This window comes from Mus caroli, unplaced genomic scaffold, assembly GCF_978045245.1.
Source record: "Mus caroli unplaced genomic scaffold, Mus_caroli_1 scaffold_1, whole genome shotgun sequence".
Taxonomy (NCBI): domain Eukaryota; kingdom Metazoa; phylum Chordata; class Mammalia; order Rodentia; family Muridae; genus Mus; species Mus caroli.
In genome coordinates this window covers 75,406,219-75,529,460 of record NW_028227256.1, presented here as the reverse complement: position 1 = coordinate 75,529,460, position 123,242 = coordinate 75,406,219, and the positions used below count along the sequence as shown (strand labels likewise).

Sequence of the window (123,242 nt, the reverse complement as noted above, 5' to 3'; positions counted from 1 at the left end):
TGGTTTCCAGGTGACAAAGCAGCAGACCAGAGTCCCCTATCCTCTCTTGGCACATTAGGAACTCCTCTTAGGTACATGTATTAAGGCAGCATCAGGTTGCCACTCCCACCCTCAGTGAAGAGAGGACCAGTTGGACTTGTTACTGAAAGCTTTGACTTTCTTTGAATACCTTCACTGGGAAGAATCTGGCTTTGCCCCACCCCAGGGAATCGTGATGTCACACAGTAAGAGGAGAAAGGAAGGCTAGCAGATGTGTTGAGTGTGGAAAAAGTGGCAGCAGCCGGAACTCCTAGCGCGCCACCGTTGCATTTCTTGTTTGTTTTTGCATGCCACATAGACAGGCGTGGAGAAGGAAGAGGAATGTCTTTGGCTTCATATAGCTCCCTTGTCTCATGTGGCTATGGTTTTTAAAAACTTAACATTCTATGCATGGCCCACATTCATCTCCCGTCTTAGTATGCATGTAAGTATGTGAGTCTGTACTACAGGTGTGCACCACTTCAAGGAAACAACGGATGTATAGTAAGACCAGACTAATTTATAAGTCTTCTGTTTGTGAGGGAGGAAGGATTGCCATCTGACTTTGGGACAGCAAAGCATACTGAAAGTTTACAAGACGAGCAGAGGCTGAGCAGATGGCTGACTGTGAAAGCCAGAGGACCTGAACTTGACTTCCCAGAACCCGTGTAAAAGTGGCGCATGATGTCATGTGTGTGAGCCCAGTACTAGGGGGCAGAGACAGGAAGATCCAAGGAAGGGGCTTGCTGGTCTGGCAGTCCAGTCAAAATAGTGAGCTTCAGGTTAAGAGGAAGACTTTCTCAAACTTACCGTGGAGAGCAATAGAAGATGTGTGTGTCAGGTGCCCACACCATCATACACACTCATACAAGCAAAATAAATCACATGTGGTTTGTAGGAGAACCCCGTCTAAAGTGAAACGTGCTTGGCTTGGGTCCCTGTCACCTTGTGCTGGAGAAATAGATCCATTCACAGGGAGACAAGAAACCCTGTTCACAGTGAAACAGTTTACAAGCGTTGTCTGAGGACCAGTCTGAGGAAGGGATCGGAGAAGCCTAAGGATCGTGGTGTGCACAGGGATACAGGTTCATGTTTTCTAACTAGGGAACCCGGGAGCAGGCAGTTCAGAGGTGCAAGGGTGAAGGAATCCAGGGCACACTGAAACACTTGAATCAGAATGGCAGGAGCCTGTGAGAACACCATACCTATCACCCAGTTCTCACATGGTGACCATGCAGGTTTGGTCTGGCTTTTCCCTGTAAGAGCCCGGGGAGTGCCTCTGTTCAGCTGGTCCCTAGATTCAGAGTATCTTCTTGTACCTTCTCACCCCACTGCCTGGGCAACCTGGTCTCCCCTCCAAGCCTGGCTTCTGCAATGCCCTCTATAAAGCCTAGACTTGCTCTTGTTCTCATTCCCAAATTGATACTTGTCCTGCTGCCTCCCATGGCCTGGACTTTTCCACACAGCCTTGGCGCTTCAGCTCTGACTTAAAATTCCCTGAGCCTGTGTCTTCACTGACCTGGGAGAACTCCACAGAAAAGGCTAGAGCTTTGACATCCCTTGGGTGGCCAGCACACAAGTGACAGTATACACACTTCATAGTATCATAGTATAAATGCGGCCTCACTTAACCCTGTAAATCACTGGGGAATCTAAGAACAATCTTCTTTGAATTGCTAATTCAAAGAGCAAATCAAGGTGCATAAAGCCAGACAAAGCATCACATACAGTTGGGCAAGCTTGGCTGGGGTGGAGAGGGTGAGGGAGTGTTTAAACACCTCAAGCCATTTATCTATGAAAACATTCTAGTTCTCTAGGCTAACCTGGGTCCCAGACTGAGACCTTGTCTCGAAAAAGAAAAAAGGAAGAAAAAAATCCACAGAAACAAAACATTAGATTTTTAAAGCATTTAATAATCATACTCAAACAAAAAGATTTTATTTTAAAAAAGAATAAATTTACATACACTGCATAAGCAAGACAGTTGAAGGCTTCCAAAATAGAAACCTGAAACATGTGGTCTAAAATACCACATGCTGTGATTATTCTGGGAAGATGCGTCGTGTATTTCGGCAAGAAAACCCAAGTTACCAGGCACAGTGTCAAGTGGTTTTAGTGGCTACCATGAAAGGTATTAGGTTAAGGGTCTTGCCTATGTCTTTCTAGCATAAGGTATAGGTCTGAGCAAAAATGACCCAAAATGGACAGCGGCTTGGAAGGCTGGTTCTAGATTGATGACTCGGCCCAGAGTAGTAGCAAGATGGGAAAAGGATGTGTTATTCTTCCTGATTCCCAGAGGAAGCTAAAAGCTTTGGTGTCCGCGTAGGCCAGGCCTAGACTTAACAGGGACACATTCTGGTGACCAGGCCAGCCCAGTGTAAGAAGGCCTTTGGACTAAGACAAGCTAAACCAGCAGGGGGCACTCTCTCTCCAGAGAGAAACTGACAAAGTGTTTTGAAAAGAGACCCAAGAGAGAATTTACTAGGATGACAGTGCTGCTCTGTAAGAAGTGAATCTGGTGAATTGAGAAGGCTCACCAAAGGCAAAGTGTGATCAAGCCATAGCACTTAAAATCAATACTGCAGGAATCCAAAACTAAACTTGGCATCTACAGTGAATACTTTCTCCCTCCCTTTTCTTTTATCAAGTCCATCCAAGAGTGACCAGTCATGACAAATTCTTAGGCCACTGTTTAATGTTGTGTAGCTAATATATTCATCCTCCATCTAAATTATGTAAACACAGCCTCGAATGCATTCTCTCAGTTGTCAGCTTCCATGTTGTTGGGCCTTAAACTCCCCAATCACCACATCCACCGCTGTGACAATACATACAGCCCTTCTTTTGCAGATACACATAGAAGAAGCTGAGCCTTGTGTCATTAGGCTTCAGACAAACCAACTAAAATCACCTGTGTGAATATAAGCCAGCATTACAAGCTCTAGTTTGGTAGCTTGGAGGTTGGAGGAGAAACAACAGAAACAGCCATGCACAACTGGAGGCTGGCCTAGGCAAGCACACCTGTAAACCAGGGCTCCAGGCTCCCCAGCCACGGAGCTGAAATACTGTCAGCAAAACCTGGCAAGTGCTAGGCCGTTGTATTCCTGTTCTTAACTATGACGAAGAAGAGAAGAACTGTTAAGTTAAAAATGGGCATTTTGTTAAGAATTATTCCTTTTGTTTGTTTTTCAAGACAGGGTTTCTCTGTGTAGCCCTGGCTGTCCTGAAACTCACTCTGTAGACCAGGCTGGCCTTAAACTCAGAGATCCATCTGCCTCTGATTCTATGATTAAAACCATGCCCAGTCCAAGAATTATTCTTCAGGAATTAAAACACTACATTCAGTACCAAAGAACATCATTCCAACCATAGACCATGGGACATACTCAAAATCAGAGAAAATGTTGGCTTTGGTGTTTACACTGAATGCAAAAGTTGGAGCCTTAGCTCTTTTTGGGGTCAGGGGTGATTTGTCCAGTACGAGCATATAGTGAAACACTGGCTTACAGACACCATCCCTCAAATGATCAATGACTACCATTTACACGAACCCTTCGGGATGTCATTGCATCTGGTGCTTATTCTGAAGTGCTGAGCCCAGGGAAGGAGGTCTCTCCTGTGGGCATCCTGCACACCTTCTTAGCTCTAAGGAGCTAAGGAGGACCATTCTAGGGCTAACAGGTGCTACAGTTAACTGGCTTATTCTCTCCAAATAGACTGAAGTTTTTCTTGTGCTAAAATTCTTCAGGTCTAAACATCTTAAAGTTCTTAACTGAAAAATCTTGCCAAGAAAGAGGTAAGAAGGAGTGGGAAGACTGAGAGGGAGTCCCTGATTTTGCCTAGTGGGTGAATAACTGAAGACATTTATACAAAGTAGCCAAACAGTGACAGAAGGTAAAGTCACAGGGATGAGGCAGTGTGTCAGGGCTTCCAGAGGACGAAGCTCATCCATTCTTGTGCCGATTCAGCGTCTTCCAGGCTTATGTGGAAGCTCAAACAACTGAAGGTGCTGAAGGCGAGGCAGGTGAGGGCAGGAGTCGCAGCGTGTCCTCATTTCCACCTGTGAGGAGCTGGCAGCCCGCCGTGTGTTGCTTACACTAGTGTAGAAACCGAATCACTGGATGCTGGATGCTGTGGAATGTATGCAAGGCAGATCAGCGTCTTGCTTCACTTGTTAGTTCCTGGAGGAGATGAGTTGGTAAATAAAGCAAGCTCTTCCGGTGGCCTCATGGCTCTGCTACTATCTTCAGTGTCCTCACAGGAAACTTTATTTTAGAATGGTCTCGCCACCCACTCAGGCACAGTCCAGTCTGATGACAACACAAGAAGCCATTCTGTCCAATGAGTTGAGATTTTCCATGGTGCCACCCTTACTCCCAGACCAAACTCCAGTTTGGGGATTGAGACTCGGCATCAGGCAAGGTTGTAACTGAAAAGAACTATCCTGCCTTCATAGTACCTCAAGTCTACTGGGTCTCTGGAGCTTGGTGGAGCTTGTAACCATTGCAAGCCGGGCCACCATTCCTGTCCACCGAAGACCGTGTCCCAAGTCCATGTAACAGAAAGGGGAAGGGCGGCCTTGCAGAGCTCAGCTGTGGTTTGAGCCTGGTGTCCTTACAGGTGAATCCCACAGCAGCCGTATATATGTTACATCAGCAAAACGAAACTATGACTTAGGGTTTCCTTAAACAGGAGGCATTGAGATTACCTGAATCAACAGCGTTCTCCATTTTTGCATCTCGAATTAGCGGACTAGTTTCTAACTGTCTTGGGCTCAGAGCAATCCCAAAAACCTGTGCAACATTGGCACAAAGGTTGTGGCACAGATGCCAACAGATGTGTAGGTGACAAACTTGTAAGGGACTTCAATCTCTAGTCTTCGCCTGGCCTCCTTGTTCCTAGTAACCACCTTGAACCATGAGAATAATACTTGCAGGGAGAGCTTTTGCACCAGTTGGCGAACCAAGAGGATCAACATGATTCCCACCATAAATTTGGTCAGACCTAAAACCAGCATGTCAGTGGTAAGGGGTGGGATGTTCTGAATCACAGGAAGAGATGGGGTGGGCTTGGACACAAGCTGGAAGAAATGGTTGATCCAGAATCCCAGGATCACTCCAGCTCCAGCAGCCACAATGGTGGTGGTGTCTGCCCTGGTCGGGCTGTAGTAGTCAGACACAGGGTAATTGTAGCACAAGAGGAACGGTACGACTATGACACACACAGGGAAGAGGGGGCTGGCAGTGTCCAGGGAGTCGATGAGGGTCCAGGCAGGGTAGGTCAGGGCAATGAGGACTGCAGTGATCAGAACGCCACCCAGGATATCCTGCCAGGAGAGAAAAGAAAAATGCCTGCTTAGCACTGGAAATGCAATCTCTGCATGGTTTTACTTTATAGTATGTATGCAAAGGAAGTATAGATCTAAGAATTTAAAGTGAAGATAGGAAATACTATACATAGTCACCATGCTGTGGTGTCGCATACTCTCTTACAAGAGCACTTCTGTATTTCAAGAAATTTCTGAATTTCTTTCTGAGTGAGTGGTTGATAGTTTCGTTGCCATGTAATCTTATTATATTCACCTTATGTCCCAAAGAATTGTCATAGTCTTTACAGGTGGCACCACCCTTTTTTGGCAGAGTGTGAAGGCTCTAAACTCTTTACTGAGTTACAAAACAAAACAAAACCACCCTGAATAGTAAACATTACCAGATGGATGACCTGTTAAGTCCTTCAACCCACTTGACTAGAGTAAATGCCACAGGAGAAATGCGCATTCCTGTAAGTAAAGAAACTGGACAGTTTACAGCAGAAATACGATCACAACGCACTGTTTAATGCTGCTTCCCAGTACCTCGGATACTCTGTTATTTACTCAGAAGAAGATGGAAGAATCAAGTCATAGTGGGGAGAAATGACAACTGGTGTTTCTGTGACTCCTGGTATTTGAATGTTTATAGGAATTGTATTAATAATCACCCCACACTGGAGACGACCCCAGATTCCTGACTGGATGAAAAGGTAAAAAACCCTGTGGCATAGTCATGTCCTGGAATACTTTTCAGCAATCAAAAAAAAAAAAAAAAGCAATCAACTACGGATGCATAGTACAACATGGATAAACCCTCCAGGAAATGCTTCTGACTGGAACAAGCCTCTAAGCTCCAAGGGTTACATACTGCCTGGTTCCACTTATATGGCATTTTCTAAAAGACAAAAACATCAGGGACAGGGAACAGTTATCAGCCATTGCCTAGGGGACTTGGTTTATCCCGTGTGACCAAAAAGGATGTCATGATGCAGTCTAGGGATAATGAGACTATTCCATACGGAGATGGTGATTATAAAAATTTATGTGTTGTGCTAGACTTCATAAAACGTTGAACGATTACATTATATGGTGTGTGCGCATGTGTGCCTGTGACAGCACGCCTGTGGAAGTCAAAGGGAGTTAGGTCCTTTCCACCATCTGGTTGCTAGGAATTGCTCAGATCACCAGGCTTGCTGCTAACCAGGCATCTTTTACCCGTTAAGCCATCTTACCAGTTCCAAATTCACAAAATCTTATGCCAATAACTGTCAGTTTTTTAACTAAGAAAACATTTTAAACAAATGAAAATGGAAATGCTTGCAGGCTCCTTTGGCCCCATCTAACACTGCCAAGGGTGAGCTGCTGCATTTTAAGGGACCCCCAAGAGACCTAGAGAGGCTCCTAACTTTGAACTCCTACCTTCTTAGACTGTGCTGAGGATCTCCTAAGAATCTGTGCCCCACCCAGTCCTCAGACAACATTCTGTTAGCTGGGCATGGTGGTGACGCATGGATGGAGTCTCAGCATTTGGGAAGTGGAGGCAGGGGGATGGTGAGTTCAAGGCCAGTTTGGGCTCTATTGTGAGACTCTGATTCAAGAAACCCAAGGGAAAGTTAAAGCTGTTAATGAAGCCATCTTCCACTCATCTGTGTGTAAAATGCTGCATGCTTCGTGGGGCAGAAACTTGTCAGTAGCTTTTAAAGTACAGATTTATCTTTTGAACTAGCAGCCTCACCCGGGGACCTGGCTCAGGAGCTGTAACTGCCCACAGCTGAATCAAGGTTGTCATGTTCTTCATGGTGGGGTTGCTGGTCATGGCAAGTCCCGCTCTAGGAGGAGCATTGCATTTAACTGTTTACACCACAGGACACTGCTGTGACAGGAGGATGCTCCAAGTAGTTTAAAAAGGCCAGGTGGGCCTGGGCCGTTGGGGTAAGGACAGATCAGAGCTTTCTACTGACTACATTCAACCCCTCTGGGAACATATCCAGATGGAGCCTGCTTTGACTGCTTTAGTGGGAAGAGCGAGTGCCTTCAGTGAGGACTGAAGCTGCCAACGCTGTCCTGTTGGTACCTGAGAAGCAGCAGAGATGCTTTCTCCATGACTAGTGGAGTAGACACAAAGTCTACCACTCACCAAGCACTTGGGTTTGTGTGGAGTGAGTGGTCAGGAGCACAGATGGCTCTCAAGGTTGTTCAACAATCCTCGTTTACCAAGAACCCACTCCCACTGCTCAGTGGCTAACTCAGGACTCGGGATCACCCCAGTAGGTGGAGTTTGTCCTGCTCAAGTTTCTCTGTGATTGAAATGGGGGTCAACATGTATGTTTCCGTTGGATCCATCGTGGATAGAGCTCTGTACGCAGAAAGCTCAGCAACGGGAAGGAACTATGTGAGTGAGAATATCTACCTTATAAAAAGGTACACAGGAGACCTCCATCTCGAGGATGCCATTCATGTGCCTGTCTTACCTGCCAAGAGCAGGTGACAGAAGCTAACAGGAGCTGGGATCTGTGAGGCAGACAGCTTTTGGAGGCTCTGCCCACCTGGATTTAAAGATCCCCTGGCTGCCATAACATACATTTTAAGGAACTGAATAGACAACCCAATTTCAGATAATATATTTCCTTGCATGGCTTTAGAAACACTTTGTTGAGCAGAGTTTTTACATGCTTATTTCTACACGGTTTAAAAGGATGATGTTTTTAAAATGACACAGCATAGCAAACCGTTAAATCCTCCAATAAGTAACGAGGCAAGCTGCTGGGTAATATAAGTAAGACATGGTTCTATTTTGACTGACAAAAAGCTTGGAACACAGGCAGGTACATATTTACAGAGCTGTGCACTTGGGTACACAGTGGGGGAGGGGGACTCTTCACACTGGAATTCTCTATCACCTGTATGTGTTTGTTATTTCCTTTGGATTTACGTGAAATTGAATTAAGCACCTGAATCTGCCCATGCACGGCAGGGTGAGCAGGGACCTCCATGCAGAGGGTCCGCTGAGGACCAGAGTATTTTGTCTATGTGTTTAAAGGAACACTACTGTTAAGAGTTGGAGAGAGCTTGTCACCTCCGCCAGTCTCATGTCTGACCCTGAAGGAAGTCAACGGGGACAAAAGGGGCATTTGCCTCATCCACAGAGATGAAGCAGCTCAGGTCCCTTCTGAAAGAAAGTCTCCCAAGGCCAGATGGCTCACTCTTCCTTGGCCCTCCAGCCATGGTTGCTCTTGGGGCTGCCTTGATGGCTGCAGGTCTCATGGAGACTCTGACAGATTCATCAGTCGAAACTCTCTTCCCAGAAGGTCCTAGGTTGCGCCACACTCTTACCCCATCTGATCCAGGGTGCAGCCAGGAATCTACACTCTGCATAATCCCCAGCGTAATCTGGATTCAGTGAATGTAAAATTAGAACAAAAGTAAATAAAACCCAGGGACAGCAACCTAGAGCCTGAGCACGGTTCAAATCCTTAACACGTTCCAGGAATTCCGCACTGCTTTCCCACGGCAAGCAAATGGGTCTGCTTGCTTTCTGAAATTTTAAAATTTTTTGTTTTGTTTGAGTCAGGCGTGGTGGCCCACCCCTTTGATCCCAACACTTGGGAGGCATGCAGGCAGATCTCTCTGAGTTTGAGGCTAGCCTGATCTACACAGTGAGCATGGGCAACTTCCACTTAGGAAGAAAAAGACTTCCCTAATAGTCATTAAGGGCTCCCTGGGGAGAGGCGGGGCCTCATGAGCCCCGCCCCTTTCCCTGATAGGCTACCTCTGGGTGCCATCCTGAGCAGGTCTTCAGATTGCTTCTGCGGCTGTAAATTCTTGAGTGCAAGGCCAGGTCCTGAAAACATCTTTTCACAGCACGCCTCCCAGTCCTCTGGGTCAGTCTTTCTTTCTGCTCTCTCTCCCACAGCGTTCCCTGAGCCTTAGAGGGGGCGGTGCAGATGTCCTGTTTAGGACTGTGCACTCAAGAGACACTTAGTTCCATACTCTGACCAGTTCTGAGTCTCTGCCCACGGTAACCGCTGTCCACTACAAACAGAAGCTTCTCTGGTCAAGGCTGAGCCCACTTTCGTTTGTTAAACACACCGAGGACAGTTTTGTATTCCTTTCAGAAGCTAAGGGTGCTCCAGCCATCTCTACCTGGCAAGTTCTTACAGCTCCTCTCTAAGGCTCGGCTCTAGGGCTATGCCTCTCTCACGCACTGCCATGTATCCCCACAGTTGGCAGTGATCTCCCTCGGCCCTGAACGAAAGGCGAAGAACACACTTCATACACTTCCCTTATTTTGTCTTTGCTGTGATGAAATACTTTCCTCTAGGCTCATTAAAAGTTTCCGGCCAGAAAGTCAAGGTTGAGCTAAGGTTGCCAATTTATTTGCAGTCTTTCTCAAAGTGTCAGGACTAGAGTAGACCAGACACTCACTGGCAGTCAAGAGGCTGGGGTGTTGGCTGCCCATTGTTTCAAAGTATAAATAACAGTTTACCCTGGTTCCTCCTGTCTTCTTTTGTAATTATGGTTGCCAAAGTCCCTGACATCTGGTTGGAATAGTCTTTATAAACTTAATTGTGTTCATCTTCAACCCAAACTAAATTATTTTGGTCCACAGCCCCAGCATTTGAGGTAAAACTAATTTTAGCCATCATGGCCAAATATGGAGTTTTCCCCCTCCCTTCTAGTCATACATTTGGATTTTCATCCATGGAAAGTGATACTATAATAAAGATATTTAGGTATTTTCATAAGAAAGACACTTGAGCCATAACTAGTGAGATTTCCAAGTTGGGGACTGTAAATCTCTTATAACAAAATTATTTTGTAAATACTTCTACGTAGAAGAACTGCAAATGTTCTAAGCTTTATTTTTAAATAACTTTCCTTGAGACAAGGTCTTATTCTGTAGCTCAGGCTGGTCCTACCACTAGTCTCAAAACAAAACAAATAAAACACCCCCCCCCCCAAAAAAAACCCCAAACGTTCAAAAACACTTCCAGAGATGAACATTTCCACTATTGCTTAGGAAAGCCACAAGTGGCCATGCTGCTTCTCAGCACACCAGGTGCCACTCAGAGGGCTCCTCAAAAGATGCCTGTTTGGTGCCAAGGTGTGTGTGCTCATTGGGAATGTATTGAGCGCTTCCTGCATGCTGTGATTGGAGAACCATTACTGGGGGGGTCCATGTGTAACAGTTCAGAAAGACACTGGGCATTCCAGGAAGCCATCCCCGCTCTCATGCTCTCGAGGGAAGAGTTGCAAGGTAGGCACTTGGTGTAAAGTATACAACATTACATAAACACTCAGACCTATGATTCTACTCAAGGAATCTGAAGAAAATGAAGAAAGTAAAATTGTTGAGGAAAGTTCCCATTACCTTGGTGCCAAGGAGACTACTCGGTTGGTGGAGCACTTGCCTAACGTGCAGGAACCCCCAGCATCAGCCTGGAGTAAAACTAGGGCATAATGCCATGCACCTGCTAGCCCAGAACTCAGGGCATTGGAGGCAGGAAAGTCAAAAGTTCAAGGTCATCTCCAGACACAGAGTGAGCCCAATGACAGCTTAGAATACAGGAGACGACTTCATCGAAGGAAGGAAGGAAGCAAGGAAGGAAGGAAGGAAGGAAGGAAGGATTAGCTTACACTTGAAAATAGTACTTGCGTTATTTCAGTTCATGCAACTAAGGCCAAAGATAACATGCTCCAAATGCAAGCAAGAAAAATTAGCCTAAAGAAAGAGGCATGCATCACAGAGACTGAAAAGGCATAAGCTGAACACGTCCTGCGGTTCACACACACACAAATGAGATGAGGAAGCTCGCCGCTTCCTTATTTAATAATAGAGGACGAAGATTTTCCATTTGAAAAGACACATGTCTGGAAATCTTATGTCCCTCCCCATGGCTTCAAAGTTAGCAATAAGTGAGATGTAATGAAAATAATACAGTCTAATCTTAAGTATACACACACACACACACACACTTATGTATGGGTGAGATATCAGAAGGAAATAAGATGGGCTTTCTGAGTAGGAATATTACAGATGATTTCTACCTTCTGTATGCTCTACTGACTCCCATATTTTCCTGAAGTTTAGGCAATTAATACCTTTGCCTTTTTTTCCTATCAATATAGTACTTATTTCTTTGGAGACACTGTTTTCTGAATGTAGCCAGGGATGACTTTGAACTCCTCATCCTCCTGCCTTTGCGTACAGAGTGCTAGCCTGACCGTTCCCATTGCCTTGCCCAGCTTAGTGTTTTTATATTAATCAAAATGCCATTAGGCTCTTCACGATAGCCACACAATGGAATCAGCCTCAGAATCTGCCAACAGATGAATGGATAAAGACAAGTGTTACATGTATTCAGTGGAGGTTCATCCAGTCACTTCAGGGACAGTAGATGGGAGTCGGTGTCATTGCATTGAGCAAGATAAGGCAGATGCAGAAAGCCAGGCATCGCAAGCTTTCTGCCACATGTAGACATGAATAACATGAAACAGATAACCTGAGAGTGAAAGAAGACTCCTCCAAGGAAAGGGACGTCAGGGCAGGGTTTAGTGGCGATGTCTAGTAACACATGACACTGCTTTCCTATCATTAGCCAAAACAGAAAGGACTTGTTCAGTTTTGGTGAACATCTCTGGAAAGTTCTGTGCCCTTACCCCTCTGTCTATACTGGTAAGTTTTGACCCTCCATTCCTTTCCCATGTGTGGTTTACTGAGCAAATTTTCATCCTATTTTCCTAACATCTCCCCTGAAGAACACTATTGAGGGGTTAGGGCTGCCCTGATTGTCTAGCTAGAAAGAGGGGCAGAGCCAGACACTCACTCAATTTTGCAAAGAATGCTTTCAGGTCCCTGGCCCATTTAGGCATGTAGGCTGGGGGAACTCTGGCTCAGGTATCTTCCCCTCTGCAAGGTCTCCTGCTGAGAACATGAAGGGCCTGCTCTAGCTCTGAGGGCCTTACAGAGTGAGCTAAAGCCAGGAAGTCAGGCAGAGCCAAGATGCACAGACTGCTCTTAATGCCAAGACACTGACAATGACCCAAGCCACACCTGGCCTTCCTCTCCAGGGTAACGAGGGTAGCCACTGGACTGTCAGCATCTCCTCCTGAACTTCTTGGAGGACGCTTTCCTGTGCTAGTATAGGTTTAACTTGATTTCTCAGAATAATAAAGATTTCTCAGAATAAATAATAATAAAGTGATGGCCCAGGCAAGCAGGAGGCCACAGTGCTCATGAATATACCTATTAGTGATTTCAGAGAGAAACCGGTGTGTTATATACTTAGCATTTGTATGGGAAAGAAAAGTGAATATATATGTTCAAAAGTATTAATTTTCAATCATCATACATCAATGTCTACAGACAAGCCAGGTATCATACATGGGCCTGTAACCCCTAGCACTCAAGAGCCTGGGGCAGGGGAATTACAAGCTCCAGGCTAGCCTAAACTACAGAGTGATAGTCTACCTCAGAGTTCAGTAGTGCAGAAGGACTGGGGATCAGATCCCAGAACCCACCTGTAATCCCAAACAGGGAGTCCCTGAGACAAACTGGCTGGGTTAGCTGAACTGAGAAGTCCTGGACTCAACAAGAGATGCTGCCGCTGTACAGTGGAGGGCAATCAAGGGGGAAACACCACATGCACACAGGTGTACCCCACATGTGCAGCACATGCATGTGTGCCCAGACCCATGCAAACACCACACACGAGATAAAAATCAGAGAAGAAGCAGGAAGCCAGCAACCCTCTTGCTCCACGGCCCAGCCCAAGACATGAACAGTAGCTGTCGTGGGATCCGAGAGTGATGCTTGGCTTCTCTGTTGCCTCCTTTGTGAGCCGTGGCTGTCCTTGAAGCCACTTTACGTGGCTAGGATTGTTACAAATCTAGGACTAGGGACCAGCAAGCATGGCATTCTATGGCTGCAAAGAGAGGCTTGAAAAGACCTTTTGAAAACACTGATGCTGGGAAGGAGCCACCAGTCAGAAAAGAGGATGCCAGCTTCCTCGGGCTTAAGTTTTAGAGCAAAAGGAGACCATTTAAAGATTCAGTAGAAACCACGTTGACAATTTTGACAAGGAACGGATTTCTGTGGGTGTGTTAAAATATTACAAAGTACGAGCGTAACAGAGCAGGGCAGAGTAGCGAGTGCTTCCCCTGCCCCCAAATTAATAAATAATAAAAGCTTAAGCAGATTGTGATGGCCCATGCCTGGAACCCTGCACCAGGGAAGTGGAGGCAGGAGAGCCAAGTAGCACAAGGTGAGCCCTGGCTCCACACTGATTCAGGACCTTCCTGAGCTATGTGAAATCCTGCCTCAAGAAGGTGGATGTAAGACAAAGCCTCATTTTGGTGTCACGCAAGGACAAAGGTCACCTGAAGGTCACAGGAGGGAGAGCTTTGCTCACTCACTGTTTACTGGATCAAGGCTTCAGACTAGTCTGAGCAATGCAGGATCCTGTCTCAAAAACATTTTTTTTGTTGTTTCAAAAAATGATTTTTAGTTGTGATTGAAGTCTAAAAAGAAATTAATTTGATTCATCTAACATATTTAATATACTGAACATATTACCTCAACAGATAATCGATGGAAATGCCAATAGCATTAACCTTTCTCCCACTACTGTCCTCAGAATCTCCCCTGAAGGGACAAGCTATCTGGTTGGGTTTTGACTTAGTCAAAGGCAAATGATTTCTGTTCACTGGAAATGATTCTTCCTGGATAAAGACCATGTGGTGCACTTGTATCATGTCACAGCACTCGGCCATTTAAAAAATGAAGTCATAAAATCCACAGGTCAATGGACAGAACCAGAGAGATCATCCTGAGTGAGGTAACCCAGGGACAGAAAGACAGAGAGGATACATATTCGCTTATACGTAGATATTAGCTGCTAGGTCAATGACGCATAAGTTACAATCCATGGAGCCACAGAGATTAGGTACAGAGTAAGGGACTAGGGGACAGACAGATCTCCCTAGGACAGGGAAATAGAACACATAGTTATGGATGCATAGGGTGGGGGAGCTGGAACTGGAGGATCAAGGTGGCGGGTGGGAGGAGGGAGGGAATACAGGGAGAGACAGCTAAAATCAGATGCCATTTGAGACGTGGTATGGGAACCTAGTCCAGTAAGATTCCTAAAATACATTCATATACAAAGGTAGTGTAAACAAAACTGCCAAATAATGGGTGAGGCAGAGCCCCAGGTGAACATCTTTTATCACCGAATGAAGCATCCAGTCCCAGGATTGGGTTACATCTAATTGAGTTGTTGAACAAAGAGGACATAAGAACCCCCATACAACCCAGGTTGTTGCTCTACAGACTAGGCTGCTCTCCACAAACTGATGGCAAGACTCCATTGCAGAAGACGGCACCTACACAACTCATTGAACATGGGGAAGTCAAGGCTAGTGCTTACAGAGAGCCTTCACTGCTACACGCTAGTGTCTCTGGTACAGGCACTCTGCACCCTACCAAAGGATGGATAGAGCCACAACCCTTTTGACCTACAATGGGGACCTGCCTGCCAAATACGCTAGTCCGATGGTGCTGAAGCTTCCTCTTGAAGCTGATGGTAACAAATGCAGAGACTCACAGTCAAATGTTAGGCAGAGACTGAGAGAGCCTGGAACTCAGCCCTAAATGGGATGTCTCTGTCTGTCAAATCCCCCCTCTCGAGGCTCAGGGAACCCTGTAAAAGAGGAGGCTGAAAGAGCATAAGAGCCAGAGGGGATGGAGCCTTCCAAGGCAACGGGGCCCTTAAATAAACCAATGTGAGCAAAGCTCATATAATCTCACAGAGACCAAGGCAGCATCCACAGGCTGAGATAGATGGGGTCCTAGATCTGAAGGAAAAGTGGACATGTGCCACTTGCAAATGAAGATTTAGTTTTCTCCAAGGGAGTCTCACTGGGGAAACAAAGGACTCTTAGGGTCGGCTGCATGCCCAGCAGTAGACAAACAACACTAAGCAAGCTAAGCACTCTCCATGGAGGTTCCTTGTCTCATAATGTTGTGTCTTATATGTATGTGTGTGTATGTATTTCATATATATATATTATTTATATATACTGTGTGATTTATTTAGATGTATATGTATATATGTGTGTATATACATGAATATAAAGAGTATATGTATATAAAAAGACTATATATGTATATGCACATATACATATATATTATTCTCTCCTTTTACCCCACTGTCCCCTTGCATATATACTATAGCTTCCAGTTTAGTGTTTTGATGGGATTCCTGAGTGTGTGAATGAGTGGCTCTCTGTGTCTATATCTGCTTCTTGGGCTATCTTCCTTCTGTGTTCTTGTTTTCTCCAGTTCTGATGTTCAAGTCTTTATTTTATCTAATTATATCATAACTTATTATGGCTCCTTTCATGAAGCCTGTCTATTTCCTAATGAGAGACAGAAAGGGGTGGGATCCAGGTGGGAGGGATGGGGGAGAGCTGGGAGGATCAAGAGGAGGGACAACCATAGTCAGGATACATCAGGTGAGAAAAAGTTTATTTTCAATAAAAGGAAAAATTAATTTTTTAGAAATTAAAATTATTCTGCCAAAGATCAGAATACATTGCCTTTGTGGCTCTGTAGGATGTGGAACCCGTTTCATGTATAGCCCAACAGTCTTAATGTACTTCGCACACTTCCAAGAAGACCTATTGATTCCTTCATTAAAGCTTGCTGGCAAAAATCATGATTCAATGAATTGAATAAAGTCTTTGACTGAGGGCTGGTGAGATGGCTCAGCAATTCAAAGCACCCAGTGTTCTTGCAGAGGACCTAGGCTCAGTTCCCAGCACCCACATGGCAGATCTCAACCATTCACAACTCCAGGTTTGGAAACCTGATGCCCTCTTCTAGACTCCTCAGTACAAGGGACAGACATGGTGCACATACATACATGGAAGCCAATATTTGGCACATAGAATAAAATACATAAAGATTAATTAAAAAGAAAACCTTTGGTATATGTTAATTTTGTATTTGGAAGACATAATTTGGAAAAGTTAAAAGGATATTCTAGTAAGTCGATGATTATTTGATGCTATTCAGATGAAACAGTTTTAGGTAAAACTATGGGATGGTTGAGTATGTTTCAATAGGATATATTCAAATAGAGTACATTCAAACAGAATCTATTTTTATTTATATATGATCATTTTTATTACTTATTTGTGTGTGTGTGTGTGTGTGTGTGTGTGTGTGCGTGCATGTGGGTACCATCAGAACAGGGTGTTAGATTCCTGAGGCTGGCATTACAGGTGGTGTGGACCAACCAACATGCATTTGGGAACCCAATCCGGGTCTTCTGCAAGAGTAGAACTCACTCTTGAATGCTGTGCCATCTCTGTAGGCCTCTCACTTTAGCTTTGGAGATATGGTGTCTCACTGACCGCAGGCTTGCTGTGCTTCACCTGGACCATCTGGCTAGCCCACCTCTGGGATTTGGCTCCCTCAGCCTCATCAGCCCTGGGCTCGTGGGCACGTGCTGCTATGCTGGCTTCTGTGTGCACTAGAGATCCAAACTCAGGCCTCCACACTTACACATAGTAGGGATTTTACCCTCTGAGTCACCTCTCCAACCTAGTATGTGTCCTTTAAATGGTACTAGAATATTAAAAAGTATGACAGGCATTATGTTTCTTAGGGGAATTAAATAATCAGGTTTATTATAGCTTTGTATGCTCTCAATATTAACTAGGAATATATTGGGGTACAGTGTCTATTTCTAGACTTTATCTGTACCTAGCCCCACTTAGAAAATCATCACTTGCTTCTCTTGGCTCCACAGAGTCTAACAAGTCGCAGCAATTGTTGTTCAGGAACCATACCAAACTCCCCACCCCAGTGGCCCAGTCTATCTGTGATGAATGGCAGGGCTTGGCAGGCCAGGAGGATTATAACAGCAGCTCAGACATGTTTGCAGGCGGGTTTTATCATCGTCTCTGACAACTGCTTAGGAGCACATGAGATTGGCAGGTACAGGGGAAGGCCGAGCTGCCGGGAGACACAGAAGACGCTGTCAGACCCTTAAGTGATCTTTCTTGAGCCTGGGTGGGCAGCAGAGACTCTGAGTAACCAGAGAACAGAGCAGAGTCGTGTTCCGTGGGATGTGCGTATCCGGCAGGTCCATGCAGGTTGTGTGTAATCGGCACTGCCACTGTCTTGTCAGGGGATGTGATGCGTATGGACTGCTTCCCAAACTGTACCTCACATAAGAACACCACAGGGAAGCTCTTGAATGCAGCATCCAATGACGCAGGGTCCAAGTGAGACCTGAGACTGCATGTCTAACAAACCCTCAGACGATGCTGAGGGACAAGGGGCACACTGGTGAGTGACCCAGTCCACTTCAACTTGCTAGACGACAGAGACCAGCACAGAGCCATGTTTATGCAGCATGGCGGGGGGGCCTCCCACTTCCTTTTGTGAACCACACCCTAGAATAAAAGCTTCAAATGTCCTGAAAAAGTCATCTTTGAAAGTGAAATTCTGCTATGGTGATACGTGTGCACACAAAGGTAGAAGGTGTATCTGTGAATTCTTGGTAGCCCTGGTGTCACGACTGTTCACCCCTGGAGGGAAAGGAAGTCGGCTATTGTTCCTTTTCCACGCTCCGGGGCAATGCTGGCTTCTGTCCTGGATGTCGGGTCTGTGAGCAAAAGCTAAGCTCCCCAAGGGAGTACTGTGCAGTTCTCCCTCCATCTGAAAGACAGACCCCTGGCATCTTGCTTTACGGAGTGTCAGGAAGATGTATGTATGGCCGTGCTCCCTCTGAGGTGAGCCTGGACATCTCAGTCTCAGAGAGTTCTCATCACTTTCTTTAAGGTCTCATCATTTGGAAAACTAGGACTTCTATCACAAGGTTGCTGTGGATTATCCTATGGGGTAGCTAATGCGTATAAGAGCAATTAGAGCACTGATTGCCAACCTTTCTAATGCTGCAATCCTTTGATGGAGTTCTTTATGTTGTGGTGACTCTAAGCCATAAAATTATTTCGTTGCTACTTCATTAACTGTGATTTTGATACCATTATGAATCTTACAGTAAATATCAGATATGCAGAATATCTGATATGCTACCCCTGGGAAAGAGTTATTCAGCCCCCAAAAGGGTCGAGACCCACAGGTTGAGAATGGCTGACTCAGAACAATGCCTAACTGATGCAAGACTTATAAAACACCTCTGAGGTGCCATGTAATATATGATATGTAATATCCATACCCAGAAACCTACAATGGTCCTGAGAGAAAGCAGAGGTCTGAATACATCCGTGGGCAAGAATGGTCAGCAATGCAAGGTGCCAGTTCTCTCGAGACAGTGCACACACTCATTTCAGCTCAGTAAGAGCCCGGCAGTGGAGAAAATGGCAAGGCGCACTGAGTGCAAAATTAATATGGAAACACAAGAGCCCAGAAAAGCAAGGGAGAGGGCTGCAGGGCCTTCACCACCTGCAGCTGATGAACCTAATATCTATCAGGTATTAGATATTGGGAAGGGATACCTAATAGTCAATAAACACACAGAACAGTGGTCTTAGCAAGAAGATAGATAGACAGAGCAGTGCAGAAGAGCATGGTATATATGTATACAGAGAGAATGTAAATAGTCACATGATTTACGAGGAAGGTGATCCTTCCATATGTGCATAAGGGACCACACTCCCAAGTGCATAGTGCACTGGGCATTTGTATAAAATAAAAATCACAAAAGCAACTCCAAGTGGAGCATAGGTATAAATAAGCAAAATAAAATAAACCAGAAATAAATCTTCATAGAAATAAAATAGTATTTTCATGATTTGTGGTATGCAGAGAAATATCTTAAGACATAGAACTGTAACCATCAGCTAAAGATTCAGAAATTGGGCTCCACTGAGATTTCAAACTTCCCATCGAAGAACTGCCAATAAAAGAGTCAAAAAAGGTCAAGCTACAAAGCAGGGAAGAGAATAATAATACATTTGGCTAGCAATGTATTGATAAATACCAGTAAAAAGACAAGTGATTTAGTTAAAGTGGGGAGGGGTAAAGACAACTGGGATCTCACAAAGAAAGAGATATATAATAGCCAATAAACATAGAAAGGGGGTTGAAAAACCATTATTCAGAAAAGCCAAAATCAAATAAGATACTGAGACATCTCACTGGAATGACAAAGATAGAGGAGACAGTGGAGAAGGGGACCTGCCATATGTTTCCAGTGAGAGCAGGGACTGACATGCCCGATGGCCAATCTCAAAGATGAACACCCACACAACTGAGATACCCGGTCTTCTGCGTTCAGACTCAGATAAAATGCTTCTGTCTACACTAAAGGGTATAAAGGGACGTTCAAAGCAGTACTGTTTATAACGATCTCGCTGGGAACGACCCAAATGTACATCAATAATGAAGGAACAGTGGAGCACCTTCCCATAGTTGAATATTATATATCAATAAACTCTGCTGGACACGGTGGCGCGTGCCTGCAGTTCCCGCTGTCAAGGAGGATTGCTTAAGCCTAAGAGTTTGAAGCCAGAATGGGTGGTATAGCAAGGTCTCAAAAGTACCACTACTAATGAATGCTGCGGATGAACATGAAGCGACTACAGGCAATAAGGGACTGATTTCACAAGCTTAATGTGAAATCCCCAATGCGCTCTCCGTTACCAGGAGGTGGTTGAAGAACTGATCCTAGCACTTGTATTTCCTTTTATCCTTCCAATGTGACAAAGCAACACTGGCTTATGGTGCAAGTTCAGTGTAAGATACATTTCAAGCACTGTTTTCCTGACCACCCCAGCGGCCAGGGGGAGTGCCATAGCAGAAGCTGGTGCACATATTTTCCCAGAGAGCTGCAGAAGTGAATCCTTTCTTATTTTAATTCTATCCATCAAGAAAAACTAATTTTTTTTAACAGTTAACTTTACAAAATTCAAGGATAGTGCTGCTTCCACTGGAGAGGCCCACGGGCTTAAGAGAAAGTCCAGCTTCAGTGTATCTGCGGCACAATACAATCCTAAAGGGTGTGCCCAATAAGACAACACACACGCTTGACCATCCGAGTCTGTCCAAAGTCCAGCCAATCCCTTCTTATTTCTTCTCCCAGTAACTAGGGCTCACCTAGTCACCAGACAAACCACACAGAAACACCAGATCCCAATCCATGCTCTGGCCCTGAACATGGGTTATTACATTTTATTTGGGGGGGACACTAGGGACATTTTCAGTATGACCTACAAGTAATGCAGGGCCTAAGAAGTACGGGCTACATACTTCCCAATAGTTACCTCAGAGGTGTGTCTCAGCACCCTTAGACTATCTCTAACTGGAGCCCAGCTGACGGCCAGCCATGAGGTCAGAGAGCCCCACTCCCAACCTTCCACACTGGGCTCCGGCCTGTCTTCTTCCTAGGGAAAAGGCACTGCCAGGAGCCTGCTCATCCCACTTGCACTGAACAGAAAAGTGTGCCACAGTTGTGGCTTTGGGAACAGTATTGAAAAAGCAACATAAAAAAATATTAGTTTGTCTGTGTTTGCTGTTAGGGTTACATACCACGGGCAGTTCTTGCTGGAAATTGTGCTAAACACTACTTTGGTTTCTCTGATCAGAAGCATAAAATGCCTTCAATTTACCTTCCCATCGTCCTCAACAATGGCTGATTGGATATTTCCTAGTTACTGAGTGTGTGTGTGTGTGTGTGTGTGTGTGTGTACTTAATGAAAAAAAATAACCCCAAACGTCATAAACAACAGAGATTGGAGTACCATGAACAGCTACTATTTTTGAGACCAGAAATAATTCTCTATTTTTACAAAAGGATAAAAATATTTGCCCCCAACATGCCCCCATAAATAGAGACAACAGATCTACCAACATGGTGACAGAGCGCTCCGAAGTGCAATCAAAGCCCTTTTTCGTCTTACAAACAGACTTATCTAATGCTATAAAGGAGAATTGGGCTTGGTGGCATCTGATTTACGCTGTAATTGGGTCTTTCCTAGTATTAAGTGAGGCACTTTAAAGTAACTTCTTTCTTTTTTTTATAAGTGCTTTCAAACGACTTGAAAAACACACCCAGAATACTGTCAGCCAGAGCCAGAAAACAGTTCCTACGGTCTGCAGATAATTTAATATTTGACAATCCTTTTCAACATCCTCCAACTCCAACCAAAACTAAACGTTACTTGGGGGTGGGGTGGGGGGCAGTAAGCAAATAAAACCTAATATCTACATAATTACCCACAGATCAAACAGCTTGAGGGCAATTTCAAACAGCAGCACTTTGGTCAAGTCAAAATAAGGGACTGTCCACCACTGGTTCACAGTTCTCATGTTTGCTGATCAATCAACAATGTCAGACTGGTTTTACTGTTAAAACACTGGATGCAGCTTCATCACTCAGTGGGTTTAAGCTGGTTCTGCGCAGTTGCATCATTTGGGGAATCACAGATAATACAGTATGGCCAGCTTTCTGCACAAGCACAGACACTGCTGTGTTTCTTTTCTGAGCCTTTGACAGAGAAGGAAAACGCCACACTGGACTTTACCCCCTTCTCCTGATAACTGAGGGTTCTTTACTTGGGAGAACTGTCCCTGCTTAGGCGTGGTAGCTCTAACCCTGACCCTCCTGCCAAGTGTTAGCTCTGCCTAAAGAGGCTGACTTCTGGGCCAGCTGCCCTAATCCCAGATAGCCCTTGGCTTGGTGATGCAGCAGAGGGAGGCACTGTTCAAGAAAATGTTTCCTGAAACCCTCATCACAGGCATCCTCTCAGGAGAGGAAGTGAGCCAATCTAAGCCCAGAATTCCTAGGCTCTGACTCCAGGGTAAAGAACAGTCAGCCGGCATGAAGCCACTGGGCAGAGAAGAGCTGGAAGGGGAAGAGAAGGAGCTTTTGGAAGGCCCAGATGTCAGGTCTCTCTCCCAGTGGTACTGGTGCCTCCTTATTCTGTGGTTACAAAAGCCAATGCATTTTCTTTGGGCTTAAACTGGGTTGAAGAGGTACCTGCTATTGGCATTCCCGACCAGGCAGATGGCGATCAGATGTTGTTTGACCTCACTGAGTTCATTCCGGTCTCTGTCCTGAGTATTCCTTTGTAGCCCCAAGGATCCCATCTCTGCATTTGGACCCCATCCCACAGCTGAGTGTTGGGTTCAACCCATATCTCACCTACATATATCTAAGTATTGATCCAAGAGCTTCTGAGAGATGGGACACACTGAGAGTGACATTATAAAGACAGCTACCTTCCCCACGGCCACCTACTTCTGATCCTTGATGTTCATCTGAGTGAAGCAGTTTTCTATGAACTACTCAAGACACTACATGACCTTTCATTTTCTTTCCATTTCTTCCTCCCTGGCCTCCATCTTGCTATAAGTGATTTATTCTTCAAACCAAGAGAACATGAAATTAGACACCAAGGGAGAAAAATGAGTCTGTATGTTGTGCATCATCACGGTAGCAAATAGGGAATGTAAGACTCAATACAGACTGCCTAGGCAGAAAGGAGCCTTGATGTGTTGTCTTCTCCTGAATGGTGAACCTAGAGGTAGGATGGCTCTGGTACCATCAGCCAGTCAAGGATGTCAGTGGCAACCCTGACATCCTTTGTTTGGTATAACAGTGTTGACATCTCCAAAGGCCCTTAAAGTCATCACACAGCTGCCCAACCCAGATGGGGTTGTGCCATCATGCACACCCTGTATCAGAGAGCAACCTGTCTGTGCATGAAACAGGCAATTGGAAATAAAATCCTGTCAGTGGGGTGAGGACAAGTGTAGGAGCCAAAATTGACTCATCATGGTGACCACTCGGATGGCAGAGGCATGGTAGGGAAGGGCTAGCATCCTGCCTACATTGGTAATAGGGAGGTTCTCCTCCAAGACAGGGATAAAGCTGTTTTGGCAAGGATGGTGTCATAGCTAAGTAGGCTTACAGCTCTCCGTGCTTTATGTGGGATGGCCCAGGAATCTAACTGGGGCTTGTCAATAAAACCGTGTCCTGGACAGCAAAATGTTCACACCTGATGAGAAGGAGATCCAGCAAAAGAAGTCATTCTTCCTTAGGTACCAAGGACCATTAATATAAGGCAGGAGCCACCTCAATGACACATCCATGTCCCCAGAGAATCGCAGCTATCCTCCCCTCCCCTCCACCTTACAACTGATGCTGTTCACGTGTGTGTGTGTGTGTGTGAATGAGAGTGCACCTATGTGTACATGGTATACTTGTGCAGGTTAGAGGACAACCTGGGTATCAGTATCAGTCCTGGCCTTTCATTTTCTTGTTTGAGACAGAGTCTCTTGGTTTGTTGGGTACCTACACCAGGCTACCTGGCTTGTGGGCTTCCAGGGAGTCTCCATCTCTCTCCCCTATCTCCCCATAGGAGTTCTGGGATTGCTATACCAGGCTTTACCCGGGTTTTAGGTTTCTCAGGTCATCATATTTGTGTGGCAAACATCTTTACCCATCAAGCTACCTGCCCAGCCCCGAGTAAAACTTTTAATTTAATTTTCCTACAGACAAGCATCATAGACATTTCACTATCTTGACCAATTTCAAATGGTGTTAAATACAACACGTGTGTGCAACCACCCCAGCATGCACCTCTAGAACTCTTTCTAGAGCAAAATCCATCTTCTATATTCAAGAAATAATTTCTGTTGACATTATAGCACGAATCATAATTTCCTGCTTATATAAGGCTGAATAATATTCTACTGTAGGTATATACTACATTTTATTTATCTCTTCATTCAACAGCAGACACAGGTTGCTTCCAAATTTTTGTTTTCTTTGCTATTGTAACTAATGCTGCTAATAGCTGCATTAGTTACAATACAGATATGGCCAGAGGTATTTTAAAGATATCCATGGGATTATGGAGGGACCCACATGGTCCCACACCTCCTGAGGGATTACTAGCTGTTAATGATTGCTGGTGGAACAAGAGTCATTTTCTTCAGTTGGGTAGCCACTGATAAGTTGTCCAGTGCTCCAATAAATAGCTTTCCACCTTGGAGAAGCAGTTTGCTTTAGTAAGGGTTTTACTGCTGTGAAAGACACCATGACCAAGGCAACTCATATAAGGACAACATTTAATTGGGGCTGGCTTACAGGTTCAGAGGTTCAGTCTATAAACATCAAGGCAGGAGGAGCATGGCAGCATCCAGGCAAGCATGGTGCAGGAGGAGCTGGGGGTTCTACATCTTGTTCCGAAGGCAAACAGAAGAAGACTGGCTTCCAGGCGGCTAGGATCTTAAAGGGTCTTAAAGTCTATGCCCATAGTGACACACTTTCTCTAACAAGGCCACACCTACTCCAACATGGCCACACATCCTAATAGTGTTACTTCCTGGGCCAAGCATATTCAAACCACCACAAAGCTCTAATTAAATTCAGAGAGCCACACATGAAGAAGACATGAAAGTAAAGAGGAGACTTCTCAGGGAGAAGGTTTCAGTTGGAGGGAAATGAGAGAGGGGAAGAGAGGTGTAAATAACTAAAATGTGTTATACATGGGTATGAAACTGTCAGACAACATAAAAAGGCAAAGATTTCTACAGGATTTGAACAGGCAGCGATGGTGGGGTCACTGCCTCCTGTGGATTGTTCTGAGGAGTCCTGGCGAGAAACCACATTATCTTAGTAGTTGGCTCAGGCCTTTGCTAATTATAGCATCCATGCCAAGTTATCACTAGGTCACACATCTGCTTTCTTCAGTAGACTCTGAGATCCAGGAGAGCAGGTGGGTTTGTTCCTAGAGATCAAGATATCCCTGGATCTCGTTCCAAGCCTGACACCCATCAGAAATTATCGAGCTGAACACAGAACTGCAGGAACCTATAATTTACCACTCTGCTAACAGCCATTCCCTTTGCTACTAGGATGTTATGACTCATGGTGCCCTGAGCCAGGCTCTGGTCCTGTAGCCTGATGCATTCTGGACCTGAGCCAGTGTCGGGTTGCAAGACAAGGGCAGAACTGAGTAAGAGAAAGCCAGTGGGTGGGGTACAGTGGAACAGGACCAGGGAGGAGAGGAGCAGCCCTGGGCCCTCACTACATCCTTCCCTAAGAATGGCTGCAACCCATTCCTTGCATCTAAATGAGAGGCCCAATCAATCTTCCCGCAAATATCTGCCTCTCCATCTCCAAAAGCCACTTAAAAAGGAAAGAGGAAAAAAAAAAGTAACTGTGTTTCACTGAAGTGGATTTGTGTGTTTTCTCTCTGTGTGTCTGAAGCCCCGCATTCCTGCGTTTTCTTTGGTTTTAATTTTAACCTGAGGTCGGATTTTTTTTTCCCTTTCCAAAATGGAAACCTATGGAAATTAAAAAGTAGCACCAGATAAAAAGAAATGCCAAAACACCCAGGAGAGTCCCGCGGAGTTCCACACTGAGGTCTAGGAAGGGATCTGCAGAGAAGTCTTTGTCATGTGGAGAAGTGGTGTGGCGAATTGAGAATGCTCTGCTCCCCCCCCTCCCCCACCTCAGAAGCCAGCAGATGCAGTGTGTGCTGGGGCAGAGGAGCGAGGAGGACCACCGAGCCCTGGTAGGCAGAAGAGCACCCTCTTCACTGTCTCTTTGGTGTTTCTAAGATCTGGGTCCCCTTTCACTCAAACAGCAAACTGCTTGGGGCCTGGATTAGGGCAGGTATATCTGTGGGAACACAGGGCCGATGTCTTCGTTTATACTTAGATATTTTTATCTATTATGGAATCTGCTGCATTGCCTCATGTGGCCTACAATGGCCTCAAGCTTGCTATGCACTGAAGATAACTTAAACTTTGATCCTTTGGCTTCAACCTTCCAGGGGCTGGGATTGCAGTCGTCTGACATCGTGCCCTGTTTTATTCTGTTCTGGCGATGGAACCACAGGCTTTGTGAATGTTACGCAAGCGTTTCTCCAACTGAGCCTCATCCCAGCCTTATAGGCTCTTAATTGTATGCCTTACCTGCCTCTCCCGAGGCTTCCTGTTGCTCTTGTTTGGCACTCCTTTTGCATTCTCCCCTGATGACCTATCCTTCCACTGTTACATGAGAACTCAGTCCTGGCACCAGGGAGAGACTCAAGAAGGCCTGGGCAGATGGCCTTCCCTGACAAGGCCTTTTGCTAATGTCTCTTGCAGTGTCACAGCTGAAATGAACACTGCTGTCAAAGGCCCATTTCTTCTTAAAGACATCTTTCTTGTACAGAATGGAATGAGAACTGGTGTTCCTGTGGCGAACCACAACCAGCTCTATGCTCTGCAACTCTCCGGCTGGATCCCACATCGCACCCTGAATACTCAAGGACACTTTACCATACTAACTGTTGGTAATGTGGTAAAAGGATGGGCCAACTTCTAAATGAATATGCTGCTCTGTGATTCTGCCACCAGCTCTAACCCAGGAAAGTGTAAAAAGAAAGGAAGCTCTGATTCCAACCCACCAGACTATCCAAGGACAACAGGAACCCTGGGATTTCACATCAAGTCTGTGAGGACCTACATGGGACCCATGTGAATTCTCTCACATCCTTGAGCTTGGATGCTAGCTCTGCCCTGTTTGCTGTGTCAGGAGTGACTCAGCAAGGTGATAAGAAATGGCCCAAGTCATGGCTGCCCTTAGCTTGTCTTCAATCTCTAAAGTCAGTCTAGTTCTGTATCTATGGTTTGAATGTGGAATGCCCCTCACAGGGTCATGTGTTTGAACATGCAGTCTCCTCGTAGTGGACCACATAGTACTATTCTCCGAAGCTATGGAACCTCTCAGAAAATGGGGTCTGGCTGCCTGAAATATGTTGCTAAAGGGACAATCATGAAGGCTGTAGTCTGAGCCTGCTCGTTGATCAGCCTCTCTCTGACTCCTGCTATGCCGGGCTGAGGCGCTGGTTCCAATCCACACACTCCTGCCTCCAGGAATCCTGCCATGCCTCTTCTACCATGATGGACTGCTCTCTCTCGAGTCATGAGACAACAGAACTGTTTTCTCTTGTCAGTGCTTCCAGAAAGATACTCTGTCACAGTGACAACCAATGCATTTCACTTTATTGTTATTACTCCAATAAGTTTTGTTTTGTTTTAAAATAGAACCTCACGCACCACTAAGCTGCCTGGAACTCACTATGTACCTAAGGCTAACCTCAAGCTTCTGTCTCCATCTCCCAAGTCCTGAGATTACAGGGTCCTGCCAAGTCTGGCTTTATCTTAATATTTGCTTTCCTTTCCCTCCCTCCCCACCCATCCTGAGACTTTCCATAATTGATGGATGGATGGATTGGTTGATTGATTGATGACTGATTGATTTTGTAGTGCCAGGAGCTGAACCAAGAGCCTTGAACATGGAAGACAAGGACTTTGCTACTGAGACACTTCTCCTGTGGGGGAAAACAGAGTAAGGGGCCAATGAAGCACCGGGTGGATGTGGGTTGTTGACATTGGTACAGCCAAGTCAGGACCTCAATGTCTGAGACCCGTGGTAACACCAAAGCTTTCCGATGATGTTGACAATGTACACAAAACCAAGCAACCGCACTGACCGACAGTGGAACTGTCCCCTACAGAGACCTCCCACTGAGACCGACTCCTCCTCCTCCTCCTCCTCCTCCTCTTCTTCCTCCTCCTTCTGGGTTACCAGATAATGTGCTGAGTGAAGCAGGTGCCTTCATCCGAGTCGGCAGAGCTCACCTGCTTCCAGCTCTTCTGTAGGGGTGTCTGTCCTTTCTTCAGGGTCTGTCTGTCTATATTCCCACAGTGTCTCATTTAACAAACCCTGCAGGACACTGTAGCCTCCAGCCCTCTTTTTACTTTTTTTTTTTTTTTTTTTTTATAGTTTGAGATAGTCTTCTTGCATTGCACAGACCTGTGATCCTCCTGGCTCAGATTCCTGAGCGGCTGGGATCATAGGTATAGTCCGAAGAGCCGAGCTTACGTTAGCAGCTTAAGGAGCACAGGAATGCTCAGACCAAATGCTCTCAAGTCACAAGGCCTGCCCCCCACCTACCCCCACAGCCTTACCAGGACCGTGTGCATCCCCGTGTAGAGTCTGCTGAGACACACTAGCGTGGAGAACACCACAGCCATCGTCAGGCCTAAAATGAAAGGGTACTGCAGAGGAGAGAAAGAAGGACATTAGATCACGTTCAGATGAATGCTTCTCTTTCTCTCTCTCTCTCTCTCTCTCTCTCTCTCTCTCTCTCTCTCTCTCTCTCTCTGTGTGTGTGTGTGTGTGTAAATTTAGAGCAAAGTAGGCATTCTACCACCAGCCCCTTTATTTGATTTTTTTTTTTTCACAATAAGCCAGACTCTAAGTTGCTGGCAGTGGGCTTGAACTTGTGATTTTCTTGTCTCATCCTCTTGAGTAGCCAAGGTTCCAGGCTTGCACCACCCGACTGATCAGACTTATCTGATCTGATATCACAGTCTAGAATGGGATTCATTGGAAAGAACGGCCAGTCTGAATCTTATGTCCCCTAGACAGACCAGCAATCTAATCATCTGGAAACATTTTTAAAATGAGGGCAGGTAAGGAAGAAATGCCTAGGAATACAGTTCTGGGTCCGTAATCAGTGCTGTTTTATGAAGGTTGATGCTTTTAACCATGAGAGTAAGTCACGGCCACATTGACTTTAACACAGGATGCACTCCTGTCAGTCATCATGTTTGCTCCTTACAACAGAAGCCAGAGAGATGTACAAAAAGCCACACAGTCAGTGGCTCTGACAGAGCTAGAAGCCAATATTCTTCTGTTCTTTTCCAGGTAACACTGAGTCCAGCAACACTTGGTTGAAAATATTCTCTTTAAAAAATATTTTTTTTTTGAAAGAAGATCTTACTATGTAGCCCAGGCTTGCCTTAAATGTGTGATCATCCTACCCCAGTCTTTGGAGTGCTGGGGTTACAGGTGTGGTACCACAGCTGGCAGTTTCTCTTTAAAGATCTTTCACCAACCTAGCCTCGGATTTTTATCAGAAGGCATTTAAAGTGAATACATTCCTGTAGCCAGATATTAGCTCTGATACACAAATAAATGAGCAAATCCACATTTAGAGCTGTTTATAAGTAAATAAACCCAGTAGCTACATGTATTCATCATGAAAGGATAAATAGGAAAGAAACCAAGCGTTGGCTCAGGCCTTAGGGGTACTACCACACCCACTGTACCAGCCATAAAGGACATCGTAATTGGATAGCTTTAAGGGAGTGTTTGGATTTCTAGGCAAGATGGCAGCCCGGGAGCCATGTCAGAATAAAGGGATGGTTGCACTTGTGGAAGCAGAGGGAGCAGGAATATTTTAAAGTGAGTGCTTCAAGCACTGTTGCTCTCTTCCTACAGCCAGCTTCTCCTCACAGGGCCTTAGAATGGCATTTGATTTGGGAAATAAGAATGTATTTTGGGTTTAACAATGAAATGCCCTATCAGGTGACTGGTCATCATAGTCTGGCACTATTTGCTGTAAACTTTGGTGGATGTAAACATTATGAGGTGCCCCTCAGTGGACCAAGGTCCCTCAGACGTGCCTTTAAAGATTAAGTCTGCCCTATGCCTTCCCTTCCATCAGGTTCTGAAAACCTTCCACTGCCACACACTCCTGCTATTGTGATGTTCTGTCTTTAACGATTTTTTTCCCCTAAATGACAGCACATTCCCAGATCTCTCTGGGTACTGATGATGCTCTGTGTACTCTGCTGGGCCCGGGCCCACTGTGTCTTGCTGGGCAGTGGAGTATGGGTGAAACCTAACTCAAAAGTCAACATGAACTCAAGACATGAGATCTCATATACTTCTGAGTCCTGGCATGGCATTTCAACACGTTACAGCACGGTGGGTGCAGCTTGTTGGATACATTCCTTATGAATTCCTTGTCCCACTGAGGAAATGATCTAGATCTGTGTGGCCAAGAAGACAACTGTCTGAGATGGACCTGAGACCCAGCCCTGACCTCCTCCAACCATGCTGGCTGACTGAAGCATCTAACTAACTTGGAATATGGAGTGGCTGGGGATATCTGGAATAAAGAGCAGGGTGACCCACTGCAGCCATTTAACTACATAAGACCACCCGATTCGATGAAATCTGAAACTTCCAGTAGCTAGTGGGTAGCATTTATGAAATTAAACACCAAGTCAAGGCGGCGTGTCTCAGATGGCAGGAGAAAAAAAATCCTCCTTGCAGCAATCACGAAATTTTGAAAATGTCTTTACTATAATTATCATCTAAGCAGATATGAAATTCTTCTATTTTCAACGTTTATTAATCTCCTGTCATTTATATCGTTCTAAAATAAAAGAGGCATCATTCCTAGTAGCTGGTTCCCTAACCAGGGGCAGCATCATCCTTCGAAGGTAATTGGGGGTACCCGACTCTATCCTGCCCCAGGCCAGGGGAGTCTGGCAGAGGGATTTGGTGCGATCATCTTTGCCCTGGAGGATCATTTATAAGGATTGTAAACCTTTTGTGTCTGTTGCAAGCCCAGAGAGCAGAGATTCCCGTCTGTCTAGGCAATAGCTCAGACAAACACTTCCTCAGGGAGAGGACGATGTCAGGCAGCCCACACTCTGCTCTTCATTCTAGGGCCCATTCTCCCTCAAAGGTGTTTATGTATCGGATTTGGGTGCTAAGTTAGATGGTCACGTTATGAAGAAACTGTTCAACATCCCTACAGGTTTCAGAGTCCCTTCATTTTTACCCCATAAATCTTAATGTCCCTCAAAACAGTTTTAGGAGAAATTCTGAATTGTTCTTCTCTCTACTCCTTTGTTCTACAATTAGAGGTGAGTGGCGGCGGGGGGGGGGGTGGTATGAAGGCCTCCCCCAACCTTACCTGATACCGGTCCATGGTAGAGATAAGGAGGGTGAAGGAGATGGCGGTGGCCGCCATGGCGTGGGTGGATGGCATTCCGTACTCTGCAATAATTCTCTTTTCAAGTCTCACAACGGGAGGAAAGGAGGGCCGGGGCCACTTCAGGATGTCCTTGGCCACCTGGCCAATATACATCACCAACTGAAAAGCCAAAGATCAGAGGTAAGTATAACTTTAAAAAGTACAATAACTGAATCTCTAAATACCTTTTCTCTGCAGTTCCCAGGCTCCCACCTGGAGCCCTGTTCCTTCTGTCCTGACATGCACTGGGAAAGTCTTGCAGGGCAGGCTCAGGTCTTGATACCAGTACAGCAAGCACTTTGTCAACGGATCATCCCATTGAACCTCTTTGTCATATCCTTAACAAACAGTCAAGCAGCTTTGTGTGTGTGTGTCTGGGGTCGCTCTCAGCCAAGTAGGGTGTCTTCAAACACCACGCTTTAAATTACTGTCTGAGGTCAACCTGGGATTTGCTCAACATAGTTTTCCCTTAGGAGGTCATTTCATGAAGAAATTTCCCTCAGCTTTTTAAAACGTTTTTTTTTTTTTCTTGGATTTATTTATTTTATGTATGTGAGTGATTTGCTTGCATGGACAGATGTGTAGATTCCCTAGAACGAGAGTTACTGATGGTTGTGGGCTGCTCTGGAAATGCTGGAAACCAAATCCGGGTCCGCCACAGGAGTAGCATGTGTGCTTAGCTGCTGAGCCGTCTATCCAGCCCATACACGATCTTTTCTTCTAAGCAGAAGATAGAAACCAAGATTTGCTGTTCATGATCTCCAAAAATGAATGAATGGGGCTGTCAACCACAGACTCATTTGTTTTGTCAAAGAGCTTTATATGGTCACCCCATGACCCATGAACCTGGGGACGAGAGCAGTGTGTCTACCCAAGTACCTACCTTTGTAACTCAACTCATGGCCCAGGGTTGGCAGACTGTACCACCCAAGGTGAACCTCTTTCCTGCCTACCCTTCCCTCCCATCCCCTGCCCTCCCCTCCCTTCCCTGCCCCTTCCCTATTATTCCTTACCCTACCCTTTCCTTCCTTTCCCTTCCCCTCCTTCCCCCTTTCTTCTCCTTGCCTCCCTTCCTCTTTCCTTTCCTTTGTTTCCTACTCTCTGACTCCCGTCCCCTTTATTTCTTCTTCCTTCCTCCCTCTCTTTCTCCAGTCCATCTTCCTGAGGTGGTCTTCCTGTCTCCCTCCCTCTCTTCATTTATGCAGGAACCCAGGACCCCTTTCTGGCAGAAGAATCTCCTGCACAGGTCAGTGTGTCAATGGCCTTAGTTACAAGCCTTCTCATCTTAACTATGGCAACAGAATCTATGGTCGCCAGGGCTTGGCTTAGCTTCTGGTGGATGGAGTCGTCTCACCTTGGAATGGAATTCTTATGAAGGACTATTTCAAAATTACTTGGACTAGCCAGCTGATTGCCAGGAATTTCCACACAGGGATGCTTTCTCTCCACACTTCAAGTGGCAGGTTAATTTGGCATTGTATCCTCCCCAGGGAGGCACAGTGCCTGGGTTAAAACCCTGCAGAGGCTATCTTGCACAGCAGGACAAATCCCCAGGCTGTAAAGCCTCATTGACAGCCGATGAATTCCATCACTGTGATTTCCAATGGACTTTGAAACACAGCCTCTTTACCATCCCTGATTACCAAAATGAGTCTCCTAGAGACACTCTTTTTATGTCTCCACCTCCCTCCCAGGAACCTGTAAAACCTCATCCAGCGATTAGATGGGGGAGCATAGAACACTACCGACTACCAAGAATTTCTCAGAAGCTGCTAAAAACATTCCACCTCTGCCCCTTCCTCACCACCAAAGTAAACAAAATGTCACAGTCATAGACAAATTCAATCAAAATACTGAAAACTCACAGCCCGGAAGCCTTAAAATCATAACATCAAGAGAGATTGGGTAACGCTTGAACCAAATCTAATTTTCTTGAAGTTTACAAGTCCCTTTGACTACATTTTTTATTCTCCCTTCTATGCTCAAAAGATGTTTAGAATTAGGACAATTATTCAGGTCCCTTAAAAACACTGCCACACCTACACATTGTTTCCAACTTTAAAAAAATCCAAATGAAAATGGATACATTAGTAGCTCTCTTTAAGCAAGAGAAAACAGTTCTGAAATCTTCAAGACACAGGTAAAGAATTGGCTCACAGTATGGTGCTCTGTCTCTGCTAGTGCTGCTCAGGACAGCCAAGCTATGATGTGCCAACCTTGTATCAGCTCTGTGGCCTTGAGTAGGGAAATGGGCTGCACAGAGTCTGGTTAAACACAAGAAAACATTCAACAGGAAGTTATTCACAGAGCTCTGTGGGGTGCATGCTTTAGTTTGGATCCTAATGGGAGTCACTGCGACCTTTAGGTGGGCCACCAGCTTGTTTTTCCTTTCTCTTTGGTTCTGGGCCACCATGAGGCAAGCAGCTTCCTCTACCAGCATATGCTACCTCACCCACCACAAGGCCGACACAACAGGGCTTATAGATTTCAAGCTTTCACAGCTGTGAGTCAGAATGACTATTTCTTTTGTCTAAGTGGCTTATCTCAGACATTCTGTTACAAAGCTGACTCAAACAGTTGCATGTAGGAAGGCACTTGGGTCCAAAGACTCTGGGGCTGAGTATTAAGGGAAAATGTCTTAATTCAGAGGAGTGAAAGGAAAGAGGTGCTCTGGTCGCAAGAACAACATGAGCAGAGGCTTCGATAAGTGAGAGTGGGGAGTGCCGTACAGCTTACTAGGGGACTCGAACCTTTGGAGTTACACAAATGAGGTACAGTGGCATACATCCACTAGAATGACTAAGACAAATGGAACCAACCACATCAGGCAGTGGCAAGGATAAAGAATTCTGGAGCTCTCTTAGACACTGAGAATGCACAGCCACTTCCTAACTAGTCATGTGATCCAGCCATGCCACCCTAGACATTCACTCACAACAAAGGAGAGCATGTGCCACACAGTTCTGCCTATGGATGCTCACTGCAGGTTTTGTTGTTTGTTAATAGTCCCAAGCTGGAAACAGCTCAACTCCCAACAGAAGGGGACTAAAATGTGTTATCATCATTCAGTGGAACGCTACTACGAAACAACAAGAACCCTGAGCTGCTGACATATGTTTAAATAGAGATGAAGCTCAGAGTGATACTGCAGAATGAAGCAACACACAAAGTGAATGGCACAGCTAAATGCTTCTAAATTCACATAAAATTCTTAAAAATGTGAGCTACCTCACAGTGAGAGAAAGTGAATATTTATTTGCTAGGAAGGGGAGAAGTCACAAAGGAATATGAGGAGGTAGGGGGCATGTGTGTGCACTCAAACACACACACACACACACACACACACACACACACACACACACACACACAGTACTGCAGGTGTCCACAGAGTCCAGAAGAGGGTGTATGATCGCCTGGGGCTGGAGTTGCAGATGTTCTGAGCTGCCCAGTATGGGTGTTTGGGAACTGAATAGAACAAATAGAGGTTATAGGTTTGACAGAATTGAGAAAGAAGAATGGGTCTGAGATGTTAAATAACACCATATGCCACTGATTAGATAGTAACACAGCAATGTACATATTGGAGTGGTAAAGTCCAGAAACCTGACAATGCCACATGCTGGTGGGGTTGCAGAGTAAAAGAAACTCATTCATCACTAGCTGGAAAGCAAAATTGTAAGATCACTTCCAAAGATGATTTAAAAACATTCTTTTACAAAATTAGACATATTCTTATCATAAGCTGGGGGTCACACTAGGCATTTATACAAGTGAGTTGGAAAATTTTATATATACATATACATTATACATGTATACACATACATATACATCATATTCATATACACATACATATGCCCTACACATGGGTATCTATACAAGCTCTATTCATAATGGCCAAAACTTGGGAATGAAGAAGATGGTCTTTAGTAGAATATACGTGTATGTGTGCATTATGGTACATTCCAAGAATGGACTATTATTCAGAATAGAGACAAATGAGTGATCCAGCCCTGAAAGGCATAGAAGAACCTTAGATACAGAATGCTAAGTAAAATAAGCCAATCTGAAAAGGCTACACAATGTAGTTCTATCTATATTCCATTCAGGAAAAAGCTACACTTTGAGGACCGTAGAGCCACCAGTGGTAGCTGGGGTAGAGAGATGGAAATATGAGTGGCAGAGCAGAGTCTGTTTATGGCAGTGAGACCATTCTGTTTGATACTCTGATGATACATATGCCACTGTCTACTAGTTACAACGCAAGGGATGTAATCCTCAGAGGGTGAAGCTGAATGCCAGCTGTTAACTATGGGTAACCAGGACGCCTCAATGTGGGGTTACTGGTTAGGTGAAAGGTATCACTCTAGTGTGGGATGCTGTCAACAGGATCAGAGGGCATATGACAACGCTGTAATTTTTGCCCAGGTTTACTGTCAACCTAAAACTGATCTAAAAAAAATAAAGACTATTTAAAGTCAGAAGACAACCATTTCTTCATTGATGTCTCAGTTAAAGAGTCTAATGATTAACTCAACAGGACTCACCATGAATAAAGGACTTCACTCTATTGTTGAAGGCCCTCCTTCTTAAAGGGATCTAATTAACTGCCACCATCCATCCTGTTCCTTTGGGAGAAGGCCCTAAAGGCCTGGCCATAAAAGCAAAAATCCAGGAGGAGGGAATGCAGGAAGCATTTCAGATCATTAATGGCTTCAGCAAACTAACTGGGTTTCTTTGCATTGTGCTTTGAGATGGCCAGGGGTTTTGTAGGGTTTGGGTTGATGACAGATATTAACCCTTTTTCTTTTTCTTCCTTTTTCTATTTCTTTTTCTTGCTTGCTTGCGATTTCTTTTTGTGTATGTAGTGTATGCATTAGTGTGTACATGGGAGAGGGAACATGTGTGCACATGTGGAGGTCAGAGGTCAATATCAGGTATTTTCCTCAATTGCTCTTATTTATTTATTTATTTTTTTGACACAGGGTTTTTTGTGACAATCACTAAATCTGGAGGTTATCATTTTGCCCTACACTGGTGGGCCACCTAGCCCTGAAGATCTTCCTGTCTCTTCCCAGCCTCTAGTACCAGGGTTAGAGGCATGCACCACACCCAGCCTTTATGTGGGTGCCGAGGACTGAGCTCAGGCCACAGTGTATGTACATGGAGCATTTTATTACTGTGATTAGGTGGACCCTGCTTTAAGTTCCTCCAGATTATGGGGAAGACTGGCTTTTCGGGCTGCACATTGCCCTGAGAGACTCTAATTTACAAGCAGCTTTTGAGGGTAGATGACTGTGTGGCTGGGTATACCTGCAAACAATACCATCTGTCTGGCAACAACCATGCAGCCCAGATAGATAAGGGAGACAGGTGGGGGCACATGAGCATGTTAAAATCACGTCACAGAAACCTTGCCGAAGAACTTGTTGGATACATGAGATTAAAGAAAGGGTATTATTCCCTGACTTGACCCCATAAATAGGTGAACATCAACTCCTATGATGGTAAGAGATGTCTACCTGCCACGTGACACCAACCTGTCATGTGATATAAGGACCAATATGTAGCGTACTCCCAACATTCCTGTGGTGGTTTGAAAGAAAATGCCCCCTGCCCAGGCCCATCGAGAATGACCTTATTAGGAGGTGTGGCCTTGTTCAAGTAGGTGTGGTCTTGTTAGAGGGAGTGGTCACTGGGGGTGGACTTTGAGGTCTCAGATGCTCAAGCCATGCTCCATGTGGCAGCCACTTCCTGATGCCCACGGGTTCAGAACTCTCAGCTCCCTCTCCAGCACCACGTCTGCCTGCATGCTGTCGTGCTTCCCACCATGATGACAATGGACTAAGCTCTAAACTTAAGCCAGTCCCGATGCATTGTTTTCCTTTATAAGAGCTGCTGTGATCGTGGTGTTTCTTCACAGCAACAAGACCCTGAGACAACGGCTCAGCTCGGTTCCTGGTCTACTCACCTGCGGCTCTGCCCATCCTTCTGTTTCCATCAGTCTGCCCACTCTGCCTTGGGCCGGAGTCAGCTCTGCATTCTCCCTCTCTGCCCTGACTCCACAGTAGTCTGACTTACAGAGGCAGTGATTATCCTGCAGCCAGCTTGGGTGCTTCTCTCATTAATACAGGCTCCATCTACATTTCTGTCAAATTACTCTTGAAACTGCTGCAGTCTCTTTAGCTTTTTGTATCCATTCTGTAACTCAGAAGTGTGTGTGTGTGTGTGTGTGTGTGTGTGTATGTGTTGTGCAATGTAATACGAATTAATATTAGTAACTAATACTGAAATAAAGAAACCTGTGTTCACCTTGGCTAGATTACTAAGGAAAACGGGATTATCAGGAAATTGCCGCCTTTTAAACAACAACATGGAAAGAAACAAAGGTGTTCATCTGTGTTTCGAGTATAGCATGCTCATGACCTTCAACCCACTGAGCTCTCTCCTCTCCCTGGATATTAACCTATTTTGTTAGTTCACTCTGCCTGCAATATGAATGAAGCACAGTGGACAGATGTGGTTCTCAGATCCACAGCAGCTCAGTGGACCAACTCTCTCAATGGGAACTGCATCCTTGCACCATAGAGGAACATCCAACATATGGCTATCCCAGAAAGCTGGATTTCAAAGAAGCTTGGCGAGAAGCTGATACACTTTCTCCTAGTGTGCCAGCCTTCTCTCTATTACCATCCAGAAGGAAACTGCTATGTCTAACACATCCTCAATTAGTAGGGCTTTACTTTTCACCATAGTGTAAATAAAATCTAAACTGTTTAGGAAACAGAAGATCATTGAAACTGCTTTGTGACCAGTAAAGTGGCTAAGGAAGTTCTGAAAGCAGAGCTACACACTCATACCTTTGCTGGCCACCCAAGCCTGTCCTTCACATAGAACACTCCCAGCCCCTGGACTGGGGGAAGCCAAAGCAGATGCAGGATTGGAGGGAGAACTAAGAGTCCCTTTTCAAATGATACCTGCACACATATACACATACCTAACATCTTTCTTCTGGCTATAGCCAGTGTCTACTGTCTCCTCTACCATGGGGGCATCACATCCAGAGATTCACGGTTACATAACAGTGACAGGTGTCCTCACATCAAGACTTTGTCATATCATTCATCAGATGTTGGAGACTAGAGAACAGGGAGAGTTAACCTGGAGAGACAGCTTTTCCATCAGTTTATACCCACTCTGTTTTCTGGTAGATGTGTGTGTGTGTGTATTCACATTTCTGCAGCAGAATTAGGCACACAAGTGCACACATGTATGTATACATGTGTGTGCATGTGCCTAGAGAGGCCAGATCTCAGTGCTGACAATCTTCCTGTATTGTTTTCCATCTTGGTTTTTGATTAGTCTCTCAATGAACTTAGAGTTCATAGATTTGTCTAGATTTGTTGGCCAGCAAGCCTGCAGGGATTGCCCTGTGTCCACATCCCCAGTGCTAGGATTACAGGCATGTGCTGCTGTGCCCAACTGTTTATGTAGGCACTAAGCATCTGAACTCAGGTCCTCAGGCTTGCACAGTAAGCACTTCTGCTCAGCGAATCACCTCACTGGCTCCTCTATCCCACTTCTTTTAGGAGACGGAGAGGGTGTGAGACAGGGTCTCTACGTAGCCCTGGCTGTGGGACTCACTATGTATACCAGGTTGGCTTCAAACTCTCAGAGACCTGCCTGCCTCTGCCTCCTGAGTTCTAGGATTAAAGGTGTGATGCACCACCATGCCAGACTCCATTCCACTGCTGCTGCTGCTGCTGCTGTTGCTGCTGCTGCTGCTATTACCACCAAAACTGCCACCGCCTCCACCACTACTAAGTCATTGTCATGCTTGCACATGCACAGACAAAAACAATAATACAGGAAGAAAAAAAAAACCCCAGAGATCAGAGTGTGTCTCTCCTACGTGTCCTTGAATTCCCTTATTCCAAAATTGACACTGTCACTATTGACAATGCCTGAGAATCCTGATGTCACTGGAAGCAAGCTACTAGGATTATTAAATTCATGTCCTCAGTCCTGTTTAACCCTCCCCTGCACCCCAGTTCCATAGAGTACTAAGAGGTGAGCACTCAGACCACAGACCACCAGCTGGGGGATGAGTCTCCTCAGGACCACAGTGTGGGAGCTTCTCTATGCTCTGTTGCAGCCATGGAGTCTCCAAGCCCAGAACTTCCCAGGCTTCCTTGGCTGGTGGTCCTGTTGACTCGGGCTCAGTTTTGTTTTGCTTATTTGTATCCCTCCTGGAATACACACTGTTCTGCAGGCTCTCCTTTTGCTTCAGGGAAGGGATTAAAAGCAGTTCTCTGGAGCATCCTAGAGGCCTCCCATCCACTCAGAAACGTCTTCAAATGGTGCATGTCTGTTCATACTTCTGGATTTGATTTTATTAGTAACAATAATTAAAAAGAATAACAGAGCCCTTTAACTATGGGTGTGATGGGGGTCTGTGCTGGTGTGTGGGTTTGTGTGGGTGAGACAATGGAAGAGACATGTCATTTCAAACTAAAAGAAAAAAACCAAAACAAACAATCCTCGAGCTGGAAGCACCTAACTAAGCAAGGAAATGGAGCAAACACCTTGCACCAAAGAGGAAAACAGCCAGATGTTGCATACCCAAGTTCTACAAAAATACGTAAGGCCAAAGCACAAATGGCAGGTGAGGGGAAAAAAAGAACCAATATAGTTCTGACACTCATTCTTCCCAAGGCTCCATTTGATCAAGTGCAGATCTGCTGCTGAAATGTTGAAGAGAAACACTAAAGGCACAACCATCAATAATGCATAGATGTGCTGTGTACCGCAGGAAAGTCACTGCAAAGCCCTCTACAGACAACACTTACTCTCAAGTACAGATTTTTCCCCCAGAGGGTTTTTTATTCACAGATATTACTGTAATGCTCATATTACCTCTGTTTTACAGATGTAGAATCTGTAAGCATGTAGACACATCAGGCCAACAGGAGAGTTTTGTAGCGGAGCTGAACTTAACCTTTCAAATGCTGTTGCCTTTTAACAATGAATCACCACTTAGCACCTGACAAACCTACTACACCTGTAAGGCAGACGGGAGCAAATATGGTGTCCGAGAACAGAGACTGGTCCTTAAATAGGCCAAGTTCTATCAATGCATTAGAGCCAGCTGGAGCTCAGTGGAGGCCGTTAGGGGCTGAAGAATGAAGATGTCTCTTGATGTGAAAAAAACTACCAAATACCTGCCACCATTGTCCCACCAAGGGAAGGTTCCAATCTTTTACTCCCTCTTGGGTAATAACAGCACTGAGGGTCTTCAGTCCTAGGAGTCATCCGATAGATATAAAAGTAAAGCCACACAGAAGCCCACCTCTGTCAAATAAGCAAATACCCAAGCAACAACAAAACGCTGAGAACTGTAAATATGCATGATAGAACAGTGGCTAAACAAATTATGCAACATTCAAACGCAATTACAGCTAAATGAGAAAACCAAGATGCTGTGAGAATATATTTAGCTTCTATTTGCATGTTTTAAATGGATTTACATATAAATGTGTGTAGGCACATGGGAAAATGGATGATAAATCTGATGGGATTTAGATGGGAGTTCTAGGGTGGCAAAGAGATACGCTGAGCGTGGTGCATCTTGTGGGCTATTAGAGATGTTTGCACACATAATGACTACCTGCTTTCCCCACTGAGTAGCCAAGTTTACCCTTGGTCACGATGGAGCCAGAACAGCCTAATGACCAGCTATCATGTGTTTTCAAGCCTGGCTGGGCCAAGTTTTAAGTGGCTTGGAGTCTTTTCCCGTGAGCCTCCTACCAATCTGGCTGAAGAGGTTTTTCTCATGAGCTCCAAGTTCACTGTCCTCAAGTGTTTCTCAAAGTGCAAAACTTCCTCCCAGATTCTTCCCCTCATGTAAGTCATGCTAATATTCCTTTAACATTATGCTTTAAATTGGTGGAACACTTAATGAAACATTCCTGAAAACATTGTCTTATAGATGTGTGTGATTGTGTGTATGTGTCTAATGTATTCGTGTATATGTGATGTATACGTGTTTGCTCACACATATACATGTTTGTGCAGCCTATACATAAGCTGTAGAGGCCAGAGATCAATGTCCTGTGTCTTTTTGTATCTCAGTCTTTTCTGAGACAGTATCTCACTAAACCTGAAGCTGGAGGCCAGCATGTCCCCCGGATCTACCTATCTCTACCCTCCATGTTGGGGTTATCTATACGTACCCCCATGCTTGGCTTTTATATGGACGCTGGGAATCCAACCTCAGATCCTCATATTCATTGAGCAAGCACTTTACTTATGCTATTTCCCCAACCCCCTGTTAATTATATTTGAGAAATATGATTGATCTACAATGTCTATATTTAAATTAATAAAACAAAATAAAATCATCTTGCAGACTAAGCAGTTAGAAATCACAACAGTATTATTACAATCACACAGTTACCTATAGGTAACTCATCATTATGTGACTGTGGCTAGTATATGGATATTTTATCTCTCAAGCCCTACAACTAGCCCAGAATATGAATGAATTAGTGAAAGTAAGCCAAATTTTTGTTTTCTGAAATCTGATTCTCAATAGATTTAAAAGATCTTTTTTTGTTTCTATTAAAACTCTTGTAATTAAACAGGCAACTGTCTGGCCAGATGTATACATAGTAAGAAAGGGTTTCATTATCCAAAATTTCCTATTACTTGCTATCTGAAGTTCAGAAGCCAAATGAATTCAAACAGTACCCAAGAAAACTTCTGTTTCATCGTGAAGACTAAGAAAGTATTTGTCTCTAAGGAGATGGTCATAAAATAGATTTCCCTCCTTTTCCCTGTCTCCTTCTAACAGAAGCACCAACATCTGAAATCCTTAACAAAATAAAAAAGTAACTCAAGATTAAATTGAGCTTTTGTAAAATATCTCAGGTTTGCTGGGGATAGGGGCAAGAATGAGCTGGGAAAAGCATGAAGATCATTAAATGGCATCCTGACTGGTGTGTCTTGGGACAGATCTAGCTTCTAAGGTTATCTAGCCTTGAATTAACTCAAGACAAGAAGAGATGCAATCATATGTCCCTCTCTTGTCCTTCAATATCTCCTCACAGATGGAGAAGGGAGGCCCACTCAGCTGACCCCATCAACTTTTACCTGACTTTAGGCAAAACTCCCAGACCTCCTTTTATAAAAAGGTGGGTTTTGGGTTAGTTTGTTTTTTTTTTCTTTTTTTGATTTGTTGTTATTTGTTTTATTTATCTTTAATGGCCTCTCCATGTTCTGAGCTGCTGAAGCTAAGGCCACCTGAGACTATCTGTCACTGGCCCTCGTTCTTTTTTTTTTTTTTTTTCAAGACAGGGTTTCTCTGTATAGCCCTGGCTGTCTTGGAACTCACTCTGTAGACCAGGCTGGCCTCGAACTCAGAAATCCGCCTGCCTCTGCCTCACAAGTGCTGGGATTAAAGGCGTGTGCCATCACTGCCTGGCTCTTTTTTAGTCTTTTTTTTTTTTTTTTTGCCCACGTTCTTAACGGAAGGAAACAGAGATTTGAGGGACGGCCACACCGAAGAAATAAGAAAGATTTACTTCTGAATTATTAGACCCTGAGGGATACAGCAAAGCCACCCATCCGGGTTCTGACTGGCATCTGCAGAGCCTCAGAGACTTGCTTTTCTTATGAGCAGCTAGCTCTGAAAGAAGTCTTGTCTGATGGCACTGGCTCATGCAACTCCTGCTAAAACCAACAGGATTAAAACCACTTCCAACAGGGAAACATCGTTGAAGAAGCCTGTGTGCTCAGAGGATTGGTAGAGCAAAGTCCAGCATCTCAGGATTTCCATTTTAACAATGAAACAGATGTCAAAGACAAAAGGCAACCATCCCCCAGCCTCTTAGGTCTCCACGTTCTTGGTCCAGAAAGTGGATGTTACCAGCCACGTCTCCTCATGTGAAAATAGCCATACATATGTGGGGGAAGTGTCAGTCCATGATGAGGTGTTCAGTTATCAGCAGCCCATGGACAAACTGAATTAGCAGCTAGAGACGAGCGGAAATGGAGAGCGAAGGGAACGTATGAGGATTATAAACTCAATATGAAGCCTAACAAGGTTATGAGATCCATAACTGCAGGAAGTAGGGAGAAAATTCACTTAGGATGATGCAGTTTGGGAGAGGCACCCTGAATGTGAGTCTGCTAGGGCAATCTAGGGGCACAGCCAAATGGACTCCTCCAGTGATTTATCCAACGTCTATTTTCATCCTCTGCCTGATGTCATGGGCTGTTACCAACACTGGGAAAAGCTAGTTTCAAATTCATTTCCAACCACTCGACTGTCAGCACAATATTCACAATCAGGGGTGAGTGCGAGTAGCGAGTAGCAAAACTGCCCTACAATCTAGACATCGGGTATGTGATTTTCTAAGACAGTGTCTCACTGTGTAACCTGGATAGCTTGGAACTCACTGTGTAGTCATGGCTGGCCTCAAATCTGCTGAGCTCCTCTAGCCTCTGCCTCCTGAGTGCTAGGATTATAGGAGTATAATTATGGGTGTATTCTTCGGCACCCTCAAATCAATAGCATAACTATCAAACCCCGTCTGTTTGTCACTGACTTCCTTCCTTGCTTCTACCTCACGTCTCTTCCTTCAAGGGTAAAAAGAGACCTTCAAGTGAAAGCTAGAATCCACAGTTATCATCAGGCCCTGTGCGCTTCTTCCAGCACAACACAGCTGGGAACACAAATGCATACCTCATAGATCAGAACTGGTTCCTGGGCTAAGATTCAGCCTCTCTCCTGAGGTCTGCCTCAACTTTGTAACTCTCTTCCATGACCTCTGAGGTTCAAGTGGAGGCTCTCTTATCTCTGGGATGAGCACCCCAAAGGTAGATTAACTAAAAGTCTAGTGCCCTTGACCCTGTGGCTTAATGCTGTCCGTTTGGCAACATGTTTCTGCCTGCCAAGGGATTCAGAGGTACTTCCAGTAAAGCCAAAGGGGAGAACATAACCGCGCAAGGTCTCTAGCACAGAGAACTGGCATCCAGTTCTTCTGACTTTCGGTCAGATTTCTTCAGCTCTAATATATTCTGTGCAAGGGGTATCAGAACTCTCTGATGGGGCAAACAAAGACATCAAGTTACAGGGCTCAATCCCAAACAAAGTAACTCACTACCTCCTGAATGAATACAGTCTAAAAACGAAGGTGATAATGAATCTGAAAAGCTTTAACAACATATAAGCATTCTCTAGCCTACAGGATCCCTGAAAACCCAAGGTTTTCCTTTTGGCTGCCAAAATATTTGCTGGGAAACCCTGTCATTCCCCCTCTCTTTCTTCCTGCCTCTTCTTCTCTTTGGCTGCATGTCTTTCCAATAAGGATTCTCAGGGTAGAGAAGAAAGCCCTTCTCCCATGGGGTGAGATGGCTTCCCTCCTGGAGAGCCAGTCTTTAAGCAGGAAGGGACAGAATGTCTGGGACATCTCCAGCTTGACGCCTGCTCACTGCAGGGAGCAAAGAAGAAGGCTGGGGCAGCAAGGCAAAGCCAGAGGGAGAGCTAGAACTCATTGCTTGCCTACTTGGCCAGTGAGTGATTAACTCTAGTTATTGAGAGGCTATTAGGGGGTCTGTTGGTCACACCATTCACATCTCCCAAACAGGGCTATAGCCAAACCAGTAACCTCCCCATGACCCTTTTTAATGAGAAAGGTTTGACTTGAGCCTGCAAGAATCTGCCTTTGGGGCACACAGACACACTCTTACCCTTCTGCCATTTCAACATTCCACTAGAAGGCCGACGAGGTTCACGTGATGGTTAAGAGGAAAGGAATCGAACAGAACCATTGCTGGATGTCATGCCAAATGAAGATTTGAATTACGTAAGGCACACGTCTTATTTTAAAGACTGGTAACACCAACTGAAAGATGTCCTAACGTTTCCTGAAATCTTGCTCTCTGACTAAGGTTGGCCTGTCAGGCTGTTTACGACTTGGGAAGATTGGTTTCCCAATTAAACAAGAACAGGAATCAGTGCAGAAGGATATCCACACATTTCAAACGTTCAAGAATGGCTTAAATAGAATAGTTCTAGTGTGACAAATCAACCGTAAGTCAAGCCTGTGCCAAAGACCACGCTTCAGGAGGGACCCTCATAGCATGGCATGTACCTCACTCCTACCCTACATATCTTTTGGGTTTCCTCATAGAAATTAACCTTGCTCACACTTCGACTGCACGGTACGAGTTTTCTCTAGTATTTTTCTTGTAGCTTTTAAGGCTGATGCCAGGGCTTCACAGGAGCTGGGGTGGGGGTGGGGGCTCTCCTATCGAGCTATGACGTCACCTCTCCCTATATCTTCCTTTGTCTGTCTGTGTCTGGGTTTCATGTGCCTCAAACTGGTCTCAAATTCTCTATGAAGCCAGCAATGTCCTTGAGCTTCTGACCTTCATGTCTCTACCTTGAAGTACTGGGATTACATTTTTTTTTTAATTATCCTTATCCCTCACCCAGAATGGATGCCCTGCCTTAGATTTTTTTGTTTGTTCATTTTGCTTTTTTGTTTTGTTTTGTTTTTCTTTTTCTGGTTGGATGTTTTTACTCAACGTCTCAAACAGTACCTGGCTCTCCTTAAGCACTCAGACACTTTTGTTTGATGAACTCAATGAAAGAATGACACCTCTGGGGATTCAGTGACTTTTTTGTGTATAGACATTAATGTTAATAGCATCAGGGTCTGGAGTAGAGACCACCTCTTTAACCTTTTCATTTCACAGATGTGCGAAGCTAGGAACTGAGGGAAGAAACAAACTAGGTACCCACCGAGGGAAGAAACAAGCAAGGTCTCAGGGATGCTGGTAGCTGAGGCAGAACTGGGCTCAGGTCTGCTGCTTGGACACAAGGGGACAAAAGGAATTCTGTGGGAAGCACACCAGGAGCATAGGAACCCTGGAAGCTTCCAGAAGGAAGCAGTGCCCTCCTCTACTCAGTCATATGATCTGTTAGCATCCTCCATGTGGTGAGCTCTTTCTTGTGTTTTTCCCCTCTGGATAGTCACATAGCTGGGTTCTTCTCATCTATCAAGGCTCAAGTTTAAAAAGCTTGAGTAAAATGCCTAGTTTTCTAAAGTGCGGGAGGGGGCTCTGGCCATGTCCTGACCATGACTCCAAGGATCTTCCATTCTTCCATTGCTTGTCACTGTCTATATTGCCTACATGTGGCCCCACGAGAGCACAATGGAATCTGGTTTTGTGTGTGTGTGTGTGTGTGTGTGTTTTCCTGTGCCTAATTCCCATCACCTCATATAATGGTCACCACAGAGTGGATTCTTGTGCAAGGTTTAGTAGATGAGTAAATTTAATAAATTGAGGCTTGTCAACAGTTTGGCAGAGAGCAGATGTTTTTTTAGAACACAATGACACCTCTGGTTTAAAGGTCTTATAGCACTTCAGAAATATATAGAACTACTCTAGGATCATTATTTATATTCAAAATGCTAGGGATAATAGATGTTTCAGATTTGAGATGTTTTGAAATTTTGCAATGTCACAGAGAGAGAGAGAGAGAGAGCGAGACAGAGAGACAGACAGAGAGAAAGAGAGAAAGAATAGAGGAGAGAAAGACACACACACACACACACACACACACACACAGAGAGAGAGAGAGAGACAGAGAGAGACAGAGAGAGACGGGGTGGGGGCAGAAATTGATCTCTTGGGGACAGGACCCAGATGTTTCATATACATCTTCTATGCATAGACCTAAGGGCATCTTATGTACTTTTTAGTTCAGGAAGGGTCTTGCAATGTAGTCCACACCAGCCTCTTAAATCATCTTTATAGAAATAACCTTTATTTATTTAACCCAGGCCTTAACTGAGCTCCTGGCAGGTGCCAGGTTCAGATGAGGGTAATGAGCCATCTGGCAGGATGCAGATGCAGATGCACATGCACATGCACATGCAGATGCACATGCAGATGCACATGCAGATGCAGATGCAGGGTCAATGGCATTTGTAGGGATGATGGTCCTGTCGGGCCTGGGGCAGCAGGCAAGAGATGGGGAGAGGTTAGAAGGCAGGGAACATCAGCCAAGAAGCATGAAGTAGAATATACACGAATGAGGACTAGGGACCCAGGAGCTTTGGTGGCTTGCAGGTATCATCAGTGGCTCTGATTCCACAAACAGAGCAGACACATTTCAAATGCACAATCCTGGTTCCTTAGAAAACTGCATGTTAGCCACTGATGTGGAAAACATCAGTAGGAGACCTGAAAACATATGGACCTAGGCTGGGGTGTTGGCTCGGGGTAAAAGCTCTTGCTGCCAAGCCTGATGACCTCAGTCCTATCCCTAGACCCCACATGACGGAAGGAGAGAATGGATTCCCACAAGGTGTCCTCTGACCTTCAAATGAATGATACGGTGCACATGCATGTACACATATACATGTACATAAATAAACGAATGTTAGAAAAGACACGGGGAACAGGAAAACTGCAAGCTGGTTAGGTGTGTTTCATGACTCTCTCTGTTGCAGCTCCCTGGGTTCTGAGAGGCCATTCAGTCATTTAAGATGAAAAGTCTTGCTCTTGGTGATCTACCAAACACAGGAAGGAATGCAAATGAACAAGTCACTCACCTATCTATCTATACAGGTGTCACTACATCTACTTAAAACTGCATAACATCAGGACTGGTGAGACGGCTCAGAGAGAGGCTACAACAGTGCATCCCAACCTTCCTAATGCTTTGACCCTTTAATACAGTTACGGATGTTGTGCTAATCCAAACCATAATATTATTTCATTGCTACTTCAAAACTATGATTTTGCCACTCTTGTGGTCTGTGAATATCTGTGTTTTCTGATGGTCTTAGCCAACCCTTGTGAAAGGGTCACTCAACCTCCGAAGGGGTCGAGCCCCACAGGTTGAGAACCACTAGGCTAGCGGCATTTGCAAAAGAGTCTGACAATCTGAGTTCAATTCCCAAATCCCACAAGGTGTCAGAAGAGAAAAGCAACTCCACAACATTATCCTTTGACCGCCACATGCTAACACACACCACACACACACACGCACGCACGCACAAATGAATAAATAAAATTGTATAACCTCAATTGAACTATCTGTGTATACACATATATCCATTTGATACTGAGCATATATACATTAGTACAGACACTCGCATACACACATAGGAGAAGGCTAAGGAAAGCTTGGGGCAGAACTCTTACCACTGCAAATAAGCCGGGTGGCTTATAGAGGAGTCCATTGTTATTTGACACAGTTTATCAATAGTTCGGGAACACTCAGAGATTTTAAATTTCATGTATTTTTAGGTAACACAGCACTTCTCATCACTAATACTGCCTGTGAGCTATTAGGAGGCCTGAAGCTGAGAGGGAGGCTGTTCGAACACATCTGAAGAGGTACTGGGGGGCAGTTCCGGTTACAGCTGGAAAAGGCAGCCCTAAAACACATTAAGAACAAAGACTGGGGACCGCTGCCTATTTTGTGTGGGAGGAGCTTTTGCCATTATGTTTGATTATAGTTCTGACTAATGCTTAGGAGTCTGCAACAGTGAAATCAGAAAGCCAGTCTGACGTGGGCAACAATCTTACCGCGTCTACTTCATCTTCCCATCTAGACTGTTAACTGCCAGCCTAGAGGGAAGGGGGCTCCTATTATTTGTGTGCGGCTCCGCTGGAGAAAGACTGCGGATGTGTTGCTGAGAGACCACCCGCAACACCAAGGACTATGGGCCGTGTAACAAGGACAAACCACAAAATAACTTTGGCCCCAAATGATTCTTGGCAGTGAAAACTACACTGGGTGAGGCTTAGCTATGCAGTATCATTGGCAAACATAATTAAGTGAGGATTTAGGTGAGGGACCTCGTACAGAAGGATTCCTGCGAGAAGCCATAGGCGTCTACTGCAGTAGAGAGCACAAGGCCTGGCGCAGTGCTGTACACCGAATAATCCTAGCATTTGGCAGGCGGAGCTAGGCAGATTCTGAGTTTAAGACCAGCCTCAGCTGTATAGTGAAAACCATTTTTTAAAAAAATGTTTTGCTGTGTTTAACCTTTAAAAGAAAATGTTTGGATAGAAGTCGTTCAAGGTAAGTTCTGGAAAAGAGCCTTGAGCTTCTGTGAAAGGGAAATGGGTGGAATCAGAGCATGCAAGCGCTTCTCTGTCAAAGACATTTCTTTTAGGCTCAGTGTAGGATAAGGACGGCAGGAGGGGAGGCTGGGAGAGAGCTCTGGGTGTTCTTAGCTCCCCATGCTCAGTTGCTTCACAGTAAGTATTAGTGTGTACAAATCAAAGCTAAATGTGCTTACGAGTGTACTTGAAAGGGCATGCTCTTGTGAAATTACCAAAATAGCACTCTATATTATAAGGAAGGCCGGACTGCTCTTGGCTCTACAGGCATGCTATAGAGGCCCTTCACATCCTGTCTCCTGAGACAGAAATGCTACACTACCTATTTCAAATTTGCTTAGAGCCATCTGTCTCCACAGGGGAGGTGAGGAGTTGGCAGCAGACCCCTTGCTATAAACAGCTCATCTTAAAGGGACAGTGCATTCTTACAATTCTTTTTGGATTTAGTGGCTGTGTGCCCAGTCAGCTTAAGATGAGTGTTACTGTGGCTAACATGGGTGTAATGCATTAAACCCGTGGTTCTATGGCCCTTTCCCCTCTCAAAAGGACAGAGAGATACTTAGGCTTGCTATGTCTGGGAGACTGCAAGATTTGGAAAATGCTCTATGAGATGTGTTCAAAGAGGACTCTGCTGGTTGTCTCGTTTGTATCAACATTTACTGTTTCAACGCATATAATCGGAGTGTAGCTGTCGGTGGTACAATGCAGTGGCAGATGCATGCTTAGCATGTTCAATGTCCCGAGTTCAATCCCCAGAATCAGTAATTAATAACAATGACGATAATAATGCATTGATCTCAGATTGTAAAGGTTGGCAGATATCCAAATGACCACAAAGGCGTATTTAAGATGCTCTATGTTTTAATTTGGGTGCTGGTCACCCAAATTAGCTTTTCAGAAAATTTCATTCACAGAACTGCTGTCCCACTTACCACCCACATTTTCTGGACCAGGTTCTAACGCATGCGTGGCTCTTTATGCTTCGGTTTTAAAGAAATACACCCTGAGACGTCCCTTGGTATGTTTTCCTAGACACACGTCTCAGATATGCATAAACACTCAATGCTAGCATCCACAAGAGAGACAGATGGCAAGTCCATGCAGCCTCCAACACAGCATTTTAAGTTACTGCTGCTTTGTTTGTTTTGTTTTGTTTTGTTTTCAAAGACAGGCACCTGGTTTAGTGTAACTCAGACCTTGGCAGGGTTTTCTTGCTTTAATTCTTTCCATGTCAAAGTCACACCCCTCTGATTGCCCTCTAAAATCAACGAGTCAAACATACCTTGTTGCTTAATCGACTTCTGCAGCGACTTCTGCAGAGAATATAAAAAGCCCATCTTGGACACATGTTCTAAACTCTTTCCTTATTATAAATCAAGGTTTAAATTTCTGAATCCAGCCTCCAAAAGGGTAAAGGTCTCAAAGCACAGACAGTCGAGCCACCTCTTCAGTCCCTCGAGCTCTCTTTATTTCACAACACCTGTCTGAGCAGCCCTCACACAGTTACCAGGCATGTGATGGAGGGGTGGGGTGGCATCAAGCCCCCAGTTTATATTATTTGAGGGTGCAACAGTCTCCTTCGCCTGAATCCTTTCTTACAGCCTAGTAAAGAAACCCTCTGTCTTGGTCTCACTTGATTGCTATGAGAAACCAGTGGTTTCATCTGACAATTCCAAGTCACAATCATCATTCAGGAAGCCAGGGCAGGGACCCAAGGTAGGTGTCTGAAACGAAAAACCGTGGTGGAATGCTGTTTGCAGTCCAGGATTTGTGTGCAGAACAGAACAGCCCAGAGTGAGCTGCACCCTCCTGCATTAATTACTAACCAAGAGGATGTCTTACAGACACGCTCACCGACCAACCCAATGTAGGCACATCCTCAATCGACTCTCTCAGGTGACTCTAGACTGTGTCAAGCTAACGATGAAAGCTCACTAGGACATCATCTCTGATTTTACTATCCTTTTATTTGTTTACACTGTGAGGGTACAAAAGGAAAGAAGCTTACTGCTGCTCAGGAACCTACGGATTCCAAGCTAGAGGTTTCTGCAAGTCCTTCAGCATGCCACTCTCCATCCAACAGAGTCTAACTGCTGTTATGTTTGAAGAGCACTTTCAAACTGAACAAAACACTGCCCCCCTCCTCCCTCCGATTTCAGTGCCTGGGAATGCCAGAAGAAACTTAATGTTAAAAGGAACAGAAAACGCAACATCTTTTTTCAGTTAAATCTGAACAGAGCAGGGAAAACAGTGAACGTATATGCTCACGCTCCCGTCCCCCAACCCCAGAGAGCGAAGCTCATGGTCTTGCTGTCTGCTCACACCCCCTTTGGACATAGCAGGCCACTGAGTGCACCCTCACCAAACTGCTGTCCTTTGTCCTTTGTTTGTCCTTGGTCATAAGAACAGATGTTTCACAGGGACTCAGATCTGGGCTAGAGCCAGCCATCATACCCCTAAGAGCCCCTTGTATATTACTGTAAACTCTCCTCCCTGTCTGCGGCCCGTGGGAACACTGCAAAGGCAACTCAACACCACGACATGTGGGTGACCCAGGGCAAGTATTCTTTAAGTTTATTCTTTGCACTGTACGTATGGGGGCAATGTGCATGTATGTGCACATATGTGCATGTATGGGCACATATGTGTATGCTGAGACTGCGAGGTGATACTGTTTTTTTGAACCTTCTCCGCCTTACATACTGAAGCATCTCACTTTAATCCAGAGCTTGCTGATTTGCTAGTCTAACTAGCCAGCTTATTCTAGGGATCCCCTGCCTCTGCCTCTGAAAGCTGAGATTAGATTGCAGGTGAGCTGCCATGCCTGCCTCATTCTGTGTGGATTCTGAGGATTCAAATTTCAGTTCTCACTCAGGAGTACATTATCTTCTGAGCCATCTCCCTTAGGCTCAGGGCAATTTTTTTTTTTTTTTAAGAGTAGATACATGGTTGAAGTCAGAACTTAGAATTAAAGAGATCTGACTATTCTCAAAGATGCCCGACCACCAATATTTGCATAAAACTACCAGAGAGCAAAGAACACTGTGGGCATCCTTCTGGACACACATTTTATAGTCAATCAACGCTGAGGCCTTAATACAAGTACTGTTTGGCTAGTTATTACTACAATTAACTCCAAAGCTGAGTCAGTTACTAACTCCTCCTGGCCTGACTCCGTCTCCATGAGGCCTCTCATCTTGCTTTACATATGCAACACATGTCACACAAACCACAGTGCAAGAAGCCACCAGGGTTAGAAGCCAACTCCCCTAGTTCTGAAGGGTCATGAACTATGCTTTGACTCCATTTTTCAAGACTAACGTATTGCTGAATCTTTTCCAATCCTATTGCTCATTCTAACTTCTTAAATCGTGAACTGAGAGTTACTGTTAATTACATTATCACAAAGCCTCTTAGACTGCATACTGTGATCTCTGCAAAGACAGACAGACAGACAGATATAGATAACCCTCAAACAACAAATATGGTAGGGTTTAAAGAGCTTTAGTTTTTTTGTTTTTTGTTTTTGTTGTTGTTTTTCAGTAGATTCTCTTTCCTTCCTCTTTTCTTCCTTACTCTTCACTACCAGATCTTGGGACCCAGGGCCTGATCCATGCTAGGCAGGTGCACTATCACTGAGCTACAAGTACAGCCTCCAATATTTTCTTAATGCGCCTCATTCTTTACAGAATGAAAAGCAAAATTAACTGAGCATTTTTACATACACAAACCCATCAAAGTGTGCTTAATATAACCACAGGAGAGAGGTTAACAGCAGGATACAGAGGCTTCAAGAGTCTAGAATCAGTTCACTCTGATTTCAAATCTCAGTTCCCTCCTTTTGGCTCCTAAAGCTTTTAGGCGCAGGAGAGTGACAGGCCTATCCTCCATTCAGTGGTGTTTCTCAGCTCCACCCCCTGCCCAGCACCAATCAGGCCTGCTGAGAGACAGACCTCACTGTAGGCAGAGCTCTTCTTGTCTTGGACACTAGCATGTAGTTGGATTGCGGAAGAATCCCACTGGGCCACATACCTTCAGTGTGGCTGAGCCTGACACATTTTGCAGGGTTATTTTTTTTTTCACAAGCAGTCAGTCAAGGCTTTGCCTTCTGTCTCAAGGAGAATGGATTAAGAACACGTGAGTTGGATTCAGCCCAAGCTGTGGTTGGGGCTTTGGACGTCAAGAGGCAAAGTGAGAGATCTAATGTGGTGAGTGAAGGCTGACACCTGTAGCCAGGGTCAGGAAGGCTCTGTTTCCTGAGGGTTAAGACTAACAGAGAACCCAATAGCTCTGGCCACTGTGTATAGTTACAGAGGCTGGCAGAGCAAAAAAGACGGGGCTAGTGTTTGTGAGCAGATACACCATGAAGACACCCTGTGGGAGGGTGCTCTTACTAAAGAGTCCTGTTTCCCAGGGGACAGAAGGCCTCTGGGGGAAGTCCATCCTGCACAGAGAAAGGATAGAAGAATCAGAGAGGACAGCCATTAGGTTCACAGGGATGGGCAGGCCTAGAGGGTCCAGAAAATTCCAGAGGCCAATATGAAGTAAAACCCCTCAGCTCTGACCAGACCGAACATTTAAGTATAGAAGCTTGTCTTTCATCTCATGCTACAGCAGCACCTATGTGGGACTTAAGCACTCTCATCTCTCATTGTGGCCAAGAATACAGAAAGATGAAGGTACCCAGAGACTAGATGCTTGGCAGTAGGCCTACCTTTGGGAGAAAACGCCCAATCCCTTACAGATCAAAGCCCCACCTCCTTGAAAGGATAAAGGGTCCATTCTTTGCTTCAGGCAGTCTTTTCCACTTGGTTGCTTTGCAAATTAGGATAAAGAAATGGAAGCTGGACCTAAGATTAGCAGGCAGCCTTCCCTCTAATTCAGAAACCACAGTACCAAAGCCCCTCACCTTCACTGTCCTTCAGATTCCAGGGATGCCTTGGTCTTTCAACAGGGGTGTTTAAAAAAAAATCTGGGACAAGCAGCCAGCAGGTGGGAGTGAGGATGAGACATCCCAGGAAACCACAGCACAAAGGACTGAAAGCAGCTCGTGTCCTGTGCCTAAGGACTGAACACACAGGGGATCTGTGATGCAAGTGGAGCCCCTCTTACCAAGCAGTAAAGAGATTTCTGAGGGACTATTGTCGCCATTTGAAGTGACATAATGAAATGGATAGGAACCAACGGATGGAAGACGTGGTACGACCACAACTGCCTGTACCTAGTAGCTGGATCTCCTTCGACAGGTCTCTCTCTTTGTGTGTCGGTTTTCTTTGTAAAATGGGGCGATGGGTATATACAACACTTGGCATAGAGTGGGTGCTCTATAAAAAGCTCCTGAGGGAACCTTCTCCCCTCGAACATATAGCTTTATAAAGAAACTGTTGAAAATTTAAAACTGGTTTTTATTTTTGTTGTTGATTTTGTTTGTTTGGGTTTGGTTTTTGGGACAAGTCTCCCATAGCTGGTCTTGAACTCTCATCCTCCTACCTCCATTCTCCAGGTGATAGGATTATGGGACTGTATCACCAAGCTCAGCTAAGGTTTTTGTTTGCTTGGTTTTCGGTTGTCCTAAGAAAGAGTTGTTGACATTTTTATCTGAAAATAAAAGGGATTTCCACCCCTCCCCCCTTGCCTACTGACTAAGTTTCTTCCTTTTAGTTTACAAATAGGCAGAATAGATTCTGGGGAAAAGCCAGCCCAGAAAGTATGTTTATAAAGATGCTGAGGGACGGATGTACCTGAAGATAGATGATGGAGCCACAGAATAAAAGAGAAACAGGATTCCTGACATTCTGCCATTTAGGGGTCTGTGATATGTTAAAATAGTGGCTCACATACCACAACAGACGAAAGCAGTTCCCCGTGGCAGAGATTTATTGGAGACAAAGAAGGGAAAGAGAGAAAGACAAAGGGAAAAAGTGGGGAAGGGTCTGTCTTTTATTTAGGCTGTGACTTAACCTGTTCAAAGGTAGGTGTGGGAAGTGGACTCTGGGAAGGTATGAGGTTGTCATGGCAACAGGTGTCACCTATGTGTGACATTCCTGAGTTTGGAGCTGATCTGCCAAACTGGTTCTTGATACCAGCAGTCTGAATATGATTTGGCAGCAACTATTTGTTTTATGGTCTTCTTTTTTGAGACAGGGTCTTTCTCTATAGCCCAGGCTGGCCCCAAACTCATAGCAATCCTCTTGCCTCAGCCTCCTTAACATTAGGTTTAGGAAGGGGAGCCATTGTATTTAGCTTTCACCAGAGTGAAATGAAATAAAGAGATGGGCGACTCTGCATCCCAATGTGGTCAGGCCTTAAGTCTGCATCCCCACGCAGTGTTAGTCTAACTACAGTTTTAAAGATGGTCTTCCTCCAAGTCTGTGTTTCAACTGACTTTATACTTATCTGAGTCCAGGCAATTACCCACCCACTCCTAAGTTCACTGACACATCAGAAGTAGGAGTTGAGAGCACTGGGCAGAAATGTCTGTCACCTCAGGCTTAGGAGATGGAGGTCAATAGTTAAGGGTGACAGTGACAGGGAGCAGGTGAGCATGTTTCCCAGTTGTTCATTCAACCTCACGGGCATACTCTCTCTTCCTCTCCCTCCCTCTTCTGGCTCCCCCTCTTCCTCCCTCTGCCCATCTCGCTGCAGGGCCTCACTGAACAGCCTAGGCTGTCCTTGAATGCAGTCTTACTGCTTCCGCCTCTGAGCACCAGGATTGCAGGTGTATACCATTGTCCTAGTTACTTTGTTTTTTTTTAAAGATTTATTTATTTATTACATGTAAGTACACTGTAGCTGTCTTCAGACACTCCAGAAGAGGGCGCCAGATCTCGTTACGGATGGTTGTGAGCCACCATGTGGTTACTGGGATTAGAACTCTGGACCTTCGGAAGAGCAGCCGGGTGCTCTTACCCACTGAGCCATCTCACCAGCCCCCCTGGTTACTTTTTTGTCAACTCGACACAAGCTAGAGTTGTCTGGAGAGAGGGAACCTCCATGGAGAAAATACCGCCATCGGACTGGCCTGTAGGCGGATCTATGGGAGCACTTTTGTCATTAGTGATTGATTGGCCAGTCCACCAGGGCAGTGCCACCTCTGGCAGGTGCAGTATGAAAGCAGGCTGAGCAAGCCATGAGAAGCAAGTCAGAGATCAGTGTTCCTCCAAAGATTCCTGCTTTGAGTCCCAGCCTGTAACCTGTGAACCAAACAAACCCTTTCCTTCCCACATTGCTTTTGGTCTTGTTTTTTTTTTTCCTCACAGCAGTAAAAACCAAACTAAAATAACCATCATGCCTGGAAGTTCCAGTCAGCACATTTTATTTTTTATCATTTGTGGGTGCCAGGTTTATGGATCTATGAAGTAACACACACACCACATACCACACCACACACACACACACACACACACATACACGTAAAAATATAGCATGATGGTAGAAGTGAAATTCTCTAAGGGAGTTAAAGGAACCAACAGCGGGAGGAGAGAAAGGGGAGGAGGGGAGGGGAGGAGAGGGGAAAGGCATACGGCAGGAGCATGATCAAAGTAGATTTTGTGCTTCCATGAAAATGCCTCTGTGAAACACAACACTATGTACAGTGAATGTATGCCAATAGCAAAAAGGGATGGGAGGGATCACTTTCAGATAATGTGATAATTACAGAGAGGCAGATGTATTTATCTACCACATGAGTCAGTTTTAAGGCTTCTTTGTTTTTCATGGTTAACCTACACTAAACCCAATACTCTTCTCTATTATGTGTCAAGACCAAACCAATATACTGAGTCTAACAACCCCGGCAAGACATTTACTTAATATTTAACTAAGGCTAAATTACACATTCTACTTCAGAGGGACGGGGCAGAATCCTGGACGCCTAATTCTATTGCATTCCGGGCAAGTTATAGGGGGTTTCAATCTAGCCATTGTTGGCTCTGCTTAAAGACTCATTAATCTCAAGTGAGAACCAATTTAACAAGCCAGGCAGCCGTTTGAAGTGACTGGTGGGAGCAGTTTAAACAGAGGATTAGGAGATAATCACATTTCGAGGCATCCTTTGGCTCTATAAAGTTGACCCCAGGCCAGGGGGTGTGAGGTGCAGGCCCTCCTCCACACCTCTATAAGCAGGTGGCAAGCTCCTTTGTGGGACAAGCAGGTGGCAGTGGAGAAGACTGATCTCTTTAGATAGGTTTTCAACCCTGTAGTGGTGTACAGGGGTCCCCCGATTCATAAAAAGACACCAAACCCTGAGCGGTAGGACCCTAGCGTGCTCGCAGACATGACTGCACGTGGCCTTTAGATCTGCTCCGAGATACTCTCATCAGCTAGCTGGATGGAAGTAACCATGCAGAGTTAGGAAAGCCAGAATTTAACCTCAGCTTTCCATCTTAAGCTCCTCGGTTGAGAAAGCACAGGATCCCAAGGGCTCCCTGGGAGGAACAGAGTGTTTCTCTGGTTTTCCTTACTGCCAGGCTGTAGTGTCTAAGATGGGGAAGAAAAAAAAAGGTGTGTACATTTGCCAAGTCATTAAGCTTTGGCTACACTGCCCCTTCAATTGTATGGCACACAGCAGCAGGCAAACTACAAATAATTTAACACTAGGTTTGGCTGGGAGTCATTTCAAAAGAACTGTTTGATTTTGAGGGGGTTCACAATGCTGACAGAAATCTGCGAGGACAGCACATCACATCACAAAAACTTCACTTCTCCAATGTCGTTCCAACAGACTTTTGCCCCTTTCCTCCTTCCTGAACATTAGAGGATGCCTCTTTTACGTGTCACATACATAGCACATGTGTGACCATGGGACAAGCCTCCAGGGGTCTCTAGTTGTGTCCTTAAATCAGTGGGGTCTGCAGGCTAGAATCACTACACGCCTCCAACAGGGTTTCTGTTTTGTATTGCATCAGACGGGTCCCCTCTTGTTCCAGAGCCTGGTCCACAGCACTGGCTCCCCAGTCAGTGATCTCTCCCCACCCCTGACCACAGCTGTTTGTACCAAGAACAGCCAGTCTAAGGGACTGGCCACCGATGCATGAGTTTGTGGGATGGAACTGTCCTGAAAATTGGAAATAAGACAGAAACCTTCATACTGACAGCAGGAGGCAGAGCTAAGAGTCACAGCTGTGTTGTGCCTGACAACGACACCAGCCATCAGCCCTCTCAGGTTTTGGTTCCTGGATTCCCTGCAAGCTTAGACCATACCCCACTTCTCTGATTGACTTTGAGCAGCCTAGTGTTGCTGGGAACAAAGACACAGAAACCTAGGTCACATCAGCCAGGTGCTCCTTTTAGGACCATGAGCCTCTGCCCTAACCTCCTAGCTGTGATGAAGGTGGGAGCAAACCCTCCCCCTCCTTCATCTCATCAGGACCACGCCTCGCTTCTGATCAGGGAAACAGTCAAACGCCATGAGTTATTAGGGGGGAAGGTGGTCCTGCTTAGAAACTGCCAGAATCAACAAAGAGCTTATAATATCATCAGAAAAAAATGAAACGGTCTAGGTATGATAACACACTCTTTAAAATAATGTACATATGTTAGATAAGCGGGAATATATTTTTGATAATACATTCTTTAAAACTGACTAGGGGGTGGGGCAAGGAAAACCACAAAGATAAATTGTAGCTGAACCAGAATTCAAACAGCAAGGACTGGGTTTCCCAAAAGTTGGTCCTTGCTGAGCAAGCTATTTAGGGACAGGAAAACTGCAGGCCAGAAACATTAAGTGCCAGAAGACAGACACCTCAAACCCAAATGGCTTAAAAGAAGCCAAGAGGTCACAAAGGGTAAGACAGTGGGGAAGGATGACATTCGTGCCTGAACTACAGAGAAAGGAGCTAGAAAGATGACTCAGCAGGTAAAAGCACCTAGCAAAAATGCTGATGTGCTGAGCTCAAGCCCCTGTAGCCCAGCCTTGGAAGAGTACTGACTTCCTTAGCTTGCCCTCTGACCTCTGCACACATACTGTAGCACCTTCAACACTTATAAACATGAACAAAAAATAAATACATAAAATTTTAAGTATATAAATAGAGCAAAGGGAACATCCAGAAAAAGGCATGCAAATGCTCTTTTTACTTAATACTAGGGTGCAACCCCAGGGTCTTATTTATGCCAGGCAAGCCCTTGTACCACTGAGCAGTCAGATGTGGTGGTACACTCCCTTAACCCTGGCACTAGGAAGGCAGAGGCAAGCAGATCTCTATGCGTTCAAGGCCAACGTGGTCTACACAGTGAGTTTCAGGCCAGCCAAGGCTACATCATGAGATAGCTCAAAAAAAAAAAAAAAACCTCTTTAATACTTGTACTACTGAGATATATCCCTAACCCCGGTAAAGACCAAGTTCAAAGACCAACCTGTGATTCACCTTTGAATCAGCATGTTCTATTAAGGCTAACCTGGGCTCTCATCTTTTATTTTTTCTATATTTTACCAATTTTAATTCTTATAGATGTACCCATTTTTTACACTTATATTTTATCAACAAATGCCATGAAATACCTTGGCGGGGGGAGTCATTGCATCCAAATGCAAGCCAAGAGCTCAGACAATCACACTTCAGATGTTGGCTCATCTTCCAGAGCACAACTGTCTCTCCCTGTGGGAATTCTAATCAGAAGGCACAATCATGGACACAGTTTAAAAATACTTATATGGAACAGGAAAGGGAAACAACGATTTAGTATTTTTCAGCTCACTTAACAAAATGCTTGTCTAAATCTGCTGGGATAAAATACCATTTTGTCAAGGAAAGTAGGAAAAAAAAAGATGTCTAAGCCAGGTTGGGAAGGAAGCTCATTTAATACAGAGGTAAGGCCCTGGGGTCAATCCGCAATATTGAATGAATAAAGCCAAGACTGGTAGTGCATTCCTATAATCCTAGCCTTAGGAAAATAGTGAGTTTGAGGCTAGATCAGGAGACAAAGCACCTTGTCTCAAAAAATATATATATAAGGTACTATTACAGTGACTCCTTTAGCTTGCACGTACATAGTTGTACACATGCACACACATGTATATATATCCCACATGCTTGAGTATTTACACGCAGGGCATTGCACACACACATAGAAAAGTAGAGTGACTGAGGGGGACAATCTCTGTCTTCCACACACATGCACCCACACATGTGAGCATGAGAACACACACACACACACACACACACACACACACACACACCTACCTATGCAAAAGCAAAAACACCCAGGACTTTCTCCCAAGCAAGGCTAAGAGATTATCATACAGAGGAAACAGCAGAAAGGAGTCCTACTGTACACAGGGCTTGTCGTACTATGTTACTCCCTACAGCAGTGCTTCTCAACCTTCCTAATGCTGCAACCCTTTAATACAGTTCCTCATGATGTGGTGACCCCAACCATCAAATTACCGTTTGTTGCCACTTCATAACTATAATTTTGCTACTCTTATGAATCACAATGTAAATACCTGATACCTGGGATATCAGATATGTGACCCCTGTGAATGGGTTGTTTGACTCCGGCCCCATCCCCAAAGAGGTCACCACCCACAGGTTGAGAACTGCTGCCCTATAGCTAGGCACTCGGCCTCAGATGCTTTGATTCTTCGATCGTATGAAGAGTTATTGCTTCCCACTTCTTGGAATTTCTACACTACAGATTCCAGTTAGATTTTGATCAAATTTTACTACAATAGCCTCTTGGAAGGTTTTACCCCACATCCCCACAGGTTTCATACAAAGCTCCTTTGTTTCCTGTTCATTCTCTTATCTCTTTCCTCTAATCTTGTTTACTTACAAGACTGGGAACACCAAAGTACATGAAGTCACAGGTTGGTCTGATTATTACAAATAAGATGCCTTTATTCTGTGCACTCCCTAAAATAGACCAGCCAACAAATTCTCCTATAAGTGGTTTGAAAAAAAGAAAGACCACCTGTGCAAGATACTTGCATACTAAGACAGGTATTCAAGACCTTAGATGTGTCTGCAATCAATGAATAGTAATAACGACAAGATACTTACAACCCATATCACAACCAATCTTCTGGACAAATTAGGGTCGATATTCCAGTGGGTGAAAGGGAGAAACGTGATGTAGAACACTTCCTGGCCCAAAGCGGCTGAAAACCGGAACAGGTAATAGTAGAAATAATTCTTCACCACATGCTCCTCTCCAGAAGCCTGAAAGACAAAGCCCCAAACTTATCACCAGGATGCTGCATCCTCCTGTCTCAGTAAGAGACAGTCAGCCTATATCATCGATGGATATCCATCAGCCCCACTTACACACAGAAGCATAGGAGACCTTAGCATTTCTTGGTGGTTGTTGTTGTTTTGGGGGTTTGTTTATTTTTGTAAGATTAAATACAAAGCATCAAAGGCAGAAGTACCAGAAGCTCCCCTCTCTCCATACACTAACACACACCAAAGAAACCACGCCTCTATCTTGTATGTATAGAGGGCTAGAGACCCGGAGGAGGTCCAGAGGGAGCCGGTACTATATGGGTTCCTGAATTCAGATGGGAAAATGGGGCTTTTCTCAAAGATGTCCACTCAACCCATCTCAGTCCCAAGCAGACGTAACCCTGCTTAGCTTCTGAGGACAGGTGAGAACAGCACAGTCAGGATGGTATGGTACAGACTCCATCCTGTAGTAGTCTCTAGAACATGTGGCTACATCCCCTTACAGAGAAAAGCTGGCTTTGCAGACATAACCAGACAATGAAGAGGGGGTAGAAATGATTTCCTGAGTCTTCCATGTGGGCTCTGTGGTCACGGGGATCCTTGACAAGATGCAGTGAAGGTGTGACACCAAGCTTTTGACCTGTTTTCCCAGCTGAGAAGCCCACTTCCACTGTTGGACAAGTCTTTTCTCTTTTTAAATAAACTTTCTCCATTTGTATCATTTAAGATAAAGAGGACGAAGGGGTCAGGAATGACAGAATCAAAGACCAGGATGGAGATAGTGCATGGCTAGCTTTGATGATGCAGGAAGGAGCCAAAGGCAAGGGTGCAAGGTGCTTGTTCTCTGAAAGTTTAAAGTAAGGAAACAGACTTCTCTCTTGAGTCTCAAGAAGGAATTTGGTGACCTTGGTGACAAGCTGATTTCAGTCAATAAAGGTCTATTTTAGGCTTCTAACTACCAGAGGTTTAAGAGAATAAGTTTCCATTGTCTTAAGACACTAAGTTAGGAGTAAGTTGTTTTAATAGCAATAGGTAACTAACCTAGGGACAGTAGAAAAGGATTTGCCACTACATTTTAGTTCATATTTTAAATAGGACTAATAAAGTCACACCAAGAATGGTGTAAAAAATATAGCTAGTACATGTAGGGAATATTAAAATGTTCTCAAAATTTATCATCCATCCCCTGTCTGTACCTTATCCTTGAATGAGTGAAAGGGGGAAGTGCCAGGACCAAGCAGACAATGCACTTAATACAATACAAATGCAATTGCTTTAAATGTCAACTTGACATAAGTTAGACTATCAGGAAAGGGAATGTCAACCAGATACATTCTACCTTGGGTTGGCCTGTGGGCATGTCTGTAGAGATTGTCTTAATTAAGTTAATTGATGTGGGAAGACAAGCCCATGGTAGGCAGCACTACTCCCTAGGCAGAGAGTCCTGAGCTGTTTAGGAGTGGAGAAATAGAACAGAGCACAAGCAACTATGTTTCCATTCCTTTTCTCTGCTTGTAATTTTGTCTTCATGTCCCCACATCAATGGACTAAAATCTAGATTTGTGAACTGAAACTTTTTTCCATGTATTTGATTTTTGTCATAGTATTTTGTCACAGCAACAAAAATGAAAGTAAAATACCACAGTAAACACTTTCATATTATGGTATATTAATGACAAATTTAACAATAAAACATTTTACTTTTTAAGTGAACCAAAAAAAAAAAAAGAAAGAAAATAAAGAAAAATCTTATCTCTCTGTCTCTGTCTCTCTCCCCTTTCTTTCCTCCCTCTCTGGAGACACTTTCCAGCCTCTCTGGCTTCACTATTTATGTAACTTCGGCTGGCCTGGAGCTCTCTGTAGCACAAGTTGCTTGAAAACTGACAGTCATCTGTCTTGACTTCCCGTGTGCTAGGACTACATACAGGCATGTGACAGGCATGATGTCAGACTTGTAAAGCAGAATTTTAATGGACTGAAAGTCATACACATTCTAAAACTGAAATACAAACACTGAAAATGAGGAGGGAGTGGACACCAGCAGACAGGCTGGCTTCCTAAAGACTTACAGCTCTGCAATTTTGCTTTGTTTTATGCAGAGCTGGAGGTCTTTTAATCCCCAGAGGGAGACAGGGGAAAAGTCATATGTGTCTATTCTGAAGACACTCATCCTCTGCCTGTATACAAGGCTCAGTAGCTACACTGTGACCTGGGGATATTCCAGAGAGCAGGTGTGGGAGGAGCTCTCATCGGCTGAGGGGCACCTTGGAGGACAATTTGTCGGAAATAGATTTTTAAAGGGCCAATATTTTGAAGTCCTTGAAAATAGCCAACAATACTTTTATATTTTAGGCATTAAAATGAATACGACCTTGAAACTGCACAAATATAGCTATACTTAATACGACTGGCTCTCTTCCAGGTATGCATCTCTTCTCCTTTTCCTTTCTGAGAGGCTCTGGTTTTTATTCCAGTGTCTCTGCCTCCCCCCTCAGCACCCTGGAACACAGAGCGAAAGTTAAATGCCTTTTGCATTAAGAAGAGGGTCTGGATGTACTAGAACCAGTCATCTTTAGTTTGAGAATTCAGACTCAAGTCAAGAGGCACAACGGTTTGCCCTGAATATGGTTTCTTGTACCCGTGTCGCATCCTGTATGTTAAAAGGAGGAGAGTAGCCCTCACTCACAGGGGTGAAATTTACTTCTAAATGAATTGAGATTGAATGGCAGCAGAGCGACCCTAAGAAAGACAATGGTGCACAAAAGGAATTGTTCAGGTAACATTTCTGGAAACAAGTAACTTCACCACTAAAGTCTTGGTTATAGGTACCCAAGTAGAGTGATAGATGCTTATCTTTTTACAAAAAGACTCTAGATTCTGAGCTGGGGATATGATTCAGCAGGTAAAGCATTTGCTGTGCAAATTGAGGACCTGAGTCGAGAGATCTCTAGAACCTATCGAGAGCCAAAGGCTTCTTGAGGATACTGGCTTGCTTTGTGTTAACTTGACACAAGCTATCAGAGTCATCAGACCGATTGTCAGGTGAGGAACTGCCTCCAACAGATCCAGCTGTAAGGCATTTTATCAATTAGTGATCAATGGCAGAGGGCCCAGCCCATTGTGGGTGGTGCCATTCCTGGGTTGGGGGTTCTGGGTTCTATGAGAAAGCAAGCTGAGCAAGCCAAGGGAAGCAAGCCAGAAAGCACCATTCCTCCATGCCTTCTGCATCAGCTCCTGCCTCCAGGTTCTTATCCTGCTTTAGTTCCTGTCCCAACTTCTTTTGGTGATGAACAGTGACACAGAAGTGTAAATCAAATAAACCCTTTCCTCCCCAACTTGCCTTTTGGTCACTGTGTTTCCTCGTCGCAGCAACAGAGACCCTAAGACAACGAGCACCTGTAATGTCAGCACCCCTATGGCAAGACAGGTAGAAGGCAGAGACGGGAGGTTCTTCAGAGACTCATGGGCCAAGGAACCTACAGTATACAGCAGTGAACAACAAAGAAATGGCTCCAGCAAGGTGGAAGGTGAAGACAGACACTCAAGGTTGTCCTCTGACCTCCACACGACTACACCATGGCACACGGGCATGCTCATTCACACATACACAACTGTTTATAATTAGGACTTTCCCTTGCAGGAGATCTCAGTGTACAGGGCTTCACTATAGCTTAGGAAGGAACCAGAGTTCCGATTCTCCGATTCGCTACATCGGTCTTCTCAGGAACCACTGAAGAGACAAGAATAAGGGTTAGAAATAGAGATGGAGAGTGAAGAGGAATGAGAGGAGGGGAACAAGGAGAAGAAAGGAGTCCTCACCCCAATCTCTACTCCCCTGTTCCCAGCTTGCCGCGTGTAAGTGGCCTGATGGCCCACGTGCTGGCGCCATGTTCTGGGGTCTTTGTTTAGGAGACACAGAGATGAACATGCCACGTTACAGAAGAGTGAGATGGTGCTGAAGAGAGACATGGAAGGTTGCCAGAGAACAGCTCTTAAAATATTGCGTGTGATTTCCCCTTGTCCTTGGCATATGGCTTCTGTACTGTGATCTTTTTGCCCCTTCCAGTTCAATACATGTCATGATATTTTCTGTTATTAAAACAAAAGATAAATGCTTTTTGGTTCGTACCATCTGCCACACAGCCAAATAGGAATGTCTGGCAAACAGGGTAATAAAATGGGAATTACCCCGCAGGCTTTACTCCAGGCTGTGTATCGTTTTTTTTTTTTTTTTTTTTTTTTTTTTTTTTTTTGTCACCAGTGGATCTTTCAGATTGATTGTGTTTTCCGGGGGCATTTTGTTTTCCTGTGATCTTAGTTCTCTTATCACGCCTTTTCTGTTTGGCTACGGATTCTCCAAATGTGCATTCTCCTATATCAGGGTTCCCATCGTGTCTCTGGAGAGAAGCCGCTGCTGTTTGCAGGTAGTCTAACCTTCAGGGTTGCTGTCAGTGCCTGAATAGTAAGAAAGCAACAGGACCCCGGCTGGCTGCCTGAGGAGACAGCCAGTGCCCAGTATGGACGGCTTCCTGACTCAGCTGTGTGTTCAGAATATCTGAGCAGCATCTTGTTTTCTAAACACAAACCCAGGAGTTCTAAACGCCAAAAATATCCACCTAGGTCAGTGTGGCTGATCCAGACGGCAGAGAGACAAATGACCAGCAGATCTGGCAGCCAGCCCAGGCTTTCAGAGGCGAACACAAGAAATGGCTTTTAGTCAAAACAAAGTATGACCTTGGGGAGGTCCGCCCTGTGCTGGCCTTAGCAGGGAAGAATGTAAAGGACAGCATAGAAGGCTCAGTCATTTTATTTTTAAAGTGTCTACATCTGAGATGAGTTCCTCGCCATCGCTCTCAGACCAAGTACTACCGATTTCAAACTGGTAATCCTCCTGCCTCACTTGACCTGGGGGATTATTGGGTGAGTACCACCACGCCTGCCCATAGTTGCTTTTGATTGTATGGTTAAAATGATGGGGAGACTAAAGGAAGAAACAATGCATTAGATACGATGTTGCCTCACAGCTGTTACATAATAAAACGGAATGTCTGTTCTAATAGGTTGAAAGTGTGGAAAGGCCTGGAAAACCTGTCTTGGGCTACATTTCCCTTACTCATCCAAAGTCCTCAACAGTATCTGTCAGGACAGTTTGGCAATCAGTTTGCAAACCACTGAGCTTAGTCTCTTCCTGGCCCAGATATCAACTTCCTGTTATTAACCTTTGGTCCCAAAATATGTAGGCTATACGCACTCCAACCCACCCTTGAGGTCTCTAAGGCATCTGATGAACTCTGAGAACCTACCTTGCAACAAGGCCGTGTGACCTGTATTCTCTTTCCTTCTTCCAAAGGTCAAGTTCAAGACATCCATAGGACAGACTCCACATCTAAGCAGGTCACCTTCATCAGGGACAGTACCAGGAGCTTATTCCCAGTGAAACCCATTACACACTTATGTTTAAATGACTTTAACACCTAAAGGTCTTTTACAGAACACACTATGGCAATGGGAGGCAATTTCTCAGTGACGCACACTGGTGGGCCTGGGTCACACCCTCAGTAATAAGGATAAAGTGTGAAGGATTTCAAAATACAAAAGTAAGACTCAGATTTAACCTTTGGCCATAAAGGACACAACAAGTGTCGACAAGAGTACAAGGTATTGTAACGAAAGCAACGGATTAAAATGTTGAGCAAAACACAGCCTCTGGGGAATCCTGCTACAGATAAGTGCAAGAATGGAGTGGAGTCAGGCACCTCCCTACAGAAGGTCAGAAAGGAAGAACTCATGACCAGAGGATGGACTCATTAGCAGAATAAAATAAGCTGGCTTGGAGCTCTTGTCCTTGATTTGGGGGAAGTTTACATAATTTCTGGATAGGATATCCAAAATTAGTAAAGGGGGGGGTCACATGTTTGAAGACCAATCTTGCCCTCTCGGACCTGCATAACACAGAAAAGGAGCCTCATTTGTTGCCCTAACAAGGACATTTATACCACCTTAACCCTGGCCTAAAAGCCAAGCCTCCCTTTTGGAGGGGCTCTATGGCACTGTTTACTTTTATACTTAACTAAAACAGAAATCTCATTTTTTTTTTCAAGGTGAAATAAAAATCTCAGAGAAGAGTATAGCAACATTAAGATCAACGCTGGAAATTCTAAATTTTGCCTTTTCTAACACAAGCTGACTGGGTGGGGAATCTTCTGCCATTTCTACCTATACCTTCAGGAATGGATACGCCTTAACCTATCTGGGCCTCTGACTCATTATCATCAGCGGTTGTTCCATTGCTCCAAGCTCACCCAAGGTCATTATCAAAGTAGGCAACTCTTGCAGTTATGGGAGGAGGCAGAGGTCAGCATATGGGATATAGATATTTCTCACTGGACCAGGAAGTCACTGGGGAAATGTTTTTCTGTGGGGATTGGTGCCCCTGAAAACAAGAGACCAAGGGTTAAAATCCTCTTGTTGGTTTTGCTGGCTCATACTCTGTTTTCAGTCAGAATTTCTACTCAAAGCACAGGCCTGAGGAAGGTTAAATATGAGGAACATGGCGTCTCACAAAGTCTTGGCCCCCCTAGCTCTTTTCTGAGAGGCTGGGTGTAACCATATTTTTTGGCTACTTTATTGGGTTCTTATAGCCACCACCACCTTTCTCCACTTCAATCCCTCCCAACCCCAGGACACTCAGTAAGTGAGACAGAAGGTTAGAGGGGAAAGGGGTATAGACCTCTTTAGATTGCTTCCTGCTGATTAGGGTCATTGAGTTCCTAGAGGCCAATCTTGTCATCAGGATAGATAATACCAGCAATCCAGAAACCCATCAAGCAGCAAACCAGCAATTCAGCAAAAAAGAGCAAAATGGCAAACAAATACAATGGCAGGGACCAGTAGCAGTGGGGGCAGCAGTAGGGGGAGCAGCAGCCACCCAGGCCCCTCTTGGGGTTCTCCCCTTTATAGCATAATAACATCACAGACAGCAGCGTGCTTACAGGATGATTGATACTCATATGTCAAAGATTGTCTTCAAGCAGTAGCCTGAGAGCTGAACTCTGGATGGAGGGCAGGCACTGGAGGCCAGAGACAGACATTTAGTAAATGTCCTCCTACACAGCAAGTGGCTTGTGCTAGGTAAGGGGTATGCATGAATGACCGGGATGAAGTTAGATGCAGATGCTACGTCCAGTCGAAGTTTGGGAATGACACCTGAGGAACAGTAGCATGTTGATGGAGCATTTGTTGTGGTTGTTTCCAGAGAGAGAGAGATCCAGGCTATCTTGGAATTCACCATGTAGCCCAGGCTAGCCTCAAACTCCCTAAATGCTTTGTTTATATGTGTATATAAACATACCCTGGTTATTGGGATATTTTTTAAAGAGGCTAAGAGAGTTATGACTTAATCTATATTTTCCTCTTATTTCTTAAATTTCTTAACATCCATAGAGATGACTTGGGGTGCAGCCCAGTGAGAGTGTAGCACACTTAGAGTGAGCCTGATCATAAGCTCAAGGACCAAAAGGTAAACAAATGAAAATTAAATTTAACAGGAAAATATCATTAGCAATGATGATCTCAAAAGCTGGGGGGAGACTTTGCCCGGAGGCAGTCATGTCTTCTCCTGACACAACTCTATCAGCAAGCATGTTTATACTGCTTTTAAGTGCTATTTTCTTTTTCTTTCTTTCTTTCTTTCTTTCTTTCTTTCTTTCTTTCTTTCTTTCTTTCTTCCTTCCTTCCTTCCTTCCTTCCTTCTTTCTTTCCTTCATTCCTTCCTTCCTTTCTCTCTCTCTCTCTCTGTTTTTTTTTTTTTTTTTTTTGAGACAGGGTTTCTTTGTGTAGCCCTGGCTGTCCTGGAACTCACTTTGTAGACCAGGCTGGCCGTGAACTCAGAAATCCGCCTGTCTCTGCCTCCCGAGTGCTGGGACTAAAGGCGTGTGCCACCACACCCAGCTTCTCTCTCATTTCTCTGTATAGCCCTGGCTGTCCTAGAACTCACTTTGTAGACCAGGCTGGCCTCGAACTCAGAAATCCACCTGCCTCTGCCGCCCAAGTGCTATTTTCTTTTTAACATTAGGCAATCAAGGCTTTCTAGCCCATAAGGAAAACAATGGTGATCACCAAAAAAGATGGCAAAGAAAAAGAAGGAAGGGGCAACGCAGAAGAAATGAGAGGACGCAAAGGTTTACATCTTTCAGACTACAGCTGGGCCATCTACCTGCTGCCTTAACATGGAAGGGCGACTTCTTAGGACAAAAGCTGGAGAGAAAACAGCACACTAACCGTTTTCGTCTGCTTCGTTGGCCTCTCTCAAGGCCCCTCTGTCTAAAACCAAGACTACCAGAGAGGGTGAAGGGCTCTGGGTATTGTGCAGCTTTTAAGAATGGTAGTTATAGCCCTTATACCACCCAACTGTGGGTTTTCTCCTGGCTGATCCTTCAGATCTCAGCTCATCCTCGGAACAGCTGACACCTTCTCTGTCTTTTTCTCAAGGAATAGTGTCTGTGTTGGGTATCATCAGCAACGGTGAGCCTGGGCTACCAATTGGGAAAACCTAAATAGCAGGATACAGTGATCTAGGTTTTCTGTGACCTTGAACCTGAGTCTAGAACTGGGTCTTGCAATTAGACACAATCTTGCTTCCTTATGATTTTTTTTAACACCTCCCCTACCCCCCCCAGCCTAAAATCCAGAGTTTTGGGTTTGCTTAAGAACAGAATCAAAGGATGGGTTAAGGAGAGAGAACCATCAGCTTCTGCAGGGGAGGACGGTGCACAGACCTTCCAGAGGACAGAGACCTGAGCCTCGGCAAGAGCATTCCCTCCACAGATCAGAAGAGCAGTGGGGGTGGGGTGACACAGAGAACAGAAATAACCAGTGCCATTTCTAAAAGGAGAGCCAGCCAGCTGTCCTTCAGACTTCCAAGACGTCTTAGGACTATTTTTCAAAACATTCTCGATCCGCTAAAACCCAAAACACTTGTGCCAAATATTTTTTCCATTTAATTTTAAGCTCTTGTGTGTTGGGGGTATGTGTGCTGCAGATGTTTCTGATTTGTTTATATTAACTTATCAAAATGACATTTGGAAGATTGAGGTGATGTTCAAGAAGGAGTCGCACGAACGTGGGTTCATTAGTTCTAATCTGGAAAATTCCACTCCCCCTCAACATACTCAAGTGTTCTTGTGACTGCGCACGCGCGTGAACACACACACACACTGTTGGGGGTGTTGCAGAATGAAGAACACAGACATGGCAGGGTTGGCTGTCTCCTTTAACTTTGCTTTATGTCCCTATCTGGTCTAAATTCCCTCTAAAGAATTTTTTTTTCCAGTTTGAATGAGCAAACCCTGGACTTTGCAATACTAGGTAATAGATGTACCACTGAGCCCTAATTCCTCCATCCTTCCTTCCTTGTCTTCCCTCCATCATTCTTTCCTTCCTTGGTTTGGTTTGCCTTGCCTTCAGTTTTTTTTTTTTTCCAGTTTTGATAAAGCCCCACCTGGCCTCAAACCGTCCTCTCTCTCTCAGCTCCCTGAGAGAGGATTACAGGTATGTACCATGGCACCCAGCATCACACTGCCGTCTTCAAAAACATTTTCTAAAACTTTAAAAGAAGTCACCAAGGCATAAAACAGCTCTTCAGACATGTGTGAGATTTTTCTCCTTAATAGTCTTTTTACTCGTGTTGGAGTTAAAAGCAAACATTAAAATTAATGGTAACAAATCTAAAACCCAATTACCTCAATACCAAGCCAAGGTTTTATCTGAGGACTACCTTCTTCCTTGGGTACAGAGCTTCTAGCTGGCTACTTTTTCTATCCAGGACTCTCATGTGAGAAGTGTGTGTGTGCCACAGAGAAGGATGGAGCACAAAGGTAGTTGCGCCACAGGACACCCCCTCTCCCATATCTTAAATCTCCTTTCCACTTTCTACGAGTCTAAAAGAACCCAGGAGGGTAAGAACAAGACAGGGCTTGGGGAACATTTTCCCTCTTTGATCCATCCCACCTTCCCAGGGATGACTTGTCACTTTTCGGCAGCAGACATCATTGTGGCGCCGGGATGGACCAGACTGGGAAGGACATGCTGGCAACAGGAGAGGGCATTCCATCCAGAGGGCCTGGCCTTCCCCATACCCTTCCTAAGTCTTTTCTGCCTGTAAGGCTCCCCTTCAGCCTCCTCCACAGTTTCAAATTGTTGCTCCCCACTGGAAGGGTGGGTCTAATGGAGCTTAAAATCACGAGTCACAAAAATAAACTCAGGAAGAGCTTTGAAATTGTGTATACACACATAAAAGGAACACTAAAGAAACAGCACGCAATGAAGAAACAATGGGCTCCCCCACCCAGTCCGTTGCTGACTCTCTGGTTTCTTTGTGCCCCGTGACCTATCTTTTTAACTTTTATTTTTGAGACGAAAGCTTGAGTTTTGTATATTTCTTTTTCTTCCCTGGTATCTGATTTAGCCCTTGCTTTTCTGATGAACACATTTCACTTGGAACCATTTGAAAAGTCAAAAGCAAAAGCCAACTTTACCCATTGTCCCACCCCTCAGGTTCAGCCTCTTTGAACATGTCTGCTGTCCCCTCCCACTGCAAAGCCCTGGGTGGATATAGGTGTTTGCACTCAACTGTGACTGCGTTCATCTTAAATGTTGTAGCATTACTTAACATGCCCTGAGCCTTTTACTAGGTCTGAGGACTTTTGTTTTGTTTTCAAGAAATGGTTTCTCTGTGTAGCCCTGGCTATCCTGGAATTCACTCTGCAGACTGGGCTGGCCTCAAACTCAGAGTTCTGCTTGCCTCAGTCTCTGAAGTACTGGAACATATTCTACATTGACTCCATCTTTGCTGCATTGCATTTTTTCCTTCACCCTTGTGTCAGAGGAGGCAAAGGCTGGCAAGGGCACCCAAGAAGTCCCCTAAGCACTAGTGGTTACATGACCAAAGACACTTCCAGCTAGACTTCCTTGCCCCCACCTGCAAGAGCACATGGAAGCATCGTGTTTTGTATTCTACTCTCTCACACATTCACACTGACAGTGCTCTCTGAATCTTCCCAAGACCTTAAAGTCTTTCAGCCTTGCTTCCTGCCTCCTCCCTCTCACCATGTGCAGTACTGTACCACCGTGCCTGACTCTTTCATCCTGTGCAAAAGCTTTGGGGGTAAACTTTAAGGTCATCTAAGGGACACAGCTCAGGCATGCCGCTGAAGAAATGAAGTCTGACTTGAGAAGGCATGAGCCATACCATGAACCAAGGCAGAAGAACCATTCTGTATCCATCTTACAGCAGGTGAGGTCAAGCCCTCTGTGGGTGGGAAGTCCATAAGCCTACTCAACTTGCTGCAACCTTTGGCTGAGTTACAAGGAGAGGAGAACCTCAGAGGGTCTGGGTGTTCTGACACCCTGGACCTAATGGCAGATCTGTTGGACACTTCTGAGCTGCCATGTTCTGCTGTGAGCCTGCAAAAGCAGCTTCCCTTATCAAGGCACTGGGAAGACCAAATCAATGCACATGGCGAACACATGTGGTGAATCAGACACATGGTTCCTACTTAATCAATAGTAGGAGTGCTTGCATTATTTCGATTGATAGTATAAAGGGAAAGGATTACAGAAGGCTATCTGCTCTTGGTGGGATATACAGCAAAGAAAGCAAACAAATTTAAGAGAAGAGAGAGAAAATCAGGATGGAAGAGAAAGAGGCAAGGAAATTATCTTAGAAGGGTGACTCAGATTTTGACAGAGAGGAAGAGGGAAGGAGGCTCTGCCTGTGAGTGACCTCTGCATGCTCCCATCTTCTATCTGAAATTAAAACCGAGAACTCAGCGAGCCTCGCGGTCCATCCAGAAGATGAGTAATGCCCGCGTCTGTGTCAGGCCTTGGCTTTGCCATGTGGGATTTGATGATAGTTATTTAGTAAGAAACCACAGGAACCAAAACAATTTGATGAAACCCAGAGAAAGTGAGTCTTTCTTTCATGGATGGCAACTGAATGCCACAGGCTGAGGGCTGACCCACCCTGAATTCTCCCGCAGGCTCTGGGCTTCATCCAGGATCCAGCACCACCGGCGGAGGACACTGGGGATTCCTGCACAGTAAACACAGACTGTGGTTCCTACACCTACAGACACAGACCTCAGGGATGGCCAAGTGTGCTGACTGTGGTTCTCATTGCTTCCCACAGGAAGATGCTTTCCAGAAAGTACTGGCTGACCTCAGCTGATGATCCTGATGTGTCAGAAATGGCACAAGAACTATGACTTCTCAGTAAGGAAGGAAACTAGACCTTAATGGCTTGTCTCTGTCGTCTCTGCACATCCAAGGGAAACAACAAATCCGGGTGACTGTGGGTTCAAAGACTTGGAAGGAAGAAAAAGAACATTTGAAGTCTTGTACCTTCATGTCAGAATGGCTGATAGAGTCAGGGGTGGTAGCACACGCCTTTGATCCCAGTACCCAGGAGGCAGAAGTAGGAGGATCTTTTGGAGTTTAAGGACAGTCTGGACTACATATCAAGTTCCAGGTCAGCCAGGGCTACATAGTGAGACCCTTCTCAAAAAAGAAAACATAAAGAAGGTGGCTGATGGAGGTCCCCACCCATCACCCCCATCAGAGAAGACTGCCATATTAAACCAGTTATACATCTCATCAGACTGCCATGTATGGGCACTTCTCTAGTTAAAAGGATGTCTTCAGTAGCATCTAAGCCCTTGTCCATTGAAGTGTGGCTTCCAGACAGCAGCATGGATGTCACTTACAAATTCGGAATCCTAGCCCCATTTGGATCTAGAGTCCCCTGGAATTGTGACGAGGGTCTCTCATGCTTCTATCACACATTGAAGTGTGAAAGGGCTAATAGATGAGCAGAACAGTGTGAGCTGTTTCCACTAAGAATCCATTACACTCCAGAACACACTGAGATCCTGTTACAACTGTGAACAAAAACTGCTTACAGATGTTTTGCTTAATTTTTTTTCTTTTATTTTCATTTTTTGAAGTTCTGGGGCTCCGGATCTCCACCCATACCAGGAAAGTTCTCCATGGGCTACACCTGGAGTCCTAGGGATGGCCTATAGAACTGTCTCCTGAGTATGACTTTTGCTGTTGATCACCAGAGCAACTGCAATTACCTGTCTGTCAGAAAAGGCATTCAAAACTGATTCTCAGAATTCATGTTTAAAAAGCCAGGCTTTGTGGCATGCACTCATAATCCCAGACTTGGAGAGGTGATGGCCAGCCAGCAGAGCCTAACTGGAGAGCTGCAGGCCAATGGGTGATCCTGGCAAAAAAAAAAACTCCAAAAAACAAAAAACAAAAAAACCAACCAACAACAACAACAAAACCCAACAAGGTAGACAGCTACTTAGGAATGATGCCCAAAGCTGACCTCTGACCTGTGGTTCACAAGATGGCATATAAGTGGCACATCTCGTCTAAAAATTCATAAACAGTTCACAATTGTGAGGAGTGGAACTCCTTAGTAGTGTTGCCCACAGCCCTGTAGCAAACCCCTTATCCATTATTCTAGAGGTAATTTCAATTCAATTCATTGGCCTGCCAAGCTAGACCTGAGTAGAATTTTATTTTTGGTCAGTCTTGATGCCTCACCTAGACATTTATTTATATATTCCCAGGAAAAATCAGAGAGAGAGACTATAAAAGTTTGAAGGCAAAAGGAGATGGTGGCTCTCATGACTTTTCCCTACATGTACATAATGCCATACATGTACATAATGCCATACATGTACATAATGCCATACATGTACATAATGTCATACATGTGCATAGTATCATACATGTACATAGTGTCATGCATGTACATAGTGTCATACATGTACATAGTGTCATACATGTACATAGGGTCATACATATAATGTATTTTATTTTATGTATGATAGTACCCTGACATTCTCTTCAAACACACCAGAAGAGGGCATCAGATCTCATTACAGATGGTTGTGAGCCACCATGTGGTTGCTGGGACATGAACTCAGGTCCTCTGGAAGAGCAGTCAGCATTCTTAACCACTGAGCCATCTCTCCAGCCTCTCTATAATTCAATTGATCCTACTCACCACTGTCCTCCCTGCTCTCTCTTGTTCCCCTTATGGCTGATCCCTTCCTCCTCCCAACTAGTCCCCTTCCATTTTCTTGCTGGTTTTATTTTATTTTTCCAGAAGTGAATCTTTAAGGGCAAGTCTAACCAGTGTTGTCCCACTCTGGGTTTAGAGGGAATGGCAGGAAACAGAGTTCATTCCCACAGGCAGGTGCTGAAAGACCGCCAGGGCTCCTCAGAGAAAAAATCAGCCAGTCCTGGTTCTATCTCAGGATCTACAACCTGGAGTGTAGTTTAGAAGTTCCATGTTGACCCTGCTCTCAGAACAAGTCCCTCTGTGGAATTCTTTACAGAGCAAGTCCCATCTTCTAGATCTTTCTCCAAGCCTCTGTAATCTTCACATTCCCTGCTCAAATGCCCAGGCCCATAGGCCACCTTTGCTCATGTCACAAAGCTCAGGTCAGGCCAAGATGAACAACAGCTTTGCCTCAGTAGGCACTGATCTAGACCCGAGATCTAAGCTTCTCTTAGGATCCTGTATGCCTCATATTTGGAAAACATGGAAGTTTAAAAAGAAACAGGAAACAGAGAACCCACTGCATAGTTTACAGCATTAATAAAGTATAAGGCTCTGCCTGGACCACTTTTATGCTTCTAAAGGATGGGAAAGGAAGAAAGGAAGAAAGGAAGGAAGGAAGGAAGGAAGGAAGGAAGGAAGGAAGGAAGAGAGGGAGGGAGGGAGGGAGGGAGGAAAGGGAGGGAGGGAGGAAAGAAGGGAGGGAGGGAGGAAGGAAAGGGAAGGGGGAATGGAAGGGAAGGGATGGGAAGAGAAGGGGAAGAGAGGAAAGGAAAAGAAAAGAAAATAGAAAGAAAAGAAAAAAGGAAAAGAGGAGAGGAGAGGAGAGGAGAGGAGAGGAGAGGAGAGGAGAGGAGAGGAGAGGAGAGGAGAGGAGAGGAGAGGAGAGGAGAGGAGAGGAGAGGAGAGGAGAGGAGAGGAGAGGAGAGGAGAGGAGAGGAGAGGAGAGGAGGAGAGGAGAGGAGAGGAGAGGAAGAAAAGAAAGGAAGGAAAAAAATGCAGGTCCCGGGAGACTTTTTTTAAATCACTGCTGCTTAAGAGGAACTGCGGGAGTGAGAAGGGCTTAACCGCCAGAGTTGAAAGACCCTTTCACGGCTCTTTGATTCTTCTTAACTAATAATTTGGTGACAGGACCCAGAAGGGACAATTTTGTTCTTGTCGTCACGTGCAACCCACAACTTAAGAAGGAAAACTAACCTCTCTGCCTGTGTTCCCTCAGAACAGTCTACTTTTGGACTTGTTTACTTGTGTGCAGTAAAGCCATGGTCAAGCTCACGTCATCTCTGTGCCCTTGTGAGCAGAGAGGTGTCTGTCACTCGTGTGGGGCACTAGCTGGGTGCCCTCGTGCATCCTTGGAGTACGCCATCCCAATCTCTCATGCCTTCTGTCATCTGGATTCCTACATGGCGAATTTTCTTCGTAGGATTAAACTTAAACGCAGTAATTTGTATAGTGCATGCCTCAAAATTCCATCTGGACTCAAAACTGGCCTGGTAGAGGTGGTGGGAGGGAGGGAGCACAGATAAGGCTGGGTTTGCAAGTTGCTGAAAGCTGTGCTGCCCAATGTGGTACCCATGTGTGACTGTTTAAATTTAATTCAATGAGAAAAAGTCCAGTTCCTCTGTCATGCTGGTCACATGTAACCAGAGCTTCAACAGCCACATATGGACATCGGCTACCAATTTGGACAGAGGGGTCCAGAGCACAGCCAGGGAGTGCTGCATGTGAGATCGTTGATGCTTTGTGGTTCCACCAAAGCCACCTTCACTGTGTCACTGTGATTTCTCAGGGTGACACTTTTTTTTTCTTTTGTTAGTATAAATCATTATTTTTTCTTTAAAAAAGTATTATATTAAGTTATTGCATGTGTTTGTGTGTGTGTGTGTGTGTGTGTGTGTGTATACATGCACGAGCACAAATGAGTGTACATGCATGTGCTTGTGATTTGGCATGTATGTAGGGGATCAGGGGACTAAAGATTCTCTTCTTCTACCATGTGGATCCTGGGGACTGAAGCCAGTCAGGCTTGGTCCTTTATGCACTAGACCATCCCACTGCCTCACTGTTCTCTGTTTTTTATGAATTTACTTGTCCTGTCATACATACATAACCTCATTCATAATGCACTCTGGTTACTCAGCCCCCACCGTCTCTCATCTCCTTGTCACCCCCCCCCGTCCTCCTTCCCACCCCCCAACCCCACTGCAAGTTCCTTTCCCACCATGGTGTCTTCTTGTTTTGTTTTGTGACCCGCTGAGTTTACCCAGGGCTGTCTGGGTGACCACAGGTTTGGAACCATACAGTAGAGTCCTCTGGCATCAGAGGTGAGTACACATTTGAAGTTAACGATGACCCTCCAACTCCATCAGCAGGGAGAAGCAGGGCCTCATAAGCCTCTCTGTCACATGTGACTGGCTGTTGACCAAGCCAGTTCCACACAGGCTCAAAGTGGGCAGCCTGATCTGCTGTGAACTCATGGTTGCAGTGGCTGCCATGCTCAGAAGACAGCATTTCATAGACTCCCTCCTCCCCCGACTCTTATGGTCTTTTTAACCCTTTTTCTGCGGTATTCCCTTAAGCCTTAGAGGGGATGACACAAATGTCCTGCTTGGAGCTGGACACTGTGAACACTGTGTTCCTCCCCAGCCTGTTCTTTTAGACAAGCTTGCAGCCTACACTACTTTATGTAGTCTAGGCTTCCCTTGAACTTGTAATCTTCCTGCTTTGGCCTCGTAAGTGCTGATCAGGACATGTCACCTTTCCCAGCCCGTTTATTCTTAAATCCTACAAGTAGATATGGTTAATAACATCCACTTAATACCTTCTTCAAAAGTCAAATTTTATGGCATACAAATGTCTCATTTTTTTCTTTAGTAAAGTCGAATTAGACTGGAGAGATGGCTTGGGTGGCAAAGTATTTGCTACACAAGCATCAAGACTTGTATTCAACCCCTGGAGCCTATATTAAAAGTTGGCTGTGCATACTTGTGACCTCAGTGCTGGGAGGCAGAGGCAGGTGGATCTCTGGGCTCCCTGCTAGCTAATCTCATCTAGTGAGAAACCTTGTCTAAAGAAAGAAAGAAAGAAAGTCAGTCAGTCAGACAGACAGACAGAAAATCTTAGTCCCGCAATGTCGCCTAATTGTGCCCAGATAAAGTCCAAATGAAGAATCTCATCCAAGAGTCTGAGCTCTGACCTCCATTCATCTCTTCTACCCCTCTGTTCAATCCCTTCTGCATTCAATGCTGCATCCTCCCTGTCTCCTGTCAATCCTTGATTTCAGAGTGGTGAGGGCCTTCCAGCCCCGTGCCTGTGCTAGGCATGTCCTCTGCCCAGAGCCACCTGTTCATCTCAGAGTTGCTTCTTTGCAAGCATCTCTCCCATCTCTCCTCCATGGCTCCTGCTCCAGACCCTGTGTGACCCCCCCCACATGACATGCCTACCACTTTTGCCTCCTTATTCCCATGCCTGTGAGTTTCAGTTAGCCAGTGTGCTCTTGGGAGGCAGACTTCAACCACATGTTCCTACAGGATCCCCAGAGCAGAGTTCGGCAGCCATAGGTGCATTCAGGGAACATCTGTTCAAGAACAGAGAGTGGAGAAGTGAACCCACTGCTGGCACCTCTGGAGGAGGGTGGACAATAAGGATTACCCTGGGAGCTTTGGAATACACATACCATCTGGAGTCCTTCCCCAGAAACTTAATTACTAGTGAACCGAATTCCAAACTGGACTATTTGTACCCTGTACACTGGTTAGTCAATTGCCTAAGCAAGTGAGTTAACCTCTCAGGGTCTTGACTACAAAAAAATACCCAATGTAACTATCTCATGGAATAGCCTCTTAGTGAAATAGTGAAAATGAAGTGCATTGTTGCGTATACAACATGTAGACAATGTCTGATGTTCAGGACATGCTAAGGAAATATAAGTGGATGTTGGCGATGATTCTCCACCAGTCCTCAGGAAAACCAGCAGCAGTTGCAAAGGTTTGCTTCCACGTGGCTTCATCTCTATTGGGCGTGAACATGGAAACTTAAACACACACACCCTCATTTCTAGCTCTCCGTCCTTTGTGTCCATTGATCGGAAACAGTGCAGGAAAGGTGCTAAGATATTGTGGTTAACAGGGAAGCAAGCAAGAGATTCTGAACCTGAGATGTGAGGTGGGTACTTGGGTCTGGATGGAATGGCTACAGCCTAGCACACTGACCTTCAGATATGGGCCTACTGTGTCAGGCCAGCGGCATGGACTGGAACACACAAGATTTGGGATCCCTTATACAGCAAGATCATTCTTAGCTCCTTGTTGCTAGGAAATGTGTGCCCTGTGTGCTCACTAAGTAATCAATGCGACTTTCCAAGTGTTAGCTGACGATCTGAAGAGTAACTCGCACCTTCGTGAGGTCACATGAAGAGCACGATCCCTTCAGAGGTACCATTACTCTGAAAATCTTGCTTCTGTGGGAAGTTTTTCTTTAAAATCTCTCCAATTAAAGTAATATAACTGGCCCCCCCATATACCCTCCTTCTCTTTAGCATTTTTTTTTAATTTGTTCTTTTTAAAAAATTAAACTGAAATCATAGAGGAAGTAGGGATGAAATTCCAACTAAGAGAACAAGAACACACTGTGCATTTGGTCAAAGTACCCTTTCTAAGGTGTGAAAGGAATGCACACAGTGGCAGAGAGTACTCAGCCACTGTGAAGTGACCTTAAAGTGGGAGGAGGAAAGAGAGGGAGGGAGGGAGGCGAGATGATGCTTTCATTTGGGGTCTGAGTTCTAGGACAAACAGAAACGCTAGAAAGCATACTATGGTTCTTCGGTGTCTTTTGCCTCACAACCACAAAGGCCTAGTCCACCCCCACCCCCACCCCGTCTCCCTTCACACAACTTTTTCCTCGCAGGAACGCACCATTAGTAAGCAGCTGGACTTCCACCATGGGCTCTGGCTAGGAACTATTTCTACCTTTGTGGTGGGAAAGCTGTCTAATTACCTGGGGAGGCAACTGTTTTACTCTCACTTATGCCCCCACGCCCCTGTTCATTTCAAACTAGTTGCATTTTTAGAGAGTGGTAATCTCTAACTAAATGAGGATGGAAAGAAACAGTAAGTAAAGGAGGGTGGAGAGAGACGGTCTTGTGGGGATGTTTCCACAAATGCATAGAATACTGTGAACGAATTTTAGGGATTTAGATAACCAAGAGACCCAAGAAGATAGATTCTTGTAGCCTGTTGAAAACAAGATAATGCAGGCTATCAAGGCTGTGGTTGACGTCATCTCCTCCTGCCAGGCGTGCTTGCTGGTAAATAACTCACAGTGAAGGGCAGAAAGAGACCACTTTATAATACAGGAGGTAGACTGCTCCTCAGTGCAAGAGACAACCGGAATACTCTGCACTCATTGCTCTTAAGAGGGTGCATGAGTATTTTTAGATTGAAGCAGATAAAAACTGACAGTATCTGATTGTTCTAATCAGTGAACAGCAACTGCGATGGCTCAGCCCACCAACACAGAGTTCTCACTGTAAAGGGGGAGGGATTCTGCAGCCCATGGGTGTGCATCAATTAAGCCATCCGCTCACCCACTCCTTGCTGATGGCACTGACCTGCCAACATCATCACCTCACGGAGCAGAGGTCAGAAGTGGATGCCAGAATTACAGCCGCGTGTCCACGCACACTCTGGTACATAAACCTGGCTCTTAAAACAGTAACGGTGTTGCTCTTGAAAGCTGCACTCTGGCAACAGCGTACACTCTCACAGGAATTGTGGCAAGAAGTGGCTGTTGCTGGTAAGGGCTATATTCTTTTATTTTATTTAGTTGGGGTTCTCTCTCTCCCTCCCTCTCTCTCTCTCTCTCTCTCTCTCTCTCTCTCTCTCTCTCTCTCTCTCTCCCTTCCTCCCTCTCTCTCTCTCTCTGTGTGTGTACAAGTGTTTAAGTACACAAGTATGTGAAAATGTATATGTGTGTATATGCAGGTGTGCATGTATCCATGCATGCGTGTGCACAGGTGTACATGGATGGGAAGAGGGGTGTCATGTGTGCGAGTGCACATATGCATGTAGAGGCCAGAGAATAACTTCAGGTACTTCCTATGGTTTTTTGTTTGTTTGTTTGTTTTTGTTTTGTTTTGTTTTTTGAAACAGGATCTCTCTCTCTCTCCCTGTCTCACTGGCCTGGAAGTTATGGAGTTAGGCTGTCTGGACTAAGGCTGTGGAGTAAGGAATCTGCCTGTGTCCACCTTGCAAGCACCGAGATTCAATGCCCATATAACCATGCCTGACCTTTTTTATGGGGGTCCTGGGGATTAAACCCAGGTCCCCATGCTTTCAAGGCAAGCACTTTGGTAACTGAACTATCTTCCCAGGCCTTTCTAGGTATTTTTGAGACAGACTTTCTATATAGTAAGGCTGATTCTCCTGTCCCACTCTCCTGTGTGCTGGGACACAGACCTTGCCACAATCGGTGCAAGACTATGCTTTTACAAGGGAAGAAGTGTGGGGCTGAGGGTGTGGCTCCATGGTACATCACCAGCTCAGTACACAGGGGACCCTAAATTTAACCCCCAGCAATGGAAAACACATCACACATGCAATCCACATTAATCAAAGCCATAAACTGGAGCTCTTTCATTTTTTCATCTTGTAGGAAGACATTGATATGCTAGGTGCCAGCTAATTTAACTTGTGCGTGTAAACTTCATGTAGAATATAAAAACCCGAGATCAGACTGCCCCAAAGTGGACAGTATTCTGACAGCTTCAATCCTCCCTGTCTCCAGTCTGTTAGGGATGGTTCGATTGGACCATCTGGGTGGAAAGGGAGAGAGACAAGACAGGGCACAGTTGGAAGACAGCTCTTAGTAATGTCACAAACAAGAACATGTTTTCACAATCTCCACCAATGGGGAATTCTCTAGCCTCTCTCTGTAATCCAGTCCTAATGTTGAGCAACCTTCAGCATCAGGAAACTCGGCCATAAATAACCCAATCCTTCACGCAGCTTAAACCCATTTCCTCTTGCTCTCGGCTCACTGGAGATGGAGAACAGCTGGTCACCAAGCTCTTTGTCACTGGATGATTGGCTCCTGGCTCTGGACCACTGTCATAATGAGGAGTCTGACTGGTTCCATATTCTGCTGTCTGCACAAGCATGTAAACCGGGGAGATAAAACACACTGCATGCTGAGCTTCAGAGAGACGCCACCGGGGGAGCCTCGTCCTGCGTCATGTCACCAGGCTGTTCACAGTCTATAAAATTTTGAGCGTGAGACTTCTGCACAGAAAACATCATGTTTCTTGGAGACTTGTTCCACGCTGTGAACCTAACATTGGATAATGTAGGGTCTCCTAATGCTAGCAATGGACTGAGTACTTAATACACACTTTCTGGGTGCCTGCCATCTGCCTTTTCTCCCACACTCGCCACAATATCATACTCGGAATGAGGACTAACGCCGCTTTGCAGGAGTGGGAGTTTCCTCCGAGAGGTTAACCTGTCTGTCCATGCTTATATGCTACCAAGTGAGATAGGAAATATCCCAAGCCAACCTGTCAGACCACAGATCTATGCTATCTTCCCCATCCCTTATGCTGGAAAATGTCACAAGGCTTGCAACATGACAGAAGTGGAGTTGTTTGTGTCATCAGCATGAATGGATGAGTAGAAACCAAGAAGTCATGGGGTGGGGAGTCAAATGTGGTGTTCCTCACACAGAGCAAACATAAAATTCAAAAGAGCTGTGTTGGATTCTTTTCATACAGAATCCAGTGAGAGCCCCCAGTCTCACTGCGATGCAGACACTAAATGATTCCCAAATTCTCAGCTCTGAGAGGAATTCCCCAAGCATGTGTTTCACAGCTTGAACCAAAAGTTAGGTGTGGCCGGACACTAAGTGGTCATTTTGGATGACGTCCTGCCTCAGTATCTTGTCATAGGGACAGTAGGTGTCTCATGTGATATATTTACTCCTGTATGCCCAGCTCAGTCTCATGGTGCTGGAGGCATATTCTCCCTCTCTTTCTCTAGCTTTATTTCCTTACTACACTTTTTTTTTTAAATCTGGCATTAAACTAGAATGAATCCTTTAACAACAGGGAACTGTTCTGAGACACACATCGTCAGGCAAGTTTCTCACAATGCAGGCATCACAGAGTGCAACCTGGAAGGTACAGGGTAACCACTGGACATGACCTCCAGAGGTCATCAAAAGAATTGACACACATTGGGCAGGAGAGATGGCACAGTGGGTAATGGACATTGCTGTACAAAACAAACAACACAACAACAACAAGCAACTTGGCATGGCTGCGTACACCTGTAACCTAAACACTATGCAGGGCAGAAAGAGATTCAGGAGGCTGTTAGGGCTTGCTGGTCACTAACCTAGCTACCGGGCCAGTGAGAGGCTCTGTCGCAAAGTAATACGTTGATTATTAATAGAATGGGACACCTGATATCTTCCTGTGACCCCAACATGTGCACATATATTATATATATTATATAATTACAATATATAATATATGTAACATGTATAATATACACTATATTATATATATGTGTGTGTGTGTATACACACACACACACACACACACACACACCCCTACACACACACACACATACACAGGTGTATGGCTCATACCCCACACATATTATACTCTACTCAACAAAATTTGGAAGCCCTGAGATGCATGCAAATGTTCTTAATGTAACACCACATACTTCAGTGTACTCACTGTACTTCAGTGAGCTTTTTTGGTGGTTATTGCTGTTATTATTGTTTGAGACAAGGTCTTATTATGTAGACCTGGCCAGTCTGGAACTCACTAACTTAGACTAGGTTGGCCTTGAACTCACAGAGATCTACCTATGTTTGCTTCTGCCTCTGCCCTGGAGTACTGGGATTAAAGGTGAGGGTCACCACATCTGGCAAAGATTTTCTTTTCCTTTTAATTATGTGTCAGTCTATGTATGAGAGGATGCATGTGAACACAGATGCCCACTGAGGCCAGAAGAGGGGGTCAGATTCCTTGGACCTGAAGTTACAGGCAGTCATGAGCCACCTGACATGGGAATGATGCTCTGATCTGCTGCAAGAGAGTATTATACACTCGGTCTGCTGAACTTCTCTCCAGCTCACACAGTCAACTTTTTTTTTTTAATAAGTAGAAGGAATCAACACTAATCAGGCATGGAGGTGCCATCCTGTAACACTAGCAGTGAGGAGGCTGAACAAAAGGATGATGTAAATGCTTACTGGATACAAACCACTGACTTGCTAGCACAACTCACCGAAACCAGACCCCAGGGAAAGAGCCGAGCCAACCATGGACAGTCTACCTCTACATTCCCGTATTCCCTGTCAGGATCAGACCCAGTGACACTGTGGCCTAACCCTGCCAAGGAGGAGCAAAAAGGGGAGCGATTAGTTGGTTATGCTTTAGTTTCATTACAAAAAGAATGCAGACACCAGGTGTGGCGGTGACCTTCTAGAGTCTCAGCACACAAGAGGCCGAGATGGGAGCATCATGAGTTTAAGCCCAGCCAGGATTCTAGAGCAGGAGCCTGGTACCAAAAATACTAACAACTAAGGAGAGAGATGCAGAGAGCGCTTGCCATCTCTCATTAGCTTCTAACCTGAGCATGGGCCTGATGTTTATGCAACAAGCACTGTTTTAATATCATGAGACAACCCAACTTTGGCCAAAGAAGCTGAAGATGCAAATGGTCATGAGTCTTTGGTGACTTTGTGGAAGAATGAGACAAACTTCAGCACTCACCAATCTCCAAGACTTCTTGTCATTGAATAAGACACTTCAAGCAACTTTTAACTTTGGCTCTTGCTTCACCTAGAGCCAGATTTCTTAGTTGGTCTACTGAATTTACAATCTTCCTCTGCAACCACAATTCTGCCTTTCCTGTCCACATTCTCATTTTTATCAACAACAACACCATCATGTCCCAATACTTAGGCTACAGATATGGAGTGATTAAAATTTCTATATGAAGGATACACAAGACCTCCATCTCTAACGACAGAGCAGGCTTTAATTGAATAGTAACATAAAGTGTGATTAAATAATGGATTGGAAATGGGACTTAAGTCCATGGTGGCTTGGCCTCAGGCACCAGGGCAGAAAATGATGACAGCAGCAACTGTGGAAGAAGACAGCTGTGTGCATGACAGAAGACAAGAATCAAGATAGAGGATGCTGGTGCTCAGTGGGTTTCTCCCCTTGTGTTGTCTCGGTCCCAAGCCCAAAAACTGGTACCTCCCATATGTTGGGGAGGGGTGTCTCCCCAGCTCCATTAGTCTTCTCCAGAAACATCCTCACAGACACACTGAGAGTTGAGCACCATCAGTTTCCTAAGGTTCTAAGTCCAGCCATGAAAATGAATCACCATAGTCATAGCAGATTATAAATGAAATAAATTTGTGAAATAAAGGCCAACATATGCTCATTAGAAAATCGGGCTGGAAGCTGGGCATGGGAGAACATGCCTTTGATCCCAGCACTTGGGAAATTGAGGCAAAAGAAGATGAAGGAGAAGAGGAAGTGGAAGAGAAAGAGGAAGAGGAAAAGGAAGAAGAGCGCAAGTAGGAGGAAGACGTGGAGGAGGAAGAGGAGGAGGACAAGGAGTAGGATGAGGAGGAGGACAAGGAGGAAGAGCAGGAAGAGAAGAGTAGGAGGAAGAGGAGGAAGAGGATCTTCAACCATCAGAAAATCTAACAAAGTCCCACTTCAAATCCACCAGACCTTGGCTTGTGGCCTCTGTTCTGTGGCTCAAGGAGAGCCACCCCATAGAGTTAGGGTCTTCACAGCACTCTCCCTACACACAATGCCCATGTTTCAAATAGGACTATCCAGGGTGGCCTCTTTCTCCTACGTAGTCAGTAATCTGGAAGGATCATCTCTACTGGTTATTAAACAGTTAATTCTTTTTGGGGGGTGAAAGTTTTGGCCAGAATCAACAGGAGCAGTGTACCCACATGCTTGAAGCTTTATCTGATTATTCATGCTCACAATTCCTTTTCCCCCTTTAAAATTCTCTTAACTTACCATATTCGAGACCTAAGCATGAAATGTATATGTCACATACTGTAATAAAAAATCTCCAAGGACGTTTCCTCCTACAAAGTCCACATTTATTGTTTTCTTTCCTGTGCCCATACTCTCAGCTGTACCTAATTCTATGTTTGGTAAGCTTTAAACCCTCTAAACATTTCCATCAGGGGTCTTTGCATCAACTTCTTCCAAAACGTTGGTTTAGTGTTTTTCCTGTGGGAGTTAAGGAATCTAAGCAAGGAAGAGCTGGTTCGGTCGTACTCAGATGATCTTTGAGGAATAATTTGTCCTGTTCAGCCTTGCACATATCTGCCTCCTGGATGGACTGGGGGTGCTCTTGAAGAGCAGTGAAGTGACACTCCCATCCCCATGGGCTCAGGTTCTAATCCAGGGTCTGGGACATTGGACACCTCACAAATTTTAGTTGAATGTTTATTCTCAGAATGAGATGGCCTCTAAAACAGCGGTTCTCAACCTGTGGGCCATGACCCCTTTGAGGGGTTGACTGACCCTTTCACAGGGGTTGCATATCAGATATACTGCATATTAGATATTTACATTATGCTTCATAATAGTAGCTAAATTACAGTAGAAGAGAAAGTAATTTTATGGTTGGGGGGGTCACCACTCTATGAGAAACTATGGTAAAGGGTCATAGCATTAGGATGGTTGAGAGCCACTGCTCTAAAATATAATTTCCATAATACAGTGAATTCAGGAAAGCTGGACCTGGGAAGATGTTTTTATGAAAGATATCGAATGATACAGACCACCTGGATAAAGCCTGCAAATTCCTGTCATAGGAAACCTAGAAACCAATCTGGTGGGGTGCTTCAACATGCTGCAGTGCTGCATTTTAAAACATGCTATTAGTGCACAGGTCAGGGTTCACTACTCAGAGATGATATAAGAAAGCAGATGTGAACTATGTGTCTATGCACTTTCACTTTCCTCTGCCCACTCCCCACATCACATGAACTGTGTTCCAGAAAGATCCTGTCTCAGAAGACTTGTGGGCAAACACCTGAAGTTAATATCTGGACAAACAGACAGACACACACACACTTAAACACACATATTCAAACACACACTTATACACACACTCACATACTCATATACACACACACATACACACACATTCACACATATACATACACTTATATACATCTACATTCACACATATACACACACATTCACACACATACATGTAAATACACACATAGATACATACACACATTCAGACACACACAAATACACACTTACACACACACATACACACATATATACACACTCTCACACACATACTACATACACACTTAGACCCACAACATCTGTTGTTTTTCTGTACATATGAAATATGTAACTAAAAAAAGATAGGGAAAAGGAAGAAATATTTAGAATACAGCATTAGCTATTATACTAATATCTCCTATAAGCATTAATTATAATTATTCATTGTGTAATGAAAAAATGGAATGGATTCCAAATGTAGAAGCTTGATTCAAGAGTAGAAAGTCTCTTATAGTTATTATTTCTATAGATTAAGGGGAAACAGAAATACAATTTTCTAGATAAAAAAATCCAATCACAATTTATGGCAGTGTATCATACTAAGCAAGCCCCCCCCCCAACACATACACAGAGAGAGACAGAGAGACAGAGAGACAGAGAGATTGAGAGAGAGAGAAACTAATACTGAAAATATCAAACACAAATCTTTGTGGTAAAATGTTAAAGCTGCTTTCTTAAAGTCAAGACCAGGTCAATCATGCTCACTATTGCTAGTATTCAATGCTGTTCTATGCAGTAACATGGAAAAACAGGACATGGGAAAGAAAAAGAGAGGAGGGAAGGAGATAGGAAAAGAAGAAAGAGGAGACAAGAGCAGAGGAGGGGGAAATATGGGGAGTCTGAAAGGCATCAGAACTGGCAAGAAAGAATAAAGAGGGTTTTGTTCTTATTGCTTCTGTAGCAAACTCATGGAAGAAGAACACAGACGCAAGAGGTAATTTATTTGGTTAAACAAGGTGGCAAAGTCAAGACTGAAGGTTCAATGGTTGCCTTGCTATGCACCAGCAAAAAACCCAGCAAACACAGTTTCAAAGATACTGTTTCAATAGTAACGGAAAATAAGGTATCTAAGGAAAAGAAATCTAGCAAGAATTTATGGAAAAATACTAAAATTCTCCTAGTGGGTATTAAAGAGTTCTACCATGCTCGGGAATAAGAAGAGTCCACATAGTGAAGAGTTTGACTGTCCTGAAAGTCACCCATAGTGTTAATGGACATTACATTAGAATTAATAATACCTAGAAATTATTTTAGATTTAAGAAAATGAAAACAATACATTTGTATTACTGAATTGGCTCAAATTGAATTTTCAGTTTTTAGGAGAAAGAAAATGCCCATTCGAGTTTCTTTGGATGGTAATATTCTACTTTAAAATAAAAGCTTAACAAATCCCTACCATCTAATGAAGAACACTTGACAATGGCAGCGTGATGCGATGCTCCCAAACTGAGTCCTTTGCCAACCCTTCTTCACTGTCACCAGATGAAAAGAGACAAAGATCAAATACAAAACATGTGGCAGACATGGCTGGGGGGTGACCGAATAGCTAAACTAGGTCCTACAACAATAAAAAAAAGAGACACCCTAAAGCAACTTTTAAAGAAATAGTAAGGACAACAAGAACACATGCCAAAAATTGACTGGAGGGCAGGAGGGTGGAATCAACATCTGCCTTTGTAAAGTTATTTCTGAGCTCTCTAAGAATATGGTCTCTTGGCTTAAAGAGATCCTTTCTGACACCAGACTCTTTCGATGCATTAAGAAATTCCCATTAGTGCAGAAGAACATTATGTTTTCTAAGCTGCTGGCATTTCCTGTGGCGATTAGGAAAAGTTAGGAGACACACTATGACATAATGTTTCCTGGGTCTCTATGTGAAGACCAGAGATGGCGTTTTCTTTCATTAAGGAAGTCTACAGGAGGACATCACAGGAACTGATGAATACTCCCTCAAGGTTAGGGACATGACCAATACAGTTGATGTCTGGAACCTTGTGGCAAAGATTACATTAGTCACTTTTCTGTTGCTGTGATAAAGCACCGTGACCAGGCAGCTTATAAAGAGCTTATTTTGGCCTCTGGTTTCAAAGGGATAAGAGTCTATCATGGTATAAAGACATAGGAGCAAGAGATAGGCATGGGATAGGAACACGAAGCTGAGAGCTCACATTTTCAAATACAAGCATGCCAGGGAGTGAAATGGAAATGACAGGGGCTTTGAGCCCTCCCCCAGTGATGTACTTCCTCCAGCAAGGCCATAGCTTCTAGATATCCTCAAACAGCATCACCAACTAGAGACCAGCTAACCAGGTGCTCAAATGACAGAGGCCATGGGAAGGAGACATTTGCCATTCAAACCACAACAGATGTCAATGGTAATTAAACAAAACAACAAAACAAAAACAGAACCTGAACAAGGTGTAGCAGAATTTTCCCTGTCCACAATGAATCAATGTTAGTGCCTCAGTTTGCTCTCTGTTGCTGTGATAAAACACCATGACCAAAAGCAATTTGGGGAGGAAAGGGTTTGTTTGGTTTACAGATTACGTTCTGTCATCAGGGAATACCAAGGCAAGAATTTAATGAAGCAGGGCAGGAACCTGGCAGAAGGAACTGAGCAGAGGCCGTGGAGGGGTGCTTACTTACTGCCGTGTTCCCCAGGCTTGCCCAATTCTGCTTTCCTATAATACTCAGGACTACCTTCCCAGGGATGACACTGAATCCCAGTGGGCTGCGCCTTTCCACACCAATCATTAACCAAGAACATCCCCACAGACTTGCCCACAGGGAATCAAATGGAGGCATTCTCTAAATTGGAGTTCTCCTTTCAAGATAACTCTTGCTGTGTCAAGTTGACAAAAAACTAACCTGGATAGTAACTGCCTAATCTTTTGGAAAAAAACATAGAACATTCGTAGTAGAGTTTAAATCGAATGAGAATAGTTTAAAGTATTCCGAAACACAAGAAACATTGAACTTGTAGGAGAGTTGAGAGGGTAAGGTGTTCATCATTCAAGGGCATAAGGGCATAAGTCAGGATCTCCAAAATCTCTATAATTTCCAGCTCCTAAGTCGAGACAGGAGAAGGAGATGGAGACAGGTTCAAAGGCCAGCAGCCAGGCTTTTGCAGAGGGAGACAGCAAGAAATCCCATCTCAAACGAGGTGGAAGGTGAGGACCAGCTTCCAAAGTTGTCTTCTGACCCTCACACGTGCACGTGGACTCACACAGGCACGTAATACGTTATCTACACAAACTCACATCGTATGTGCACGTAAAGCATAAAACAGAAACATAAGACATATAGCAAAATCTACAAAAGGAGATACCAGCTTTGTAACCTGTACTCAAAGCAAGCTACTGGTGATGCCCAGTTCAATATCTCAGACCCCTTCAAATGATATAAAAATACACATTTATGTAGGTTTGCTCTTTAGATCATATTATAAACATCTTCCCATTGCTCTGCCTTCTCCCTTTAAGCCCCTGTCTCCCAACTCATATGCTTTATTCTACTTTCAAGTCATATATATGTATTTATAGACCTATTATTTAAATTTAGACTATGAAAATGCTGGAAAGCATGCCAAGTTTGGCTTTCTGAGCCTGGTTTATTTTGCATATCATGATGATCTCAAGCTCCCCCCATTTTCCTGAAAATGACATCATTACGTTTTTATGGCTGTGTGTGTGTGTGTGTGTGTGTGTGTGTGTGTCTGTCTGTCTGTCTGTCTGTCTGTCTGTCTGTCCATGCCTATGTGTTCACATTTTCTTCATCCATCCATCTGTTGATGGACCTCTTGGTAGGTTTCATATCTTGGCTATTATGACTGGTACTTCAGTAATCACGGTTATATTTAGTATCCATGTAAATTATCTTTGTGGTATAGTGTGGTATGATGATTTGGGCTGCACGCCCAAGAGTGTTCCTGCTGGATTATAAGGTAGGTTCTATTTTTGGTCTTCAGGTGTCTCCACACTGATTTCCACAGTGATTCAATCAGTCTAACATCGCCATTGGCAGTGTTCGTGAGTTCCTTTCTTCCTTCATGTCCTTGCTAGAGCCTATTGGTGCTATTGTCTGGATGACTGTTATTTTGCCTGGAGTAAAACAGAATTTCCATGTTATTTTATATTTCCCTGAAGGCTTAGGATGTTGAACTATTTTTTTCAAACATTTACTGGCTTTTTGTATTTCCTATTTTAAGAACTATTTCGTTTGCCTGTCTAGTGATTAGATTATTTCGGGGTGTTTTTAAACTTCCTACAATACCAATTGTCGATAATTAGTATTATTTTCTGAGCTTTTGGAGCCCTTCCACAACATCCTTGCCTATGCCAATATCTTCAACTGTTTTGCTTATACTTCCCTCTGGCAGTCTCAAATTTGGGCTCTTCATTAAGGCCTTTGACACAGTTTTAATTTGATTCTTAGGCCAGATGAGGGGTGGATCTAGCCATGGTCTTCCACACAGGAACATCCAGTTTCCCTAAGCACCATTTATCAAAAAGACCATCTTCTCCAATGTATTTTTGACACCTTTGTTAAAAAAAATGAGTGGCCGTAGCTGTGTGAGTTTATTTGGAGGTTCTGTTTTGTATTCCATCATTCTACATGCCTGCTTTTATGTCAGTAGTGTACTTATAAACTTCATTTTTAATATCTTCTTTTTTGTGCCTAGAAATGCCTGGAGTCTTAAATTTTTTCATGGCCCTCTGGTTGTTTTCCCTCAAAAGAATAAATATTTTCCCCTATTAGCTACTTGATAAATCCTTTCTGATGACAAAAGCTACTCGTGGGAGAATAGAAATCTAAGGATTAAAGGAACAGGAGGTTCCTCCACCTGGAGACTTCTCTGCTGACCTTAGCATCCCATCAAGCCCCCACTGAAGGTGGGTCCCTTCTCTGCCCTTGTCCCGTCCCAGCCCTCACCATTGGAAGCTCAGTTTAAATAAAGCAGAATTAACTTTCATGGTTTATGAATATCAGACAATGATATTTGTAATTTAATTAATGATTTTTCAATTAAATTACACATGGGCAGGGCAAGCTCTTTAAAAAAATCATATCTAAATCTCTTTTCCTCGTTTTTATCTTATTTTAGTTCAAACTAAACCAGTGAGTTTTACAAGCAGGAGCCTCACACAGTACAAACAGAAGGAAACCCAGAGCTCTGGCCACTCTTTCCCCTGGTTTGTTTCCCGGCTGCAGTGAGCGGTGAGTGAGTAAGATGGCAGGGTATCAGTGCTGCAAGGAGATATTCTGGGATGGGCAGAGAGGACTGTGAGTGGGTCTTGAGCAGACTGATGGAAGGAGAGAAGAAAAAAAAGACGGTGGCGCTCCAGGCACCAAGTTCAATCCCCAGCACTGAAGGGGTGTGGGGCAGGCAGAAACAAAAGCTGGGCTTGGTGGCACAGACCCTCAATCCCAGCAGTTAAGAAGGCAGACTGGTCACAGGTTCAAAGACAGCCTCAGACATGTGCAGAAATGCAAAGTGAGTGAGTTCAAGCCAGTCTGTGCAACTTGGTGAGACTCTGTCGAAAATTTAAAATTTAAAAAGGGGCAGGGGTTGGCGGTAGTGGGGCTGGAAAGATGACTCAGCAATTAAGAACACTGGCTGCGGGGGCAGAAGAGATGGCTCAGAGATTAAGAGCACTGACTGCTCTTCCAGAGGTCCTGAGTTCAATTCCCAGCAGCTACATGGTGGCTCACAACCATCTGTAATAGGATCCGATGCCCTCTTCTGGTATGTCTGAAGACAGCTATAGTGTACTCATATAAATAAAATAAATGAATATTTAAAAAAAAAAAAACAGCCAACAACAACAACACTGGCTGCTCTTTCAGAGGCCCCAGGTTTGATTCCCAGCAACAAATTGTATCTCATAACTATCTGCAATTCCAGTTCCAGGGTCTCTGATGCACTCTTCAGGACTTTACAGGTATCAACTATAAATGTAGCCCAAATATTCATGCATACAAACCAAAAGGAGGAAGGCAGGGGTTAACATCTCAGTGGCAAAAGTGTTTGCCCAGCATGCAAAAGGCCTTGGGTTTAAATTACAGTCTCTCTCACACACACACACTGACACACACACACACACACACACACACACAAACTCTCACACAAATTCTAGCATGCACACTTCATTCAGAAAGCAAGTCCTCATGCATGCCAGACAAGCATTTTACCAGAGTCACAGCCCAGCTCAACACTAACTTTTAAAGCACTAAACAAGTTTCTCTTTTCAAAAGTAATGCTTTTCCTTTATTAGTTATGAATCTGGTTATCAACCAGTTATCAACCAGTTATCAACCAGGCCAGGGGTCAGCTGAAGTAGAAGAATAAAAGTATTGATTATGAAATGTTTTTCTAAATCGTGGACCTTTTTTGTAACTCCTTTTAGGCCTGCAATCTATGCCTGCTTACACCAGGAGGACTTGAAATGAGGGTCGATGGTACTCTGGCACTGAGCAGGAAATCAAGACTAGACCAGTCATAACCCACTGTGTTGAAAAACTTCACACAACTCCTTGGGGAACAAAAATTTCAGTTAGTATTAAGGGAACAGAACAGGGTGTCAGAGGTACGCAGACAGAGAAAAGATAAGTGGTCATTGGGTGATCATCTCTTCTCTGTCCAGAGGGAATGATTATCGGACATATACAAGTCCAGCACGGGGGACCCACGGCTCCATTCTGTCTGAGAACATGTATGATGTAAGTGTAGGAACGAGGCAGTTCTGCATCCACCCTCAGAGCCCTCTAGAGGGAGAGACTGAGGTAAAGAGAGCACTCCCTGAGTGTCACCTTTCTCTGCACTGTTACAGATTGTGGGTGACACTTCTAAATAGATACTGTATAATGTATGTTTTGCCTGCCCATTCTAAATTCCTCAACTGCTGCTCAAGGTCCCTGACAAACCACAGATATTTTATGAGACCCAAATGACAGGACTGACCTAGAAGTCACAGAGGGGAAGAAGAGAGATGGCCCCAAGTACGATAAAGGTACAGCTGCACCCACAGACACCCAGAAGGGAGTTGTCCCTGCTTGATACCCTCTTTGTCACCCAGATTACAACTATCTTTTTCCTTACAAGAAAAGAATAAAGATGTATTATTGGTAAGATTTCCTAGGTGATGTACGGTAAACAATTTTGATATGCACATGCACACACAAAACAAAAAACATTGAGATCAGGTGTGGTGATGCACACCTTTAATTCCAGCACTCAGAAGGCAGAGGAAGGTGGGGCTCTATGAGTTCAGAGCCATCCTATTCTGTATGACGAGTTACAGACAACCAAGGTTACATAGTGAGACCCTGTCTTAGTGAGACCCTTTCTTTAAAAAAAGTAAGAAGCTAATAAAAAATTTGTAAAAAAAAATAACCATACACACAGTAGAAAAGTGTAAATATAGGAAATTCCTAGGACATTATCATAAAAACTAACATAAATGTCTGCTAAAGATAGTCCACCTTGCTAAAAATAAAAGAAATGAGAAAGTAAGGTCATGGAATATTTCAAATTGCCTGTTAACTTCCTTCAAAAAAAAAAAAACCATTTCACTAATGGATTCCCAAATTAGTTGGTATAAATATGCAGAGAGAAAAGATTTTTATGCTCAGCATACCTATCTACAAGATGATAATTGCAAAGAAAAGGGGAAAAGTAACCTGGAAGGCTATTACAGTCATTTGTAGGGTGGTGTTTGATATCCCTGGCAATAGACTAAATTAATATTTTATGTGCTTCCTGATACGACGCCATGAAAAATGGCACATGTCTCAAACAGTGGCAGAAAAATGCAGTGGGCAAACCCACACTGAAGGATTCTATGGAGAGTATCAAAGTCAGAAGTCAGGAAGGATTAGAGAGTTGATCCCCACTGGATTCGAGAGATGTGTCAACGCAGCAGACCTTATCATCCTGGACTAGAGCCCAGAGAAGCAACACCGTATCAGTAAGATCCGAAGAAGGCCCAGAGGCAGATACTACTTCTGTGTTTGGATTATTGCACCAGGTTTTGAGAATTACATTTGTTTATTTATTGCCTGCAATCATATGTAGGTGTCTGGGTGTGTGTGCATGTCTTGCCATGCATGGCGTCAGACGACGACGGGCGGGAGTTGTTTTTCTCCTCCTACCTACATAGAGAGTTTGAGGCCAATCTGAACCACATAGAACTTGTAATTAAACAAAAGGTAAAGATGCTGGCCCGTAGACACAGAAATCCAAATGACTACGCACAACGGCAAATGAATTGTCCTGGGTTTATGGGGTGGATGCTACACAGCATGAAAAATAAAGAAACTACTGCTGCCTGCCCACATAAGTCCCTTCTTGCAAGTTCAAGATAAGGAGAGACGGATTCAGGGAGATAGAATGATAAGCTGCAACTACCAGGTGAGGAGAGCTGCAGTGACTTCTGAAATTCCGGAAGGTTCTAAAGCTTCACTTGGGAGATAAAGACAGGTAGCAGGTTTATCAAGTTGTTCATCTGTCTTCATGACTGCTTCATGAAAGCCACAATATCGTTGCACTAATAACGTCAACGAGGAAAGATAATTTTTAGGAGCTGACAGGAAGCCAGAAGACCTGAGTGACATCTCGGAGCAATGGCTGACATTTCCTAAAAGGCAACAGGGCTGCAGATAAGCCCAGAGCTGTAGGATAAGTCTATGGCTATTTAGACGGATGCAGCGATCCAGAGATACACATTGAAATGATCCAAAACCACATATCTTGAAAGCATTATAAAGTGAAACACGATTACACAACTATTAAAATAATGCAATTAAGTAATATTGAAGGATGTGGCAAACACGTAAGGCACAGGTAGATGACGCTAATTCCAAATGTACACAGGTGTTCATGACTTATGTGCTCTGTGCCTTACAAAAGCAGTCTAGAAAATGTCCCTGACACTCGCCTCTAAGAATTGCCACACCAATGTGACAAGACTTTAAATATTTTAGTCTTCCACTTTATCTGACATAAACATGCATTATCTTAGTGGTTGGAAATAATAATAATAAAACAATCAGTTTCCTGGGAGGAAGTGTGACCAGTATTCGGAAAGCCCCAAACTCAATCCCCAGGATCCCATATATCTTGGAGGTGCTTACCTGTAATCCCAGAATTCTGAAGGTAGAGTAAGGAGGATCAGAAATTCAAAGATACCACGGACTTCTTATAGAGTTGGAGGCTATCCTGGGCTACACAAGTTTACCTTAAAAGACAACAACAAAAATTTTTTAAAGGTATCTTCTTAGCTGAAGATCATCAAAAGATCAAATTCTTAACAGAGGAAGCAAGCCAACCAAACCTTAAGAGAGCACCCATTCACTTAAAAAGAAAATCTTTGATGTTCCATTTCAGTGACCTTTGACATCATTTTTCAAGAGAGGACCAATCTTTGCCCTCTGAGAATTAAGCTCCAGGCTTCCAGGTTCAACCTTCTGCCATTAGCCTGTTTGTCTTCCTTCATCCCTCATCCTCAGACACCTCACCCCACCCCACCCCCAGCAACCTCTGACTTAACTCTTTCCCATAAAAGTCTCTGGAAACAAGAAATCGAAACACACCCGGAGAATGAACCGGGCTTTTTTTGTTGTAACAGCCATTACTACATAACCAGCATTAACCGGAGCAACCAGGAAACTGCACTTAATCTCCAAGAACATGGGCCGTAATATCCAAAATAGCTACAAGACACTAGTTCTCTTTCCCCAGACTCCTAAGCCCACCCACAAGACCTTAGGTGGTTAGCCTCTGCTTTTTCTGCCCAGTGCAGCCGAAGCCTGGGGAATTTTCCTCTCTAACACACTTTGCCCATCAGTTCATTCCAAATTGAAGCAAGAAGAAACGTCAGAGATGTGAATTATGGTCCTGCCTGGAATTTGTTTCAGTTTTTTTATTTTCCTAACGTGTGGAATGCATTTCGCCAGGCAAGTACCATCATGAAGGTCAGTGGATACCCCAAATGTCAGCCTTTTCATAGGTCTCTGACACAGACAGGAACACTCTCAAAGGGTTGCCTGGAAACCGGGAAGGTGTTTTCTGCAAAAGAAATTGCAAAAGAAATAGCGTGCTACATCAAATGCAAGAATGCCTTGGCTTAAGATCAGCTTTCTTATCAGGGCAACAGGAGATAGGGTTAATCATTAACAAAAGAAAGTATGGCTACAGAAAATGCAATTGCTTCATCAGCCTGGAAATCTTGACACCTTAATTACAAATGAGGGAAATCAGCATTAGCCCTTGCCTGTTGTCAACCGGCTTCACTGGGTCTCCTTTCCGAGGGACAGGGGTTTCACCACAACCACAGTGTCAGCAATGTGCACACTTCCCCCTTATGCTGTCCAGTGGAAGAAATGAAAACAACTAAAAGTCATTCATTAATCAGACCCCTTAATCAGTTCCTGGCTGAAGAGGCAGGAATGGGGACTGGAAAGGGCTGGAAAGCTAAAAGAAGATGCAGCTGGGTGAGTGTTAGTCCCACCCTCCACTGTGAAAGGAGAAGGCAGATGTCTGCATGGATGCCCAGTAGGGAAAGGAGAGCTTCACAGTCCATCATGTTTCCATCATTACATAGTACTAAACTCGTGACAGGGCTCCTAACATGCAGGATGCCTGAGCCTCAACACCTAGAACCACGGGGTGGGGGTGGGGTATTGAATCTGCTATGTTCCAGGTACATGTCAGGCCTGAGGATACCTGGGTGAGCAGAGGGATTTCACATTAGAGGGATAATAGACTCCCATTAGTTTTCTCCATTTCCACCCGTTCCCATCCCAACCAAAGTGGCAGAAACAATGATAGCACGGCTGGGGACACCAAGGATGAGCAGCTGAGTTTGATTCGTAGAACCCATACTTGAAATAAATAAAAAGGCAGATGTGAGAGGGAAGCAGGGACCATGGGTCCCTGGGGCTTGCTGGAGCTAGTCTAGTCTCCAGCCAGGCTAGCCTACTTGTCTAGTTAGAGGCCAGTGAGAGATCCTGTCTCACAAAAATAAGTGAAAGGCCCCTGAGGAATAACCCTTGAGGTTATCCCATGGTCTCCCCATACACGTATGTACATGTAAACTCAAGCTACATGAGCACCCAAATACAACACACACACACATGATTAAGAACACTTGCAGAGGACTGGAGTTCAGTTCCCAGCACCCACATGGTAACACACAACCACCTGTAACTTTAATAAAGGCTTCTGACCTCCAGGGGTCACATGCATACATACATACATGCACATGCATATGCACACATTTAAAATAAATATTTTATACTACTAAAGATGTTTATTTTATAAAATCATTAGATTACAAAAATCACATGGCCGAAGAGACGAGAATTTAGGAAGAATCCTGTCTGCTGCTGTGATGACCTGGAACCAAAATTTAAAACTGAAAGAAGCCAATGGTGAGGCTAAGTTGTCCTCATTTACAAGTAGCTACAAGCAAGTTTTTGACACGGATACAACATGGGATTCCAATTATTCACAAAGACTTTTTGTTTGTTTTAGTTTTTGAGACAGGTTTTCTCTGTGTAGACCAGGCTGGCCTTGAACTCATGAAGAGCTCCTTGCTTCTGCCTTTTGAGGGCTGCATTAAAGGTGTGCGCCACCACGCCTGGCTTCACAAAAACTTTTCCACGAAATTCCTTATGAGTGGGAAATGTTATTACTTTGTATATACTATTTAAAATCTATCCTTAACAAATCCTTACTATATATCTTTTCAACTGCACTTTACTGAAAGTTTAGTGAGCCCGGATCCACAATCACTTCATGGCGCTCTGTTCTAAGCCAGCTTTTATTTTCTACTATCATTCATCTTACTGTTTTTCCCTTTTATTGAAAGTAGAGTTTTTTCTCATATAATATATTCTGATTATTGTTCCCTCTCCCTCAATTCCTCCTGGTTCCTCCCTCTCCCCTCCCACCCAGATTCATACCATGGAAGGAGTTACAGAGACGAAATTTGGAGCTGTGACGAAAGGATGGACCATCTAGTGAGTGCCATATCCAGGGATCCATCCCATAATCAGCTTCTAAACGCTGACACCATTGCATACACTAGCAAGATTTTGCTGAAAGGACCCTGATATAGCTGTCTCTTGTGAGGCTATGCCGGGGCCTAGCAAACACAGAAGTGGATGCTCACAGTCAGCTATTGGATGGATCACAGGGCCCCCAATAGAGGAGCTAGAGAAAGCACCCAAGGAACTAAAGGGAACTGCAACCCTCTAGGTCGAACAACAATATGAACTAACCAGTACCCTGGAGCTCTTGACTCTAGCTGCATATGTATCAAAAGATGGCCTAGTCGGCCATCACTGGAAAGAGAGGCCCATTGGACTTGCAAACTTTATATGCCCCAGTACAGGGGAACGCCAGGGCCAAAAAGGGGGAGTGGGTGGGTAGGGGAGTGCGGGGGTGGGTATGGGGGACTTTTGGGATAGCATTGGAAATGTAAATGAGGAAAATACCTAATTAAAAAAAAAAGAAGACAAACAGGCCTTCTAAGGGATAATAACAAAGCAAAATGTCCCATTCTGGAGCCCGTTCCTGCAGACTGAAAGCTGCAGAGTCTCTATGACACAGGACAACAAGATATCCGAGAGGAGACCCGGTGAGGATCCAGTACTGATAGAACAGCAGATGTCAGAGGCCCTGAACCAGCCCAAGGACTCATTGCAATGAACCTGTGCAAACAAGGAAGAAGAGACAAAAGGGTGACACACTGACACACACCATGACACACTGCAGCTTCCACAGCAAGAATGGGTTTCCTTTGCTGGTGGGCAGGTTACAAGGGTGAAGGGCACATGCAAGGGGAGGGGCAGATGAGTGGGATTGGGGTACATGATGTGAAACTCACAAAGAACCGATAAAAAGTTTAAAAAATATAATAAAACTAAAGAAAACCCAACTCATCAGAATTAGACAAAACGAACAAGAGAAGGCACAGAGTCCAAGAGAAGGCATAAGAATCAGAAAGGCACTTGATCATACACTCATACATACACTCAGGAATTCCATAAAACCACTGAACTAGAAGGCATAATGTATACACTGAGGCCTCGGTACAGATCCATGCGGGTCCTGTGCATGCTGCCTCAGGCTCTGTAAGATCACATGAACATCTATCGTGTTGATTTAGAGGTCTTGTTCTCTTAGTGTCCTCCATCCCCTCTGGCTCTTACACCCTTTCTGCACCCTCTTCGACAGGGTTCTCTGAACCCTGAGGGAGGGGATTTGATATATACATATGCAGAGATTTTTTTTTAAATCTTTAAATAAATAAATAAATAAATAAATAAATAAATAAATAAATAAATAAATCTATACAAGTGGCAGGGACCTACATGTCCTGGTTGCACGGGGAGACTCAAAGCGGAAATTTCTGGTTGTGCCACATGCTGCAGGCTAAGGCAAGACCCATGATAGGACCTGTCATGTTTGGAGAGAGCATAAATAGGACTCAAAAGACAGTGACAGGGTACTTGCATAGCTAGCTGTGCAATTCTTCATTGGTCTCACATCTCTGCTGATCTTCACTTCATTGAGAGAGAGCTTCCCTGGCAAAGCTGGTCGCTCCTGGTGGAGGAGGCCTGGCAGTTTTGGCTGGATCTTGCCACTGCTGCTGATTCGTGTTTGGTATCCTGACACTACTGATCTGGACTGCTGGTATCCAGACAACAGAGATTAGAATTGCCCCCAAAGAACCATTTCTAAACAGGTCCACATCCCCTTGTCCTATTTACCGTCATTTCTCCCCTACCTTTGGATGGTGGGCTAGCATTTGAGAACCCTTATTAAAGTAGGTTTTGAAAAATCTAAGCCTACAGAGACCCTTTGTGCAGAGAACTCACTACAAAAGGAAGAGTTGCACGGGGTAGTTTCCTTTCCACCAGTTTCCCACATTCAGCAGCTCTGATGGCTTTCACAGACCTCCCATCTCCACTCAGAGCTTCTTTCCTTCTGCTCTTCCCATTGCTCTCTTCTCTACCTCAGCACCCGCTTTCCTCTTACCCTTTCAGCCTTAAGCTTTCTTTCTTTTTTTTTTTTTTTTATTTATTTATTATATGTAAGTACACTGTAGCTGTCTTCAGACACACCAGAAGAGGGAGTCAGATCTTGTTATGGATGGTTGTGAGCCACCATGTGGTTGCTGGGATTTGAACTCTGGACCTTCGAAAGAGCAGTCGGGTGCTCTTACCTGCTGAGCCATCTCACCAGCCCCCAGCCTTAAGCTTTCTATTGAACGGCATCTCCTCTCTTTCCCGGAGTTCATCACCAAACTGTCTAAGTCCTTGTGGCTGGGTCTTGTGTTCTCCCTTGGGTGAGCAGGTGGATTTAACCTCTATCCCCACTAGAAGTCTGATGGATTATTAGTCAGTAACCAACAGGCAGATCTCAGGCAGAGCAAGCTCATGCCAGGCCATTTCATAAGAAAGCTGTCCAGTCTACAAGCTCAATGACTTGATCTTTATCCAATCAGCACGAAGCTGTAATGATGGGCCCACAGTCTGCAACATGATGATCTACATTTTAAGAAGCCATTTGTAAGGGAAAGACCACATATCACAAAGAGCCACAAACAGACATTAAGGTCTCATTTCAGGTTAGTCCTGTCTGCATTGCTGTTTGAATCTTGAAGCTCTACTTAAAAGGCTTTTGCACCAACTCTCTTAATTCCTAGGTGAGCGTTACTATAAATCACATACCCTTTCTCACAGAGACACCCTGAAATCCCTTCTTAACTCGCTGTTCTATGCTACTGATTTTATTTTGGCCCGAGGAACAAAACTGATTCACCATCCTCATGTCCTTGGGGTGAAGTCCAAATTCTGCTACATTAAGGCTCCAGCTCCAAGCTCCACCTTTAGCCCCACATGCCAGTCAGAATGGTTGCATCAAGCTTCTGAGGCACCAAAGCTCACGACTTTTCATTCACTCTTTCAAATCTGCCCTCCACTTTTCTCCAGAGAAACTCAGCTTTATAAACAGAATCAGCTAGGTACCCGATATCCCTGGCTCTTCTGATGGGATCTGACCAAAGGGGAGGACTGGCAGATATGATGGCAGATGGGGTGGATGGTGTGTGAACTCAATAGGTTTTTTTCCCCAGCCTTTCCTTTGTTGTGTGTGATTACCTCTCTCTCCAAAGTCAGAAGTCAGTGTGTCTGTACATGCGGCTGTATGGGTATGTGCATGCTTGTGTTTGTGTGTATGTGTGTGTGCATGTGTGTGTGTCTTGTTGGGAATCAGATCCAACACTTGCATGCTAAGCCAAGCATGGAGTTATCACCTCAGTCCATGGTTCTCTGCTCAGTGGCCGGGTGCTCTCAGGGATCTGCCTTTCAGCTCAGCTGCCATTGGCTCTTCTGTTACTAAAACCCTTTTCTCTCCCCTTTCACACAGAGGCTTTATTTTTAAAAATGATTTCTCTTTCTTTTAGGAGCACTGGTGTCTTGCCTGCATGTGTGAGGGTGTCAAACACCTTGGAACTGGATTATAGACAGTTGTGGAGCTCCTGTGTGTGTGCTGGGGATTGAATTCAGGTCCTATGGAAGAGCAGCCAGTGCTCTTAACTGCATAGCATCTCTGTAGCCCAAGGCGGATGTTTTCGGATGCTTCATTTTCCCCTGGTGTTTTTTTTTTGCCCACATATTCACAAAGGAATCCCTGTTTGAACTCCTCCCATGTACTGAATCTTAAATAGATTTTACTTTCAGAGCAATTTTAATTTAAAAGAAAAAAAAAAGAAAATAGTATGGCCACATCTCTCCATACATTCTCCTGCCAATCTCCACTGGTACTGACTTTCTATATTAGTACGGTACATTTGTTTCAGAATGCTACATTATAATTAAATGAAGTCCATCCTCTATGCAAACTCTCTTAGTTTCATCTAAGGTCTATTTTTCTGTCCCATGGTCCTGCCCAGGGCTTGTTTATCCCAGTCATCCGTTTCCTTAGGAAACTGAGACTGTTTCTCATTTTCTTTGTTTGTGATGACTTCGACAGTTTTGAAGAATACTAGTCAGGACTCGCAGGCTGGCAGTCACTATGTGTTCCGGTATGTCATTTAGATATCCACCAAGAGCACACACACTGTCACCGACTTTCACTGTTGGTGCTACTTCTACACTGTAAAGTTACTTTCCCGTGCCTGTCTTCCGTATTAGATTATCTGCAAGCCCCTACATGCAGCCCACATTTAAAAGCCAGGAGGGCATAGGCTTGAGGCAATAGCTGGACTGCTGAACTGCTCACCTGGAAAACACCCGGTCCTGAGTGTTTGGTCCCTTGAACCCGTGTGAAAACATTGGACTTGAGGGTGCCTGTTTGCAATCCAATCCCAACCACAGACAGATTCTTGGGGCTCAGTAGCCAGTCAGCCTAGCCTATTTGCTGAGTTCCAGGTCAGGGAGAGATTGTCTAAAACAAGATGTAGGATGTCTCAGGAATAATGTCTATGACTGTCCTCTGGGCTCCACCCCACATACATTCACCAGTGTACACACACACACACACACACACACACACACACACAATGGCTAGGAATGTGGCACATGTCAAGTTTTAGCACATGAAGAACCCCAAATCCAAATAAATGAGTTTCTCTTATTTTTTTTTTCTTACCTATTTTATCTATCTTTTTAAAGCCTTAACAGGAGACATCAAGGTCTCTGCTAGGGAGCCAGGTTCCACAGAATCTTGTCCCCTGAAGGCATTCCTTTTTTTTTTTTTTAATGTTTTGTTTAATGTGTGTGAGTGGTTCACCTGCATGTATGTCTGTGCACCAAGTACACATGTCTGGTGACCATGGAGGCCAGAAGAAGGCCTTGGCTACCCTCAAACTGAACCTACGGGCATCTGTGAGCTGCCATTTGGGTGCTAAGAATTGAACCCCGGTCCTCTGGGAGAATAGCTCTTAACAGTGCTCATAACAGCTGAGCCATCTCTCCAGCCCCTGAATTTATCATTCTGTTCTTTTTTTTTTTTCTTCATGTTGCCATTTTTATTTGAGCTCTCCTAGGGGCGGGACCTAAATTTCATATATCTTTGTGTCTCGGAGATAGATGACTGTTCTAGAAACGTGGCAGCTGATCAATAAATGGTTACAAGCAAGGGAAGCAAAGAGGAGATACATGTACAAGTGGCCTATTTATTCCAATGAGGAGAGACGCCATGAAGGGGTCACCTTGGTAAGGAGAGGGCAGTGTGTGTGTTCATGCTTGTTCACCAGATCATACCCTGCCTCTGGGATCATTTGGTAAAAATCAATGAAAGGTCATAGCATACATCTATGATTTTTCATAGATCCATTTAAATTAGGAGACTACCAATGGGGTGTGGAAATATAGTTATATAAAGATGCTGTTATTTTTACTATGAAAACTGGCAATAATCTAAAGGCCCAGCAATAAACCAGCAAAATTCCCATATGCTGGAGTGACAAGAAGCCACTAAATAGTCAACTTGGCTTGAGCAGTTGTTATCGGCAAACACAGGGGCATGGGGAAATCTTTTCTTCATATGTTATCAAACTTTCTCCTCTGAATAATGATGACATCTGTAACTAGAAGGGGGAAAAATCACATAAATCTGTATTTTCAAAGTGGTGTGTTTACCCTTTCAAGCCTGAACACCCCCACAAATGATAATCAAAGCTTGAAGTTTGACCTGCCTTCCAGGTTAGCTTGGATTTAGTCAAAATGTTGCCGTTTTCATGACCACTTCTGTCCATATACTGAACACCCTAAGGATGAGAAGGAAGGGGAAGTCAGAGCTTCTCAGACACTCAGAGGCAGTTCTGTTGGGCTCAACTCTGGACATTATTTTGCTTATTTGACTCACTTTTAAAGTTCTGCTCCTTTAAGTGACTACAAGGTACAGCCATTTAGCAAAGCGCAATTCTGTGCCACTCTGCTCTTGTGCAGATGGGACAAGAGAGACCCAGACTAGTCCACATGACACAGCAAGGGCCTCCCTCCCCCAGGAAGTTAGCAAACCCATAATCCAATGAAGGCATTCTGTAGATTTACAGCTGGCATAGAGGGTCGCAAAAGTGTGAGGAGAGAGAACAAAATTGCAAAGAGTTTTAAACAACTTACCCCCCCCATTTTTATAACAGAAGCTTTACTGATTTACATTTTGCAAAATTCATTCATTCAAAAATACTACAATACATCCACAACGCAACCAGATTGAAAATAAAACAAGAACGCGAGAATGATTTAAATGAGAACTGCCCCACTTAGACTTCAGGATTTGAAAAATTTAGCCCCTAGTTGATGCTTGGAGAGGTTTAGAGGGAGTGGTCTACTTGGAGGAAGTACATCACTGGGGGCGGGCCTTGAGGGTTTAAAGCCATGCATCCTACTTCAGCTCTCTGCTTGATGATGCCAGGGCTCAGCTTCTGTCCGGATTCCTGAAGAGCCTACAGCTTACTACCAGGTTTTCCTGCGTGATGGATTCTCTCCCTCTAGAACCATTGTAGTTGCTATGGTCCTAGTGTTTTATCACAGCAACAGAAAGATAACCAGTAGACCAAGTAGACCAAAAACAAACTCAAAACGGTCTTTCTGAAACCCGCTTACGTGGGCCTGAGCTTCACTCCAGGACACACTTCCTCTTGGTTAATGATGCCTTACTTTTAAAACGCGAAGAGGTGTGAGATTTTTATCTTCTCATTTATTTTGCTTCCCGGACTTCTTGCTCATCAAAAACGACAATGGTGGTGGCTTTTCACTGCATTGCTCCTTTGACCCATTTTAAATTGTAATTTAATTTTAATTTTTTTTAAAAAAGTTCTAGCTCATTTCCAAGTTTTAAAAACCCACCAGTCCCTGAGCTTGCTCCAAGTTCAGGCCACCCTCTAAAACTCCATCCCCGCAAAACCCTACATAAGCCTGCCTCCCACTCAGTTTCCTTCTGCGGCTCTCGAGCAGAGGCAGCCACATTCCTGTGTCTTTCACAATAAATCACATGTGAAATTTGGTGTGTGGTGTGACTTTGGGTTAATCTTTGGCTTCTGACTATCAGGATACCTTTTCTCTCAGAGCAGCAACATCTACATTAAAAGTTTATGTTAATAGTCTCTCCCACATCATTTTTATTTTGTATGCTTTTTAAATTACCGTATGTGTCAAATATCATTATGATGCCATGGAACAAAGTTTTTTTGTATTTTTGTTTGGGTTTTTGGTTTGGTTGGTTTGGGTTTTTTGGTTTTCTGAGACAAGGTTTCTCTGTGTAGCCTTGGCTGTCCTAGAACTCTCTCTGTAGATTACTCTAGCCTGGAACTCAGAGATCGGATTGCCTCTGCCTCCTGAGTGCTGGGATTAAAGGCTCGTGCCATTGCCCAGCTCAGAACAAAGTATTTCTCAACACAGCTTAGTTTTGATTTCTCCCCAACCAACTTTTAGAACTATGTGTGAGCAGTTGTCGAAAAATATTTATTGAGCATAGTGAGGTTTGGAAAGTCCTTATCCAGTCAGATGTATTGATGAAGAAAGGTTATACAAAGTCTAATACAACTGTGTTGGGCAAGCAACAGAAATCAAAACATCATTGTATGGAAAGTTGGCTTTACCTCAGAACAAGTAAGAACAGTTCTATCCAGGCATCTGCCTCCCTACCCAGTTCTAGGATCCCTGCTGGGAGCAGGATAGCCTTGCTAAGGCTACTCAAGTATGGCCCCCAATGGTTAATCCTGCAAACGTTACTTGGTTACTTGGTGAACAACAGCGATATCTCTCAGTGCAGTAATGTACCTCATTACTTCTTCTTTGCACCCTGTCCTGCCAGGTCTGATGCCTCACACTTCTTGATAAGGTGCATACATCAAAGCCCTGACATTTCTGCCCAGGGAGCTTCCAGTTTAGACTTCGGAATCAAAGATCTGGCTATGCAGCTATCTGGGTTGTTCTCAACCCTGGGGCATCAGACCTCCTGGGCAATGTCTAAGGCCCCATTAATTTTTTTTTTTTCAATGATGGCTTTATGCAAGCTGAGCCACACCCTAGCTTGTAAAAGATGTAGTTAATCTTTAACCTAAAAGTGTGTGGAATTACTCGAACTTGTAGGGAACCCTTATCCATTTCCTTACTTGTCCAGCATTAAGGATTAAACAACATACAGAAAACGCAGAAGATGAATTGGATTCTTTGAGACCTAAAGTAACTCCAATGAAGGAATTAACTTCTCGGCTGTTTGAAGGATCCTAGATCAATGTCCCTGGACTGTCTTTTAGGCTATGTAGGAAAAAAAAAATCACTTGATATTTTAATTTGATCTTCAGCAGACTCTGTTTAAAACCTTAAAAGCTATTGATTTTTTTCTACTGTAATCTATGCTTAGATAGCCACAAAATTCACCGAGCTTCAAGTGGGTGAAAGTCCAAGGGAAGAATATGAGCAGAACAAACCTCTTACAATGTTGGAGATTTCATCTACAGGAGGAAGCTGGGTGTCCATCAGATTCCCCACACAAAGGCACAGTTACACAATGTAGGCCATTCTACAGCCAACAACCCTCAAGACGCAGGGAGAATTCCCAGAACCAGAAAGAGCCCCAAGACAGCAAAGGGCATGTCGAGGAGCTTGCCTTCCATTCCAAAGTTGAAGGGTGTCTGCTTTGACAGTACATACCTAAAACCCCAGCCTTTGGGAGGCTCAGGCAGTTTTATCAGTTCAAGGCTAGCCTGGGCTACAGATCCATACTGTCAAAAAACAAACAAACAACAACAACAAAAACCAAGAAAACAAAAAACAAAACAAACAAACAAACAAAAAAACCCACTGGAAGGGCTGTTCAGCCACCTCCTGGTTTGTAAAAGCCAAGGGAGAAAGAAAACAGGGCTGTGGGCAGAGTTGTCCCAATGGCCCCCTTGAAGCCCTGTGAGTTATCTGGGGGCAGGGAAGCAATTACTTCTCAGGGGGGAACTTTCCATGTGTTTGTTAAGGATTAACCTTTCCACATCTTTTAAAACAAACCTAAACAAACAAACAAACAAACAAACAAACAAAAAAACCAAAACCAAAAACAACCCTCACGAACCCTTCCCTTATCAAAAGATCTTGAGTTATTTTTTTTCCTGTTATGGCTACTACAGGGATTTAATATCCTGAACTTTCAGTTTTCTTTTACTTATTTCATGGACTTCAGTAATCCAAGCGCTGGGAACGAGAACCCCACTCCTTGATTCCCCAGACCATCTGGGACTACAAGAAGGAAGAAGCCTTCCCCAGAATGTGCAGGCAAGTAATCAAGGGGATTGTGTAAAAACAATTTAAGAAACATTAGTGGAAAAATTCAGTCCTGAATGAGGAAGAGCAGGTACAGGAGAGACAAGTCGGATAGAGTGCAGCCCCAGCGCTGGTCCTGAGCCTAAGCAGAGAGCCTGTACAGGAAAACGCTTCCCCGTGGGGGTGGGGCATTGGGCTTACGTCCTAGCACCTTTTGAGGCAAGGCTCTGGCAAAGAGAGATGTCTTGAATTAATCTAAAAGCTATCAGCATGCCGTGCAACACAGTGAAGTAACTATAAAGTGAAAATATTATAAAGAAGAATTTCTCTAGCTGAGAATACACAACTAGCCTATTGCCACTTTTCAAATGAATTCTGTAATCCGATGCCTCTAGTATTCTGTCCTACACAAGCGCCAGGTTCTTAAGTAGTTATCTCTATATAAGGACGTGTCACCTTCCAGTCACCAGAATCTCTCAGAAAGAATAAAACATTGAAGAAGGGGGTGGGGTGGGGGAGGGGGAGTAGAATTGCTTCTGTCCTGGTTTGTTATTTTCTACTTAGCAGAGGGAAAGGGCAGCTGCTGGTGGTGCCCGAGGGAGACAAGCTTTCCTAGCTGCCATCTGCCGCCTGCCTGGTCCTTTCAGCCTGGAGGAGTCCCTGTGCACCGCACAACGCAAAGCTGCAGTAGGGTTGTATAACCTTGCTCCGGCTGCAAAGCATCTACCGAAAAGGCCGAGAGAGCCACTCATAAAAGACCAACCAGTGCCTCCAAAACTAGGGGGACGTAGGGAGGGAGACGGTGTTGCACTCCCATCCCTAAGGTTAGGTTAGCTGCGGGGGCGGGACTGTGAATTCCCAGAGGAGTCTAGGGCGGGTGGTTCAGCAAAGCAAAGCGCGCGACTGGGAAGTCTGCATGGAGCAGGAGGGGGGGGCGCGGGGTGGGGGACGCGGCAGCAACCTAAGGACTTTGAGGAGTTCTCAGGCTGTGTCCCAGGGAAGTGCCAAGGACATCCCCGCTCCTCTTTTCAGTTACGTAACTCTCACACTTTGGGTGGAATCTAACGAACTTACTCACTAAAGCAATTAAAGTAGAAAGTCTTTCCGCGGGTGCATGCAAAGGTGGTGTCTGAAAAGAAGTGACTGACTGCCACCTGCAGCGAGAAAGGGTGGCATCGGGTGACTATTCCCCGCCGTGCCCTTCCTAGGATGGAAGCCGGGTGGCGGCGGATGGAGCCCTCCAATCCCCATCTAGGCGTCAGCCGGAGCCGCAGGTAAGCAGGCGGCCGTCGCCCTCCTCCCCACGGCAGACAACGAATCCCGGTTGTCGGGGAGATGAGAGACCTCCGCGACCCCTGTCCCCCACTTCGAAAGGCCCTTCCCCCGAGGACTGACCTCCCGCGCCGGGAAGAGCCCGCAGCGGCGTTGGAAGCGCGCCACGAGTTGTGAATCCCGCAGGCTCCGCAGCAGCTCGGCCATGGTGAGCGGTGACCCTGCTCCTCCGACCCGCAGCCACGCGCGTCCGTGTCCTCGGCGTGCGCCCTGGCCTCGCGTTCCGCAGCCCGATGCTCCCAGCGCAGGACGGGCGGGGCGCGGTGCCAGCCAACAGGTGCGCCACCCGGGTCCTAGCGCCCGCCCTACACGCGGGCAAGCCCAGGTGTCCGCCACCACCTTGCACGCGTCACCGCCCCTTCCTAGCCAACTGGGCGGCCTCAGTCCCTTACCTGCCTGCTGGAGAGTGTGCTTGCAACTGCGTGGACGGGTCCACGTGCATGACCTATGCGCCAACCCCACTCCGGCGCATCCTTCCAAGTGCTGCCGGAAGCCTGGACGCTTTGTGACCCTCCTTTCAAATCTGGAGTTCAAGGTGAACTCCACTACACAGGCCACTACACACGCGTCCCCCACATCCCAGCTCCCTGCCCCAACCTTTGCTTGTTTTCTGCAAGACTTAATTCCCAGGGAGTCTGGTTCCTAGGGAGAATTCTCAGTGATTTCTAAACTTCATGAAATGTTTCCTTCTCACAGGCCAGTCACCTCATTTATATTTGAGAAAGAATAGCAGAAATGCGGAGAGTCAACCCGGGTGATTTTATGGAAAAATAGAAATCTCTCTTTCTCTTTCCTACCCGCTGTGTGTGTGTGTGTGTGTGTGTGTGCGCGCGCGCGCGCGCCTGTGTGGTCCTACTGTCTCTCTCTGTCTCTATCTTCCTCTCTTTCTCCCTCCCCTGACATACCTCCTCCCTTTTGGCCTTGGGAAGACTTTAGACCCAAAGGGAACAAGGTACTGAGCGACTACCAGGCGCCAGCCACTGCTTTAGAAGAGCAAAGGAAACGTCCTGCAGATGGTTTTTCCTGAGCTTTCCTAAACCTCCCTTCCGGGTCTCTGAGATCCTAAGATGACCTCTGTACCTCATTGCAGGGAGTGAGAAGCAACAGTTAAACGAGGGCCAGGTGATTGGCCTGCAGCAAAACTATAATCCAATCCTTAGTTGGGAACAGAAGGCTGCGGGGGTGGGGGGGTTTCCTGGCTGCCCTTTTAAAGCCTGTATTTGGCTGAATAAAGGACCGTGCATGAACACCTGCCACCACCCTTGCTTATCCAGTTGTCCTTCTAGGCTGGGAAGTCTTTGGTTCCTGATACGCTGCTAAGATGATATGGTTCCCTCTCGTCCCAGTTTTCTGACTCCCTTGTTCCTTAGTCCTATCTGGAGAACATGTCAAGGTGGCTAAGACAGCAGTGGCTTGTTCAGAGATTCTATTTTCTTTCCTCTTCCAGAGGAAAATGCAGCCCTATGTCATACTCAGTCATGTGTGGCTGAAAAGGCAGTTGCCTCCACCCCCAGTGCTGCAGTGATTTTTGTTTTTAAAGATTTATTTATTTGTTTATTTGCTTATTTATTTATTTTTATGTGTATGAGTACACCAGAAGTGGGCATCAGATCCCATTACAAATGGTTGTGAGCCACCATATGGTTGCTGGAGTTGAACTCAGGACCTCTGGAAGATCAGCCAGTGCTCTTAACTGCTGAGCCACCTCTTCAGTCCTCCCCCACCCCCAAAGTTTGATTTTAACAGCTGACATTACAGTAGCTCCCAACCTGTTGCCTTTATACATTTAAAGAATATGTTCTCCCAGGAAGACCCTTGAATTGCATGTCTCCTAAATGGGTTGTCCAACCTTTCTATTTCAGAGAGAGAGAGAGAGAGAGAGAGAGAGAGACCTAAAAATATGTCATATTTAATGTGGTACCAAATTAGATTTCTTTCAGGTATGGCCTTTTGTCTTTGACTCACGTTTTTAGTGACTCATGAACCCTGAGATAAGTCACCGTGGTTTTTGTTTCCTTCTATGATGAGACACTAGTCTTCATTTATTGTCTTTCTTAAGAGACTGTTGTGAAAATCTTTAGAGATATCACAAGCCAGTTACAGCAATATGAACTGTGTCAAAGGTCCTGCTCTACATCCTATGCCTCCTTCCATTGACGCAGGCTCTCTCACAGAACCTGGAGCTAGGCTGGCTCTGCCCTCCACAGTGCTGGGGCTACAAATGCCACATAGCCACATCCTTGGGTCCTCATGCGCTCACAGCAAGTGCTCCTATCCACAGAGCCATCTCTCTGGCCCTTTGTATTTTATTTTTTAAAGACATGGCTTTGTGATGTAGCCTCAAATGGCCTCAACTTCTCAAATATGTCTGCCTCTGCCTGGCAAGTTCTAGATTCCAGGTATGTATTACCATGTGCAGACAGTGACACATGTTGAAGGAATCAGTATTGTATATATTAGTTAGGGGTTTGCTTAAGTTGCTATAATGAGCAGACTCCAAAAGACAGTGGTTCTAAGAAGACAGATATTTATTTCTCTCTGTTGCACGGGTCTCACGATATGGCTAGTGGCTAACTCAATGACTTGAGCTGCCTTCATCCAATGGCTTCCTCGTGCCCTGCCCTGGGACCACACCCCAAGTCTTTGTCCTTTTTTTGTGTAGCTTCTAAAAAGGAGCACACGGTGAAAATGTGCCCTTGTGGTCTGGAGAGAAGCTTGGGAGTGTCACCTTTAGCAGGGAGACCTGGGTCTGGCTTAAATTTTATTTCTACGGAGAGAGAGGATGACAGCTCTATTTTATATTTACTTACTGTTTGCTCTTGAAAACTACCAGAAGTCTCTATTAAAGTCTTGAAAACAAAACATTACTAAATGACATAAAATAGGAGCAGCAAGATAACTCAGCCAATAAAAGAAACTACAGTCAAGGTTGTTGGCCAAAGCTGGATTCCCAGGCGCTAGATGGTAGGAGGATCTGTGCATGTGCACATGCACACATACATAGGCTGGATGTGTGTGTGTGTGTGTGTGTGTGTGTGTGTGTGTGTACACACACACAGGGCTCTCTGTGCAGCCTTAGCTGTCCTGGAGATCTGAAGACCAGGCTGGCCTCAAACTCACAGAGGTCCACTTGCCTCTGCCTCCCAGGTACTGGGATTAAAGACTTGCGCCACTACTGCCCATAAGTATAATTTTTAAAATGTTGGTCTCTGTATTAGTTACCTCTGGCTGAATAACAAATTTCCCCACAAAGAGTGAGTCAAACCACAGCAGCAGCACCTTACAGTTTTGGGGGTCAGCACCCCATGTGGATAATTTTAGCTGGGGCCTCTCGCTTTCAGTTTCTCATAAGACTTAGGTCACCTCTACCCTACAGTTGCATTTCAGTTGTATAAGGGCTGCGGGTCAGAGGCCTCCTTTGCACCTGTCTCATATGACCCTCTTCAGGGTGCAACTGCAATACTAGAACCTCCCTCGATTGCAGAAAGTGATTTGCAGAGACAGAAATTAAATCTTAACACTGTTCTATTCAGAGAGCTGACAATCAGAGAAGATGATGGATTGACATCCTATAAACGTTTGAAATTGCTTCCAGAACAGAGAATTTGGGGGCAGGAGGTGGGGGAGGAGGGGTGAAGGCAGAGGAAGGTGGGGGGAGTGAAGGCAGTCACATCCTGGAGCAAACTCTTGTCCCTCTGGCCAGGTGGCCACCCCATTTGGAGGATTTGTGACATCTGTGCTTCTTTTCTTCCCTTGTGGTCTCTTGCATCCCTTCCCTCACATTGTCACTGTGTGGGCTCAGGCACTTCTTGAAATATATAATTCAAGTCATTTCTTAGTCATAAGGGAAATGCAAATCAAAATGACCCTGAGATTCCACCTCACACCAGACAGAATGGCTAAGATTCAAAACTCGGGTGACAGCAGATGTTGGCGAGGATATGGAGAAAGAGGAACACTCCTCCATTGCTGGTGGGAATGCAAGCTGGTACAACCACTCTGGAAATCAGTCTGGCAGTTCCTCAGACAATTGGACATAGTACTACCTGAGGACCCAACTATACCACTCCTGGGCATATATCCAGAAGATGCTCCAACATGTAATAAGGACACATGTTCCACTATGTTCATAGCAGTCTTATTTATAATAGCCAGAAGCTGGAAACAACCCAGATATCCCTCCACAAAGGAATTGATATGGAAAATGTGGTACATTTACACAATGGAGTACTACTCAGTACTATTAAAAACAATGTCATGAAATTCGCAGGCAAATAGATGGAACTAGAGATATCATCCTGTGTGAGGTAACCCAGTTACAAAAGAACACACATGATATGTAATCACTGATAAGTGAATATTAGACAAAAAGCTTGGAATACCCACGATTCAATTCACAGACCATATGAAGCTTAAGAAGATGGAAAACTGAAGTCCTACTTAGAAGGGGGGAAAATAATCATGGGAGGTAGTGGATGAGAGGGACTTGGGAGGAACAGAGGAGGGGAAGGGGGAAAGGAGGGCAGGATCAGGTATGGGAGGAGTCAGGGGGCGGGGGAGAAGTACAGAGGGTCAGGACATTGAACAGAGGTGTGTAGCAATGTGGGATGGGGATCTGGAGGTAGCCACCAGAAAATCCCAGAAGTCAGGAAAGCAAGTGGTTCCCAGGACCCAACAGGGATGACATTAGCTGAAATACCCAACAAAGGGGAGAGAGAACCTATAGAGACCATATCCAGAGGTTAGGCAGGACTCCCAATTGAGGGATGGAACCACCCACCCATCTCCAAAATTTTAACCCAGAATTGGTCCTGTCTAAAGGAAACACAGGGACAAAGAGTGGAGCAGAGACTGAAGGAAAGGCCATCCAAAGACTGCCCCACCTGGGGATCCATCCTATACGCAGCCACCAAACCCAGACACTATAGCTGATGCCAAGTAGCGCTTGCTGACAGGAGCCTGATGTATCTGTCTCCTGAGAGGCTCTGCCAGAGCCTGACCAATACAGATGCAGATGCTTGCAGCCAATCATTGGACTAAGCAATGGAACCCCAATGGAGGAGTTAGGGGAAAGACTGAAGGAGCTGAAAGGGTTTGCAACCCCATAGGAATAACAATGCCAACCAACCAGACCGCCCAGAGCTCCCAGGGAGTAAACCACCAACCAAGGAGTACACATGGAGGGACCCATGGCTCCTCAAATATGTAGCAGAGGATGGCCTTGTCAAGCATCAGTGGGAGGAGAGGCCCTTGGTCCTGTGAAGGATCAATGCCCCAGTGTAGGGAAATGCTAAGGCGGTAAGGCGATGTGGATGGGTGGAAGAGCACCCTCATAGAAGCAGGGGAAAGGGGATTGGATAGGGGGTTTGCAGAGGGGAAACTGGGAAGGGGGATAGCATTTGAAATGTAAATAAATAAATAAAAAATGTCAAGTCTACTGGTGAGAAGTCTTGTCCTCCCCTAGAGGCATCAGGCAGGAAGGAAATTAACACAGCAAACAAACCATCAACATTGTTTTTGTGCTAAGCCCTTAACCTATGGATGTGTAGATTCCTTTCTACAATACGGCTGCAAGTGTGTTTTTATAATTCAGAATATGACAGTATCCCTATCCACACCCACTGTCCCATGTCTATAGGAGAACTTGTCACATAGCATTTTGAATGAGGCAAACAAAGAAGGAAGCTTAGAGTTACCCTGTCCTTAGAGGCAATGTCCAGTACTTTTCTTATATTCTGTTTGTTGGAAGCAAACTAATTAGGTCTAGCCCATACTTAAAACGATGAGGCAAGACCAGGACTGCCAGCTGGATGATTGTGGATAGGCTCTTTGGAAGTTGCTTATTGTAAGATTATCCCTATCTCTATCTCTATCTCTATCTCTATCTCTATCTCTCTCTCTATCTCTCTCTCTCTCTCTATCTATCTCTATCTCTATCTCTATCTATCTAATCTATATGTATATATTCCAGCTGCATAGCCATAACATCAGTAGCTGTTGCCCCAAAGGATTATGATATACAGATTTAGCCTCAAAGAGCTTACACACAGAAAAACAAAGTATAAGCCTGGCAAGGTGTCTCAGTGGGTAATCTACTTGCTACCGTGCTTGACCACATAAATTTGATTCCTAGGACCCACACACAGGGTGGTAGGAGAGAACCAACGTCCCCACAATGTCCTTTGACCTCCACATATGCAATATGATACACGTGTGCCCTCATAGACATATCATAGATACACAGTAATAAAAAGTATAATAATAAGAAAACGATAATATGGTACAAAAATAGGGTACCATGTGACAAATTTCTAATTATAAATGTCTATATATTACAGTTATCATTTGGATCAAACATTTTTTATACATCTGCCTGTAGGCATAAGCTTTTCTGTGCACTGTGTAAAGATTGCCTCTATATTATACAAATGCTGATTTCTGTTCCAGCAGAGATTTGATTCCAGGCCTGACTTTGGTATTGTTATTCCAACTGTTCAGCAGTGCCTATATTCAGTATTCATATTTTGTAAACATTCCCTCCCTTACCTCTAATTGGTTTTAATAAAAAGCTGATGGCCCCTAGCAAAGGTACGAAAGAAGGTAGGACTTGTGGTCAGAGAGAGAACTCTGGGAGAGACTCAGGTACAGGAGATTCTCACCAGCCAGATTCAGGGGAAACAGCAGACCGGAACTGAAGGAGAAGTCACTAAGAATCCATGTGGTAGAATGTAGATTAGGATAAACAGGTTAGTTGAGTTAAGAGCTAGTTGGAAACAAACCTAGTTATAAGACCTAAGCATTCATAAATAAATATAAGTCTTCATGTAATTTTGGGGGGGAGCTGGCAGACCCAAAGAAAGTCCTGTTGTAACTGCCAAAACTATATATACTTTTTTTTTAAAGCATATGTTGTTAGGTTAAAAATAGAAAAACAAAGTAATTAACTAAAAAAAAATACTGGAAATGGACAAAATATTGGCTAACCAAATGGGGGGAAAAAAGAACAAAAGGAAAGAAATAAGAACACAAAATAAAAAATTATGGAAAAACAATAATTAAAATCAGAAAGAACTGATGAGATGGCTCAGTGGATAAAGGGGCTTGCCGCCAACGCCAGTGACCTGAGTTTGATCCCTAGGACCCATAGAGTAGGAGATAACAAATTTCTGCAAGTTGTGCTTTTGACCATCACACTTGCAACTGTGGCACGCATGCACTAAATAATTAGGTAAAATGTAGATTGTTTAAAGCATAGGAAATTTGCTATGGATTTAGTTCAGCGATAGGGCATTTACCCACCATACACCAGGTCTTGGTTTTATCGCTAGCACTAAAAAAAACCCCATAATTATAATAATAACCACAGAAAAGCTAGAGATAGGGATTAGCATGTTCTTGCATAAAAGATAGCCCAGTGGTGGAGTGGTTGCTTAGCATGTGCCCAACCCTGGGCTGACTCTGCAGAAACAAAACATCAAGACATTATAAAGCTCTAAGATACATGCATTCAGAGGAACACTCTACTGAACTTTTAAAGAGTGATCTTTCTCAGGGACCATGCCCGAGATGACCCCTTCCCAGTATCATAATACAAGCGTGGGATTCAGCACTCCTGAGACCACTCCTGAGACAACCCCGGATACTCAGAATCCAGCCACCACTAAGAGGATCAAGTAAGTAGCAGAGAAATGGAAGAGAAAAAGAAACCGAAAGATGTGGGCACAATGGAGAGAGGCAGAACTGGTGCATTGAAAATAGTAAAAACAAACAAACAAACAAACAACAACAACAACAAAAAACAGCCTGATGTGAGTAGCTAGTGATGCCACCTGGGACCAGAGTGGGGTCCTGGCCTGTGCTGTCACCGAGGGCCACATCTGGGTTCATGGCCCTGCAGCAGCAGCAGCAGCAGGGATCTGTTACCACCAAAGGCCAGGCATATGGCCCTGGTCTGGGCTTCTGCCCAGGGACATATTGATGTCTGAGGGTTGTGTAGAACTGGACCCACCCTTCACCTGGGCATGAGCTGGCCCTGCGGGCATGAGAGGAGGATGGCTGACCCAGACCATAGCCAGCTGCAGTACTCTGGAGAGCAGACCCTGCCCATTGCCAGAGCTTTCAGGTTAGCTAGCTCCAAGACTGTAAGTGTGGGAGAGCTGGCACTACCACTCATCTCCATGTGGTGGCATGGACAAAGGAGAGTTCTCCTCCTCCCCACTTACTCCTTACCACCTGTGGCAGGCAGGAGACCTGGCCCTGTCCCTCACCAGCTGGAGCACTCACAAGAGCAGGCCGGCCCTGTACCATGCCTGGGCAACACAGTAGAACTGACTCTGGATGTGAGGGTTGTGGGTGAGCTGCCCCACGCAGGAGAGTGCAAGAGAACCAGCCGCCCTACCTCTTTTCTGCTGGGCGATGGCACAGATGAGGGAGAGACCGCTCCTCCTCTTCCTCATTCCTTACCATCTATGCCAGGTAGGAGAGCTGTCCCCTGGGTCATGAGAGTGGGAGAACTGTCCCTCCTCACCCGGGCAGCCGGCTAGAGCTGACCCTGGTGAGCCAACTCCAGGCTGACCAGCTCAGATACTCCTCAGGCCCAAGTCCAGGTCTTTGAATCGGCCCACCCAACATCTACCCCATTGATAAACTGCTGGAGTGCATAAAGAGGCCAGTCCTACAGATTGGCCTGGGTGACTCCACCCAGCAGCTCACTCAGACAGATACAGACACCCACAATCAAACAGTGGATGGATCGTGGGGACTCTTATGGAAGAAAGAAGGAAGGATTGCAACCCCAAGGGAAGACCAACAGATTTGACTAACCTGGACCCTTGGGGCTCTCAGAGTTCTGAACCACCAACCAAAGAACATACACGGGCCAGACCTAGGCCTCCCCACTCTTACGTAGCAGATGCGCAGCTTGGTCTTCAAGTGGGTCAATTGGAACGGGAGCCATCTTAAACGTTCTACTAGCTAGGTTTCCTCACCTAGCCTCAGTGGGAGAGAAAGCACCTAGCCTCACAGAGACTTAAAGTGCTTGGGGAGCCAGGGGACCCCTACCTGTTCAGAAGAGAAAGGGAGGTGGGAGGGGGAAGGATTGTGGGAGGGGTGACTGGGAGGAGGGCAGTGAGCAGGATGTAACGTGAATAAATAAAAATTAATTAATTAATTAAGAAAGGTGGGGGTGTTGTGACCCTTAGCCCATTATAACCTATGTGCTGAGGTGGTTTGTCAGCTGTGGCAAGACAGGACTGAGAGGTCGTGTGGTAATGGAATCAGATTGCGACTTTTGTAAGGTAAGGATTGCCCTCCCCCTCTCCAAAAAAAAAAAAAAAGTCCCAGCAAAGTGCCAGGAGCTTGGAGAAGGCTGGGACAGATGCCCATCCAGGATCCAGAGGGATGGTGGTCCATCCTCCAGAGCTGTAAGTAAGACACAGTCCATTTCTGTCTTCTGGTGTGTCTGAAGACAGCTACAGTGTACTTAAATAAATAAATAAATAAATAAATAAATAAATAAATCTTTTATAAATGTAGATAGATAATAAGCTGAGCAGTGGTGATGCACACCTTTGATCCCAGCCCTTAGGAGGCAGAGGCAAGGGGATCTCTGTCAGTGGGAGGTCAACCTGGACTGCAAAGTAAGTTTCCAGATAGCCAGGGCTACACAGAGAAACCTTGTCTCAACACAAAGACAGACAGACCGATGACAGACAGACAGACAGACAGATGAAAGAACAGATACTAATGTCCTTTTTGCAGATCACTGTCTTGCTTATATCATGGAGGTTGGTCCATGGAAGTTTGATTCTTATGGCTGCACATCTTTCCATTTTGTGTCCTGAAATTTATTTTTCCTAATGTACATTTGGGTGTTGCCCAATGTACTGTTTCCAAACACTGTACACTCACCTTTGTTCCTACCTGCGTTTCTAGTATATACTGCAGCACGAACTAGGACTGCTGGGTCAGTCAGTACATATCGTTCTTACTGTTTTCACTATGTTAGCATTTAGCACAGCATTTGTCAATGTTAGATGTTTGCTAGACAACTGGCCCTTAGGAGTGATGTGCGTGCCAAGTTTACCCTGAGAAGTCACTACTCTTCTAAGGTTTGTCCATGCAGTGTTAATCAGAGTTAGCAGCGTTGCCAACTGGATGGGTTACACAGAGTGTTAGTTTGAGTTTTACATCTGTTATTGTGAAGTAAGATGGCCAGATTGGGTTTTTTTTTTTAATGCCCCCATTCTTTTTGTCCTCTTCCTTCTCTTCTTTCTCTTCTCCTCTTCCCCTTTCCCTTCTCTTTTTCCTCTTCCCTCTCTTCTTCTTTTTTTTCACTTTGTCCACCTCTCTCACCTTGTAACAGTGTCTGGCTATATAGCACCCAGCCTGGCCTAGATCTTACATGTAATGTAGTCCAGGCTGTCTTTGAATCCATGTTTCTCTTATACTTGCAGCTAAGAGCTGGTAATCACAAGTGTTAGCCACCATACCAAGCTGGCCATCATGGTGTGTGTGTGTGTGTGTGTGTGTGTGTGTGTGTGTGTGTGTGTGAAAGAGAGGGAGAGGGAGAGGAAGAGATGGTATAGAAAAACAGAAACTTTGGGTCTATGACACATGTGGATAAGAACATCGGCTTTGTTTAGTCAGTGGCAAGGAAAACATTACAACTCCCATGCCTTGATTTGAAGGCCACATTTACCCACCAATGCCAGGAAGCTTTAGGTAGCTTTACTCCATTGATTACCAAGGTGTCAGGGTCACCATTTCCAAAGCCACAGGTCAACTTTGGATGTTGGATGAGGGACCAAGCCTGGTCTAGAAACCTGTTCCAACTCCAGGTGGACTTGGTGAGGCTGACCTCAAAGCTGTGGAGAGTTCTCCCACTGAAGGAAACTGTATAATGACTATTTGAATTGTTCTCTGCAACACAAGCTAAATTAAGTAACATTATACAGGCCAAACAGATTTTGTTTATATATTTAGGAATATATATATATATATATATATATATACATATATATATTGTTTATATATTTAGGAATATATATATATATAACAACATTTAATAAAAAAAAAAAGGAGGCCATGAATTTGAAAGGGAGCAAGGAGGTGCATATGGGTAGGTTTAAAGAGAGGAAGAGGGAAATGATGTAATTATATTATCTCAAAAATAAGAGAAATAGTGAAAATTTTTGACTGTAAAAGATCATGGCGATCTCTATCCATTAGCTGAGGTTTATAGTTTTCAAAGGCTACCATGCACGTTGCTATAAACTAGTGGCTTTGAAACAACAGTGACTTATTAACACACATATCAGGGAAGTTGTTACACACCTCTTGCTGTGTCTGCCCATTGCCAAAGTCTGTCCTGTGGCTTGCACTAATGTTTTCTAACATCAGCAGCTGATATCATATAGCATCTAACACCTGTGTGATACTTGCCACATCTTCTTCCATTGTCAGGCATTTGTCTCTTCCACCTACAACCTCAGCACCTGGGAAATCTAGGTGTGGTGGTTGTTAATTTGAAGCCAGTCTAGATTACAGAGTGAGACCCTGTCTCAAAACAGCAACCACAAAATGTTCTGCTTTTTTTTTTCAAGAACTTATTTTATTTATTTAAAAATAAACATTGAAGCTTCCCCAATATCCACCACCCTACAAAACTTTTGAATGTGGAATGTTCAACAGCCTCAGCAGTTTAAGTAGGTTACAAAACCAGCAAAAACTCCAGTTGTCTAATGATGAATATCTGAGAATAATTGTTGTTTTGAGTAGCTGATGCAAAAGGCTAAAAGTAAAATTTAATTTCTGTACAGAAAATAGCATTAACTTAGCCTTTGTGTTACCAAGTGGAATTATTTCTCCATGACATAAAACGGAATGGGACAAGCAGCATTCAGTTCACAGGCACACAGAGCTAGTGCTCAAACTGCTAGCACAAATTCCAACACAGAATATATGGCTAAGTCACTGCTATCCTTTCCATCTCCAAACTGTATACTCTCTATGCACCTAAAGCAAAGAATCAACACTTTGAACATAAATGTAGAAGAGGACTCATCCAAAATTTGAACCCAGGACCTCTCACACCCTAAGTGAGAATCATACCCCTAGAGACTTCTGGTGAGTGGAACACAGCTTCTGCTCCAGACCAATTGCGCGGACCTGAGACTGCTTTGGTTGGGGAGGCAGAAAACCAGCCTGAGTAGGGCCACAAGCCTCTTCCGGTCTGACCAGCACCGAGGTAGCTAGGGCGCAGGGTCAGCTGACACCCGCCAGCTACCCACGACACCCGACACAGGATCTTAAGACTTCTGGTGAGTGGAACACAGCATCTGCTCCAATCTTTAAACAGTGACAACGACAACTAACCCCAGAGATTACCAGATGGCGAAAGGTAAACGTAATAATCTTACTAACAGAAACCAAGACCACTCACCATCATCAGTACCCAGCACTCCCACTTCGCCCAGTCCAGGGCACCCCAGCACACCGGAGAAGCTAGACCCGGATCTAAAAGCATATGTCATGATGATGGTAGAGGACATCAAGAAGAACTTTAATAACACACTTAAAGAAATACAGGAGAACACTGCTAAACAGGTAGAAGACATTAAAGAGGAAGCACAAAAATTCCTTAAAGAATTGCAGGAGAACACTGCTAAACAGGTAGAAGACATTAAAGAGGAAGCACAAAAATCCCTTAAAGAATTGCAGGAAAACCAGACCAAACAGGTGATGGAATTGAATAAAACCATCCAAGACCTAAAAAGAGAAGTAGAGACAATGAAGAAAACCCAAATTGAGGCAACGCTGGAGATAGAAACCCTAGGAAAGAAATCTGGAACCAT

The 123,242-nt window shown here is 44.6% G+C and overlaps 1 protein-coding gene across 1 annotated transcript; it reads right to left on the bottom strand.

Moving 5' to 3' along the window:
* Positions 1-1,846: 1,846 nt before the first annotated feature.
* Sgpp2 (sphingosine-1-phosphate phosphatase 2) lies at positions 1,847-110,869 on the bottom strand. The gene is made up of 5 exons (XM_021158469.2): positions 110,452-110,869; positions 61,351-61,509; positions 31,142-31,321; positions 28,335-28,424; positions 1,847-5,344 (listed from the first exon to the last, which is right to left on the bottom strand). Exons 1-5 carry the CDS (start codon positions 110,533-110,535, stop codon positions 4,793-4,795), a joined length of 1,065 nt encoding a protein of 354 aa, XP_021014128.1. The 5' UTR covers positions 110,536-110,869; the 3' UTR covers positions 1,847-4,792.
* Positions 110,870-123,242: the final 12,373 nt, after the last annotated feature.

What these genes read in the sequence shown, in the direction of transcription:
- Sgpp2 (XM_021158469.2), bottom strand. Translation starts at nt 110,535, where the DNA reads ATGGCCGAGCTGCTGCGGAGCCTGCGGGATTCACAACTCGTGGCGCGC. An exon ending in GGCTCTTCCCGGCGCGGGAG is followed by an intron (nt 61,510 to 110,451) that starts GTCAGTCCTCGG and finishes TTTGTCTTTCAG; the next exon opens with GCTTCTGGAGAGGAGCATGT. An exon ending in CGGGGATGCACACGGTCCTG is followed by an intron (nt 5,345 to 28,334) that starts GTAAGGCTGTGG and finishes CTCTCCTGGCAG; the next exon opens with GATATCCTGGGTGGCGTTCT.